The sequence below is a fragment of the Abramis brama genome, assembly GCF_963993115.1.
Source record: "Abramis brama genome assembly, chromosome: 23".
NCBI lineage: Eukaryota > Metazoa > Chordata > Actinopteri > Cypriniformes > Leuciscidae > Abramis > Abramis brama.
In genome coordinates, this window is record NC_139985.1 from 6,789,005 (window position 1) to 6,933,183 (window position 144,179).

Consider the following 144,179-nt stretch of genomic DNA (forward strand, 5'->3'; position numbering starts at 1 on the left):
TGGCTGGTTTGGCAGGCAGGAAGAGCTATTAGTGCAGCAGCTAGTCAGCGTGAGAAGGGTCCTGCCACTGGCCAAGTTACCCATAGGAGGGCTGCAAGCACGACCAACACATCTGGACTCTGTGTAAAAGAGACAACATGCATTGCACATACATTCACAAATGAATCATGCATTGCAAACTTTCATGTTGATGAACTGAAATGCACCATTTTTGAACACTGAACTTCTGTAAACACTACAGTCAGGTTCTGGCATGTCACAAACCAATGTTTGACAACCTGAGCCTTTAATGAACCTCACAGTTTGGGCTTTCACAAAAGCTGTGCCATTTCTCCTGCAAAGATTGCAGCACTGCAACAATAGTTAGGTGTGACAAGAAAAGTGAAAGAAAAGTTGAATATCATTTAAGAAAGCTATAATTAAGAATACATTAAAAGTGTCAGTATAAAAATGGATGTTATCATGTCATGAAAATATGAAATATTACACAGCTTAAGCTTTAAATAAACACTAAATGCATAAAAATGAAAACCAGATCTCACACTAAGTTTATACATCTGACAATTTGATAATTATTACAAGGAGAAGTCTAGTAATTCCTTCTAGTAAAAGGGATCCTTCTTCCCACGAAATGAAAAAGCAATATAGTTAAGTTTATCATAATTCTCTTTCGACATCTGTTTAAAATCATTTAAATTTTTTATTAATTTACACATCATTATATAATCCTTAATCAGTGTATGAACATATATGAAAATAAAATATATTAATCAAAGTTTAAGGACAGACAAGAAAAAGATGATAGATAGATAGATAGATAGATAGATAGATAGATAGATAGATAGATAGATAGATAGATAGATAGATAGATAGATAGATAGATAGATCATATGTTGTACCAGATTTCTTTCACTCACCTGTGAAGCCCTGCAGGAATCCAGGAAACAAGACCATTGCGCACTTCAATATCACCATCACAAACTGAGGATTCCAAAGGGGTTTCATGTTTAGCAGTGTGTGTAAAGGCAGGTTAGTTATCCATAGTTAGAAGATGCATGTCCCAGTGCATGGTCAGTTGAGTTTGGAGCGATCCCCTTCACTGTCCGTTTGGAAACAGAGTTTGCATGAAAAGTTGCATGAAATCCAGCCGCTGGTAATCCATTTCCACAGCGAGTCAGTAAAACAACTTTTCTGATGGTGGTGGTGATCTGGGATGCACCTGTTCAAACGGCAAGCGGCTCATTCCTTTAATATTGTTGTTTTTGCGATTGATCAGATGACGAGTGAACTGTTGTCTTTTCTGTGTTCGGACATGACAGTCCTTTCAAACTGAAGGCAAAACTGACACGCAGATCACTTTGGTAATAGCAGTGTGTTGCGTCTCTGCGTAATGGGCAGCGTTGTTCCAGCTTCCCAAGAGCACAGATGAATGACTGTGATCCACTGGCCTGAATCTGAAGCATTGAAAGGTTGAAAAGGAGCACTCTACTGCCCCACTGTGGAACGCTAAACTATAGTGCAGTTCCCTGCCTACTTGATGACATTTTTGTTCACTGTACCAGACATGTTTTCTCAGTACCTTTGTGATTCATGCCACTGAACGTCCTATATCGGAAAGAGGCATCCTGGGCTTTTCTGTGATACCAAATGATAACAGAAAAGGAAAGGGATATAGTTTAACCAGAAATGAAAATGATGACATTATTTACTCACCCTTGTTAGTCCACACAGCCATACAGCGAAAATTCATTTGCTGAAACTTTTGATATATTTCTTTTTCACGTTTTTTCTGGGTCTTTTGCTTGGGGATTCTGAAGGTTGGAGTATGAAAGATTCCTGAGGCTGGAGAGCAAAGTTAATGTGATCCAGCCACATGGAGAATTCCAGAAACGCTATATATATATGCCATCACCAAAACCTGCTCACCTTAATGGGGTGAGAGATGTTACTTTATGTGCCTTTTCCTCCTGGATTTGAACTACAGTAGTATGGGCACTTTGATGTTTCATTCAAGGAAAATTTAAATACATACAAAAATATATATGTGGACTACTATAGAAGGATGTGACATGAAGAGATACAGCACTATGAATGTTTATGTCTGCATTGTGGTTAATGAAATCATAACTCAACTTAAAGGAGGAGGTTATGAATATTACATGTAGTTCACAGAACTGAACCGTTTCAGAGTTTGAGCTTTGAGTGTTAAGACGCAAACCTAATGGAAATGAATTTGGTTAAAGATCAGGATAACCTTCAGCCTTTGACATAATCAGATGGCACAGTCTAGTAACAAATTATTCATGGAGTTAAAGTGAAAATGTAAAATATCAGTTAACCTTTCCTTTCAAGAGTTTCACCATGAACAAAGGACAAAAATCCCCCTAGTGGTGTCATCATGGCTGAATGTGTCACTTTGCCAACTTGTCCTGCCTGTTTCTTGCCCAATTTACATTAAAACAGATGTTGGGTTCACTTTATACTCATAAACTATACATAAAAATTCTCAAAGACAAAAATAAAAACTCATTAAGCCTCAATTAAATTTTCTACATCATTGTTGTAAAAACCAATAAAACTGTTGTTCACAAATTATTTGGAAAAAAATACAATGATCTTATTATGTTTTACACAACATATAGGCTACATCAGAGGTTAATGGGCATATTTATTCATAAGTTGATAAATAAAGAGTCATGCCAGCTGAAAGGGAGGGTATTGTGCTAATGGGAAAATGTATTTCAAAGCCATACATGAATTTAGACAAAAAACGTTCAAATTAAGTCTTTGGTTTTATGGTAGAGCATTTTGAGGCAAAGTTTAATTGTAGTTGCGTAAAAGCTGTTTACAATATGTGCAAATTACAGCAAGTCCTCTTTTGAACTTAACTAGGCCCTTAGAGTTACCTTCAGCTGTCTACATGAATAAATGAATGGGGAAAAAAACAATCCCACCTAACACACATAAACACCAAATCTGTTCAAATGTAATTGAAAATACATTTTCCAACACATCATGTTCAGTTGTTGCAGAAGGGATCATTTGGAAGCAATAGGCATCTAACTAACACACAAATAAACATAGCCTTTAGTATACTTTAGTATTGAATAAAAATTAGAAAGACAAAGAAAAAATATGCAAAGATTAATTTAAAGGTACACTTACTTTTGGGTTTCTAGCAGTTAAAAAACAAAACTGCATGCATTTTGCGGAAGAACATTATTTTGGTTGTGCTTCAGCTCTGCAGACTCATACTGTCTATGTGCAGACTGCGGATGAATATGACCCTTTACTCTCGTTTTATTACAAGCTCTGTTGCATTCTCTTTTTGCCAGCAGACTTTCCTCTGTTGTTCTGTGTTTTTTTATAACGGGCGATTCCCCGGAGGCTCAAGAATTAGCTGCTCCATGTCAAACTTTCTAGCTCGTTGTGATGATAACTAACTAATGCTACTCCCACACCATACATGCGTCAAAGTAGCCGGAACAACTTTTCTCTGTTTACGGATATGACGAGTCACATTATGCACGCGAGTGAAAACCATCCCGATGGGACTAAAATAGTAACACTTATAATAGGCTTACCATAGTGAGTCAGGGTAAGACAAAAATACGTTTTGGATGAAGAATTGATGATGTATCGATCATTTAAATAAAAATAAAAATAATTAAAAAAAAATCAATTTTGTTGGGTTAGTTCACCCAAAAATGAAAATTCTGTCATCATTTACTCACACCCCATGTAGTTCCAAAACCGTAAGACTTTTGTTCATTTTCTAAACACAAATTAAGATCTTTTTGATGAAAGCTACGTAACTATCACTTTGACGCTTCAAAAAGTTCATAAAGAGATTTCAGATTTCTTCAAAAAGATCTTAATTTGTGTTCCGAAGATGAACGAAAGTCTTTCAGGTTTGGAACGACATGAACTATGATACTTTGGAACGACATGAGGGAGTAATTAATGACAAAATTTTCATGTTTGGATGAACTATCCCTTTCATTTAATTTTGTTTAATGTTTATACATTCAATTTTACATTTATGTGTTTTAAATAATATAGAATGCGTAGTTGTGTCTAGACTGCTGGTGTAGTTTAAACAGTGTCAGCCTGTGCATGAACACTCACTGCACATTAATTCTTGCTTTTTGAATCCTCTCATCTTTGCCATGAGTTTAATTTTACATCTTCCATTCCTATATATCTGCTCTATATTAATTTTCCTCCCCCATTCTCATATCCTACATATATCTCTTCATGCTTTCATTCCCCTTCCTGACAGTCACTACAGCGGCTGGCTGCACTCCAGGTCATAAAAAAGCTCAGAAAGCAGACCTTCATCTCCAAACCTCATATTATTCCGGCTGTGGGCCTTTCTGTCGCCCTGCAGACTGCATGAGCAATAACTATCTTTATTGGGGATCACGTTAATCCTATTGATGGTGAATTAGCTGTGAGCTATTAATATTTATTACTTGCAGATGTGAAAAATGGATGAATCTATTATTTTAAGAAGGTTTGATTTAGAACTGTCAACTATTCTGACAGAATCAAAGCATGATTTGACATCATATTAATTGTGTGTCTGCCTTTAAAGTGTGTTTTAAGTCTTATAGCGTAATGGAGGAAAAAATTACAGCCGAAAACATTCAACTTAATTATTTTTTTCTCTCTTATGTTTGTCAGCAGCGTTCTGATACATAATTGATATTGTGCAGACAGAGAAACCTCATTCTAATATCCCTCTTGCTGACTTCATACATGGTCAAATCTAACCAGATGTCATTGCATAATTCAAAAGTTAACTGTGTGGGGTTCCTCTGGCTGTTCCCATGGTCTTTTTTGTGGCCATTACAAATTGGGGATAAAACAGCAACTTCAGTGTCTAGCTTGCATTTTGTAAGCGTGTCGGGGATGTCTGGTCTACTGGATGACCCTTAGGCTGTCAGTGTAGCACACCTTATATCCACTGGCTGAGTGCATGCCAAAAACAGGAAGAGGTGGTCTATGCCTGGAATTAGAAACAACCATTCCCACCTTGAAATAAATAATGACACATAGTTGCGGTTCCTATTCAGATGTTATGAAAGAAAGAACATTTTCGATAGTGAAGCCTCTCCTCCATTGACATCCATTAAAAATACAGCCTTTCCATTTTCTCATTGCTAACAGCCATTGTCTCCGTTCCTGCATACCGGCTAAGGTTGCAGGGTTATTTGTGTAGTGCACATGTCAGTATAAAGGTCAAAGGTGAATCATAGATTGTTGTTTCCCACCGTGTGTTAATGTAATATGGCAACCCTGCCATAAATGACAGATACCATATTCATTACAGGAATTTCCATCATCCGACCAACGACCATCAGATCCAAGATGGCTAAGAGAATTTGGCACGTTCAGGCACTTAGCTTAGATGATTGTTTCTCCAGCACTAGCACTGGATAATGAAAAACACTTTGTAATAAGGGATGTTTGAAATTAGGCACATCAGAACATCTGTGTGTATCCCACAGTTGTATTCATTGAGGTTGAATGAGGAATTTTAATAGACAGAATCTGCTTTGTGTCATATTGGTTGTGTGTGTGTTTTTTTAAGCCTTTGTAGCTTAAAAAAAGAGAAAATTTGACAAGAAAGTACTGTTTCAGTCTTGTTTAATTCATGTTTAATTCAATGTGTTACTTACTGGTTGGTGAGTAATTATTTGTGAAACTTACTAGCAATTTTTGAGTGAAAATTTTTTCTACACCAAATTTTTAACATTGACACTTGTTGCAAAACTATGAAAGTCCATTTCCACCAGATAAAAAATAAATAAATGATATGTCAAAATTATAAGATAAAAAAGTCATAACTATGTCATAAATGTAGCCTATTATTATTGCATGAAGTCAAAATGGAGAATCAAATATCTTTGTGAGCATGTGTGTTTTTGTATATGCATCTCGCTGTGGTTGTAGGCTTGTGGTGGTCTTTGTATGCAAACATTTGTGCGTGTGTTTGTGGTATGTGTGTGAGAGAGTGTCACAACATGTGAATGTCTTTATACACAGGTAATAGGTTTAAATTGCAGCGTGTTGCTTTGATCTGTGAGAATGAATGACTGAGATTAAGTTGTCAGGCCGGGCTCTGATAGAGGCCAGATGAACGGCTGTGACAGTCCAGCAGAGCCCCTGTGGAACATGTAGGAAGATTGCCAAAGCAATTGTGTGATTACATGCATGCGTGCATGTCTCCAGGGTAGCTAACGTTTGAGTCTATTGTGCATTTAGACAACCTTTCCATGCAGTAGCTCATGTCAGCGTTTACATGTGAATGAGAGCGCACGCAAGTGTATATTTGTGTATGACGAGATTTGTTGCACATAAACACTCGCAGATGTGCCAGTGTTCCAAATCCATTTAATTTCAACATTATTAGGTCTTAAGAAGCAGGAATGAGAGGAATTTTAAGAGGGTGGTTTTGATTGAAGAGGTTTGTGCCTGATTGGTAGTGCCCCGTTGCACTGACGCAGCTGAAACCACATTTTATTCGAGCGGAGTAAAGCTTCCCACACATATGGAGGTCTGTATAAACACGCACAGACACACACACCCCACATCCTTCATAGGGGTTCGGTAAGTAAATAAGACAAGTGCTTACCGAGAGATTTAGCAATTTTCAAGCTGTATCACTGAGATGCTACAGCAAGCTATACTTATATGGATTGTCTCTGCAAGATATTAATGTAGGCTATATGAAAGGTCTAGACTGTAAATAACGTGAGCTGTATGGGGAAAATGTGCAACAGTGAAGTATACATTTCATAGCACCCCATGGGACGCTTTAAAAAGAAAGGGGTCATGGTGGACTGGAGTGATATTAATAAATAATATAAGCCCTTAATGCTTTATACATGTGTTTTGCAGCAAGCTAGTGTATTTTTTTATTTCATTATAAATGTTAAATGATATACACTTTTATATTATTATTTAATTATTTCTTTATTATAGTAAAACCTGTAAAAGGTTTAAAAGAATATGCAAGTTATTTTTTATTATTATAATTTTATTACATATATATGTTTTATTATCATTTATTAGATTTTTTAAATTATAATTTTTCAATTATAGAATATTTAATATGATAATTTTATTATAATTTAATATACTTTTAGTAATTTTTTTATTAAAATAAATATTATAATAAATATTTTATTATACATATTTTTTATTTGAATTATATTTTTTATTATAGAATATATATTATAATTTTAGTATAACTTAATATTATAATTTTAATATATTCTTATTATAATACATATTATTACATCAATGAATCAGCCAGTTATTTTATATTTTTATTTGATTTATTTAATTTGAAATGTTAAACTATATAATATTATAATTTTATTATACATTTTTATTACAATAAATATTATAATAAATATTGTATATTTTTCTAGAATTTAGCATTTTAATTTTTTTTTATTAAAAAGTACCCACCTCCAAATCTCTATCATATTCTGGTTATGGGTCCCATCTTCAATGTAAGTCTAGTTTTTCTTTCATTTTTTTAAATACGTTTTTGTGTTACAAGTAGAATACGTAAATAGTAACTGTGATCCCTGAATTGTGACCAGGTGTGCATTAAGAACCAAAAGCTAGTCTAATCTCCACCACCACCAATTAAAACCTTTCTTTTTTATGACCGCATATGCTCCAGGTATCCACCCGTGATCTCACCTGACCCCTACTGGCCATTTAAAGGTCATGCAGGTCACTATTAAAGCCACTAAGCCTGTCTGGTCTGGCAGAAAAGTCATTTTAGGCCACAGCTCTTTTTTATTCTCTCGTAAAACACACAGACTTGGAGTACTACAATGTGACACTTACTGACCTGATGGTGTATACATTTCACCCATTAAATAGAACAGATGACGGTCATGCAGGGCTGTTGAACTTACATTTTAAAACTATATTAGATACCACGTTTAACCAATTAGCGTATGGCAAAATGGAACATAAAGCTAGACTCTGTTGTTATGGTAGACACGTATATGTTTTACATTATAACAGCTGTTCCACATATTCTACTGTGGAACAAATACCTTCTATACCAAGTACAGTAAAGACACTTTTTGTAATCTTTGATGTGCTTGCTAACTGATATAAAACAGAGTCCAGTGGTCTAAAAACACAGATCTGACTTATAGAAGCTTCATATTCTTCCATGACTCTTTAGCAATGTGACACTGAGAAGCTGGGGGCCTACCTCTGCTCTCCAAAACCAACATCTGGGTATCATGAGCAGCTAAAGTTAGAAGCACATGTTGCTTTCATTACTGCAAAATAGGAGTCACACTCAAACAGGCGTGACACCCACAACCGCCTGCGGAATAAAGGCAAGAAGGGCAGATGAGGGGTGTAAAAGAATGGAATGACTGGAAGAGGAGGACGTTTACGTGCAAAAGTTCCACAGATCAATTGGGGCGGACTGATTCAATGAACAGTACAATCAAAAAGTCAGCAGATGAAAGTGAGCTAACCACCCCCATGTCAAGTGTAGCATCTGTGTAAGACAACTAACATTAGGGCCCTCATTTTAATTACATTCGACAGTTGTTTTTGTCCAAAGCAACTTACATTGCATTTCAGACATAGCCTACTTTTTATCAGCTCATGCATTCCCTCTGAATCGAACCCATGACTTGTTCTGTTGTTTGATCTATTTTTATTTTGTGATTTGTTTTTTCCTTAGCAATTTTTAACAGTAATGACACCACAAGAGTATGGAAGAAAATCATAATTATGACATAAAAGGTCAAAATTATCAAATATTAAGTCATAATTTTGACATACAAAGTCAAAAATTATGAGATAAAAAGTGATAAATATGACATAAAACAATTATAACATAAAAAGTTGAAATAAAAATTGGAAACTAAGATAAAACTGAGAAAAAAAGTCACTCACGTAAAAAGTTGAAATTATGACAAAAGGTCAAAATTATGAGATAAAAAGCCAAAGTTATCACATAAGGAATGACGTATTTAAACATCGCTTAAACTTTAAAAAGAGGGAGGAAAGAAAGGGTTTATCGGAGAAAACCTGCTCCAGGTTAAGGTCACAGAGTAAGTTACCATGGTAACTGACTCTGAGTATATGTTACCTCTGTTTCAGAAATGGACTTGACTTACCCTGCTTTCTCAGGTTTTACATTCCTCCCATTCTGAAATGGAAAAAACTCAGATTTTCCTCATTTCAGGGTTAACATACTCAGAGTTTTCACTTAACCTCCTTTCTGAAACGGGCCCCTGGATATACTTCTCTTGTTTTGTTTAAATAAACTTTACAATGCATTTGGATCCCACATCCTGTATTTACTAAAACAGCTGTGTCCCATATGGATTTAATACAAAACATTTTTTCCCCTTAAATATTGTACTATTCAGCATGGTTAACAATTCTAGTAAGTGTGAATTGAATGTAAAGCATACAAAGTTTAAGTTGTTTTCTGGCCCTATTGAAAGTCTTTTCTTCTTGATACTGGCATAGTTTCTTGCTATGTTGACATTTGAAAGTCCCAGATGTGCATCATTTTATCAGAAATTTCTTTCATCTGAAGTTTAACAATGACCTCAATCACTTGGGGGACAAATCGGACCTGATTCTGGATCACAAAATGAGAACTTTTCTGTTTTGAAGACCCAATGCACTAGAGATCTCATCTGAGATCTCATCTGTCTATTTCAAACAACCCTGTAATGTTGTAAGCCAAAGCTATTAGTCATTAATTGCTGGCAGGTGCTTGGATCCACTGACAAGATGTTTCTGCTGCATCTGCCCTTGGGATACAGTGAGGGTCGATGTCTCATGACGCAACTGCACAGTTGTAAGAAGCTGGAGGGAATGACACAATTTTGTGAGGGTAGTATGCTTTACTGGAAGGCATTTGACAGAAATGTGTTTAGAAGTTCTAAAAACGAATTGAAATCTTTTTGGTGACTTTGTTCCACACTTTGCAAATCCCAAAATTATAAACGCAACACTTTTGTTTTTGCCCCCATTTTTCATGAGATGAACTCAAAAACCGAAGACTTTTTCTATGTAGCCTACACAAAAGGACTATTTCTCTCAAATATTGTTCACAAATCTGTCTAAATCTGTGTTAGTGAGCACTTCTCCTTTGCCGAGATAATCCATCCACCCCGGGGCGATTCCAGGATTTTATAAATGGGGGGGCACAGGGGGGACCAAGAACCAGTGAGGGGGGGCCCATGGGAAATCAGAAAATTCAACTGGAAATAAATACTTGTTTAGAAAACATTAAGCACGATTTCAAAAATATTTGCAATGCCCTGTGCCCTAATATAGATGGTATTAAATGTGGCACTGCATTTATTGGACCACACAGTTTTGTTCTAATAAATAAAAAACAAAAAAAGACTCTGTCCTCTTTTCATTCTCACGCCGATATATATGCTTATTTTTACATTGTGAAATACAAAGAAAATAAATAGTTCACTTAAATCTGTTATGGCATATATAAAGAGTTCAAGGGAGTGTCCCTTATTTTCCTCTACTGAAATTGGCAACCCTTAAGGGAACGCTTGCTACACACAGCCTACGACGTAGCTACGGCGTGAGTTCGACGCAGAAGTATAAATTGGGCTTAACACTAACTTCCTCATTTGAGGTGAGTAAATTGAGCAGGCATTGGTAGCTTGTGACAAAGTATCACTTGTGTTGTTAATTGGCAAGTCTTTCCTCCGCTGCCATTAACTTTTTGACCTGTTGACTTAATGATCTGATTAATCTCCTTAATGATCTGTCAGTCTGTCATGTCCTTTTTAGTCCTTTTTACAGTGATGGCAGTTAGATCCCCTGCAAAGTCAAAAGGCATCTGTGGCGCCTCATTTTGAATTTCACACATGCACTTGACCTCTGACCTTGCCCAACCCTGTCTTTGGGTTTGCAACACACCTTCTGGGAATGACACATGAGTTCAGGCACATTAAGTCATTCATGCACGCTACAGTGAGCATGCTCAGGATGATATGCAGGGCCAGCGGGGATGAAGGTGTGTGTTGCTTATGATCTCCGCTGGGAAATGGGGCAGGATTCGGTGACCTTTTGACCCAGGAGTGTGAGGATCCCTGTGGGTCATTCGGGATGTACAATTACACAGGATGAGATGAAAAGAGAACGGATGGGTTGGGATCACTCTGGGACGCCCATTCCAGTGTATTAGATCATAATTACGGCCATTAACTGATGCAGTACAGAACTAGAAATGCCTTAAATGTCTGAGTTTCAACATAATTTCTAAAACTCTCATAAGAGACTGTCATTGGCTGAGACCATTGCAGTCATACTTCATTTATACTTACACAATATGTAATTTCATTATCGTGTTAAATAAGGAAATACAGAGGGCAACTTATGAGCAATGTCAGATATTACAAAATAAAAACTTTTAAAACCTAAAAAAGCATTTTTACCTGAGGGGCAGAAGTTTGCAAAAAAAAAAAAAAAAGAAAAAAAAAAGAAAAGTGTTGGAAAATTTGCCCCAAGCCTTTGTTAATTTTTAATTTTCCTAATATTTTAAATACCTAATATCTACACATAATTTTCCAGTTGATCAATACATTGTCTCATTAAATCTTTTCTCTATAAAATCTTTCACACAAATATTAAACAATGTAAAAGAAATTACACATAAATCGAAATCAGTGGGGGAAATTACTATTCCTGAGTTAAAACTGCACTGCATTCTAACTGTTTTTGCCATGTCTTTCTATGGCAGAAATGGAGTAGCATGCTAGTATGCAGTTCTGAATTTGTCATACTGTTCACATTTGAACAGCCTCTGCCCTCTGACCTTGGAAGCACTTTTTTCATTATTATTATTATATATTTATTTTTGGCAAAGTTTTTAGACCTTATACTAAAGCTTAACTTGATGAGTAAATGAGTATATATATAATTTCTTTTATTTTTAAAACTGCAGACTAGAGAACATTTTGCATAGCACTCAATGTTTGTTTTGCTCTCCACAGTAACAGTAACTGATTGTAAAGCGCTTAGCCATTTTTGTCTCGTGCACCGGAATCTACAACGGCCTAGCAACCGTTACAGCGTCGCTAATGACCACCGAGACGGCGGAAAATATACAAGTAATTACTGAAACTTATTTATGTTACCTAAGGTTTGCAGTTTTATATCACTTTTAATATATTTATACCTTTGTACTTATATTTTTACGCTATGCCTGTCAGCTGCTGTGATTTGAAGTGAGGTAAATTAAAAACGGTGCTTTTAACGGATTTTTGTTTGAACTAACGTTATGTATTTAACTCGACCGTAATGTAACATACATGTAACAGTAATATATATATATATATACCTCTCGCTATTGTCATGTTTTATGGAATACAGTGCTAGGTACTTTGTAACAATGTTTGGTTAACGTTAAACATACTGTAATGCATGAAACAATTCTGCTTTTTTTCGTAAGTACGTTAACTTTTCTTTATTTTCTTACGGGATGGTTAAGAGATTATGGACAAAAAACAGACGCAATGTGAAAACCATCCTTACGGATCTGGCATGTTTTGTCCTCACCCTCCAAACAAGTCTAGAGAGGGTAACAGGGGCAAACTGCCCCCTCTGAGGGGCATCTACTCTGATTTCATAACTTCATCAGGCAAAAGTCTGCAACAGGTAAAACATTCTTTCTATTGTTTTACTGCTTCTTTTTCTGGATTCCATTTGAATTATTATTATTTTTTTTAATAATCAAAAAGCATGTATAATCAGTTGAATAAAAAGTTAACAATTTATCAAAATGTAACCCTATGAAATTTGTTATTTTTCCTCATTTCCATTTCTGTTTTAGTTATTTATTTAGTTAGTTAGTGTTCTGTGTTTTATGATTTATTACAAATGTATCATCAAAAGCTTTGGTAATCAAATGCATTCATAAAACCTAACATTAATGTCAAAAAAGTATACAACAATTGTTGACCGATGTTGTATAGTTACACATTAAATTTTTATGACTGAATACCACTGACTATAGAGTGCAACAGTCAGTTCCTGGAAGGAAAAAACTATTTTTAAACCTTCTTTTTGAAGCTATGAGGTTGTTAATCGATTATATTTGCTTCTGCTGATTATTTCAGCTTATTTTTAAAAATAATCGTATTCATAGTGAAAAACTACATTACCCATTATGCTGTACAGAAAATTACACCAGTCAGAGTAAATAAAAAGCAACAAGTGCCAAAATAGCTCTTTAGCTCCACCTACTCCCATGAAGCACTGCAAATTATGTAATCGAGTAAATGTAGCTGGTTGGCTTGGTTCATGGCTTATAAATCTTTAACAAAGTCTTTTTTTTAAATCCTACGGGTAAAAATGAATCGAAAAAATACTTCCGGAACCAGCGTTGCTGAAAAAGGGGACTTTTGTTTGCATTTTTTCGCATCACAGAAATTAAGCGGTCATACTCATTCATACACATACAGTTAAACATAAACATATACCTACCTTGTTTTGTTAAATATAATCACCAAAACTCATGCTGCTGTTTTTCAGACTTATACACAAGGTCCAGTGACCCAACAGAGTTTACTGTGCCGGGCGGGATACGAGTCCAACTCCCGCAAAAGTAAGAAATCAACTCATAATCAAGTCAAAACACAAATGCTAAAACTAACATTACTCCAGTGCTATTTTTACTATTTTCTTTGTTTTTGACTGTAGCAGCTATGTTAAAAACACTTCCTGACCTGCAAAATGTTCTGGAGAACAACTGGCAAGAACCATCAACACAACTCCAGCACGAGACGGACTTTCACCATGGAAGTTACGCTCCTAAAGTTCAGATAGCTTATACTTGCCCCCCAGGACATGTGCCCCGCAAGATCGAGATTGAGAGGTGAGCAGTTCAGACAAACATCACCGGTGGTTCTCAACTAATGGGTCAGAACCCAAGAATGAGCCGCAGGTCTGTTTTTGGTAGAAGATAACTAAATTAGATGCCAGCATGGACAGGATGCTTGACATGCTTTATCCTCTTAAAAACTATGAATAAAATTATGCAAGGTTAAGAATAATAGTCACTTTCAAAAAGGGTAACAAAAGTGTGCTCTGCTGTAAATCATTGCTTGTTGAGATTTGTTATTATTCATTATACACTACTGTTTTAAAAAAAATAAATTAATACTTTTATTCAGCAAGGATGTATTAAATTGATCAAAAGTGACAGTAAAGACATTTATAATGTTATAAAGATTTCTATTTTTTCAATGAAATGCTGTTTTTTTAACGTTCTATTTATCAAAGAATCCTGAAAACCGTATCATGGTTTCCACAAAAATATTAAGCAGCGCAACTGTTGCAACACTGATAATAATAAGAAATGTTTCTTGAGCACCATATTAGAATGATTTCTGAAGGATCATGTGACACTGAAGACTGGAGTAATGATGCTGAAAATTCAGCTTTGCATCAGGATTAAACTGAATTTTAAAATGTATTAAAACAATTATTTAAAAATGTAATTAATATTTAACAATATTACTGTTTTTACTGTATGTTTAATTAAATAAATGCAGCCTTGGTGCACTTTTTCAAAAACATTTTGAACAGTAGTGTTTATTATAGTATTATTAAGGATTGTTTGCTTGGTTGATACTAAAAAGAGTAGATGCTCATCCATTTGAAAAGGCTCATGTACATTTTGTTATTTAATGTTTTTTGTATGTTTTCTTTTATTTATATAAGGCATATTTGTAGATTGTAAATGTAGTATGCATGGATGTTTGTGTCTGTTTTAATTATCAGATGTAGGAGGGAGTATCAGAAGTTAGATATCAGTAAGCTTTTGACTGAGCAAGGTATTGACTCAACCCAGCTGATGCCCAGATACCAGACGAGCGCGGAGACAGAAAACCCCTACCAGCCTGTTTCAAACTACCTGTCTCTGGAGGTCATGAATGTTGCTTGTATATTGATTTTATGAAGTATTCTTGAAGTGAATTTGAATGTTTGCTTTTTCCTTTATTTTAGTCTCCATGTAGATGATTTAGTTTAAATTCCAGTACCATTTCTGTTTAATTGGCTGCATACTTGTGTTCATAATTGTTTTTAATGTAACACCAGATATTCGATAACGAAGAGTTTGACTGCCGTACTCCAGAGGAATGGCTGGCTTTAGGTTATGAGCAAGGCTTCATCGACCGCAAACCTGTTCCTGCCAAAGCCCTGCTGCTGACAAAAAACAGCATCCCACTTGGTACGGTGCTGTCTAAACCCTCTGATAATACCTGACATATTCTAGTCGAATGGATCCCATCATTTGTCTTGTAGTTCCTCCTGAAAATAAATTCATATTACAGCCCATCCAGTGGGAGCCATATGGGAACATGTGGGAAAAATTAAATGTCTGTTCCTCATGTGTTTAACGTGTAGTGGATCCAAAGAGCCCGGCTTTGGAGTATTCTTGGCAGTTGGTTGGCGTACTACAATACAGCCAGGAGAAGAAACAGTACTTGGTGCATAAAGTGGACTGTAATGGATGGGTTCGAGATTCCATGGGAAAACCCATTTTGAATGGAGGACAGAGAAAAGGCATGTGCAAAAGTCATTCATAAAGCTTGCTTATTTTAAACACCTCATGAAACAGTTTAACGTGCACTTTTTTCCTATGCTGACATATTTCCTGTTGAAATAGGAAAGTTGTGATGTGACATATCACATATCACAGCTCATCCCAGAAGAGAAAGAAAGTAAAAATTAATAAACATTTAAATGCTGGCTAGAGGGACTTTTTTTAATCATATAAATAGCATCAAACCTTACAGACATCAACTGAAAGCCACAAAAAGTTTTGGTTTCATGTTTAACTCTGTGATATAGTTAAACTTTCTTAAACCATTGTTTCTATTCCAAACTTCCTTTCTTTCCCAGGGGTTTTGTCACTGGAAGAAGGGCAGTATTGGGTTCCTAGGATCAGGCTGCTGTTTTGTGCGGAGGACCCACGTGTCTTTGCCCAGAGAGTCCAGTTTGCACTGAACTTGAGACAGAAGACAGAGGCCTTACTCTTGTACCATCTTTCCATTGACTGTATGCCTGTCTGGAGTGGCAACCCCACTCTCAATCTCACCAGTTTAGAACACATCAGAAAATATGCACTCTCCACACCAGGCCTCCATCCTGAACGGTGAGAAGAATGAAAATATTAACAAAAGTTTGGGGTCAGTAATTGTTATTCAGCAAGGATATATTAAATTGGTCAAAGGTGACAGTAAAGACTTTTTACATTTAGACATTGTTTCAACAAAATCTTTAAATAAATTCTGTTCTTTTGAACTTTCTATTTATCAAAGAATCCTGAAAAAATTTACAGTTCACGATTTTTACAAAAATATATAGCAGCACAACTGTTTTCAAAATTGATAATAGTAAGAAATGTTTCTTGAGCACCAAATCAGCATATTAAAATCATTTCTGAAGGATCATGTGACACTGAAAACTGTATGTGTGATTAAATAAATGCAGCCTTTGTGAGCATTAGAGACTTCTTTCAAAAAGTCTCAAACATTTGAATGGTAGGTTATTTTGTTAGATTTTTTTCTTTTTGTACTAGAATAGTTATGGGTTTTGCATAAAATATGGATCTCTGTCACTGGTGTACAGTAATGTAAAAAATGGCTTAATATGCAAATGAGTTCCATTGTACCCAAGTATGATCATTAATAATAAAACATTAAGACTTTTGCTATAAAAAACATCTGCACCTTCCATTAAAACCAGATGTACAACATTCTAATTTATCCGATTTCTATTTCTGAACGTTGTACAATGTACAGTTCCAGAACACACACCATATAATTACATAAACAGTTACTGATGTCTGCTGTACAGAATTGTCACAGATAGTATTAGTTTGTTTTTCTAAAAACACATTTGTCTATACAGTCTACAGGATTGTGAGGAGCGGCTGAAGACAGAGCTTTATCTGGAGTACAGTCGCACTATGAACCAGATAGTCTTTGATAAGGTGGTACAGGACAACCCAGAGTTTTCCTACATCACACTTCCTCAAAAAGAACCTGAGAGTGTTCCCGAGAGAGGTAGAGAGATGGACATCAAAAAAAGAGACTACATTCAGACTGTCCGAGTTTTAATGTTGATTTATTATTGTTGATGCCAACCAACAACTTGCCGTCTCCCCTCCTCCTAGGCTGTGTGTCAGTCCCTGACTATCCTTTTGAAAAGAACCGTGCAGATTTTGTCTTTAATTATCTGCTCACTAAGCCTGAAGTGATTACTGTGCTGTCCAAAGTGAGAGAAGAGTGCAACAGGGTGGCAGAAATGAGCCTGTTCCATTTCAGCTTCAAAAAATCACTTCGCTTGGAGGAGTTTGAGTTGGCACAGTCTAAGAAACATGCACAGGTAAACAAACTGCCACCTATACACACATACACATACAAATGTGCCTCTGTGTCATTATACTCTTTCTGTCTTCCTACAGGTCCACTTGTTTCTACAAGAGTCATGGCTGGCGGCTTTATGTAATGGGATTTTGTCTAGCCTGCAAGATGAAAAACGTGGCTGGTACAATGTCACTATGTCCCGTTGGGATGTGTATCGTATGTCCAAACTGTGTCGCCTGATGGGGCTGATTCGCAGCATTCAGCAGGACTCACTCAGGTTTCTGGTGCAGGACTCCCTGGCCAGCTTTGCCAAATTACTGCTCGATGCTTGCCACAGTGCCCTGCACTGCCCCAAAGATCTGACATGGGGCCCTGATCTCATAAACAGCCCATACAAGTATGTGATTTCTCATTATCCTGGTTACTACTTGTTAAATATGATTATATGATTATGTTTGATATAGTTTTATATTGAATTTCTTTTGTATAAATGGATCTATATCAGTGGTTAAGGGAACTTAAGCCATAACAGTATTTAAATTGAGTTATATTGGTATAATCTTTTTTAAATACAAAAAAAAAAAAACAGTAAAAAATAAAGAGGTACAGTACATATAATCTTAGATATGGATAAGGGGCTATGAATACTATCTTACTATAAAAAGTTTGGGAAACACTGATCTAAATGAGATAATATGAGTGGTACTGTTTTGTAATTGTATATGACATATCCACAATCCAACATGATTTTATGCAGGCCAAAAAAGAAACCTCTCTTCTCAGTGGATTTGGTGCTTGACCAGACTGGGGTTCATTACAGCACTCCTCTAGAGAGTTTTGAGACCTCCGTTATCAACCTGTTCGATAAAGGAATCCTGTCCACATACAACATTCCTCAAGTAGACAAGGTTCCCTATCTGATTTCTGACACATAAATAACTTTTATGAAGATCTTTCACTAAATAAATTAGCATAAATTAGACCATAAAGAGGTTGTGTTTATCAAAATTACTTTATTTTCTTGTATTTTTTTTTAAAAAGCCAAAATTATTTAGTAAAACATACTTGTTAAAATTATATATTTGAAGCTTTTTTTCTGTTTTGTTCTTCCTATTCTCTCAGTTTGTAATGACGAACTTGTTCATTGTTGGAGATGTGTTATGGTCAGTGGGCTTGTGGGAACCTGAAGTCAAGAATTTGAGGGAGAGCATCAGTGTGGCCCTGAAACAGGCCATCATACTTCTTAGAGCCTACGCCCGTGAATATGAACGCCACCTTGAGCTCTACAACTCTGATATCAATACTTTTCTAGAGTAAATCTCTAATATTTTTTGCTAGTTTCCTTCTATATACTGTTGATTGTAAAGAATATACAGTACATATAGTATGCTGTATAGTATACTGTAATACCCTACACACCAAGGATTGTTCTTCTGCTTATATTTTTGTGTCTTCAAGGTTGCACAGTCAGGAGAACCAGACCCCTCAGGAGGTGAAGCAGGAAGTTCTGGAGCACCTGAGGGAGATGAAGCTTTTAGATCAGTCCATCCCCTCTGCCATCATCATCGGACCCTTCACGGTCAGCGTGGAGGCCATTCGGCAAAACCTGGTAGAGAAACGGAAAGCCCTCGCCGATGCATTGCTGGACCGACTTGCCCTGAGATTACATCAACAGATGCAGGATGTGAGTCAGTGTTCATTAGGATTAGAAGTGTTTTTTATCAAGTCTGAATAAAACACTATTATATAAAATTGTGCGTGCGTTTCAGGCATGTAAAGAGTGTAAAGCCATCAGCAAAAAGCTGTTTGAGAAGCCCAGCTGCATTGAGGATCTCATAGAGCAGAGAGAATGGATGAAACTAGTCCCTGAGCAACTTAGAGTGCATGAGGTACAGTCACTGTTTTATCATTGCACAACAAAACATGTATCCTACTAGATTGCCAGTAGTCAAAGTCTGAACCAAATTATATAATGCACGATAACTCAATTAAATGAGTGACTAAAATGATGATTTGTGATTTGGAGGTGGGTCTATTGACTTTGGACAGTAGTCAACCACCTAACAGCAAACTACCCATAACTCCCTAGCAACACCTTAGCAACCACCCAGAACATCTAAGCAATGACAGATATGTGCTAAAAATCACCAAGAACATCTTTGCAATTGCGACACCCAGAAAATGTACTATGTAGTTATTTTGTGTTTTTGCCTTTAATTGAAAAGGTCAGTGGAGAAGTGACAGAAAACGGCGCCGCTATGTGGCATATCAGAGCACATGTACTCCCCGTGGCCATGTCTGCCTTATTTAGATCTCATTGCATTGTTGTGGTTATTCCAGTATTCTGAATGACTTTTCTCTGTCTCCTCCTGCTAATGGCCTCCTGCAGGATCTTTTATCCAAAGCAATGTCTGAATGTGATCTAATGGATGAATTCTTCTACAGTCTCTCTGATGAGCATTTCAATGAGAGGTGAGTGTATCATTGCCTTGCCATTTAATGAAATATTGTTTTTAACCCAGTCCTTTGTGTAGCTGAGCTCCTAAAAACTAAATGTTGCGTAGGTGGACAGCAATGTCATGGCCCTGTAAGATCCTGAACCAGATGGAAACAGTGAAAGCCCAACATTCTGAGGATGAAGAATGCTTCCATAAGATCCAGGTCGTTGACCAAAACAACTTCCTGGAACGCTTGAGCTTCCTGAAGGTCAGACTCACTGATCATTATTAAATGCATTATCAGTTGGGACTCACGACCTGTTTAATTCCTTAGCAAAATATGCTCATCAGTTATTGAATTAAATCACACCATAAAGTCCAAGGATGTGATGTTTTGTCATGAGAATTTATTGAATAAATGGTAACTCTGGGCATTAAAATTAAGTCACCTCTGTTAATTTTCAGACGGTGGTGGCTGGACTTTCTGGATACACAAACCTTGGGAGAGCAGAAGAGGTGGCAAATGAAGTGCGAAGAGTGGACAAGCAGCTAAAAGAATGTCAGGAAATGGCACAGCTTTACAACAACCGTGAACGACTCTTTGACAAACCAGTCTCTGATGTAGGTTAACTCAAATTTACCCTTTTTAAACCACAAACTAATGATTCATTGTTTTATTATTTTATTTTGTAACATTAATTAGACCATACTTTTCCTATGTGATAAAATAAATTTTTGAATTGAAAAATATTTTGTTTATATTCTATGGTTGTTGTCTAGTACTCAGAGTTACAGAAGCTGAACCGAGAGTTTCAGCCATTTCATGACCTGTGGAAGACGACATCTGATTGGCTGCGTTGGCATGAAAGCTGGCTCAATGACCCTCTGTCAGCCATTAACCCTGAACAACTGGAGCGCAATGTCACTGATGCTTACAAGACTATGCACCAGTGTGTCAAACTGTTTAAAGACATTCCTGGTAAGTAGGAAGTAAGTTTGAGAGGATACAAACAAAGCTGAGCTGAGAGGATACAAATAAAAATGTTTATGTTTTAGCATAACTTTGTCATAACTGATGTCAAGAATGAGAAACATTTTTCTGTTTACAATAAGTGAAAACTAAATTCTCATAAATACAAAAGTTGATGGAAATTCTTTTAGAATTTACATGTCTAAATTACAATAGACTGAATTACATTACATGTCTAAAATGTAAATAGACATTTTCTATTTACACCCATCTATTCGTATCATTCCGTTAAAAACATATTTTTATTCTTGACTCCATTCAGCCTGTCAAGAAGTGGCATCTGAAATACGGACTAAGATTGAACAGTTCCGTCCATTCATTCCTCTGATACGGGGCCTAAGGAATCCTGGCATGCGGAACCGCCACTGGGAACTTCTTTCTGAACGCATCAACATTAATATGAGGTCTAAAGCGAACCTTACCTTTTCCCTTTGTCTGGAGATGGGCCTGCAAAATCATGTGGAGGAAATCAGCTGTGTAGCTCAGGAGGCTGGAAAAGAATATGCTATTGAGCAAGTGAGTGTAATATTTCTGAGTTGTTTTTCAGGTGTACTTAAAGGGTAAGTTTGCCAATTAAGATAAGTTCAGGCACAGTAAACATGCTGCTAAAATACATTTTGGGATAATTTGCTATGGCTCATTGTGCCCTGAGGCAGTGCTACACCACAAGGCCCTCTAGGTCTAGCAGTGGAGCTGCACTGCAGGACCCACTAAACCCAGTGGTGGAGGTGCATCATGGGTCCTACTGCATTTCAAAGCTTGGTGGGGTCTGTACAGTTGTGGGTGATATCAGATGGTGCTTTAAAATTATAGTGTGAACTAATATAACTGGAACTAAATTAAAATTTTATGAGATACCTATATCTTTTCAGCACTAAATTATTAAATTATTGTAAATTATAATAATAAAAAAATAGCTAATTAACAATAGTGAAATATATCACAGGGGCTTTTTCACATATATCACAGAGGCTTTCATCTTGTTGATATATTTTTTTCTGAACTGTATAACAATTCCATGGGCATATTATTTCATATTACAGTATTTTTACTTCTATTTTATACATCTGCTTTAGGCTCTGAACAAGATGGAGGAGGATTGGTCAACAGTGAGGTTTGAGGTGATTGCATATAAGGAGACGGGCACTTACATCTTGAACAGCCCAGATGAAGCTTCTCAGCTCCTGGATGACCACATTGTCATGACCCAGAGCATGGCTTTCTCCCCGTTTAAAAAACCCTTTGAGGAGAGAATCAGCAAATGGGAAAGTAAATTGAAAATGACACAGGTAAGCCAATGTCATCTTGTAGGTATGATTAGGTATGATTGCTTGTTTAGTTTGCATGTAGGTATTTTTGAAAAAACAACTAAATTAAGACTTTGTGTCACTGTGGCCATCTGCTGATAGGAAGTTTTAGAAGAGTGGCTTATCTGTCAGCGGTCGTGGCTGTACATGGAACCTATTTTCAGCTCTGATGACATCAACAGCCAACTTCCTGTGGAAGGGAAGAGGTATCAGACCATGGAGCGCACCTGGAGAAAGATCATGAAGGCTGCCCATGATAACAGTCTGGTGAGCAGAGTCAGACTATTTAATCATACTATAGTAGATTTGGCAGTGGTTCATTAAAGAATTGAAATGTGATTGTCTTTATGAGTCTAGGTGATTGAGGTGTGTCCTGAACCACGTCTATTGGCCAGTCTCAAGGACTGTAACATTTTACTGGAGCTTGTGCAGAAAGGACTGAGTGAATACCTGGAGACCAAACGAAGCGCCTTCCCTAGGTTAAAATGATCAGTTTTTATGGTTTTATTCATGAACAGTAGGGCAGGCCCAATTCATTATTAAACAATAATTTGGCATTTAACATTTCATATTTTAATATAGCATTTAATTTCTTAGCACTTTCAAGTTAAATTTATCTGTGCATGATCAGTATGATTGTATAAGGAATTATTTTAAAACTCTCTTCATTTTCTGGGTTTAGATTTTATTTTTTATCAGATGATGAGTTACTGGAGATTCTATCTCAGACTAAAGATCCAACAGCAGTGCAGCCACATCTCCGTAAATGCTTTGAGAACATCGCTCGGGTGAGTTCTCTTTTACAGATAACTGATCAGATTTAATATTTTCACCATTTTAGAAATTCAAATAATTAGCATGGCAGAAAAAATCAATATAATTTTGGTTTATATAGTAATAATGATTTAATTAATGCCACAGATTATGAAATCTATTGTACTCTATGCAGCTCCAGTTCCAGTCAGATCTGCAGATCACACACATGTACTCTGGTGAGGGAGAAGAAGTCTGTTTGTCCATTCCTGTGTCTCCTTCTGGGAATGTGGAGCATTGGTTGCGGGAAGTGGAGAACTCCATGAAGGCCAGTGTAAGAGACAACATCAGTCGCTCACTGCAAGCCTATGTTGAGGTTAGTGTATGCTGTTTTCTTTGTTTTTTATCAATGGTACCCTTAGTAGGTATAAATCACTATAAATTTTCAAATGCACTAGATTTTTTTTTGTCAAAAAATACTATAAATTACTAAATACTAAATACGATTTGTGTACATAGTCACATGTGTCAAACTCCGTTCCTGGAGGGCCACTGCAGAGTGTAGCTCCAACCAGCTCCAAAACACCTGCCTAGAAGTTTCTAGTAATCCAAAAGACCTTGATTAGTTGATTCAGGTATGTTTAATTGGGGTTGGAGCTAAACTCTGCAGGACAATGGCCCTCCAGGAGCTGAGTTTGACACCCCTGCGTACTGTAAGTAGTTAATGTTGTCAGTGGTGGTTGATTGTTCTGATATAAAGAGTCAAATCTCTTTGTTCGTCTCCGCAGCATCCTCGCACAGAGTGGGTGTTGTCCTGGCCCGGTCAGGTGGTGATAGCTGGTTGTCAAACATTTTGGACCCAAGAGGTGTCAGAGTCTCTGGAAAAGGGAGACCTGGCAGATAGGCTTTATCCACAGCTACAGACGCAGGTATAGATTGTTTCCATGAATGCAAACAATTAAACATTCCATGTGAAGATTTCCCTGTACACTGCATATTTGTAGGTTCTAAAATGGAAACATTCCTATCTAAATAAAAGTTTTGTATATTCACAAACAGTTGGGAGATTTGGTACAGCTGGTGCGGGGTCGCCTGTCAATGATGCAGCGATCGATACTCTCGGCACTTATTGTGATTGAAGTGCATGCTAAAGAGGTGGCAGCCAAGCTGGTTGAGGAGGAAGTATCCAGTGTCAATGACTTTGAGTGGATCAGCCAACTGAGGTTATACAATATATAATCCAGAAAATGGTAACACTTTACAATTAGGTTCCATTAGTTAACAACTTAACAACTAAGAATGAACAAGACTTCTACAGCATTTATTAATCTTAATATTAATTTCAATATTTACCAATGCATTATTAAAATAAAAAGTTGTATTTGCTAACATTTGTTAATGCACTGTGAACTTACATGAACAACTGTATTTTTATTAACTAACATTAAAGGGATAGTTCGCCCAAAAATGATATTTAAGCCATGATTTACTCACCCTCAAGCCGTTCGAGATGCATATGTCAATCTTTTTTCAGACGAACACATTTTCAGTTATTTTAGAAAATGTTTTAGATCTTTCAGTGGTTATAATGTGAAGCAATGGGGTCCAGCTGCTTCAAGTCGCAAATTGTGCATGCATCCTTCACAAAAATAATCCATCCGGCTCCAGGGGGATAAACGAAGGCCTTCTGAGGGTAATCCGTGCGGTTTTGTCGTAAAAATATACATATTTAAAACTTTATAAACGAAAATAACTGGCTTCCGGTGGCGGTCACTCTACGTCACGATGCTTCCTACGCTACGTCCTACGTCATATGCCAGCATCCATCTCCATGAACGCACGCCGACCGCCACCGGACGGTTGTTTGTTTTTACGACAAAACCGCACGGATTACCCTCAGAAGGCCTTCGTTTATCCCCCTGGAGCCGGATGGATTATTTTTGTGAAGGATGCATGCACAATTTGCGACTTGAAGCAGCTGGACCCCATTGCTTCACATTATAACCACTGAAAGATCTAAGACATTTTCTAAAATAACTGAAAATGTGTTCGTCTGAAAAAAGATTGACATATGCATCTCGAACGGCTTGAGGGTGAGTAAATCATGGCTTAAATATCATTTTTGGGCGAACTATCCCTTTAACAAAGATTAATAAATACTGTAACAAATGTATTTCTCATTGTTAGTTCATGTTAGTTAATACGTTAACTAATGTTAACAAATGAGACCTTATTGTAAAGTGTTACCCAGAAAATTATATATATATATGTATATATATATATATATATATATATATTCTTATTAATGTTGAAAATAGTTGTGCTGCTTAATATCTTTATGAAAACTGTGCTACATATCAGGATTCTTTGATGAATAGAAAATTCAGAAGAACAGCATGTATTTTATATAGAAATATTTTGTAACAATACATTTCCTTACTGTTACTTTTGATTAACTTAATGCATCCTAGCTGAAAAAAAGTATAAATTTTTATAGGCATTGGAGTTTAGACATGTGTTAGTGTTTGTGTGTTTGTAGATATTACTGGCGTGATGACCTGTACATCAGAGCAGTGAATGCCGAGTTCTTGTATGGTTATGAGTACCTTGGTAACTCAGGACGACTTGTTATCACGCCATTGACAGACAGGTGACATTTAGAAAATTGAACTTCATTTATACATACATATAGTTTTCAAAAGAAAGTCTTTTGAAGGATACTTTCTTTGTTAGAAATAAATTATATACACTGTCCACCACACAGGTGCTATCTAACCCTGACTGGTGCGCTTCACTTAAAGTTTGGAGGAGCCCCGGCGGGCCCTGCAGGGACTGGGAAGACGGAGACCACTAAAGACCTGGGCAAAGCTCTGGCCATCCAGACTGTAGTTTTTAACTGCTCTGATCAGCTGGACTTCATAGCCATGGGCAAGTTTCTCAAAGGTTTGGCTAGTTCAGGGGCCTGGGCCTGCTTTGATGAATTCAATCGAATAGACGTGGAGGTTTTATCAGTCGTGGCTCAACAGATCACAACCATTCAGAAAGCCCAGCAGCAAAGAGTGAGTAAAGTCACACTTGAGCATACAGCTTAGATCTACTATGCAAACACTGTCATATATGCATGTTAGGGACAGAAGTCGTGTTTGTTGGAACACTCATACATAGTCCCGGTTTCACAGACAAGGCTTAAGCATAGTCCCAGACTAAAATTCATGTTTAACTGAAAGTAACTTGCACTGAAATATATTAAAATATATCAGTGCCATTGTCTTATGCACACCAGTAATGTTCTTTTCTAAGGTACATTAACAAAAGCTACTTAAATGTCCTAAATGAACTAAGGCCTAATCCTGGCTTAATCTAAGCCCTTTCTGTGAAACTGGGCCATAGAGTTTAGTTTCTTTCTAGTAATTTTTTTTTTTTTTTTTTTACAAAACCTTATCCAGTAATCATGAAAGACTAGAAAAGATATGGAAATTCATTGATCAAAAGGCCTGGAAAAACCTGGTATTGTTTTTCTTGAGTTCAGGTGAAGACATTTGTATTTGAAGGGATGGAAATCTCCCTTGTTCCGTCCTGTGCTGTCTTCATCACTATGAACCCTGGCTATGCTGGTCGTACTGAACTACCTGATAATTTAAAGGTACAGAGCTTGCCAACAGCAATCTAAACCTTCAAATTAAAAAACACATTTCAATATATACAAAAAGACTGAACTGTGTGTGTTCCTCAGGCCCTCTTCCGTCCTGTGGCTATGATGATCCCTGATTATGCCATGATAGCAGAGATCTCTCTTTACTCATTTGGCTTCAGCGATGCCAAACTGTTGTCCAAAAAAATCACCAGCACCTTTAAACTGTCCTCAGAACAGCTCAGCTCACAGGTCTGACCTTTACGTCACGGGTGTTTCTGTTTTACAGTAATTATTTCATAATTACTTTTCGGTAAATCTAACAGAAAGAAAAAGAAATTCACTTTTTTGCATATTGTTTATTAGGATCATTATGATTTTGGGATGAGAGCTGTGAAAACGGTGATCTCTGCAGCTGGAAACTTAAAGAGGGAAAATCCTGACATGAATGAGGTGTGTATGCAGTATTCCTTAAAAAATGGTTGAACCTTTTTTCTGCCGCTTGATCACTTATTGAAGCATCATAATTATAAAATTGTCTGTGGCTAAACTGATTGCATGATTTATGCAGGAGCTGATATGTCTGCGTGCCATCAGGGATGTCAATGTGCCAAAGTTTCTTCAGGATGACCTCAAGCTCTTCAATGGCATTGTGTCCGACCTCTTCCCCAAGATCCGTGAAGAGCCAATTGACTATGGTACCCTAGAGGAGTCCATAAGGAACGTCTGTGCAAACAAGTGCCTTAAAGATGTGAATGGTGAGAAGAAAATAAGAACAAACCATCTTTCCTTAGCATAATAACTTTATTACATTTATTTGGTATTATCATTAGCTTTAAACATTTTTGAGGTCTTGCTTGAATGATACAATTGATATAATCTGCATATAATCTAATGATAAAATTAAAAAAATCTCATGCATTTTAAAATTAATTGTCAGTGCTTAATCCAAGTACAAAATCCTACTTTTGTCATGGTTCATGTTTTTCTTGTCCTACAGGCTATATAACCAAGTGTATTCAGTTATACGAGACCACTGTAGTCAGACACGGTCTAATGTTGGTAGGACCATCAGGCTCTGGGAAAACTAAGGTAAGCTTCGCTAATGCATAAATGAACAAGCTGCAACAAAAATTCCTAATTCTAATTTTGGAATTAGTTTTTCTTATATGCACTCTCACATACTTGTAGTGTTATGAAGTGCTGGGAGCAGCCATGACAGCTCTGAAAGGCCAGCCCTCAGTTAGTGGAGGAGTATATGAGGCTGTACAGACCTATATACTCAACCCAAAGTCCATCACTATGGGGCAGCTTTACGGAGAATTCGACCAGCTTACTCATGAGTGGTGAGTGCACTCTGGATTAATTGTATTAACAATACAGTACAGTTGTTAAAAGTAACACACACTATTTGATTACAGGACGGATGGTATACTGTCTTGTCTCATTCGGGATGGAGCTGCCTCCATGGACCCAGAGAAGAAGTGGTACATGTTTGATGGGCCTGTGGATGCTGTGTGGATCGAGAACATGAACACGGTTCTGGATGACAACAAGAAACTGTGTCTGAGTTCTGGAGAGATCATCAAACTCTCTGATGTATGAGAATTTCTGCTATTGGCCACTTTCTGACTCTCCATATTGTACCTCCTTTGTGTAAATATAATAACTTTCTTGGGTTTTTTGGCCCACAGGTGATGACAATGATGTTTGAGGTGCAGGATTTGGCAGTGGCATCTCCTGCCACGGTTTCTCGCTGTGGCATGGTGTATCTTGAGCCCAATATTCTGGGTCTGACTCCATTCACAGAGTGTTGGCTCCGTACAATCCCTGGCATGTTTCAGTCCTACACAGATCAACTCAACTCTCTCTTCACAAGGTTTTTACAGGTGATTTGTCTTAGAGTGGTTTTATTGAATGTTTTAAATTGAATTAAAAGAAAACAGAACATTAAACAGTATTTACTTTCTTAACCCCTCTTAGTACCTCTTAGAACTTGTCTTTTTCCAAGTTCTTCATTAGAGTTATTGGAAAGAATGATGAACTTTACATTTGAACTTTAACATTAGTAGTCAGGTAAATAAATATTTAAATTATATTAATCATTTTTCATGAATAACTCTCTGCCTATGAAATTACCTTTCTGCTCAAAATAATATTGACCAAAAAAAATCATAGTCTAATAGCTTTCTACCCCAACATGTAGAATCAAATAAATCAAGTCCCTTTCTGTATTATGAATGGCTTATTTTGTTAGTCAGGTTGGTGTAGGGCTTCGGTCCAGTAAGAGACTGTGGGCCCTATCTTGCACCCAGCACAATTGACTTTGTACACCGACGCATGTATCATTCCTATTTTGCACCCGACGCACAGCGGACTTTTCCCTCAACAGACGCACGTCGGTAAATTAGGGAATGAACTTGCGCTCCCGGGGGGCGGTTCAGCGAAAAGAGGAGGCGTGTTCCGGCGCAAACGTTCCCTGGTGCTATTTTGCAGTTTCAGAAAACAATTCCAACAGACCAGGAAAAACCTTGTCTAAAGTCAGTGGCGCGTTATTCAGATGCTATTTTAAGGGCACATGCTTGGCCATAATGTAGCGTGTGCACAACGCGCACACACTTTGCTTCTCTCATCTACACAGACGCAGGCAGCAGTTCCCATTTTTGCAAACCATACATAATTACAAGGAAAAATATTACCACACAAGGGAAATCATTGTGGTGTCCATGAAGATGTGAAAAAATAGGCATAAATCTAGCTTACACATTTACCCAAATTATTATACGCCTGTTTAACCGAAGCTAATTTGGGTGGGTTTCTCCATCCCCATACAATGTCACTTCTCTGTCTTTTACGGCCCTGACGAGAACGTCGGTCTCCTCAGCTGTGAACCGCTCCTGGCGTGTACCTGGCAAATCCGCCGTTATAATAGTAATCCGCCATGGAACAAGCATTCCTGCTTTTAAAGGGAATGTGAGATGACGCTCTGATTGGTTTATTTCACGTTACGCCCAAACCACACATATGAGTAATGTAGCTACTTCAGACCAATACATTTTAGATTTGCATCAGGCGGACGGGCGCAAGAGTCATTTATCCCGCCAGAATAATAGCAACAGCGCCTGAGATCCGCCCACAAAGTTACTTGCGTTTCACGTTTGATACTTGCATTTCAGATCATTAAAATAGGGCCCTGTGTCTGTTTATCAAATATCTTTTTATATGAAGTCAATATAATGTAAGGCATGTAGTTAACTGTCTATCAGGATTTTGAGGTGTTGTAATGTGTATCTTCAGGACTCTATCAAATTTGTCAGAGAATCAGTGAAGGAGGTGATCACATCCATGGACAGCAATCTCACCTGCTCTCTGCTCAAACTACTGGATTGTTTCTTTGAGCCCTTCATCCCACGAGAGGTCAGAGAACTTTTTAGTATTATAGTGGTTAGACTTGTTCATTTATTTATGGTTAAACTGATTTTTTTGTGCGTGTGTGGTCAGGGTAAGAAGCCTCTTTCCCAGGAGAAACTGTCTCGGCTGCAGGAGCTGATTGAGCCTTGGTTTATCTTTGCACTCGTATGGAGTGTTGGAGCTACAGGAGATGCTGACAGCTGCCAACGCTTCAGTGCCTGGCTCAGGGGCAAGATGACTGTAGAAAAGGTCAATAGTAGTATAAATGTATCATGAAGCTCAGTGCTACCAGCAATGATTTACATGCTGTAGATAATTAAACAGAAGTGCCAGAGAGTGTTCAAATCATAATTTTTTTATTGCTCTTATGTAAGTTTATTTATTCAGAGCAAAAAGCATTTTGCAAACCTCATTTGTTTGATTTTCAGGTCCAATTGTGTTTCCCTGAGGAGGGACTAGTGTACGATTACCATTTAGATGATGCAGGAATAAGTCGTTTTGAAGATGAGGAGGAGGGTAAAGAGAGGAAGGTGAGAGAATGTTTTTTGGAACATTTAAATTAATTTTGCAAACTTTTTTCTTTTTTTTCTTTAGGTTAATAAATCATTTTTAAATGAATTAACATGCATTCATCTGATTATTCAAATGCTTCAGATACAGTGGGTCAGTTGGATGAAATATGCCCAGAAAGTGGTCATCACTCCAGAAACTAGATACTCAGACATCATTGTGCCCACTGTCAACACTGTTCGCATGTCCTTCCTGATAGACATGCTGCTTTCTAATAAGAAGCCTGTAGGTAGTTCTGAGTCTCATTTTAACATACAGTCAACTTAATGCCACACATATGTGCTGCTAAGCTTGTTTCCTTCTCTGATTTGTCAGGTCTTGTGCATTGGGCCCACTGGCACAGGAAAGACCCTCACCATATCAGACAAGCTCCTCAAGAACATGCCTGCTGAATATATAACTCACTTCCTTATGTTCTCTGCTCGCACCTCCTGCAACCAAACTCAAGACTATATTGACAGCAAACTCGACAGGAGGTTCTTCTTCTATCTCTTCCTCTCATCAGTCTGTTATTGAATTGAACTACTAATTTGTTGTACATACAGTTAATCGTTTTGATCATTAAATTTAGAATTTATATATCTTACTTGCAGGCGTAAGGGTGTGTTTGGGCCTCCTCTGGGAAAATATTTCATCTTCTTCATTGATGATTTGAACATGCCCATGCTGGAAACATATGGAGCCCAGCCTCCCATTGAACTGCTGCGCCAGTGGATGGATCACGGAGGCTGGTATGACAGGAAACAGATAGGTGTGTTTACTAAGAATGCAAATCTTCTATGCATTGCACGTTTACATACATTACTATTTGAAAGTTTGGAGTCAGTAAAGAAATTTATATTTTTTATTCAGCATGGATACATTAAATTAATTAAAAGTGAAAGTAAAGAAATGTATAATGTTACGAAGGATTTCTATTTAAAATAAATGTTCTTTTAAACTTTCTTCTAATCCTGAAAAACAGTAGCATGGTTTCCACAAAAATATTAGGCAGCACAAATGTTTTCAACATTGATAATAAGAAAAAAAAGAAGAAAAAAAGTTTTCAAGCACTGAATCATATTGGTGATTTCTGAATGATCATGTGACACTAAAGACTGGAGTAATGATGCTGAAAATTCAGCTTTGCCATTACAGGAATAAATTACATTTTAAAATATATAAAAAAACAAAACAGTTGTTTTAAATTATAATAATATTTCACAGTACTGCATTATTATTACAAATAAAAATACAGCCTTGATGAGCATAAGAGTCTTCTTTCAATAACATTAAAAAGTCTAGTAGTATACAAACATATGCACACATAACTCTATACAAACTCTGTTAAGTCTGATTTGTCTTCTGCGTTTACCAGGCACATTTAAAAACATTGTTGACATAAACTTTGCATGTGCCATGGGTCCCCCCGGCGGGGGCAGGAACCCCATCACTCAACGCTTCACACGCCACTTCAATTTCCTGTCATTCACTGAGATGGAGGACACCAGCAAGAGGAAGATCTTCTCCACCATCCTGGGGAACTGGATGGGTGAGTGACAGTCATCATGCGGGCATCTAGATATGTATGCGTTTAAATGTGGGTTTCAACAGGAAACACCTGTCAGAAGCTTTGGTAGCATTTTAAATGGATCTAAATGGATTGTTTTTTTTTTAACTGATGGAAATATGAGTAAAAAGGACCCAGGCAGTAAGCTTGATAAAGGGATAGAGACAAAAAGATAGACAGAGAAAAGGAAGAGAAAGAAATGTCACCACTAAATGTCAAAATTCTTACTGATATTTACAAATATTTACATTTATGCAGATGCTCTTATCCAAAGCAACTTACAAAAGAGGAACAAAAATCCGTTCAATATAAAAATATAATTTACTAATGTATTGTTTAATGTCAATTTTGAGCTTATATTGATGTGTATATGTCACACTTGCAAAAATTTATTTTTTCACATGAGCTCATTTTGTGTCTATGATTTCTAGAGAAAATTCCAGAAATGAAACCATTCAGTGAGTCACTAGTGGATGCTACCATCAGGGTATACTCCACTATTACCTCTGCTCTCCTACCTACACCTGCTAAATCTCACTATACGTTCAACCTGAGGGACCTCTCGAAAGTCTTCCAGGGCATCCTGATGGCAGACGCTGGTAAAATAGAGGTACCATCATTGATAAACCTCAGTTTTTCAGATATTTCATGTTTTATATATTTAGATCTTCATAAAATTGTGTAATCTTTGTTTACACAGAATAAAATACAGCTATTGCAGCTTTGGTATCATGAGAGCTGCAGGGTGTTCCAGGATCGACTGGTCAGTGATGAGGACAGGAAGTGGTTCGACCAGCTCCTCCAAACTCACATACAGGAGTTTGGGTGCAAGATCGAAGAGGTGGTCCCATATCAGCCAGTCTTATATGGAGACTTCATGCTCCCCGGGTCTGTTAAAGTCTACCAGCTTATTGAAGATAAAGAAAAGGTAAATGGGGCGTATATTGCCTTGCATTTATTCAGTTACATATTAATGGTTCTTGCTACAGTAATTAATGATGCCAGAAAAATGTATCAGACTTCAAACTTTTGCACATTTTCTCCTGAAAATAATTTTTTTGACCTATTTATTATTTTGCCATTTTGTTTACTTTGATATTTTGGCAAGCATTTCACAAAAAATAATATATTTAAAAACCACATGGCCCTTTGAAGTTTTGTTTCTTATCCCCTAATACAGCTGGTTCATGTGATGGAGGAGTACATGGATGATTATAACCAGACCAGCACCTCTAAGATGAAGCTGGTGCTGTTCATGGACGCCATACAGCATGTGTGTCGTATCAGCCGTATCCTGCGCCAGCCTATGGGGAACGCTTTGCTGTTAGGGGTTGGTGGCAGCGGACGCCAGTCCCTTACCAGGCTTGCCACACATATGTGAGAGCTGAACCGTTTATTGTGCTGAACCCTAAAAATATAATTAGCATTACTAATGAGAGTCAGTTGAATGAGACTTTATTTGATCAAAACCAGAAGTCATACTGGCCCACTGATTTGAAACTGTTTAAACGTTAACAATATTTTTTTGCCTGTAATCTTTTTGCTTTGCCACCCATGTAGAACTGAAAGGAATTATGTCATGTCATGCCTGGAACACATATGCGAGCAACATTCAATATCAATAAACTGTGACATATATAATAAAAATGCATGATTTTACAATAGACTCAATATTTATACACAAAGAAACCATGTTATTGCTCGAATGTGTTTAAAGTGGCAAAACATTTAAGTAGTCACTATATTCTTCACCGCCAGCTCAGATCTTAAACTTAAGTTAATATTTTTGATCGCTGACTTAGATCATACTTTTGATCATTGACATTGTGGGTGGTATAAAGACATTGAAAATGTCTTTATACCACCCACAAATAAATGAATACAGTGAGACTATTATATCCCACCATCAGTGACAAGAGAAACTCACACTTCATTAAAGGTCCATAGAAACATATTGAACATTCATTAATTTCTATGTCCATTTGGAAATGGGCCATAAGTGATCCACCAAATTAGAGAACTCATCTATGGCTTCATTGTTTACCTACATAGATTTTCTCACTGTGACTGTCCTTATATTGTCAGGGCTGAGTATGAGTGCTTCCAGATTGAACTCTCCAAGAACTATGGCCTCCTGGAGTGGAGAGAGGACATCAAGAGCATCATGCTAAAGGCTGGCCTGCAGAATGTGCAAATCACCTTCCTGTTTGTAGATACACAGGTGAGATCACAGATTATAAACATTTTCACATTATATTCAAGATTATACTGTTCAAACTGGTTGAGGAGAGATCCCCTGATATAATTGTAAAGCGCTTTGGCTGTACGGTAGTACAAAGCCCTATATTAATGCCTCATTCATTCATTCATTCATTCAAAAGTTTGGTGTAAGTAAGATTTCATTATTGTTTTTTTAAAGAAGACTCTTGTACTCAATAAAGCTGTATTACAGCATATAAATCAGCATATTATAATAATTTCTGAGGGATCATGTGACACTGAAGACTAGAGTAATGACTTATGAATATTATATATGTTTTACAGGGCTTCCTTAAGATTAGTTGACCAGACAACCTACTAACATATGTGAAAATATGTAATTTTGCACATCACTAATAGTAGTACATTAGTAAAACAAGCATCAAGGAATGTATTGATACTCAGCATTAGATGAAACCATGTAAGGAAGTTCTCTGATTGTAGGCTAATGGACTTTCCAGTCTATCAATAAATGTTTCTAAAATATTTTTCTGCATGTAAATCACCTTGTCACCATTGGCAAACACAAATAACAACATGCTGTCAACTCTTTAACATAAATTTTTTGTGTCTTCCCTTCTGGTTTTCAGATTAAGAGCGAATCTTTCCTGGAGGACGTGAATAACATCCTGAACTCAGGCGACGTGCCCAATCTTTACACTTCGGAGGAGCAGGAGCGCATCCTGATTACCATGAAACCTGTGGTTCTGGACATGGGACAGCAGCCCACCAAATCTAACCTCATGGCTGCCTACATCAACAGAGTCCGCAGCAACATCCACACTGTTCTCTGCATGAGGTTTATCTTCATATCAATACCTCTATTGATATTTCAGTGCTACAAATACACTGTACAAAACTGTTGCATGCAAAATTCAGCACAAGATTATTGTAGATTTAGTGTATCTGGTGTGCATTTTTTGACTGTTGTTAGAAAGATTTCCCATACTATTTCAGCACTGAGATAGCTTGAAACACATACAGTTGGAAACTGTGGCTCAGGACCTCTGTTCTTTGCCTCCATCTACAGTCCAGTAGGGGAAGTGTTCCGGGCTCGCCTTAGGCAGTTCCCCTCACTGGTCAACTGCTGCACCATTGACTGGTTCAGTGCTTGGCCACAGGAGGCACTACAGTCTGTAGCAACATCTTTCCTAAATGAGCTTCCAGAACTGGAGGCCAGCCCTACGACCCTCCAAAGCCTGGTAAGGAAAAGTGTGTGATATGTGTGTGTAAATGTATACAGGGTGTAACAGAGTGCTGTCTCTCTGTACAGGCACTTATGTGTGTTGAGATCCATCAAATGGTGTCCAGGAAGTGTGAGCAGTACCTGGCTGAACTTTCCCGCTACAACTACGTCACTCCTAAGAGTTACCTGGAGCTCCTCAGCATATTCTCATCTCTGATTGGCCAGAAGAAGCAGGAGCTGCACAGTGCTCGTCAGCGAATGAAAACTGGCCTGGACAAAGTGATTTGGGAACATTAATTATTTTCTGCACTGTACATTCTACTGTATATAATATACAAAAGTGTTTATGATTGTGTGTGTGTGTGTGTGTGTGTGTGTGTGTAGTTGTTGAGTACAGCAGAGGATGTGGCTAAGATGCAGGAAGAGTTGGAGATGATGAGGCCTCAGCTGGAGGAGGCAGCCAAGGACACTGTGGTCACTATGGAGAAAATAAAAGTGAATAAAATTATCGAAAATAAAAAATTTATGAATGCAAACATGGTGGAATAAAACTCAATCTTGAATTTTGTCACCTGGGGAATGTGTTTGAGTGTAGGAAGACACTGTGGTAGCTGAGGAGACCCGTGTAGCGGTGCAGGCTGAGGAGGCTAAAGCCACTGAAAAGGCTTGTGTGGCTCAGGCTATTGCTGATGATGCTCAGAAAGATCTGAATGAAGCACTTCCTGCTATGGACGCCGCCCTCGCTAGCCTGAAGTCCCTGAAAAAGAATGATGTCGTTGAGGTGCAAACGTCATATGTTCTGTTAACATTTAGCCAATGATTAGATCATGCCATCTCACAAGGAGAGGAATGTGTATTTGTTGATATACAGGTGAGGGCTATGCAGAGACCTCCTCAAGGAGTTAAGCTGGTTATAGAAGCTGTCTGCATCCTGAAGGGTATCAAACCTAAGAAAGTTGCTGGAGAGAAGCTCGGAGAGAAGGTTGATGACTACTGGGATGCAGGAAAGGGCCTTCTGCAAGATCCAGGAAAGTTTCTGGATAGTCTGTTTAAGTATGACAAGGTAGGGTGGAGATTTTGTTTGCGAGTTCTATAAGCGTGTCCATTTTGTTTACTATTTGCTATGTCGCTATTAAGAGATGTTGATTTTTTGTTGTTGTTTTTGGTGGTGTTTTGAAGTACATACAATAACGTTCAAAAGTTGGGGTCAGAGACATTTTTAAGAAAAAAAATTATTCAGCAAGGATGCATCAAATTGATCAAAAATGACAGTAAAGGCATTTATAGTGTTACAAAAGATTTCTATTTCAAATAAATGCTGTTCTTTTGAACTTTCTAAAAGAAATGAATGAATTCCACAGACATATTAAGCAGCACATTTTTCTGCATTAATAATAAAAAGAAAATTTTAATAATATAACATTTTTAATTTTAATAATATTTCACAATATTATTGTTTAACTGTTTTTTTTTTTAAATTAAAAATCTCTCCGGCCCCAAACATTTGAATGGTAGTGTATTTGCATTTTTTTTTTTTTTTACCACAAAGTTAAAAGATTTATGGCATTATAATAATTAATTACAACATTTTAGCCCAAAGTGTATAATATCCATTACCAAGCTCTTGTCTTCTTCCCACAGGACAACATCCCAGACGCTGTGATCAAGCAAGTGCAGCCTTACATTGACAACCCAGAGTTCCAGACTGACTCAATCGCCAAGGTGTCCAAAGCCTGCACTTCTATCTGTCAGTGGGTGCGAGCGATGCATTTGTACCATTTTGTGGCCAGAGCTGTAGAGCCCAAACGGGTAGGAGCTTGATTCCTTTCTGCTAAATCCATTATTTAGCTTAGACCTCCTGTGTATTTGTGTATTTGATTTTATATGCCTGTGTCTGTTCAGGACAATCTGTCTTTTTTGTATGTAAAAATATTTGTAGGGTCTTTCTGCCTAAAGCTGTTCATTTTCAATCTAATTCTTACAAACATGTTGATGTGAACTGACCAAAACTAAGGCTTATTTTAATAATTATATTAATGTTTTAATATTTAATCTTTCTTTGTGTGTGTGAACAGCAAGCCTTGCAGGAAGCTCAGGAGGATCTGGCTATAACACAGCGCATTCTGGATGATGCTAAGGAGAAACTAACAGCTGTAGAGGAGGGCATTGCCACCCTGCAGGCTAAGTATCATGAATGCCTGAGCAAGAGAGATGAGCTAGACGCCAAATGCCAGCTGTGTGAGAACAGATTGATCCGTGCAGATAAGGTGAGTGGAGAAAAACGATCTCGCCTGTCTAATTTTCCATTCAACTGAATGTAATATTGGCCTGTCAAACTTATCTCTTTATCATACCAGTCTGATTTGCAACAATACATGTTATCTGTTATCTGTTATTATGTTGAATATGTTTTGTCGATGTTCATTATACATTGAATTATTTATACTGAGCACATGGAGGTTCAGACACAAGACGTTGTTGTGTGTGGCAGCTGATTGGTGGTCTGGCTGATGAGAAGGTGCGCTGGAGAGAGACAGTACAGCAACTGGAGTATATGGTGAATAATGTGGCAGGAGATGTGCTGCTTGCTGCAGGATACGTAGCTTACCTCGGACCCTTCACTGTGAGTGTGGGAGGGAAAATGCATGCTGGGTAGAATGATGTTTGAATGTCTTTCGTTAATTATGAGGGTTTTTGATTACAAAACATGTCCAGGTCAAATTTCACCCCAAAAATCAAACGAAATAAATAGGAAATTCTATTTTCTCTTCTGTACTGTATATTCTAGAGAGTCTTCTCATTACCATAATGCAGAAAAAACTCATCTTCGACATCTTATTGTGAGATTCAGCCATAGAGAGTGGATGTAAATATGTATGATTTTTGCAGGGAGAGTATCGTTCAGCCATGGCTGAGGAGTGGCTTAGAGGTTTTAAAGAGCTGACGGTTCCTCACACAGAACAGCCCAACCTGATCAGCACACTAGGAGACAAAGTCAAGATCCGCTCCTGGCAGGTTAGAGACCAACACATATGTACAACAACTTTGTACTTATTGTACAACATTGTACATGTACTTAAGTGATGTGCATGGACATAAAAGATTATGTTTATTAAAGGTCCCGTATTATGCCCCTTTTCACAAGATGTAAAATAAGTCTCTGATGTCCCCAGAGTGTGTATGTGAAGTTTCAGCTCAAAATACCCAACAGATCATTTTTTACAGCATGTTTAAATTGTCATTTTTTGGGGCTCAGAAAAACGCGCTGTTTTAGTGTGTGCCCTTTAAATGCCAATAAGCTGCTGCTGGACGACCCAGGGGGCGGAGCTTCATGAGCTCGCGCTCAGTCTGTCAGGACAATTTCATCTCACGGAATGATGATAATATCAGAAACTCTCAGTAACGGTGTTCATTTCGAGTCGGACAATAATGCCTACAGAGTCAGAGTGCTGTATAGAGATGGAACAGGTATAGTTTAGTAGTTTAATTACGGTTATTATAACGTATTTGTCATCTGCTTGCATGTATCTATTATTTATTAATAGCCTACAAGTCTGCTGTTTCGGATCAGGTCCGAATGATGATCAAACATATACTGATGAGTTTAATAAAGTTTATTGTACATCACACAAAAGATGAAGCGTCAGTTTTACTTCAAAAAATCACTGTAAGAGCTGAGTAAACACAGTAAGTTATAAGAAGTGCGCAAGTACATAAACGAATTTCGGTAGAGTTGAGGGAGCATTCCTGTGGGCGGAGGTTAGTCAAAAAACGGTTCTAGTGACGTCATTAAAGAAGGAAGTAGAGGGATGTAGTCCAAACGGGCCGTTCGATGTAGGCGACTTCTGTTAAATAAAATATCTCACTTGGCATTGAACTTTGAGCTTTATAATTTTACAGATATTATTTATACTCTAACAGCAACATTACACACTAACTAAAGTTTGAAACATGGGATCGCGAAGAACGGGACCTTTAAGTTTTATTTATTTATATATATGTGTGTGTAATTTTGTGTAGATTGCAGGCCTGCCCAAGGATAGTCTCTCTGTGGAGAATGGAGTAATTGCACAGTACTCTCAGCGCTGGCCTCTGTTCATCGATCCGCAAGGACAGGCCAACAAGTGGATTAAGAACATGGTAAGAATTATACAGAATTACACTAGAATATTTTTTACCTTACATAACAAAACTAACTAGTTGAATTGTGCACTGGCATTCAAGGGTTTTGGGTCAGTAAAAACAGTAATATTGTGAAATATAATTACAATTTAAAATAGGTGTTCTCTTTTTTTAAATGCAACTTATTCCTCTGTTGGCAAAGCTGAATTGTCAGCAGCTATTACTCCAGTCTTCAGTGTCAGGAAACTTTTAGTATTTTTTGATGAATAGAAAGTTCAAAAGAATCTCTTTTTTTATTTATAGAAATCTCATTATAAATGTCTTTACTCTCACTTTTGGTCAGTTTAATGCATTCTTGCTGAGTACAAGTATTAATTTCTTACAAAAAAAACTTTTAAATCGTATTGTATGTCATTTACCACAATTTAACTTTTTTCTGCCTTTTCTCATGGTCTTTGTTTTGTTTTGTTTCCGCAGGAACGTGATAACAGATTGGATGTGATGAAGTTGAGTGACCGGGACTTCCTGCGTAGTTTAGAAAATGCTATCCGCTTTGGGAAGCCTTGCTTGCTGGAGAATGTTGGGGAGGATCTAGACCCTGCACTGGACCCTGTGCTCCTACGACAGGTTCACATCACTGTTTTGTGTGAATAAATCATAAAATAAAGCTCAAAAGCTGCTATAGCTAGGCTAGCATCTATTTTTAAAGTGTTCAATGGTCAATATTTAAAACAACCTATTGTTTTAGTATTTCTTAGCTGCCTTCAGTGTAAAACTGATGTTCTTGTGTGTATGCTCCTCAGACATATACCCATGAAGGCAACATAGTTCTAAAGCTCGGAGATGCTGTCATTAACTATCATGACGACTTCAAGATGTACATTACCACTAAGCTGCCCAACCCACATTACTCACCCGAGATCTCTACTAAAGTCACTCTCATTAACTTCACCCTCTCACCCAGGTGCTGCTCTTACATTTCTTCAGACATAAACATAATGAAGGCTTCTAGGTTGTGAGGTAGATCCTGAATTTCACATGTGCTGGGTTTCCATGTGTGTTAATGCAGTGGGCTAGAGGATCAGCTACTAGGGTGTCTTGTAGCTGAAGAGAGACCCGATCTGGAAGGGGCAAAGAACCAACTCATTGTGAGTAACGCACAAATGAAACAGGAATTAAAGGAGATAGAAGATCAGATCCTGTTCCGACTGAGCTCTTCAGAGGGAAACCCTGTCGATGATGAGGAACTGATAAGAGTGCTTGCGGCCTCCAAAGTCAAAGCCGAAGAAATTCAGGTATGTCTGAAAGAAATGCTTGTGTCTTCCTTGCTTGAAAGGCTAAATGTGCCTTCTGTTTAATTTAGCATCTACTGTAAAAGTATCTAATACCAAACAAGCAATGTTTTGTAGGCTAAAGTGACTGCAGCGGAGGCGACTGAGAGGGACATTGACGCCACACGTCTGGAATATGTTCCAGTTGCTGTCCGAGCCCAGATACTCTTCTTCTGCGTGTCAGATCTGTCAAATGTGGACCCCATGTACCAATACTCTCTGGAGTGGTTCCTGGGTATTTTCTTGGCTGGCATTGCCAACTCAGAGCGAGCAGGTAGAGAACATGCCCTCGTATTTTTAACACTATGCACTGAAGAAACTGCCAAATTTTCTTACAGTTTTTTTAAGCCAGTGGTTCTTGACCTTTTTGACTTCAGGGCCCCTCATTGTCCATAACAGTATTCAAAGACTCCATAACTTTTCCAGTTGTTCGTAATTTACTGGATAAGGATCAAGTATAAAGATTTTTAAAATATATATTTTTTTATTTTGAATTTCTATCCGATAAAATATTTTAGAGCTTGGCATGACTTCATGACTTCAAAAAAAGTTTGTTTTTCTCCATGTGCGTTTTATTAATTTACATGACATTTCCAGGTCTAGTAATCACACTTTTAAAATTAGTTTATCTGATACATCCAGGTTTTCCATGACTCTGAGAACCCTGTTTTTTCTTGATTTAATAGAAGATATCACTTCTTTTATATATTAACTAACTGTCTTGGTTTCTCTCCCCACAGAGACAGTGAAGGAGCGTATTTTCAACATTAATGAGTTCTTCACCTTCAGCTTGTACAGTAACGTCTGTCGCAGTCTTTTTGAGAAACACAAGCTGATGTTTGCCTTCCTCCTGTGTGCCAGAATCCTGATGAATGACAGCAAGATTGATATGGTTAGCGAGATAAAAAAAAAAACAGGATTAAAAGTCTCTCTCTCTTCCTCTATCTTTCGTCTCTATCTCAACCTTTTTACTTTCCATCTGGCAAATATTTACGGAAAATGTTTATCAGAGATTATCAGAGACCACACAAGGACATTTACAAAAAGTTAATTAAGTGGATTCTGTCTCCATTTTCTTTTGATCTTTATCACTCAAGCTGCTGTTAATAATGCTAATGTTTATTCCACTATAAATCCAGGAGCCTTGAACAGACAAATGAACAGTCAACATTGTGTTGTCATATCATTGCCAATGTTTTGTAATGATGAAGAAATAATAACATGGTAAAGAGAGATCTTGGGGACTTATATCTGTATGTGACTCATTTATATATAAATGTCCTTGTGTGTACAGGCTGAGTGGCGATACATGTTATCTGGGGGCCGGCCCCAGCTGGAGGCTCCTAATCCTGCTCCAAACTGGCTGTCCATGAGAGCCTGGCAAGACATATTGGCACTGAGCGCCCTGCCAACTTTCAGAAACCTGCCAGAGAGTTTCTCCAAACATGAATCAGCCTTCAAGAATATATTTGACAGCAGCCAGCCACACAGGTAGCCACAAACGCACATGCAAGCCCTATTAAAGGCTATAAATGGTATCATTATTGTGCGTGACAGGTTTAGATTCTCAGTTTATACGCATATGTGTTTGTATGTGAACAGGGAGACTCTTCCAGGTGAGTGGGACAGCGACTTAGACTCGTTTCAGAAGCTGCTGGTTCTTCGCTGTCTGAGAGCTGACCGGCTTACTCACGGCCTGCAGGACTTTGTGGCTTCACAGCTGGGTCAGAGTTTCATTGAACCCCAGGTACCCAAACATATACTCAATTTACACCACATTCATGTAATCATATAATAACATTAGTAATCTAATAGCATTTTGATATTGATGGAACGAAACAACACACTGCTTATGTAAGAACTTCACATTAGAATGTTAAATAAACAGAGGCTAAAGACACAATTTTAATTCACCCTTTAGCAGGTATTTGCATATTTTTGAGTCATACTAATAATGTGTTTCACTATGGCTCATTGTTTTTGGTCATGATTTGTAATTTCTCTCATTTCACCATGTTTCTCTTGCCTCTCAGACATCAGACCTGTCTGCGGTGTTTAAAGAGTCGTCTCCCTCCACCGCTCTCATTTTTGTGCTTTCTCCTGGTACCGACCCCGCTGCTGACCTCTATAAGTTTGCAGAGGTCATGAAGTTTTCGAAGAAGATGAACGCCATCTCCCTTGGGCAAGGCCAGGTCAGAACATACATTAGAACGTCCAAAATAAATAAATATATGCACAAACTGCTATCATAATTGTAGCTTCTGACTAGTTGTCTCTAATATGTCCTACATGCCATTTCAGTCAGTTCAAAGTGTCCACCTTCATACCTTTGAGACCTTGAGCCTGACGAACACTAATAAAAAAGACTTCCCATCCCAGTGCTAATTATGTTCCTATTTAAAGTTTCTGAAAGGCTGCAATGTTCTGTGCCACCTACTAAGAACTGTGACATACCTGACCTACTGGCTCACACCAACTGGCTAACATATATATTCACCATTACACTAATATCTTAACAATGTAAACATTAGGTTCATGTCTTTAGAGCAAAAACAGTACTTGCCTAAATCACATGCATATACCCTTTTAAGGGCTTTTATATTTATTTTCATGTTTATTATATATTTTATTATATCAGCTAAACATGGACTAAAGGCCCGTTCACAACAAGGACGATAACTATAAAGATAACTATAAAGATATAGTTCTAAAAATCGTTGTCAGTATTAAAGAATAGCATAGTTCACACCACAGCTATAACGATAACGGCACAGAGAAACTATATCGTTGGAACCACTTTCAGAGCGATTTTATCCAGCTGATGAACGATAAAAACATTGACAGCCAATCAGAATCCATCCTGCTGTAACAAGCGCAAGCCTTTTAAAGTGACAGATAAGCACACGCTTAGAATAAACAGAACGATATCGTCCACTGGTGTGGATGCTTATATAGTTATCTTTTTAGTTATCATTCTTGGTGTGAATGGGCCTTAAGGCTGTGTATATTTGAGTATAATGACTATATTAGGCTGAAAGTATTTGTTGTATGTCAGGGCCCCAGTGCTGAGACCTTGATGCACCATGCCATGGAGAAAGGAAAATGGGTCTTCTTTCAGAACTGCCACCTTGCTCCCAGCTGGATGCCATCTCTAGAGAGACTCATTGAGAACATCGATTCTGACAAAGTTTGACACACCTGACTAGCTATTTCAGTTTTTATAGACTGTTTTTTACATTTTTTTAAGTTTTTTAAATCTATGAACTTTATTTATCGCATATTCAAAAGTAAGAGTTTTGGTTTATACCATAGGTCCATCGGGACTTCCGCCTTTGGCTCACTAGTCTGCCCAGCAACAAGTTCCCAGTGTCCATTCTGCAGAATGGCTCCAAGATGACCATAGAACCACCACGAGGCATTAAAGCCAATCTTCTGAAGACCTACGCCAGCCTCACTGATGATTTCATCACTTCATGCACTAAGGTTCATGTTGAAAATATGTTTTCAGAAATACCCAACTTGAGAAAAATACAGCATCATATTTAAATGTGATTATAGTAAATGTATTATAGCAAATATACCATTCAAAAGTTTGGGATCGGGAAGATTTTTAAAATGTTTTTGAAAGAAGTCTCTTATGCTCACACACAAAGACTATTTATTTGATCAAAATAAACAGTAAATGGAGTAATATTGTGAAATATTATTAAAAAGAATTCCGAATTCTTTGATGAATAGAACATTTTAACAACAATTTAAAATAAATCTTTTGTAACATTATAAAAATCTTTTACAGTCACTTTTGATTAATGCATGCTTGCTGAATAAAATAAATAGTTTCTTAAAAAAAAAGAAATCATACTTACCCAAAACTTTTGTGTGGTAGTTTACAAAAGTATACATATGTGTAAATATATAATATAATATATTTATTATTATTTATATTTTTATTAAATATATTTCTTGTTTACTGTGTCTTTCTTGATTTTGACAGACAGCCGAGTTAAAGGCTCTCCTCCTGTCTCTGTGCCTTTTCCATGGAAATGCCATTGAGCGCAGGAAATTCGGCCCACTAGGATTTAACATTCCATACGAGTTTACGGATGGGGACCTGAACATCTGCATTAGCCAGCTGAAAATGTTCCTGGATGAGTATCAGGACATCCCATACAAGGCAAAACCAGACGTTCTCTTGCAACCCACCCACACACACATATGCATGCCTCTCTGCAGAGTATTTTCCTTCCTTTGCGTGCTTCCATAGCTGATTAGGCATATATTAGGTAACTAAAACATGCCATTTTAATAAGTTACAGAACATCTGAACATCTGTATTAGGTTATATTTGTATTATTTATAAAGGAAGACACAAATCTTTCTGATCTGGTTTTCATTTTTCTCTTTCTCCCTCTCTGTTTAGGTTCTAAAGTATACAGCGGGGGAAATAAACTATGGGGGTCGTGTGACGGACAACTGGGATCGCCGCTGCATCCTAAACATCCTGGAGGATTTCTACTGCCCTGCTGTCCTGGGCCCTGAACACCTTTACTCTCCTTCTGGAGAATACAGACAAATCAGCACTGAGAATAATATCAAGGTCCAGAACTCATATCTCTAATGTAATCCCAACCTCAAGTATTAGGAAAAAACAATAAAGCTGATCTCAGATAAGTGTAAAAGGAACTTCTCACTCCACAGGCTCACAATTCAGCACAGTCTTGTGTTCTGTTGTGTTTAAAGCTATGCAGTACATCTAATTTTTTGTGCAGGGTTATTTGACATACTTTCGTGGTCTACCAATAAATGACTCACCAGAGATCTTTGGCCTCCATGACAACGCCAACATCAGCTTTGCACAAAATGAGACATTTGCACTGCTGGGAACTTTAGTGAAGCTCCAGCCCAGAGTAGCAGCTAGTGGAGGCAAGTCTAGAGATGAGGTATGTGTCTATATGCATTTATGTAAATTTTATATACCAATTTTCTTTTCCAAAAATATGTACACCACCGTTCAAATGTTTGGGGTCATTAAAATTGTTTTGAAAAAAGTGATGTTCCTCCTAAGCATTTTAAAAAGTAACGCTTTTTCTTTTTGATAGTATCCATGTGTTTTCAAATGCATAGCAGTGTGCCGATTAACATAGCGACTGCACTGTTAACACTGAAATTGTGGATTTTTCTTACAGCCTGTTATGTAAAATGATAATGTAAAATGCGTATGCTTTTTAGATTTAATGCACGCTCTTTTCTCATCTACACATTAAGATCATAGAGGAAATAGTGGAGGGGATTGTGGAGAAGATTCCTAATCTCATTAACGTGCAGGAGGTCATGAAGAAATACCCAGTGATGTATGAAGAATCTATGAACACTGTCCTAGTTCAGGAGGTTATAAGGTAAGTTTTTAAAATGTGCATTATTAATGTATAAATGACATACAAAGACCTTTAAATATACACTACCATACAAAAGTTTGGGTTCAGTGTGATTTATTTTTTAAAGAAGTTAATACTTTTATTCAATCTTGAAAAAATGTATCACAGTTTCCACAGAAATATTAAGCAGCAACTGTTTTCAACATTGGTAATAATAAGAAATGTTTCTTGACCAGTAAATCAGCATATTTTAATTATTTCTGAAGGATCATGTGACACTGAAGACTGCAGTAATGATTTTCAACACAGGAATAAATTACAATTTAAAATATATTCAAATAGAAAAAAGCTATTTTAAATTGTAATTATATTGCTTTTTTCCTGTATCCTTAATCGATCCATTTTTAATCGTTTGTGTGCGTTTAGAAAACAAGTAGATTACAATCCACTTAGTCGCTAAGCACACTAAAAATGCACCTCTCTATCACTTTCACAGATATAATAAGTTGTTATCAGTGATTTCCCAGAGTCTCTGTGATCAAGTGAAGGCTTTGAAGGGTTTGGTGGTTATGTCTTCTGAACTGGAGCTGATGTCTAACAGTCTGTTCATCAACGCTGTTCCAGAAATATGGAAGGCCAAGGCAAGAATCTCCCGAATGTTAACCATGCAAGACATAATCAGAATTTGGGGAATGACTATATAAAACTATGCAAATGCTCTTGTGCATGTAACTGAAATCAGAGTTTGCTCTATGATTATTTAGGCTTAGAGTTTAGACTTTTTTTAAATGGGACACAGCTACCATAAAATTCTTCTTTTTATATTTTTTCCAGGCATATCCGTCTCTTAAGCCTTTGGCCTCCTGGGTGTCAGATCTGGTCCAGCGTATCAGCTTTTTGCAGAACTGGATCTCAGATGGCATTCCTGCTGTATTCTGGATCAGTGGGTTCTTCTTCCCCCAGGCCTTCCTCACAGGAACCCTGCAGAACTTTGCGCGTGGCTCTCTGGTCTCCATTGACACCATTGCATTTGACTTTAAGGTGCATAATCTGCTTTCAACAGCAAGGCTTTCTAGGTGTAATTCAATTTGAAGCCTCAACTATGTTTCCATATTAAGCTCTCAAAGCAAGCTTGATATTTGATAGACCATTAAGAGAAGTACAATATACCTGAGAAGGTCAAACATTGGAATAGAACGTTCTCTTGCATATCTAAACAGCATGGGGATTATTTTTTTTACAAGAACCAAAAGTCTTAATCATTCTTTTTGTTTTATTACCTTACCCTCTTTTAGGTTATGAAGGAAGCAGTAGCAGAGCTGACTGAGAGGCCCGACATGGGCTGCTTCATCCACGGTCTGTTTCTGGAAGGGGCACGCTGGGATGCAGAGACAGGCCAGCTTGCTGAATCCCATCCCAAAGAGCTCTACACAGAGATGGCTGTTATCTGGATGGTACCCGTTCCCAACCGCAAACCCCCTCTATCTGGAATCTACGTGTGTCCTATCTACAAAACTCTTACTCGTGCTGGTGAGCAATTTGAATAGCATTTCTTTGTGAAACTTGCCACAATCTTTTGTTAATGTTTTATCACTCTACATGCTGTGGAGTCATTGTGATTTATATGAGAATTTGGTTTATGTTTTACCACAGTTCTGAAAAGTTTTGTTTTTCCTCCTCAGGAACTCTCTCTACCACCGGGCACTCAACCAACTACGTGATATCAGTTGAGCTGCCCACAGATCGTACCCAGGGGCACTGGATCAAACAGGGTGTGGCGTTGATCTGTGCACTTGACTACTAGACTCTCACTCACACACGTTTTCATTTATACACACACAACAGCTTGAACAAACATGGGAAAAATGCAGAAAAAATGCACAATCATTTTCTGCACTGATATCAAGATATCTCTGGAAATTAACATTTTAAATCAGTTATACATACAGTATACATGTATAACGTACTGTATATTAGTTATTAGTTAGTATATTTATATACTATCATAGTATTTATTAATATTTTAAATTAGCTTTTATTTTTATATTTTCAGTTTTTGTTTTAATTTTAGTTTGTTTCAGTAATTTTGTTATGTGTTTTTTTAATTTTCATTAGTTTTTCTGTTTCAGTTAGTTGCCAGGGCAATTTTCTGTATTTTTTCTCTAATATTTATAATTTGTTTTATTTAAGCTTTATTTGAATAAATGAAAAATAGTTTCAATAGTTTAACCATAACAACACTAAACATTAGACAGTGACATAAATTAACACTGTTACGGTGTATATTTTGAATGAGGTGTTTGTATGAATTAAAATTGTGATTATTGCAGGCGTATTCTAGGTGTCTCAATCTGATTTGGAAGAAATTGTAACATTTTCTCTGGTCGTCTCGATCAAAAATAAATCTGCGCGGCTCCTTTAAGAGACTATCGGTTCAAGAGCTCGCGTTTCCGCTACAGACACTGACCCCATGTGAGCACAGACACACACACACACACACACACAGCGGTTTTTACAGTCAATGACGGGAACTCCGCAGGACAAAAGACACTTTCTTTTTCATTTACCCTATAACATTTTTTTTTAACTGGGACCTTTTCTACTCAACGTGAATATTACTTTTATAATTAGATATCACTGTTTTTGAATTCATTCTAATAACTGGACAAAATCTTATTTATAAGGACATTTTAATTATTCGTTAAACTTTATTTTTGATAATCTTCAATTTGAAATGTTGAAACCGGCATTTTATTTATATGTAGCGTATCTAAATACAAGCAAGCGACTTATTTCTGGTAAATGTGCAGTAATTCTGTAACCACAAGTCATCACAGGAATTCATCAGTAGTGTATTTTCGGAACAGCGTCACTTGCTGACAGCGGGACCCGCGCGGATAGTTTATCTGTGGATTTTTAAAGACCCTCTTCAGCCACGTTGTGCCTCTAATAGCTAGCCTACCTTAATTTCATCTGCACTGAAAAATGCTACAGAATGGAAAGTCTGAAACACACAACGCGGACGCGTCCGAGCCCGAGCCGAAGCCCGAAGCGCAAAGCGAGAAGACAGAGGCGAGCGAGAGCGCCGCGTCTCACCCAGAGAACGAGTCCGCAGACACCGACTCCACTCAGTTCCCCCTGCCCGTCTATCCCAAACTGGAAATCAAACGCCATGCCGTGACTGATGACTACAAAATCTCCAGTCAAGTGTTGGGTCTGGGTGTCAACGGCAAAGTAGTGGAGTGCTACAATAAGAAAACCGGACAAAAGTGCGCGCTGAAGGTAAATTTCACACATGTTGTAATGGGGATCCAGATGTCTGGATTTACCTATAATGGGGAGTTGACTCAACTCGTATAATATGTTTTCGGTCAACTAGCATAATAAACCTTGTTCTGCAATAACGGTTAACAAATATGGACATTAACTTCTTTTTACAATATTAAGATTATGGGTTAGACTAGTTTGTATGAATATAATAGTGATTTGAGGTAGAAATATTGGTTTCACTTGATTTTGAAGGTCCCTTTAACACATTCTGTTGACTATAAAGTTGCACCTACCTACTACATGTCTATTCACTCTCATTAGAGAGTGTTAGTAGAGTATTAGTAGACTGGTAGGGTTAGAATAAGTTGGCATGTAGTTGTAAAGTTATTTATAGTCTGTAGAATGTATGTTGGAGGACCATCACAATAAGGAGTTAGCGGATATTAAGCAGACAGACTACCAATACTCTGATGAGAGTTTGTTGACATGTAGGCCTAGTTGCAAAGTTACGTGTAGTCAACCGAATGTTCAAAAGGGACCACCAAAATAAAGTGTTACCCAAAGATTTCTTAATGTAAAATCTTTACATTAATTCTTTAGCCTATAGATATCTGTGGTTCTCCTATATATGACAGCTTTGAAAAAACGCAGTTTTTTAAAACTAGCTCAAGGAAAATCTACAGCCACACAAAGATTTAAACTTGTATTTAAAAACGCAGTTTCAAATACAAGTTTAAATCTTTGTGTGGCTGTAGATTTTCCTTGAGCTAGTTTTGTTTTAATAGCCAAGAGAGTAAATAATTATGTCTTCGCTATTAGTTCTAGCACCTGATGTCACAGAAAACGGTTAATTTTCTTGTATTAAGTGTCACTTTATGCGGGTGCATATGGGTCATATCACCATACCTCATGTAAAAAGGGTCACTGAGTTGGGGTTACACAGTGCTCTGGTTCTTAGAAACTGGAGGTCCACCAGTCATAGGGTTACCGGATCTGACTTAGCTCTTTAAGGAGATGAGGTGTGACACACAGCATCCGGGCAGTGCAGTGGAAACATGTCACCCACGTGGCATCACGGACATGGATTTACTGTCCAGTATAATCCAGCTGGATCGAGGAACTCAATATGTGCATAGAGTACATCGAAGAAAATAGAGAGAAAGTGTCATTTGTGTTGATTAAGTTTGTTATAGTAAGTCATATTATAATTTAAAACATTTAATATTTTTATATTCATTTTTAACCTGAATATAATAAATTAATAATTATTATATTATTTAAATAAATACTAATTAGAAATATAAATAATATTTTGGGGAAATTTACGGGAGGAACTTAAAGAAATGTGAAGTGTACAAAAACTTTGGGTAATGATGTCATTCACGCTTTTTTTACTTTGGGTAGTTAGTTGAAATAACTTATAATAACCTAAATAACCTTAAATAACCCTGTCCCTTTGTTGTTTTTCTGGCCGTCTGGTTTGGCAAGTCTGGACTGCACCTGTTCTTGTAGCGCTTTACAACTTCGTGGAAGATATCTAACTTGGTTTAAACAGCAACTGACCGGAAATAGATGTTCAGCGTCTCTCATAATGATTTGAAGTCAGGATTTGAATATGACACAGAGCCAATGTGATCACAGTGGCCAGAGACTCACCGGTTCTCACTTGCGCTCGACTGACATAACTACCATCCCAAATATTGGGAATGATAGAACCATCGCTCATTATTATGCTAATGACACTGGCAAATGTAAATAAGCAGCTTTTGATGCTTATTGTCCTGAGGGTTTTGTTGTAAGATAGTTGCTGTCCTAAATGAATCTCATTGTGCTGGGACACAATGAAAATCAAATTGACCTGATCTCATGAGTCATTCAGGTGTAATTTATTGCCCAATATCCTCTCTGCTTTTTAATCACAGGGTAAACAGACATAGGGCAGAGCTGTCCATCTCGGCTGGCTTTTAATTAAGTAGCATGTTGACTGCTAAGTGTAATGAATGTGAGTGTATAGGTGCTGTTTAATCCACTCTGTTTAGCTGGACGGAAGCCATCCTTTAAATCTAATTCATTTAATTCACTCTTGATTTCCCATATTGGACTTGAACGGCTGCCAACAAAGAAAAGATATCTTACAGCCTGATCGAACTATTTATTACACTGCCATCTCTATATTGCAACCTGCAAACCTGTCCTAGCACATGTAGTCCAGTGGAAGTGGTGGTTCTTGGTCCCTGAGTTAAAAACTTCGAGGAAGCATTCCTACCTTAAAAGGTCAACTTCTTCCCAGGACAGCCAAACAAAAACATTCACCTCTGTTCTTATGTAATTACATAACTTATAACTTACAGTCAAATAAGGAATAATTGATGGATCGTTGAATTGTTGAAACTGAATACATAACCGAAACATGTATATATATATATATATATATATATATATATATACACAAACCAAGAGAAAGATATAATTTATGTTTTACTATATGTCTATACTAAATTAAATTGCATATATATTCTACATCTATATAATATATAGATGTAGAATATATACACAGTGTATATATACACAGTCAATAAGACCTTGTTTCATGCTTAAGCAATATTTCTTCCATAATCTAATAAAGTACCGTGGTGGTAAAATGGCAAAGAAAAGATGTGTGAGCCCTGTTCAATGGCCTTTCACCGTTCCCATTGTGCAGCCAGCTCCCGAATGCTCGACTGGTTCATATTACAGCCCTGGCACTGCCAACTCTCTGTTCAGTGTTTGAGTTCATCTTTCCACACAGATTCTACATTCAGGGTCCAGCCATTGTTCAGGATTCAGCCTTTATTCAATCCTGCCATATTTCATAGTGTGCTGCAAGGTTCATATTGAAGGCGCTTCATGTTTTATATGCAAGGGTGTGGAAATTTGTGGAGAAAGGGAGAAACTGAGAAGGCAGAATGTGACAGAGCTGTATGGCGAATTTGCAAGAGCTGCCAATGTGTTTGTAGAAGTTCATTATTTGGGAGGGTCAGTAGTGCCGGTCCTAGAGTTCTGGGGGCCCTAAGCAAAACTTTATCCGGAGGCCCCTGTCAGTGCGTTCATAAAATCCCCTTAATCCATTCTTTCAGAGCAGTTTCACTGTCAACCAACAACGAGTTGAAACGTTCAGTAATACAAGAAAAATATTAAATCAGTTGGACAAATAAAACATACATTTTTTTTTTTTTTTACAATTTAGCCTACTACTAATAATAGCCTATACAAAAATTAAATAAAGTGATCAAATGTAAAATAAATAAATTGTTTTAACATTGCATAGTCTTCACTGTATGAATTAAATACACATTGATTCTTAGTAAAGTAACTAATGTTATTCAGTGAAGAGCAGTGAATGATTTTCTCATTTTCTTTTGCTATTTGATTAACATTAAGTGACAGAGAGAGCAGCGGGTTTATTAGGCTGCTGTCACTTTAAGACAGAATGCGCAGACCTAATACAGTGACAAGCATTCGATTACTTTCCCAGCTGTTTATATTCACTGAAAACATAATTGAATGCGTTTAAGTTAAAAAGTCCCCAAGATGGACATTTTGACATATTTCTGAGTGCATTTATCCGTTCAAGCACGGATGGTGACGGCGCCACCGCTTTAAAGGAAAGGAACAGTAAGCGACATCATGTTTTCATAAGAGTATACATAAGCAAAATCTGGGCTATGAATTAAACTCAGTCAGGGGGCAGTCATGGCCTAGTGGTTAGGGAGTTGGACTGGTAACCCAAAGGTTGCTGGACCGGTGGGAAATGACTGAGGTGCCCTTGAGCAAGGCTGCCCGCTGCTCTGGGTGTGTGTATCCACGTTTGCAGTGTGTGTGTGTTAACTACTCACTACTCTGCTCCTAATGTGTGTGCATTAACTTGGATGGGTTAAATGCAGAGGTCAAATTCCAAGTATGGGTTACCATACTTGGCCGTCACGTGTCACTTTCACTTTCACTTTAAAACTCGAACTCTGTCCCAATAGTTTTCAGTGATTTTTTACTGCAGACGCAATAAACAGTATAAGATAAGAATACACTGCTGTGTCATGCTGTGGTGTCTTTCACAAGGGTCTTATTTTAGACAGATCAAAGTGTCATGTTTCACGTGGTATCATAAAACGTGATTTGGACAAATATGGAAAGTAACACTCTGTTTGACTAGTGTAACATGGTTACGATTACGCCGACCTCAAATAAATCAAGTTGAGATGCTTCAAATGACAAAACAGACCAGAATGACAAAACCCCCACACTTGTAAATGTTTCTGAGGTGAAACTGAAATGTGGTTTCTAGAAGATGTAATTCCCCAGTCCGTTTTCAGTTGTGTAAGGTTTGTTTTAAGGAAACTGTGGTCACAGAAACCTTCTGGTTACATTCACTATTATAAATATTTTACACTAACTGTAAAAAATAAAATGAGCTTCATTTTAACAGCATCCATCCCATTCAATTGAATGACTCAATTAAACAAATGTTATTTACTAAACAGAAACCAGGACGAAGTCTATAGACGGTTAATTTTACTGCTGAGACTATTAAATCCTGAGGCAGTATTCAGGAAATTAAATGCAGTCATAAAGCTTAAATGGTCAATATATCCATCATGCATTCTGCTATCAATCTCTGCAAACGTTCTGATGAACTGCCTATTGCATATACTGTCTAAGTTCAGCAAACTGATTGCTTTCACGGTAAATACAATTTCGCATTATTATCCCTTTGGTGCTGTTTGTGTGTTGGTCAAAAATGACTGCCTTTTTTTTATTTCAATTAAATTATTGTACTATATTTTAGTTTGATAATATTTTTTATTTAATATTTTGTATTTTTAGGGGATTTAATGGGACTAAATTATATTTATGCAGTAGTTATAATCCATTTATTCACTTTTTGAGCATGGACCTGAAAATAAATTTCCAACTTAAACGGTCATACATTTTTAATGCTTCAGTTTGGTCTCTTTTTAACACTTGACAGATAATTGCTGAAGTTTAAAAAAGTGAACTTGAAAAAAGTTATAATATTTTACATTTATTGTTATGAAAAATGCACAAAAATAAAATTTTCAATTTTTATATGAAATATATATTTTGCTCTAAAACTGTGAGAAAATCAAAGCCATAAATCCAAACAAGCTGTGTTCCAAATTTGAGGTTGATATCTAAAATGAGCTTTCAGTAAGAATTTGTTTGTGCACAGTACCAAACGTTTCCAATAAATTAAATTCATCTCCCATTCATTTCCAATGTGGTCATTTTTGACCGCGAACAATACAAAAGTGTGACTATTTTTTTTCAGGATAATTTAACCTTTTCAAATCATGTCCATGATTTATGTGTGTGTGTGTGTGTGTGTGTGTGTGTGTGTGTTCACACAGCAAGTGCCAAAACCTTTACCAAGTTTCATACCATTCCGATGAAGTAAAAAATTCTAAAAAACAAAACGTCCAAACATCACCAGAGAGTTATACATATTATTACTGGCCTTAAAGGGGACCTATTATGCAAAATTAACTTTTATAAGGTGTTTGAACTCAGATGTGTGTCCACAGTGTGTGTAAACTACCAGCCTGTAATGGTAAAAATCCACAAATACATTTTTATAATCCCGATAAATCATAAAATCTCTCAAAATTTCCAGATTTCCCCTTACTCTTATGTAAGGCGTTGCTATGCAGGTCCTAGGGTGTATTGGGCTGTTACCAGGGCGTTGCTATGCAGGTCCTAGGGTGTATTGGGCTGTTACCAGGGCGTTGCTGCAGGTCCTAGGGTGTATTGGGCTGTTACCAGGGCGTTGCTATGCAGGTCCTAGGGTGTATTGGGCTGTTACCAGGGCGTTGCTGCAGGTCCTAGGGTGTATTGGGCTGTTACCAGGGCGTTGCTGCAGGTCCTAGGGTGTATTGGGCTGTTACCAGGGCGTTGCTATGCAGGTCCTAGGGTGTATTGGGCTGTTACCAGGGTGTTGCTATGCAGGTCCTGGTGTTCTAGGTGATACTAAGGCATTGCTATGCATGTACTAGTGTGTTCTGGGTTGTTGAATATGCACTTGTAATAGGTGTGAGCAACAATAGAAATAGAAAATACCACTAAGTGTTCATTGTCTAGTGCTAACAAACGCGTAAACTTACAGTGCTCTCATTAGATGCCATTTTCCTTTAGAAATTAATACTTTTACAAAAAAAACTTATGCAGCAAAACCAGTGCAAATGTGATTTAATGCATGTGTGTGTTGTCTGTATACCCTCATGGTTTTCTTCCAGCCACAGCTTCTGTTCTGTGTTGTTGTAAAAGGAGTTTCCTGACTTCTCTTCCCCTCTGATTCTACAGCTACGGTTGCTTTTTTGTAGTTTTTTTATTTGTAGGTGGTTTCTGCATCTCTGTGAATCTGAACTAATAAAGGTTACCCCAGTCAGTCATTCACAACACTGCCCTTGAAACTCCTACCCACGGGCATCTCTGTTAAATGACTCGGCTGCTGTTAGTCGGAAAGCAAACGCAACACGCATCTTTTTCACCCACACATATCTATACACACACTGAACTTTTAGTTTATCAACTGCAGAGACAGAGACAATGTGGGTGGGAGTCAAATCAAATTGAGTGCAGTTCACACTTCCGCAAGTGGTTCAAACAGCTTTTGGGCTTTAATTGATAGAAATTAATACCAGACCCCCATTTCTGTGTACTTGCATGTAAGCAATTACTGAACTTTTTAAAATGTGTAAATGGATATAGCACATTTCTTTGCTAGTAATTGTGTTTCATATGATGCCTTTTAAACTGGTTTTATTCGGGTCAAAAATTGTTTTTTATATGACAGAATGAACACCAACGAGAGTAATAAACAGATATTTTAAGATATTTTAAAAATGTCTTCCTTTTTTTGTTCATATGTGAAACGACTGACTTCCATTTAATGGACAAAAAAGTTGTTGTTTTTTTTTTTTTTTTTTTTTTTATATCTTCTTTTGTGTTCCACAGAAGAAAGGAAGTCATACAGGTTTGAAATGATGGCAAAATTTCCATTTTTGGGTGAACTCTCCCTTTAAGACGTCCTGTGTGATTATAAGCTATAGGCTGGTTGTAGTAAATAGCTGCTATGACAACAGTAAACTATTACAGTCAGTATCAAAGACATCATGTTCTTTAAAAGTGACACAAAACGCTAAAAGGCTCTTAACCAAGAGGTAACACTGGGAGTTACAGCAGCAGAAGCTTTAACGTCCCTAAAATACACTCTGATGGGATGCATGTGCAATGTCAAGGTCTCGCTCTGTTCCAGTGCACGCTGTGTGTGTGTGTGTGACATCCCACTTAAGGAGAGAGAAAGGACGGACACACAGAAATATTTTCTATACTGAATGTGCGGACAGTGTGGTAAATTAATAGAAATGTTCTTTTCTTTTATATGAAACAAGCTATTGCATAACTGTTCTTCTTTAATGGACAGCAAGTGTCTGCAAAGCGGTGGACTTTTAATAAAGCGATGTTCCAGGCTGAAAACGATTTAAGCATCTGTGACATGCTGTCGATTACCACAGACGAAAAAGGGCCACATATGCTGTCAACAAAGCAATAAATATTTTATAAATAATCTTAAAAATATTATATTAAAATACTACATTAAACAGTATTTATATGGTAAATATTATATTATATTATTATAATATTATTTAACATTTATTATTATTTTTAATGAATTAAAAAAATATATATTCAAGTAAATAAATATTCAAAAGTGTTCATAAATATAGTAAAAATGTTAATATTGTATTGAAATTAATATTATTGCAATTTAAGATAACTGTTTTCTAATTTAACATATATTAAAATTTAATTTATTCCTGTGATGCAAAGCTGAATTACTCCAGTCTTCAGTGTCACTGATCCTCCAGAAATCATTCTAATATGCTGATTTGCTTTTTGATTTGCTGATTTGCTTCATTCTAATTTTTTTCCGGATTTTTTTGATGAATGGAAAGTTTAAAAGAACAGCATTTCTTTGACATTTTGAAACATTATAAATGTCTGTACTGTCAATTTTGTACATCTTTGCAGAATAAAATCATTAATTTCTTTAAAAAAAAATAGTACTGACCTAAAACTTTTGAACGGTTATACGTTTTTTTTAATAAAATATAAAAGAGTGACAGTGTGCATCTTTTTTCTCGTTTCTTTAGATTCTATATGAGTGTCCCAAAGCCCAGAGAGAAGTGGAACTGCACTGGCGAGTATCCGGAGGGCCACATATAGTTCGGATCCTCAGCATCTATGAAAACATGTATCGTGGGAAAAAATGTCTTCTCATAATTATGGAATGGTGAGTCCTGTCAACGGTAATTTTCCATCATGCTCATCTGCCAGAAACAGTACAGTTCTTTTTATGCAGTCAGTCAAGGTCCTTGACTAGTGACATTTCATTTTTATAAAGACAAGACAATGATATCTTGTGATCCTGAGTCACAGTCTTGCTCTAAGTGAAGGTTTCAGTTCTCCCTTTCACTAGTAATGCCTCACTGGTTTTTCCATTTTATTCTTGTCCGTTTGGACTGTATTGTTTCAGACTTTAAAAACACTGTAAAATAAATCAACCCATAAAAACATTAAAGGGCTCATCCCTTTAAAATAAATCCAGTAGTCTTAATAGTAAAGCAGTCATGAATCATGATTGTTGCATGTGTGTTATTATGGAGTGTGACATTCTAGAAAGCTTCTGATTAAACAAAGACAGACTGTAAATTATAAATGATAAGTGAATTTTGCTAGCTTTCCCCATAGACAACATTAAAGTGGTGGTTGATTATGATTTCACTTTTCTAACTTTAGTTAGTGTGTAATGTTGCTGTTTGAGCATAAACAACATCTGCAAAGTTACAATGCTCAAAGTTCAAAGCAAAGGGAGATATTTTCTTTTAAAGAAATCGCTTTTTAAGGACTACAACAAACGGCTGGTAGGGACTACACCACATTCCTCCCGGGTTAGTGACATCAACCCTAGAATTTACATAAACCCCGCCCCCGGAACACGAATTATAGATTATCAAGACAGAATATGCTAATCAATGACTAGAAGATAGCTACACATAAGCTACATAAATTCATCAACTAACCATTCCGAAATGTCCTGTTGCTTCTACATGTTGTCACTTCTTCTTGAGTCTCTCCATCATTGTCTGACTCCGGTTTGAACATAAAAGGCTAAAAGTTTTAGAAATTTTCAGTGCACATCTGTGTGAGGTAAAAGGACACGATCTCTTGAAGCTCCGCCCTCTGTGCCGGGAGCAGCAGCTCATTTGCATTTAAAGGAACAGACACAAAACGGGCGTTTTTGCTCACCCTCAAAAAGTGACAATTTTAACGTGCTATATAAAAATATCCGTGGGGTATTTTGAGCTAAAACTTCACATACACACTCTGGGGACATCAAAGACTTATTTTACATCTTGTGAAAAGGGCATTATACCACCCCTTTAAAGCTAACAGACATGGACTCAAAGCCACAAATGTTTGATTTGTATTCCATGCTGTGTTTAATCAAACGGTGGCTTTGAGTGCTGTATTAAGTGGCTGTGATGTGCTTTATCTGGGGTGACTGAGAGCGCGAGTGTAAGTGCATCACTCAGAGAAGAAGAGAGAGAGAGAGAGAGAGAGAGAGACTGTCATGGTCCGAGACAAACGTTACATCCCTTAATTAGAGCTAATTTCCCCGCTCCCTCTTGCTTTTGGACATTTTGGCAATAATATGATTCACATCATTTCTATAAGTTGTTGTTGTTTTTTTCACATGCTCAGCTGGGAAAGGAACTCAGCTTATTGTGATTGTGAATTTGTGCATTAAGCTGTATAATTAGAAAGTGTGTGTGTGTGTGTGTGTGTGTGTGTGTGTGTCAGTATGGAGGGGGGAGAGCTCTTCAGCAGAATTCAGGCCAGAGGAGACCAGGCCTTCACTGAGCGAGGTGGGTTTATCTGACTCTTTGTTTTTATAGCGCACACTCATGCATGCACGCACGTACACACATTTATATGCACAATGCCACACACACATGCTGGGTTTTTATATTTTATGGGGACATATTTATAGACATAAAGATTTTTATACTGTAAAAACTTTATATTCTATCCCCTAACCCTCACAGAAAACTTCATATAGTGTGATTTATAAGCTGTTTTCCTCATGGGGACCAAAAACATGACTGGTATTACTATTGGTATTTACCTTCTGATTCTCTTATAGTATCTAAAAATTATCTATATTATTTTATATTGATGTGAAACTATATTGCCAATTCCTTTATTTTACATTGTGAACCTTTTATGGTTGCTTTCGAATATTTTAATATTGACATTGTGTGAATTTGTATTCCATTATTTGTCACACACACACACACACACACACACACACACACACACACACACACACACACACACACACACACACACACACACACACACACACACACACACACACACACACACACACATTCACATATCAAGTCTGAACCATAATTTCTATTGCCACCAAATTGAACATGGTAAAAATGTTTAAGGATATAGTTAGTTAGTTTGTTTACTATGAATATGGAGAGGAAGTTAATATACCATGTAATTTCTCTTTAGTTGTTTAGTTTTTTTTAGTTAACAATAAAAATAAAGAGGACAATCATTTCCCATATATTTTTCCATTCCCGTAATTTCCATTTAGTTGATTTTGTTAGTTATGGGTTACAATAAATATGGATAATTTCCTATACACTTTCCATTGGTTAGTTAGTTAGTTAGTTAGTTAGTTAGTTAAATATGAACTTAATTAGGGTCATAATTATGATGAGGTTAATTTCCAATATTAGTTATATTAGTTGGTGAGCTAGTTTGAATATGATTAACATTATAATTATGATTATGATGAGATTAATTTACCATGTAATTCCCCATATAACTTCCATGAGTTAGTTTTATATATTTTATATTTTGAGGCAGGAAATGAATAGTGGAGATAATAGAAGTTCCCCATTCTCTTAGACTTATAATCATGAAATGGCACTGTATAACTGACCTCTGACCTTCCTGCAGAGGCCTCTGAGATCATGAGAGACATCGGCACAGCCATCCAGTATCTGCACAACATGAACATCGCACACAGAGACATCAAGGTAACAATCAACTGTTTTCACCAACTAGAAGAATAAGAGTAACATTATATTCAAGTAATATATTGAGCAAACTGGGATAGTGCATAAAGAATCATAAATATAATAATATAATAAGCATCGTTCTGCCCTCCTCAGCCAGAGAACCTGCTCTACAATAGTAAAGAAGACGTGGGAGTTCTCAAATTAACAGATTTTGGCTTTGCTAAAGAGACTTCACTGCATAACCTGTTACAGACGCCCTGCTACACGCCATATTACGTAGGTCAGTAAGATCAATGCCACTCTTATCATAAAAGTCACATTCTTCACCTCTCTTTAAACAGAGAAAGAGACAGTTATTTGAAGAATTAGTCTGCTAAAGTAATCGTATGATCTCTTCTCTAGCCCCGGAGGTTTTAGGCCCTGAGAAATACGACAAATCATGTGATATGTGGTCTCTTGGTGTGATCATGTACATCCTGTAAGTATAATGATTCGGTTTGGGCGTTACCTTAAGTGTTATATAAAGGCTGTGGTGTTCATTTTAGCTTCTATTAAACTAGCTGAAACTGTTTTGCTCCTCTTCATGTTACACAAAGGTTGTGTGGATTCCCACCGTTCTACTCCAACACAGGACAGGCCATTTCACCGGGTATGAAGCGGCGGATCCGCATGGGCCAGTACGAGTTTCCCAAACCAGAGTGGGCTGATGTGTCTGAGGAGGGTACGGTGCATTTTATGTGTATTTTCACCCAGTCAAACTTCATGTTGGCTGTTCACCACCAGAGGACAGTGTCGATTTTGTTTTGATTGTCATTTCAACAACTACGTGTAATCATTTGGACCTGTTTTATGTATCTCTGATTATGTTTTCCATAATTCAGTGCAAAGCATAGCTTTTGCATATTTGTTCATTTGAATTAGTGTCCTTTTTTATGCTTTTTTATTGTTATTATTTTTAAAGCATTAGAAATATCATATATTCATGCTATTTAAAAGAATATTAAATATGGATATAAAATTATAATAATAATAGTTAGATTTATTCTTAAATATATTAAAATATTTAGTACAGACACACACATATATAAATATATATATACAGTATATATTGTGTAACATAACTGTTGTTTTTTACTATATACATATACTATATATATATATATAGTAAAAAAAACAACAGTGATGTTACACAATATAGAATAAAATAATGCAAATAATAAAATATTGAAAACACTGATCTAGATGATGGGGACCAGCCGTGTTCTTCTTACTAATATATAATATTATAATATTCTCCTCCAGCCAAACAGTTGATTCACCAACTTTTGAAGACTGACCCCAGTGAAAGAATGACCATTGAACAATTCATGAACAACCCCTGGATCAATGTGAGTATTTCAGCTGATTGTATGTGTTCCCTTGGATATAATTTCACTGCATCTGTTCCAACACTGAGACGTTTCTTTCAGCAATCCATGGTGGTTCCCCAAACGCCGCTCCACACCACACGAGTGCTCGCGGAAGACAGCGAGATGTGGGACGAGGTCAAGGTGAGCGCAGGATGCACTGGCCATTGAGAGAATCACAGTACCTGTTTAGAATAATATCAAATACCATTTCAGTATCTTTTTAATTCTATTTTCATTAACACTTTATTTTAAGGTGACGTAGTTACATGTTACTACATGTACTTCTATAGTAATAAGAATAAATTATGTATCTAATTAACTAAACCAGACACTGTAAAAAGTGAACAGTTGGATCAACTTAAAAAAATTACTTCAATTGGTAACACCTAAAGAAAATAAGTTTTCTCAACTTAAATTATCACATTTTATCGTGAAAAACGTGATAATTTAAGTTGAGAAAACTTAATTTCTTTAGGTGTTACCAATTGAAGTAATTTTTTTAAGTTGATCCAACTGTTCACTTTTTACAGTGTAAACCTAACTGTAACTCTATAGTAAGTACATGTAGTTAATAAATATTACTCAGTAATTATTTGAGTAAGTACATCACCTTCAAATAAAGTGTCACCCAATTTTCTTTCTTTTTTTTGTGATATCTCATACAAACTGAAGATTGGTAATAATCTGTAAGGGCATTATTATCTGTAATACCATCCTTATCCTCAAGGGGGAGCCACATATCAGAAACAAAGCAACTACCCAGTTCATTTGAATAACAGCCAAAGTGTTAGAAATATATACCCATGGAATTTAACATACTTTATAAATACAGAATAAAATGATAAAAATCTATATATATATATATATATATATATATATTAGATTAAGGTCCAATTCTCACTAAGCTAAACACTAAACTATGACTTTTGCCTCAATAAACTCCACATATTAACTGCTTTTTAATAGTTAGTAAGGTAGTTACGTTTAGGTATTGGTTTGAATTAAGGGATGTAGCATATGCTAATGCAGAATAAGGCATTAATATGTGCTTTATAAGCACTAATAAACAGCCAATATCCTATTAATATGCATGCTAATAAGCAACTAGTTAATAGTGAGAATTAGACCCTAAACTAAAGTGTTACCTTATATATAAAATTAAATTAATACAATAAAATCACAATAAAACCTCGCTTATCGGGCTTATGCTACTCTGAATAATGCCTGAACTTCGTATTTTGAGCACTTCTTGCGTTGTTTTTTGCCTCTTCATGACGACTCGCTTAATTTAGTCCTAATTTGTAAGTTGCTTTGGACAAAAGCGTCTGCTAAATGACTAAATGTAAATGTAAAATCAACAGGTTTGTGAGTAATCAACAGTTAAAGGTGCAGTAAGCGATTTCTGAGAATCGTTGTTGAACACTGTTGGTATTTGAAATCAACACAAACAAACACACCCCTCCCTTCATTGCTCCGCCACTCCGCATGAACACACAGTTCAAGGGTGGATGTGTGTTTATCAAAGCTTAAGCAAAGCAAAATAAAGCTTCGTGCGATACACAAGCTACATTTTCCCAAGCATTTCTAAAGCTCAAGCTCAAATCGGAAATACAACTGCTAAGTATCACTGATGCTGGATCAGTAAGTGACGGCAACCACAGGGCCATATGATTTCATTCCCGCGATGCGGAAAATACGTTACAGCATTTCTCTGAAATTGCTTACTGCACCTTTAAGTTAAGTATGTTATACTATTTACATTTCTTTTCTAATTTTTCTTCTTTCTTTCTTTCTCTTGGTTTGTAGGAAGAGTTAACCAGTGCGTTGGCCACCATGCGTGTAGATTACGAGCAGGTGAAGATTAAAGACTTAGATGCCTCCAGTAACCCCTTGCTGAACAAGAGACGCAAGAAAGCGGCGACAGGGGAGAAGAGTGGAGGAAGCGGATGCAGTAGCCAATGAGGGACTGGAGATGGAGAATAGACGGATCAATGACACGAAGGAAAGTGCAGGATCAGACAAGAATGGAAACAGAGGGAGATAGATGGGCTCTCCAAAAGATGAACAGAAGATGGATGGATTAATAGAAATAAAACGCAAGAAAAGCGGACAGTTTCACTGATAATCAGGAATAATCGGAGGGAACGCACATGTGCACAGAGGAAGTCCTTGTTTCCACCACCAGCAGTGAAGGCCTGAAAAAGCTGCTTCAGCTCTGTGTGTGTGTGTGTGTACTGTTTGTGAGTGTTCATTAACTTTATATGTGTCTTTTTTGTGTACTAATCTATTACTTGATACGCACCTCTCGCACTGTGTATGTAATATATGTGTTTTTAAGATGTGTCTCTATGTGTCTTAGTCATAAGTCCTATCGTGCAGTTCACTCCAGAGACTTCATCTGTTGTTGATTTGGGCTTTCGTTATCGGCCCTTTTTATCGCAAATAAACATTTTCAATACTTTTTCTGAGGAACTGCATGTCCGTACTGGAAATATTTCAGAATATTCCTTGTGTTGCGAGATGTGGTACTTTTTGTTCTGGTGAGTCACTTCCTCAACCCAAACTATCCAACGTCTGCATAAGGAGCTAAAACCCTGACCTCAGATCAGGCCCAAAGAACATTTTCTGCAGTCTCCATTCCTTAGTGGAGCAGTCAGAGAGTTCATAATGTAAGAGAAGGTGACACCCGAATACTTGATCGCTTACCAGAATTTGCATTAGCCATTATATTTATCCATTCAGCTCATTATTATGAAATACTGGGATTTCCAACAGGTACTTGTGCTGTTGATGTGTCGATTCCCACAAGTAGATTCTGAGAAGGTATGTTTTCCCGTTCTAACTTTGAAAAAAAAATTTATTGCAGAAAATGCATGACTTGAAAGCAGCCTGTACTAAATTCCCTGCCGCCTTTGTGGTCAGGCACTGCGGTTTATAAATAGCACGTATCACACAGCGTTTTGGTGCAAAGCCAGCATTAGTCTGGCTGATAGTGGGCCACTTTCTAGTGAACATATTTAGATGACCACTTAACATTGACCTTTGCCCTAGTTTCTGCCAGCGCTCCTCTAAAACAAATGCTCACCTGATCTTTGAGGAACAAGTGCCTTTGAATAATCAGCATGCATGAGCTAGCTATCTCAAACACAATCATGAACAATTATTACAAAAATATTTTGTTTTTGCAACATACAGTGATCTCAAGAAATATTTACAATCTCAGTCCACACTCAAAATATATGAATCTTATTGCATTAGATAACAAAATATCAAAACAAATGATACTTATTTTAAAGAAATATAGCATAAGCACATTTTTCAAGCACAACATTTCTCAAATTGAATTTGAAAAATTATAAAACAATAGATATAGGCCTACTGCTCAAAGTGAAGACAAACGGGTATTTGGACACTACCTGGTTGTCAAACTTAAGGGAAACTGACTTTATTCCTGTGTACATTTTGTATCATTGATATTATGTTATATTATATTTAGATATTTAATTTTTCTGTTTTTCTGTCTAATTTTAATTAAAGTTTTAGTAATTTTTAGTAGTTTAGTTTTTAGTATTTTTATGTATTATTTTTAGTTGGTTTTGTACTATTTAGTATTTAGTACTTATTTTATTAGCTTTTTTAAATAAAGTTTACTATTATTGTACTTATATTATTATATGTTTATAATAGTAAACATAATAAAACACACACACACACACACACACACACACACACACACACAAAACCAAAGAGTTTTAAGGCACTCATTTAAAAAAATTGAAATGCCAAAATTGGAACAATTTAAACAAATCTACATTTGCGTAAATAAAACTTACCAATATAATCAAACTGTTATTACCCCAAAATTCAATCTCTTTGTTTTCCATTAAAAACAGCCATTAACAATGTGATTTTCAGATCAATGTGTTTACATGAGAGGTACGTTCTTTCAGTTTACTGACTGTATCTCATTTCTATATTATGGAATTAACTGACTGTATTTGACATACAGAACAAAGCGAGGGTGTCTTTCTGAAGAGTGTCTGTGCCGTGAGAGCCAGGAATGGGGGTAAGGCTTGAGGCAGGGTCTCTGATCACTTTGGCCTTTATAAAGAATGTTCCGGACAGACGTGTAAAGGTCATGATCTGTTGTCACAAGTTGTGTATTTATTTTCAGCCTTCCCTACTGTCTTGTTTATATATGTTATACTCCTTTTTTTCCATTTGTGACACTGTAAATATATTTTCAGACCGCCCACGTTTTTAACATTTTGTGCTATTGTAAAAATAGTACACTTTCTGATGGAAAGATCACAAGCTTATTGACGTGCGTGTGTGTGTGTGTGTTTGCTTGCATCAGATCATTACATCCTGTTCCGGGACCCTTCTTAATTTCATGCCCTCATCACAATTCCATGCCCTGCTTTGTTCCAGTCTGAACGTAGACATATAACTACTGTCACACTTTTGCCTTTTTTAGTCAAGACAAGCTCAAACCATTTGAACTTTGTTTATTTATTGATATTTACCATAGCTGTTATCACCACACCAAGCACAGACCTGTGTGACCTGTCTCCTGACTTGGCCTGTGTCCACAGCTCTATCTCTTTTTTATTATGGCGTCATGGTATGTGTTGGGATGTGACTGACATGTTCCAGCTGTACAGGCTAAAAATGTTTTTGAATGCAGAATCACTTCAGCGTCCAGCAGGTCAAGATGTTCCTAATATAGCCGAGACATTTCCTGAGAGACAGCGAGTGATTAAAACACCTCTCCTATATTAGTAGGCATATGTAGGCCTTGTTGAATTAGATTTTAATTGATTCTCCACAGTGGTTTAATTCCTTGTGATCTATCTATCCATCTATCCATCCATCCTGTAATATATTTTCTTGAATATCTTGAATTGTATAAGATGTTTTGGTATATGTGCTATTAAATAGATAGATAGATAGATAGATAGATGATAGATAGATAGATAGATAGATAGATAGATAGATAGATAGATAGATAGATAGATAGATAGATAGATAGATAGATAGATAGATAGATAGATAGAAAGAAAAACAAAAAAACAAACAAAAAACCTGTCATAAAAAATTAAATAGTTTTTGGGCGTGTTAAAAAATCCTATCCATTTTCTTTAAACGAAAACAAAGCATTGAATGCACTCCCGTGTAACATAAAACATTGCATAACACTGCGCAACAGTATCAACACAAACTTTCCCCTGATTCTTTCTAATGAAGGGTGGGAGTGTCCGCTCGCCTCTGCCTCGCAGCGATTGGCTGAGCCACCTGTCAATCAGTGGGCGTGTGCGCTCGTGTTTTCACATACTTCTCCTTTATACCTCAAGGCTCGAGCATCAAAATAAAGCACTAACACACAAAACGCGGACAATGAGGGGTGCCAGCCGGTCCAAAAACACGCAGATTCTGGATAAGAGGGGTAAGCAACATGAGGTTATGGCTGTTCTCTGGCGGAAGCAGCTGGTATTGTGTAGGCTACGCGACGAGGAAGAAGTAAACAAGACTCTGTCACGTAGGCGCGTGTGTGTTGGACTCAACAGTCCAACACATTTTGAGCATGATTTTATATATATATATATATATATGGCCTGTTAATAATATACTCACATAACCTATGGTTATACATTGCTGTAAACCATGCATGTGGTCTAAAAATAAACTGACGCTGTGTTCTGTGCAATGCATTGAATGAATGAAGATAAGCACATAGTGTTCAGGTCATGTGCTGCATGCATTGAAATGCATTGAGGTTTTATGTGTACTAAAGATCGATTTCATTTGGGCTGTGAAGCGTTTTGTGTAATTTCTCAGTAGTGTTTGTGTTGGGCATGTCATTCATGCTGTGCAGGAGTGTGGATGAGTTGAGGTCAAATCATGGCCATATTTGTTAGATTACTGACATGGAGGTAAACTGCAGCTTTTCCAGTTGTAAAAACAGAATACTATGACCTAGAGAGAAGACAAAAATCAGCAGGGTTTTATAATTAAGGTTATCAGCAAATGAGAAATATTATAACGAACACAGCTACTGTTGCATTTCTTCCAAGATTTGTTCAAATGACAAGAAAATTAGGAGCTTGGTATGCAGTAATGCATAGCAATTTGGGCTGGTAATTAAATGGTTTGTATCCCTAAAGTATCCATGAAGTATCGCCGAATCCATTGTGATGGGAAAGACGGTCAGATTCCAAACTAGTACACATAAGAACTAAAGCCAATGGAATCACAAATCAGAGATTTCAAGCTATGACAGTTTATCATGTTACCAGTAGGAGACAAGATAACCTGTTTTTGGTAGATATGATTATGATATGATTTGAGAGATATGATTTGTTGATGCAGAATGACTTTAACATATTCCACACCCACTTTTCCTCGACCCACCTGGTTGAGTTTTCCCTGGAAATCTGAATGCTGATTTACTACCTGCAAAATATGATTCATAGTTTGACAATAGACTACTGTGTAATGAAATCTAGAATTGGGAGTGAAATGAATGTATGATTGTAGAGGTTTTGTGGTTTACTAGTTCCTTATCCAGAACAGCTTAGTTTCAGTTGGAGGATCTGTTGCAAGGCATGATTGGTTTTTTCCCCATTTTTTAAGAAAATGTTTACGGTACCAGGAGAAAAGGCTGTTACTAATATGCATATGTGTTGTTAAATATGAAACTGTCCTTTAACTTAAACTGATCTATTGATGTGTTTGCTGAAAAAAAGCAATCTAACATTGTGTAGCCTCATTGTTTTTCTACCTTAGATGATCTGTTAACACATTTCAGTGCCAAGACATTGTGCACTGATATAAATACATGATATTTCTCACAAATCACTGTTATTATCAAGCTATGCTCACAGCTGAAGTCAAATCCCCTACCCACAATCCATAGGGTGCGTAGCCAACAGTCTCTTTCTTGCCATCTAGTGGATAATTTGTGTGTAGTATCATGACTTTGACTTTACTTTAACTTCCAAAATGTAAGAAAAAGAAGGTTCTGACATTTTTTTTTTGCCTTAAAATATATATCATTGTAATTGGCTGCAGTTTTTGGAGGGCAGAGATTTGATGCTTTAAGTTTAAGCTGAGTCTATGATCTTTCACACTGCTAATTTTGATGGTGAACTTTGACCTAATTTACATTATTTTGCAAATGTGTTTAATACAAGCATCATCTTTATATCCTAATGTCCCTGGGACAACAGGTTTTACGAGATAGTCCGATTTTACCAGTTGTGTTACTGGTCTACATCCATGTTACAACTTGCCAACACACTGCAAAGGCCATTGAAAATGTCCATGATCAGTGTAAACCAGTACTGTTTTTTTTTGTGTGTGTGTGTGTGTGTGTGTGTGTATGCTGTGCATTTAATTTAATTTAGGAATTTAAGTCTCAAACATGTATATTAATTTTTTTAATAGTTCCAAAATAACACTAAAACATTCAAATAATAAAAAAGTCTATTCAAATAATTCAAATGTGGTGCTCGGATTAGCAACTAAAAAAGCCTACTGTGTCATATTCGATATGCTAATTTCTAAGGCCTCAGATTATCAACATGATCAAAACTTTGCTTGAAAATCTGCTTTTACAATCTACTATGTCTTCTGTCATCAGATTGATAGTTTATCCTTTCTCTTTTTTTTTTGCAAGTAAAATGCCTTTTAGTGTAATCCTGAAAACGTCCCTCTTCAGGTTGTGGTTTGCATGCCTTTTTGTTGTGAAATCGTTAATTATTAGCAAACATTAAATATTAATAACAATATAAAAGTTATTTTTTACAAGATTAACGTTTACTGGACTGAAGCTACTTCCGTTTACATGATTATTCATTCATCGTTTTTTGGAAAATCATGTTAAAATATATCAAAGATGATACACAACAGGCTTTTAATCTCTAAATTTTTGGATTGCATTATGTTTTGCCCCCCACAATTAAAACTACAGTGCTTTGATCATAAAACTAAGCATTTAAATATCATCTTAGAAGACACATTATTGGGAGATACAGAGTGACAACTCATATTCAGTAAACTGATCCATTTAAAAGTATATATTTTCCTCTTACTATTATTTCATGTCAGGCTTTACAGGGTTAAAAATACCATTATAATCCAAATGTTGCTGCTAGAACTAAAAAATAATAATCAAATGGGCGATTTTTTTATTTTTTTTATTGCTTACTGGAGAATCCAAAATAATTGTATCTTAAAGCCCCTTTCACACAGCGCGTTGATCATTAATTACCCCTCTCGTTGAAGTCAGTACCTGACTGCCTAAAAGTAACAGATACCACGTGACCGCGACATCTGTTCAACAGAATGAACAGAATAATCATTAACACCGACCGACGAACTTTTATAACGGTTGAGTTGAAAATAGAATATAAAGCCAGTAAACCTCATATTTTAGGAAACATTGTATCTGTCCTATGTTAAAAATGTACACCTGGCATTACGGTAAAGTGCCGTATTTGCGCATCTCTTCGTGCCGTTACGGTGGGGCCGTTCTTTACCATTTTAATGACATTCTTCCCCGCTGTCTTTAGTGCGCACTGACGGTAATGGACGCTCGTTTGTTGAGACGACGAATATAATGAGTGTAATAGAGAACAACACGGAGCAATGCGGTAAAAGTCTAACCCGAGAGCTCACACAGAATCCTTTAAAGAAAATATGGGTGCCATCCTCCAAAAACGGCCTTCCAGAGAGACACATTAGTCAAAGAAAGGGTAAGTATGGATGAAAGGATGAGAGCCGGACACTGATGCTGGAGTCAAAAGGGCTTTCTGATGCAATACTTCAATGGTGATACAATTTAACAATGTCTGAAACAAATCTAGAGGCTTTTTGAGTGATTGCATTTTTTAAATTAAACATTAAATTCGATTTAAGAAGATTAACGTTACATGTATTGAAATTAATGATTATGAGTTATTTAGGTGTGTATATATAACGTTCATTATAACAATGCAGATTGTTGCATAATATTCCGTAGTTGCGTACTAGTAAATGCATTTTCAGCTCCCACGGTAAAAACCTGGAAATATTAGGGCATTTAAAAATTATGTTTTCTATGCCAGGGAAAGTCATGGAGATTTAAAAAATCTTAAAAGTCATGGAAATCTCTATAATAAAGGTAAAACAAATGATCACTTATGCTCTGCTCTAAAATATTGAAACGGCTAAATATTGTTCTTGTAAAAGAATTGTTTCACCTCTCAAAAGCTATACTAATATCAATATTGGTGTATTTCTTTAAATACTAGATCATTTAAAATGTACAGACCAAGAACAATCATTTTCACACATTTTAGATTGCAGCAATTTGCAGGACTATGTGGACATCGATATGATATTATGCAATTTGATGTGGAGATACCAAAATGACTTATGCTCTACAACAGTGGTTCTCAACTCCAGTCCTCGGGATCCACTGCTCTGCACATTTTGTATGTCTCTCTTATCTGACACACTCAGTTCAGTTCATGGAGTCTCTCCTAACGAGCTGACGATCTGATTCAGGTGTGTTAAATAAGGGAGACATACAAAATGTGGAGAGCAGCGGGTCCCGAGGACTGGAGTTGAGAACCACTGCTCTACAACAACTCAGATTTTATTAATGCAATAAAAAGGTCAGCTAAACTGCACATAGATTAAAACATTTCTGTTCTTTACACCACTTGGTGTGATGATGGACAGTTCACCTTTAGTATGTGTGGAGAATATTATTGTCAAACATATCTCCTAAGTGTTTATGAGCTGCTTTTCTTTTTTCTTCCAGTATGCATGACCAACTGCCCCACACTTATAGTAACCGTGGGTCTACCGGCCAGAGGGAAGACCTACATCTCCAAGAAACTGACACGCTACCTCAACTGGATTGATGTTCCGACAAAAGGTACAAAGCACATGCAGTGTGACTCTCATATAAAATTATGATTTGTGACGGCTGTTTAAATGCTGGCCAAGCGTTTTTTTGTTCCAGATGTGTTGAATATCATCAGTGGCCGCTGATCCTGAAATTGGTTTGTCTTGGTTTTTTGCTTCCGCAGAGTTTAACGTTGGGCAGTACAGACGTGAATGTGTGAAGATATACAAATCCTTTGAGTTCTTCAGGCCAGATAATGAAGAGGGGCTTAAAATCAGGAAGTAAGACATATATTTTTATCAATGATGGCCATTTGAAATATGAAATAAAACCACAGGTTTAAAAATGCTAAGAGTATTTAGAAGCTCATGTGATTTCTGGTCTCTTTTAGGCAGTGTGCACTGGCAGCTCTCAATGACGTACGGCAGTTCCTCACAGATGAAGGCGGCCAGGTGGCGGTAAGGCAAACATTATTTGAACACATATACTGTGCTCAAGTGTAAGTTATCTAGGCTAAGTTAACATTAATCCATATACATTTGAACACGCATCTTTTTCTGTAAGTTTAGGCCTTCATCCACACTAAGATAACTATAACGTTAACTATATTAGCGTGCACTGCAGTTTTGTTGTATGTACGTTATTTTGGGACACAACTATTGTCTCGCTTTAGCTCCGATTTAACCTCTGGCCATTTTGATCTTAATTTCTTTGTTTTTGTTTTATGCATTTACCCTTTTTTGCTTTACAATCTTCAGGTTTTTGATGCCACAAACACTACAAGAGAAAGGAGAGAGACAATCATCAGATTTGCAGAGCAGAATGGTTTCAAGGTGCTGGAAATGGGATAATTCATCTACGATGTTTATCTCGTGTGTTTCTCACTTCATGTTTTAAAACACTCTTTTCACATCACAGGTTTTCTTTGTAGAATCTGTGTGTGAAGACCCTGACGTTATTGCAGAGAACATTGTGGTAAGTCTCAGAAATGCAGAATGTTTTCAATATCTGTATCTCACATTGTTTTGACTGTTTTGGGTCTAAATTTGTGGTTTTGGTTTTCAGCAAGTGAAGTTGGGCAGCCCAGACTACACGCACTGTAACACAGAAGAGGCCGTAGCGGACTTTATGAAGAGGATAAAGTGTTATGAAAACTCCTATCAGCCACTGGATGAGGAACTGGACCGGTAAATGCCATTTTGGTGCTGTTGAATTGAATCCAATCTATCTTGAATCCATGAATTTAACCTCTTTTTTTTTGTTGTTGTTGGTGTGTTCAGGGACCTTTCGTTCATAAAGATCATCGATGTGGGAAGGCGGTACCTAGTAAACCGGGTTCAGGACCACATACAGAGCCGAATCGTTTACTACCTCATGAACATCCACATCACACCCCGCTCCATCTACTTGTGCCGGCATGGAGAGAGTGATCTGAACGTCAAAGGTCGTATCGGAGGAGATTCAGGCCTTTCGGCGAGGGGAAAGCAGGTAAGCTGTAAAGGCCTATTTACATCGAGTCTTCGTTTTTAGCTTTACTAACAAGCACAAAAATAGCTTGAGGCTTGATGTCTTGAAAGTCTTGAAATATGCTGATGTGGGAGCATTTCTAATAGGAAGAGTAAGTGCATTCCTTAACCTGGGTGCAGCGCCTGAGAAAGCTCTCTCCCCCATTCATTTTAATCTACAAGGAGGCTCCTGAAGAGGAAGAGAATCAGCAGAACGAAGAGAACGAGAAGGCGTGTACAGGGTGACTAAGTCACAGATATAAGAAGGGGCTATTCCATGCCTAGCTTAGTATGTTAGTGTGAGAGTTTTAAAAACGACACACGACTGAACAGGAAGCCAATGCAAACTATAAAGCACGCCTGTGATGTGCGGATGTGATGCTTGAACATATATCAGTTATTAGCCATAACATGCAAGTAATTATCAGTCCAACTGAAGTTTCTGTGCTTCTGTGTTAGTTAGCAATTAAAACCTGTTTTTTTTTCATTCCCTCTCAGTTTGCTGACGCTTTGGGCCAGTTTATCCAGTCGCAGAATATCAGTGATTTGAAGGTGTGGACGAGTCAGATGAAGAGGACCATACAGACGGCAGAAGCTGTGGGTGTACCATACGAACAGTGGAAAGCTCTCAATGAGATAGATGCTGTAAGTATCTTGTTTATGAATGTTAAACAAAATCTGCCCTTTTATTCAGGATATTGTGTTAATATTGTGTTCATTCTGTGTGTGTGTGTGTGTGTGTTTAGGGTGTTTGCGAGGAGCTCATGTATGAGGAGATCCAGCTGAAGTTTCCTCTGGAGTTTGCATTAAGGGACCAGGACAAATATCGTTATCGCTATCCCAAAGGAGAGGTCAGTTTACATGAAATCAGTTATGGTGCATTTGACATATACATCATAGCGAGATGTATTTTAGCTTTCATATTTTATCATTCAGTGTTTGTATTGCTCTTTTATGTCCCTTTGGCGACAAAGAGCTTTTCCTCGCACTTTAGCACACTAAACACTCATCAAATAAATGTCGCTGGTTGCTAGGCTCTCTATTACTCATGGCCAAATCCTCCCAAATGGAGTAAACAAGTCTGTTTTTTAGGCTGTATTGAAGTTGTTCCCAAAGTCCCTAATTGACATTATTTCATGTGTTATTACTCTGACTGAGCACATCAGACACAATTACCCAGCGCCCACACATACACGCTTTCATTTGCTCCTCTCATCTGCCAGGTTGTGAGCGTGTGTGTTGTTCAGAGCAAGCAGTTCTCATTAAGATCAATATCTCAAACCTGTTTACCCAGAGAGTGTTAAAGCAGCACACTGTTCTCACTATATTAGATAAAGACTGGGTGCAAGGTCCTCATCACATGTTTAAGTTGATGTGTGCTGGAAGGTTTAGGGTGTGTGGATTAGGACTGCACATCGTTTAATATCAATTAAGTTTGTAATATTTCAGTTGCGCATGTCAATTGTTGTTAGATATGAGAGTAGTTTCTGTGAACGTATGATTTGAACTGTAGGGAACTCTCTTACTGTGCAGGACCAAAACATTCATGTTTGATAATAGGTCTCTCTATTTAATATAATGGATTTAATGATCAGTGTTTAGTGAAAATCATCTGACATCAATTGAAAAGTGCGTAGATTAATAGAGAGATTAATCTTTGGATTTGATGAATCGTATATCAGATTGTTTAAATGAAAATCACATCTGATATTTAAGTAGTTAACATATATATTCATTACCTTTTTTTTTTATTAAAAAAAGATTCTCTCAATGCAGTTTTTTTCTTTCAAATGTTTAAGAGAAAAATAAATAAATAATATATATATATATATATATATATATATATATATATATATATATATATTTATATATATATATATATATATATATATATATATATATAATCTTTAAAAAAGTGTATATTTATATATATATATATATATATATATATATATATATATATATATATATATATCAGTGTTATTTAGTGTTAAGTATTATTTATGTACTATAGTATTTAACTAATATGTTGATTTAGCTTTTATTTTTATATACTCTCAGTTTTCTTCTTAATTTTAGTTTAGGATTTAATAATAATTATTAATACGAATATTAAAAAGATTAATGTTTTAAGATTAGTGCTTTTGTCATTTTTATATTTCGGTTTAGCTTTCATTTATTTTTTATTTCATTTTAGGTTTAGTAATTTTAGTACTTCAACTTATTTATTTATTTATTTTAAGTTTGTTGCCAAGGAATTATCATTTCAAGTTTTTAAGTGTTTCATCTAATATTTTATTTTATTTTATTTTATTATTCTATTTGTTTATATTTAATAATTATATATTATGTATAAGTTTAAGTGTTTCATCTTATATTTCTATTTTATTTTATTCTATTTATTTCTATTTTATAATTATATATTATATATAAGTTTGGGTTTCATCTAATATTACAATTTTAATTCTAACTTTTCTATTTTATAATTATATATTATGTATATATTATATATACATATATATATATATATATATATATATATATATATATATATATCATATCATATTATCTGTTTCACCATTTCTAATGGCCTTTTTTGCAGTTCACTACAAGAGTTCAGCTGTGTGACAAATGGACTTTTAAAAGTAGAAGTACTCCATATATAATATTTGAATGAATATGTTAATAACCTTAGTTGAGTATAGCATGTCTTGAGGTTTCACGTCAACTACTGATTTTATCCAGCCATGTGTGTTTACATGTGTGTGATCTTTACATCATAAGCGGAACCATGTTCTAATCCAGCTCTCTCCTCACAGTCCTATGAAGACTTGGTCCAGCGTCTGGAACCCGTGATCATGGAGTTAGAGCGGCAGGAAAACGTCCTGGTCATCTGTCATCAAGCCGTCATGAGATGTCTGCTGGCCTACTTTCTGGACAAGACTGCAGGTGATGACCACCATGACACCACTCAAGAGACAGATACACTTATCTCTTATTAAATCCCAGTTCACTTGTACAGAGTTGCACTGATGTGTAAAAAGTAATCTAAAGTCTACTTGTTTGCTGTGTTTTTCGTCTCCTGCAGAGGAACTTCCTTATCTGAAATGTCCTCTACACACAGTATTGAAGTTAACACCAGTGGCCTATGGTAAGACAGGAAATCTTTCTCAACTAACATGGACATTATTCTTTAAATAATGCTTTTCAAGTGTTGATTGTGAATCACCCTGTGTCTTCAGGCTGTAAGGTGGAGTCAGTCTGTTTGAAAGTCGAAGCTGTGAATACACACAGAGACAGACCTAAGGTAAGACTCATAAATGCAGTCACTTAGGTGGTTAAAAGCTTCCCCATCTGTTGTGGCTTAAGGGAACGTTTGCAGTCGGTCTGTAGTTATGCTTGAGAGATCTTCTGTGTAATAAAGTGATTAAGCTTTGTGGTCTCCTGGGCCTCAGCCGTCGCATGATAAATGTGGTTTTCGGCTCATTGATGAATTTACCCAGGGTGAAACACATTATTAGGTTTACTGTAGCATGCCAGTTTATGAAACTTATCACAATTTTTGAGTTCACATCTTCTCTCTATTATGGAAGTTTGTTTCTGCCACAGAATAAAAAATAAAAAAGGTAATTCAGATTTTTTTTTCCTTGCAATTCCGAGTTTATATCTCACAATTTTAAGAAAAAAAAGTCGGAATTGCAAAAATATAAACTCAAAATTCTGACTTTTTTTTCTCTCTCTCTCTTATAGTTGAGTTTATACCGCGCAATTCTGACTTTTTTTCTTCGAATTGTGAGTTTATATCTTGCAATTCAGATTTTTTTCCGCAATTATCTCACAATTCTGACTTTTTTCTCATAGTTGCGAGTTTATATCTCGCAATTATGACTTTTTTCCTCAAAATGTGCTGTTTACATTCCTCAATACTAATTTTCCTCAGAATTGTGAGATATAAACTGGCAATTGCAAAAAAAAAAAAAAAAGTCAGTTCAAAATTTAGATTTTTCCCCATGCAATTGTGATTTTATATCTTGCAATTCGGACTTTATAACTCACAGTTCTCACAGACTTTTTTTTCTCAGAATTGTGAGATATAAACTTGCAATTGTGACAATTTTTTAAAAATTATTATTATTTTTTCCTATCTTGCAATTGTGAGTTTGTATCTTGCAATTCAGACTTTATAACTCCCATTTCTCACTTGTTTCACAATTAGCTCACAATTCTGACTTCTTTCTCAGAACTGTGAGATATAAACTTTTAATTGCGAGGAAAAAAATTGTGAGATAAAAAGTTGCAATTACCTTTTTTATCTTTGTATTTCATGGCGGAGACGAGCTTCCACACTCTATCCGGCTGTTTTTTCATATAAGCAAAAGCTCATTGTTTTGGTCTTGTTTTCCTCTTGATTTGTGTGTGGACCGATGCAGTTTTTTTACGGTTCTGTTACATCGTCGTCACGCACTCACCTCATCTATTAACGTGACGTCATTCCCTGTGTTTGCTTCAAACAGAACGTAGATGTGTCACGGCAGGCGGAAGAGGCTTTGTTAACAGTGCCAGATCATCAATGACAGTTCCTTGTTCCTCACACACCATTGTCCCATCCCCATTCCCATTTTTTTAAGGATTGTAGACATTCTAAAATGCATCTACTGCATTGCCTAAAAAACAGCTCAATAAACGCCTTTTGAACTACAACTCGGAAGCGATGAACTCTGAGATAATTGTGTACAGAATGAACTTGTTTTTTAAATGAATTAAATCAGTTTGTGTTCCTCTGTTCATTGATGTGTTAATACTAAGCTGCACTTTATCATAAATGCACACTGAAGTGTTTCAGTTCCTGCTGCACATGAATGTAACCGCTGCTATGAGGGAACACCAGTCACTCCAGTAGCATGTGAATTTATTTATTGTGCACGTAAATGAATGCATTTGTAAATTAGGTTGGGTTTTAGCTGGTTCATTTTACATTATTGTCGTCTTAGTAATTATTCGTCACTTCATAATTTAGGAATGTGTATTATGTATATAAGAATTGTGAAGTTTTGTAGCTGGCGGAGCCTTATTGTGCTCTCGGAAGAAAGACATTTTAGATTTTACGCACTAATTCATAGTCATTTTTTCAATTATTTGAAACACTAAGGAATGTCATGATGTGAAACTGTCCTCTTCTGGTTACTGAGGAGGAGGAAAAATCTCTACTGTAATGTCTATTTGGGATGCTAATAAAATGTATTTGAATAGTGAAATCCTGTCTCTCTTTACATTCACTCACAATTCTGTCTGTCATTAATGAACACAGACAGAACAGCTTCTGACACATAATTGCAATACACTGCAAAATTTCTTCTAAATAAACTACCATAAAATGATAAAACGAACATGGCAGATACCATATTACAGTGATAAAAGGCAGCAATGTGGTTTGTGTCAGTGGACTTAGACCTGAAGTCAAAGGGCAGTGTCTGGATGGAGATATTAAGCTGATCATATCAAATGTTTCATACAATTTTATATCACCATCTTTTGTCCCATGACCCTTGACCCCTGTGATTACATGCTGAAACAATTATTTATTTATATTGCTTTATTTTTTTAAGATTACCAGTACCAGTTAAGAAAAAAAGGTCTTAAGTTACATGTTTCAGGATGACAGGTAGATTTTGAAAATTCAATCATATAATAGTCTGTCATTTTCTGTTCTTTTCCTAGAATGTTAATGTGCACCGCACTGCCGAGGACGCCCTTCAGACCGTCCCGCCACACCTCTGACCTACAACCACTCCGCCTTCTCACCGTTCACTACACCTGGGTCTCTGATCCAAGCCTGGGATTACCATTTAAAGGTCAACCCTGCCTTCAGATAGACTCCCGGTCAAGTTCTGGTCTGTCTTGTAAACCCGGAATCAGTTGATGTGCAAGAGATCTTCTGGCTGTATATAGTATGTGGTTTGTCACTCTATTTTTTTGAAAGAGCCATTATCAGTTTACTCTGCATGAGATACACGGAGCCCGGGAGATTTTGTTTGCACTTAAGGGATTTGAGATATATGTTCCAGATGGATGTTGAATTAAATACTATGGTTCTTATATGTATATATATATATATATATATATATATATATACCTACAGATATGTCAGTCATACCTATGGGATCTGCAGGTATGTTATTTTGCTGCTCCAATATTTGTGCTCTCATTTTGTCAAATCTAAAAGGTAATCTCTCTGTTATTTTGAGGGATGGATGACAAAAATGTTGTTTGTTTGTGTGTGTGTACATACAAATCAAAGAAAAACACTCATTGTGTCAAAGAATTATATTTACTTCAACTGATAGAGCCTCTTTATCTTTATTTTTTATATGCTTTAAAAATTTCATCTGACATTTAACTCGGACACTGATTATTGATTCAAGTGCTAGTTATTTTAAATCAACACTGACAGTTGCTCAAGCAGGTATTTTTAAATCCTTTAAATGTTTGATTCAGAGTAATTTTGCAGAATATACTGACTTTCCAACAGTGATTTTAACTGCTTTTTTTCTGAAAAATGTAAGTGCTTGTGAGAAACAACATAAGCCGTTTGTTACATTAACAAATTTGGGAACAAGATAAAAATCTCAGTATTTGTATTCATAATGTTAAACATGTTCGATTCATTAACATCAATTTCCATATAAGGATTAAAATATAGTACAATCCGAGTCTGTTTGATGTTATCTGTAAGTCCTTTTGTCCAGTAAAACATGTTTAGATCGAATGAAATGTTGCCTCAAACCATATCCAAAGAGTGCTGTGATAATTACTGTACTTTTGAAACAGATCTTGACTATATGAATGAGATTTTCTGGAGTACGACTGGTTGTATTATGATTATTTAGTGCCAGTATCGCACTAAAAATATAAAGATATGTTTTGATGTAATAGTGCATCAATAGTAAATTTGAATTAATTGAATGTATTAAAATATATAAAGATATGTTTTGATGTAATGGTGCATCAATAGTAAATTTGAATTAATTGAATGCACTGTCTGTGTATCCAAATAAATGTTGATTCGAGATAACAGAGACAAATATTGTATAGCTAGCAGCATCTTGGGTAAATAATCTATTTGATGTCAAATTACATGTTTTTTTTGTTGAACCATTGAAAAAAACAATCGGTGTTTGTGTGTGTTTGAATTGTATCTCCTCCTTGAATAAACATTTTGTGGTGATTTTATATGTCGAAATATTTTATTGTAGCCTACTGATACAGTAAAAAGCAATAAGCCACTTAGGACCATGTGTTTGACTGATAAGGATTTTTTTGTCTCATATATTCCATCTCAAAGGATAATAACAGCCCCTTTTTAGTCAAATTAATTTTACGATAACCAAAAAATATATCTTGCGTCCCTCGATGGAACCACGAAAAAACACCACTTGGTGTTTGACTTAAAATAGAAACCATGGAATGGATCTCGAGAGGAGTGATTGTAGAACGCTTTGAGCGGCGGAAGGGAATGTCTTTCGTTCCACTTTTACTCGTTACTCCAGACCGGGTTTTCATCTACTCGTTGATTGGTGGTAAAAAAGTAGTGACAGGCTTGATGTTTTTTTGTTTTTTTTTTGGTTTTTATTTATTGATTTATTTTTACAGTCTTTGGTGGTGACAGGCTTGATGCTTTTGGATTCTGGGAAGGAACTATTTTAGTTGGTGGGCAAGAAATAACCGAAATATAAACGTCTGTTTATATTTGCCTGAAACGTAAGTTAGGCTACTCAATATTAATCACTTGTTTCAAGAACTTTTAGGAAATCAGTATCACACTCGCAATAGAGCTGTACCTGTTAACTAAATATTAACAGGGCTGTTTTGTCCTTTGTCAACTAATTATTCTTAAATGTTTCTAGTAATTATACTGGGAAAAATCCCTACATTACGTACTTCACATACTCACAAAGACAGCAAAACACCTGAGAAAAAAGCACCTGAAAGACAGAAAGAATGCGTGCCGTTGATAATGCCAAAGTAATGCTACTAGATGGCGCTATTGCCTCAGAATTTTGACTGAGATCAGTTGCTTGTGTGTGTAAAAACACTAGCATGGTGCCTTTTCTACAAAATGTCTGATTATGTTACTTGGCTGTTTTGAAGAGATGCTGTTGCACTTTTTTCTGTAAATCAATAGATCTGGATTAGACATATTTTATTCAGAAGTGATGTTATAATGGTTTGCAAAACTCAAGACAAACGTTTCCATATTACATAACTAAACCAGTACACTTGCTTGGAGTGCCTTTACTTTTAAAGCAATCTGGATAGCATAGGCAATCTTGCCTTCCTTTCATTGAAAAAGTTGTCTTCAATCAGCTGAACAAATTCTTAATCTCAAATGGATACTTTGACAATTTTCAATCTGGTTTCCGACTGCATCACAGCACAGAGACAGCGCTCATAAAGATAATAAACAATATTCGTTTAAATACTGATACAGGCGAAACATTGATTCTGGTACTACTCGATCTCAGTGCTGCATTTGACACTGTCGATCATAACACACTTATTGATGGACTGGAAAACTGGGTCGGGCTCTCTGGGATAGTCCTAAAATGGTTCAGGTCATACTTATGGGAGAGGTTATTATGTGAGTATAGGAGACCATCATTCTGAAAGGACATCCATGACATGCGGAGTCCCTCAAGGCTCAATTCTTGTGCCACTCCTGTTCAACCTGTACATGCTCCCACTGAGCCAAATAATGAAAAAGAACCAAATTGCTTACCACAGCTATGCAGACGAGACACAGATCTACTTAGCCCTATCACCTAACGATTACAGCCCCATTGACTCCCTGTGCCAATGCATTGATGAAGTCAACAGTTGGATGTGCCAACACTTTCTTCAGTTAAACAAAGACAAAACTGAAGTCATTGCGTTTGGAAACAAAGATGAAGTTCTCAAGGTGAACACATACCTTCACTCAAACAACTAGAAATCAAGTCAGGAATCTCGGTGTGATTCTGGAGTCAGACCTTAGTTTCAGTAGTCATGTCAAAGCAATAACTAAATCAGTATACTATCACCTGAAAAATATTGCAAGAATTAGATGCTTTTAGAGTCCTCAGGTCTTTACACTGGCTCCCAGTTACATTTAGGATTGATTTTAAAGTATTATTACTGGTATATAAATCACTCAATGGCCTAGGACCTCAATACATTGGAGATATGCTCACTGAATATAAACCCAACAGATCACTCAGATCATTAGGATCACATCTACTAGAAATACCAAGGGTTTACTCTAAGCATGGCGTGTCTGTTATGCCAGCCACAGCCAAACCAGCTTCCAGAAGAGATCAGATGTGCTCCTACAGTATCACATTCAAATCCAGACTCAAAACACTTCTGTTTAGCTGTGCTTTTACTGAATGAGCACTGTGCCACTGTACGTCCGACTGATTACACTGTATTGTAAACTCAGACACTGTATCTAAACTCAAATGGCACTGAAAATTGGGTAAGAGAGAAACATAAACCACTAAATTTGGGAAATTGAAAGTTGAAACCATGCTGATGACCTGGGTCTGTGGTGGAGTAGTGAGTTTGATGTGTAATTAAACTCGAGGTTCTGTGGGGTGCGGACTGGATCGACTCCATTCTTAGAGATTCCGAACAAATGGGGTTTTTGGGGCAGTGAACCCGAGGTCAATCCTAGAGCTCCTCCTGTCCAATTTTAGGGAAAAATCGGGTCCATCGGAGACGTCCAATGGAATTCTTAGGAGCGCCGAATAAACACCACAGACACAGTGTAAGAGTAAAACTATATGCAAAATAAGATACACCGGTGAGTACACCTATAAGTTTTGCCAGGTGAGAAGTTTATTCTATGTATCATCTTTTTACTACTTTAATTCATTTTACTCTAATTAATTTTACAACTGTATCATTTATCTCTTTTAATTCCTTTTATAACTGTTTTAATTTCCCTTGCTTTTCTTTTGTGCTTATTTTCTATGCAAAGCACTTTGAATTGCCATAGTGAGATATTTTAATTCCTTTCTATGTAAAGCATTTTGAATAACTGTTTTAAATTTCCTTGCTTTTATTTTGTGATTATTTTTATTCCGTTCTATGTAAAGCACTTTGAATTGCCATACTGTATGAAATGTGCTATATAAATAAACTTGCCTTGCCTTGCCTTTACATCCAAGATAAATATATGGGTGTTTTTGGGCCGTGTTGTTGATTGTTAGCGGAACAAAACTAGTCATTCTCTTCAGTATGAAATACCAAATGTTTTTGGCTCTGTGTTGAGTGGAAATATCTTCCTCTCTCACACATTCCTGTCATTGCTCAGTTGTTGGTTAAGTTGTAGTATGACAGCATGATTTCTTATTAAGACTGATGTCATGAGAGATGTTTCTGTGACACTATTGGCCTCACGCTGTGTTTGGGGTGTGTGTGAGGTTTAGTAAGGGAGTGCTAGGAAATGTTTAAAGAAAAATAGTGTAGAAAATAAAAAGTTGATGACAAAAAAGTAATACAAATATTTTAAAAAAATAAAAAGTTTATTCAAATAAATAAATATTAAATTAAAATAATATAAATCCTTAAATATACATAGTACAGTAATATAGTAAGTAAAACCATTAATAATGAAATTTAATAATGTAGAAACGTAATATTTTCCAAATAATACTTTACACGTTTTTAAAAAAAATCTGCATTATAACATTTAGATGCAACAGACCCCCAGTTATATAATATACGGTCCGTGGCATCTAAAAGATTAATAATCCCTGGCTTAGACATTAATTATGATCTTTTTAACATATACCACTTGAATATAGCCTTAATCAAGGTTAATGTGCGGTTACAAAGTCGTTTAAAGTTAAATGTGTATTTTTTTGTTTGTCAGAGTAAAGTAGAGTTAAAGTATGCTTAAATATTTTTATTTTGTTACATGCACGTTTGCTATTGGACACATATTTCAAAGCAAAATGGGCCTGTCTGCATACTTGTGATATTCCTGTTCACTCTGTGCTGTTGGTGGAACACTGTGTTTGTAAAGGAAGGAGATGGGCGTTCTTCTTCCTGAAATCAATAACCATCTCCACAATTGTTTGTGTGTTTAGCTCCAAGTCGTGGACTGCACACATGACAGCAGACGGCTCACTTCCTCTGTCAACAGAGCATGAGAGAACACACAGTTTCCTATTGGTAATGAAATCATGGGTCCAATTACAGACAGGATGAGGGAATTAAAGCAGATATAAGAAAACTAAAAAATACACTACTGTTCAAAAGCTTAGTGTCCTTATAAATTGTAAATGTTTTTAAAGTCTCTTGTTCTCGGGGAACGTGATTTCACCAAGTACAACATGTTCCTGGTTCAACATCCTTGTTGATCCTGGAACAACATTCCAATCAACCAATCAGATTTGAGGGATAGGTTTATAGTTAATGTCGTTTAGTCTTACAACAAGGGTTAGGGACTTCTACACCATTATTATTCACCTATCATCTCCCTCTGATTTTAGGGATAAGTTATGGGTAGGGTTAGGGTTAGGAATATGTTTTTGGACAGGAATGTTGTTCCAGGATCAAGAAAAGATGTCAATCCAGGAACGTGTCTTACTTTATGCTCACCCAGGCTGCATTTATTCAATCAAAAAGGAAAGTAAAAACAGTAATATTGTGAAATATCATTACAATTTTACTGTTTTCTATTTTATTTTTCTTTAAAATGTATTACTCCAGTCTTCAGTGTCACTTGATCCGTCAGAAAAATAATTTTAATATGCTGATTTGATGCTCAAGAAATATTTCTGATTATAATCTGTTAAACTACGGAAGCGTATTGCATTCACTTAAGGAAAAATAATCTACTCTGTTTTTCTGAATTAACGAGTTAATTATCTCAGAATTACGAGATAATTTTTCATGAAAAAAAGTTTTTGCTCAGTTTTTCTGAATTAACGAGTTAATTATCTCAGAATTACGAGATAATTTTTCATGAATAAAAAGTTATTGCTCAGTTTTTCTGAATTAACGAGTTAATTATCTCAGAATTACGAGATAATTTTTCATGAATAAAAAGTTTTTGCTGTTTTTCTGAATTATTGACTTAATTATCTCAGAATTACGAGATAATTTTTCATGAATAAAACGTTTTTGCTCTGTTTTTCTGAATTAATGACTTAATTATCTCAAAATTATGAGATAATTTTTCATACAAAATATTTGCTCTGTTTTTCTGAATTAATACTTAATTATCTCGTAATTCTGAGATAATTAACTTGTTAATTCAGAAAGACAGAGTAGATTATTCTTCCATATTAAACACTTTGTCCTGCTTAATATTTTTGTGGAAACTGTGATAATGTTTTTTTCAGGATTCTTTGATGATTATAAAGTTCAAAAGAAGAAAAAATAGAAATGTTTCCTGACCTTATAAATGTCTAAATTTGTCACTTTTAACCACAAAAAAATAAATAAAACATTTAAGCATTCAATTATTGAAAAGAAAACCTTAATAAATTGTTTGGCATATTTTTTTTAATTTATTTCTTAAGGAAAAAAATATGTTGCTAAAATAGTAATATTTGGAAAAAAATGGCTGCCAAATTGAAACTTGAAAATTTAAACTATATATATATATATATATATATATATTAAAAAAATCTAAATCTGAATGTGATTGAATAATTGAATGACCTAAGACTGAATCTGTATATTAAGTTTGAATAGAAAAAATGATGCACATCTGCTTTAACCATTGTGAAAGAACTGACAACAGTGATCCTGAAGAAAAACAAACACTTTCAAGAATCAAAGCTCATGCAGCACATCTGTTAATCTCAGATGATGCCAGTGGAATTCCCAGCCTTACTGTTCCCTGTTCCAGCTGTCATTTCTCCCACAGGGCCTGAGCCATGCAGTCCATAAAAAAACAGGACACAAGTTTGTCAGTTGACTTGGCCCTGTACAATGCATCCCACTCATTTCCCAACTCATTCTGACAGCAATGCACAGACTTATGGGTGGAGTGAGCAAACAACAGAGTGCTTAAGAATGTTAGATGTTCACCAATTATTCATAAGGTGAGGTTTTATGGCTTTAGTTCTGCATAAACGAAATGCCACACTGTCTTTTTAAGTTGGTGGGGGGTTATGCAAATCACAATCCTGTATGCAAATAGATATGAAGAGTTCAGGTGCAAAAGCCTCTAAGTGCCATCTGAAATTTTCTTCTAGAATGATCATTTTCATAAAGCTTGTATATTTAAGTTAAGTAATTTCACTTAAATGACAATTAATAGGTAATTTGCATTGCCATTTAAGTGAAATTATTGAACTAAAATATACAAGCTTGATAAAAATGATCATTCTAATAGAAAATTTCAGATGGCACTTAGAGGCTTTTGCATCTGAACTCTTCATATAGTAAAGGAGACCAACTGTAATTAGAATGCAAATATTATAATGACATTATTGTCGGTTGGATTCATGCTGAACATTCTAGCAATATAAATCATTGGAAGATGCTTTAATCTTAATTTTGCCAAGTATTGCACATTTATTTTCATTTTTGTTTTGATGCCATTTATCGGCACTGATATCAATATTAATACAGTGCCTTGGAATATCTAATATAAAAAAAGCCAGTTTCACGGATTTCCACAAGAAAAAGAAGAAGTAATTAAATATTTTATTAATACATTATATTGCGTTCAAAATGAGAGTTCCAGGACTCATTACAATAAAGTTAAAATGTTATTTTATCTGTACTGTACATTCAAGACATTGAACCACTGTTTAAAACACCTCAAGGGAAAAAAGGAAAAGGTTAGATAAATATCATCACATCATCTGTATTGCACCGGTTATGGACATGAAAAGGCAACCATTATAAGAAGATGCCTTCAAAAGGCACTACAGCTAGATTTTATTTTGATGCTCCTCAAAATAAAATGTGTCTGCTAGTCCTTTAGAAAACATTAATATGACTCAATATAAACAACAACAAACGTTTAAATTAAAACAGAGGTATTAGAATAAATGGTGATTGGCTTGAAGGGAATAGACTGTTGGGATTCTCCATAGTGTCCCTGCTGGCGTCCTCTGGGAAGGTCTGTTTCCAGGGTCACAACTTCCTGACCGCAAAACACAAAACAGGATATGGCTTTCCTCTGGTGAATCTCCGGGAGAAAACACAATGACGGCCAGTAGAGAACACCAGCACAGTTGTACAGCTCATGTGGATAATGCAGGTTCTAGTCCGACTCGCAACATTCCCTCTCTCTAACCATTTCCTGTGGCCTTTCTGCTGTGTTTATCCACTGCAAGGCATTTTTACCATCAAATCATCAAATTGATGATCAGTGGTGCATATTATGGATTAATCTGCACTATGAACATGTTCAATTAGCATTTAACATGTTTAAAATGCAAAGTGATCTTATATCAATATATACATAAGAAACAAATCACCACATTTACTGTATATAAAAAGAGCTCGACGTAAATGTTCAGTACTTGAATACGCGAAACATTTTCGGTATGCAGGACTGTAAGTTCCTCCTACTGGAAACATATTCAAAGCAGAACAACATGAAATGTTCAACATCACAGTTGAGTAGGCTTTATACTCCGAGGCACATTTAAGATGTCTTCACGGCTCCACTGAGTCCATTAGTCCGACAAGCTCTCCCATAAGTCCCCTGTGATGATTCCCGCTGTAAACATTTGATTTGAATTAACGTAGACGTCTGCGTAATAATATATAGCATGTCATGAACTAACCACAATAGTCTGTTCCATTCCTTAGCAAGTGCAATTCAGTTCTGAAATGGTCCTTCTTGCAGTGCAGTCGTCCTCTTAATATGTACAAAGCAGCAATAATTTCATGCAGAACTAATACTAAATCAGAGAAGTATTACAATCGCAAACGTTTTGTGACAATGGACTGCAACACTGAAAAGTGATAGCTTATTTAAGGAGTTATTGAGTGCAACAAAACAGACAGCAAAGGTAAAACTGGGTCACTACTTCTGTTTATAATATTGTAAATGTCTTTGATAAAATAGGGGACAGGGAATGTTTATGCATAAAACCATGCACCCATGAACAAAACACATGAAGCATGTAAAATCAAAATTGTCCATTCTTAATTTTTTCTAAAATTCAAAAAAATTCTAAAATGATTTATCTGTGCACATCATTTTTTTTTTTAAATTCATGTTTCCTTGTAATATTTAATCTAAATAACTTCTCCCTCTTGCAGCATCTCTTCACTTCTCTGATGACGTGTTTACTGGCGCGAGGGCGGGGCAACCTGTCACTCACATGAGATCGACCAATAGCAAACCACGACCATCCAATCAATTCCCAATGGACAAAATCACGTTCCGCACTAGATTTGTTCTTGTTCGAGAAGCCGTTTCACTTGGATATACGTCGCAATAAGGAAGAAAAGACTATCGCTACTTTCGTTTCATGGTGACTTCAAAAGCTCCTACTTCTCCCATGTTTTCCTCAGTAAATATTGGAGGCAAAATTTTCAAATACTGTAGATTTTAGTTTATACTGATATAAAGCTAAGGGGTTCAATGATTTTTTTCTCAGATAAGCTTTGGTAGGCCAACTTGAAAACAACCAAGTCAGAGGGTTGTGAGGTAGTGGGGGGGGGCACAGACCTTATTAAAAATAGCCATGTTTTCCATTTCTCCCTTTAGTGTAGGGAGAGATTCCTTGGGGATAATCCAAGATGAAAATAAACAACAATCACCCAAATAATTTCAAACTGAAGCAAGCTAGTTAACTACATCAGATATACACCCCCAAAAACAAACCAAATGATGTCTATCAGACTGAAAATCTCCCACTACATCTAGTAAACGTGTGCAAAGCCAGACGGGGGTAGATCTATTGTCATCGCTTTCACAGTACATTCAGCAGGCACGCCGGAGACCCGCACTGTGGATTCTCCTGGTAATGCAGTCTCTAAACTGAACGTGTGTGTTCTGTAGCTCCTGAAGAAACACAGTGAATCTACGGCTCAGAGTGAGTAGGATTGCCACTTCTGCTTGTTTAGGAAACTGATTGCTGCTAGATTTGACCCTTATTGAGGAATCAATTGCACGCAAAATTAGCTGAAAAAAAAAACAAACATGTTTTTTTACATGTATTACCTCTCCAAAGCATGTTAGAGGTCATTTTAGTAATTAGAAGTAAATAAATTATAATAAAAAAATGATAAACATATACACAAGTCCATATTAAAAGCATCTAATCCACAACACTGCAGTATACACTAATACTGTATTTGTGTACTTGCTCATAAGGTGATCTAGGATAAGAATTTACTACTTTCATGCGAATTAGAAGTAATAATTATTTACCAGTCGATCCTAGATCTGTGCTTATGAGCATTTCAAACTTTAGATATCCCTTATTAAATAAAGCTTCCTCACATTTTCCATGCCACCAATTAATGGTCCTCTCAGTCTGGCTCAAAAGAAACTTTTTCTTTGCAGTGTGTGCGAATTTAAGCTCATAAATTGTGTCTAGGATAACAAAGCATATATATATGCCCCCCCCCCCCCCCCCCCCACATATTCCATTTTAAAACAGCAGTGGCTACTTCCTCAGGATCTGGGAATCACTCGATGGATGCCTCTTAAGTGTATCCCAGATTCTCCATCTCACTACGGTAGCGTTGCTCAGACACTCGGCTTTTGTGCTGCTTGCTCTCCAGGTGAAGACGAAACTCGGCCTCCTCGCTGGCACCCGAGTTACACATTGAGCAGTAGAACTGCCCGCTGGGTGTGACGCACATCGCAAGGTCTCGTGGGATTCGCTGCCTCGGCCGTGGGTTGTAGTAAGGGCCTGAAACAGCATAGGAAACATGTCAGGTCATGTAAATAAACGAAGCATCAAATCAATGGCTACATGAATAAGCAGATATACAGTATAAGATGATGAAATACATCATCTGGAATGAAAAGCCAAACTCTGACTTTGGGGATTATGTGCAAATTTTCATGTTTATACTCCCTTTCAAATTTTGGGGGTCAAAAACAATATCTTTATTCAGATGAAATGCATTAAATTGATCAAAAGTGACAGTAAAGACATTCAAATAAATGCTGTTCTTACTCTATTGCTATATGCTATTGATCAAAGAATCCTAAACAATGTATCACGGTTTCCACAAAAATATTAAGCTGCACAAACGTTTTAACATATTAGAACGATTTCTGAAAGATCACGTGACACTGAAGACTGGAGTAATGATGCAGAAAATTCAGTTTTGCCATTACATTTAATATATAAATATATAATAAAATAGAAAACACCATATTTAATGCATGCATGCTCAGCTGTGTGCCATTCAGATTTGAACTGAGAATGCTTTTTAAATCCCTGAATTTGCATTAAATTTAAATCGAGGTAAACATGATGCAAATTGTAGAATTTGAATTTAAGTAAGAAGTATTTAGGAAGTTTAAATCATGCAAAAGCAAACTGCTTTAACCTGGCTAGTGGGGAAAATGAATGCTATGCCGTGTGTTTTTGTGCGTGTGTGAGGACAGGACCACGGGGCAATGGGGGCATGTGTGTGATTGAGATCTGCCACCGTGTGGGTGACGTTCGTGAGCCCGGGTTGACGTGGGGTGGAGTATCGGCTTACATAGACCAAAGCATTGGCATTCGGCCTGCATTTAGCGAGACTAGCGCATTGCGCTACATTAGCACAGGCTGGCAAACTAACACGCGCAGCTGCCAAGCGCTCTGCTGCCAAAGCTCTGATCACAAATGGAGGTTTTGCACCAGAGCTTGGACCACTGAGCAGAAAACCGAACCCACAGGACAGATGACATGATGACGAAAATCTGTCTCTCCTAAACTATTTGGTGAGGTAAATCTGTGTAGGCAGTACCTGGCATGGCAGTGTTGATATGAGCCCTGCGGTTCTTCATTAATCTGTACTCGTACCCTTCTTTCCGGGGCCGTCTCTGAGTGTCGGACAAGTCTCTGGAAAATATAAAATGTAACAATATTGAAGGAATTCAAAATAACAATATTTACCTGCAAGATATTTACATAAACATTTTAATACATAGAAAATGCTACACAAAGACTTTTTTGTGGATTAATCGTTGAATCATAGTTTTGAATCAGTTCATTCAAAGGGACAGCAGCATTACTAACTCTAGCAGCATTTTTGCTACAGAAATTTAAATCAGAGACGATATTAAACACTCTCATATTAGCAAGTAACAAGTCAAGAGCGGATCGTGAAATTCAAATAATATTCATTTTAATAACACACTCAAATAAAAATGATATAAAAATATTTGAATAGTCAAATAAAAGTTATCATTTAAATCTATAAGATATCCAAGAACAAACTGTATATAATCAGCAAAATTTGTTTTGAATAACAGGATTCAAACCTAGCTTAACTAGTCATAGACATGTTTGCTCAGATAGAATAAGACGTTTGGAGTGCAACAAGATGTATCTTCCTGGGTTTGTAATCAGGACCGCCCATCATTGGCCTTTAAATGAGCGCCCCACTTATCAATGCAAAAACAGCCTTAAGATAAAGCTACCAGCAAAAAACATTTTCCTCCATGCAAAATATCCAACTAGTTGATGCATACTGTGTACATGGATTTTCTTTTCATCAAGACTCTTATGGGTGTATGAAGATATATATCCTAGATATATTTTAACTTTCATGTCAACTACCCATAAACCCCTCTCAATTGGAACAACAAAAGGGGCCATGATGACCCTGTCGTTTTGCATCTGACATCCCCTCTCAGAGTCTAATCTTGCAGGACAAACTGTATAACTGATGTCTAAATAAAAAAATGTTTCACACCTCCCACAAATATGGAAGGATTTTCCGTGTTTAAGGGTTGTTTTATCTTGGAGCGCGTGGGTGTGACAGACTCACGAGGACGTGGCGTTCTGCTGCGCTTCAGCCAGACGCAGTCTTTTGGCGTGGTTTTTGCCCTGATAGTGCGCCTGGGCCACAGCGGGGGAGCTGAAGGAAGCGTCACACAGCTTGCAGTAGTCGTTTTCCGTGGCCAGTATGACTCTGCTAGTGCCCTTAGAAAGTGGCTGCAGACGGGACAATGACAATAGAGCTTTTAGAAAGAGTGGAGCGACGAAAGGTGTGCGTCCACAGGGACGTCTCTGATTACTATCACGATGGGCTTAGTGAATGGATGCTTGCAGAGTGACACCGCATGATCAAACCGCACTTAAAGATACTCCCAGATAGGGCTGGACGATAAAGCCTGAAAAATATTTCTTGATTTTTTTCAGCTTTTTGATGATATTCAATATATCGTCAGAAAAAATTTGGGATCAATACAATTTTTTTTTTAAAGAAATTAATAATTTTATCCAGTAAGGACAATTAAATTGATCAAAAGTGACAGTGAAGACATTTCTAATGTTACAAAAGGTTTCCATTTAAAATAAATGCTGTTCTTCTATTCATCAAGAATCCAAGTATCACGGTTTCCACAAAAATATTAAGCAGCACAACTGTTTTCAACATTTATAATAATGAGAAAGGTTTTTTGAGCAGCAAATCAGCATATTAGAATGATTTCTGAAGGATCATGTGACACTGAAGACTGGAGTAATGATGCTTTGCCATCATAGGAATAAATTTCATTTTAAAATATATTCAAATAGAAAACAGTTATTTTAAATACTTAACAGTATTTACTACTGTAATTACTGAATCAATTCATTAAAATGGACAGTTTGACTTTCATGAAAATTATTGAATTTACTAACTGGTGGTGTTAATATCAGTGATGCAACTACATCAAACAACAAAAACAATTCAACAAGTTTCGAAATATCCCCCTTGCTGCCATTTGACAGACAAAAAGGTAGTCCCAGCCCAAATTTCAAGAAGATATAGCTGCCGACCGGAGAACTCCAAAATGGGGCATGAACTCCAAAAGTGGGCGGTACCTCCAAAAAGGGGAGGAGTCTCCACTTTCGCTTCCTCCAAATTACATTTCAATATAAAAGTTTGTAAATTAAACACCGTTTCTTGTTGAAAGATAAATTGATCTTACATTAAATTTAGACGTGTTAAAGTTATAAAACATGCAATTTAAATGCATATGCCTATATAAATAAATACATATCTTACACAAATACACATCTTTGGGGGGCGACAGCTCCGTGAGAGTGGGGTACAAGAGCTTGAGGCTCGTGGCATTCGGATGGGGCAGAGGGGACCTCTCATCCCCCCAAATTTGAAGCTCTGGGTCCCCACTCCCTCATCGAGATAAAAACAGGAATCTCCCGTGAGCCTTGACATGACCAATGAATTCTTTAGATTTGGTTGCGGGGCGGAATTTGTGCTGAATCACGCATGCATGCCATGTGTCTGTTTGTCAATGGGAGGAAGCCACACCCCATTTTGGAATTCTCACCCCCATTTAGAGATTTCCAGGCTGCTCCCAAATTTAGTCCAGCCCAGTCGTGCACTCCAAAAGTTTGCTAGTGGGACATAAATGAAACATTTAAATGTTCTCGCCAGACAAGGAAGTGTCGCAAAGCTAGTCAATTGGCACGCATTCACAAATGTTGCTTCGTTTTACATAGCTACCAATATCATTGCAAATAAATTGTAAAAAATGTATATATATCGTCCAGCCTTATTCCAAGACAGCCTGGAAAAACACACTTGTTCTGACAAAAATGCACCAGTTAAGAGTCATAAGCACCTGGTTGGAAGTCATATTTGCAGAATCTGTGGGTGGAGTGGCTGAGGGTTGCTGGGAAACAGGCTCTACAACCTCTAGTATTCGAATGGGAGGTGGCTGCTGGCTACCAGCATAAAAATTGCGCAGCTTCTTACTGTGGTTTTTCCCCTGTAGACAAAATAAAGGACGGTTTACATGCTTCATAAACCAGAATCTCAAGAAAAACATCTCACTGAAAGAAAAACTGAAAGTAAAAACCAAGGCTAACCATCATTTAGGTGTTGTTAGATATTGTGCAAGCCAAAATCACTTTGTTGATAAACACAGAATGTGAATTCATTTACTATTCTCTTATCTTCTTTTCATACCTTGTGGGCCACGACATGAGTTAGATTACCTGATAATGTGCCTGAGCCTGTTGGGCAGAGTTGAGAGTGACGTTACAAAGCTTACAGTACAAAGGCTTGCAAAGCTCTTCCAGAGTGGCTTCCTGGTCAGCGGCCACCGCCTGACCATCTTCCTCAGGGGGCTTTGGACTGAGGACAGGAGGCGCTGGGATGGGGGGGTTGGGCGGCATCTGGAGGTGAGGGGACGGCTTTACGGCTAGAGGAGTGCAGTGCGGGAATTGCAAGGGGTCCGGCGACATCATCACAGGTGGAGGTCTGAGGTTCTGAGTCGGGGTCATGGCCTGGAAGGGCTGAGGTGGCTGCTGACACATCAAACTAAGAGGTGGCTTCAGAACCGGGTCTGGACCTGGAAAGATAAAAGACAAAATGTAGGTATCAAAATGAGAAATTTAATGCCATTGAAGATCCATAGACAAACCATTTTGGGTTCCTTTCAGTGAACAGTTCTTAAAATAACCATTTTTTTTCTTAATGTGTGGTCACATTAGTGAAATTTCAGCTAAATGTAGGCAAAAAAAGGTCAATTTTCAATAGCATAGGGTTATGAAGCACTGTTCACACCAAAGCCACTTTCAAACCAAAACAGTTTTCTGTTGGTCAGCACAGTGAATTTGCTTGCCCAACTTGTACGAGTAAAATCTGCATGGGAAACTTCCAGAACATCCTTAACCATCGCCCTCCATCTGTCAGTCTGCTGTGAGCTAGAGATGGTGAGGAGGTGTGCTAAAGCCAAGCCCTACACTCTATTTTTTCTCATTAAATATTCATTTTCACTTAAAAATATATCACAATACTCAAGTAAAGTCTGTCGCAACTTTGTTATAACTTCATTATAAAGTTCACACGGACTTAATAATCTAAAGAACCTTTTGTGCAATGGAAATGTTCCATGGATTTTAAAGGTTCTACATGGAACCATAGATGCCCAAAAAAACTTTTTTTAAGAGATCTTCCTAATATCTCAATTTGTTATCTTAGACAGTAGTGAGATTAAATGTAGAGAAAACAAATGCTTTTGTTTCCTGCTTCTAAGGAAACTGCTTCTTCTAAGAAAAAGACACGTACATTTCTTCTTTAATGTTTCAAAAGAGATCTCAGATCTGTGCTCAGAAGTTTGCAATCAAAAGTCAGATATTTCAACATGAACTCAAACATTTATCCATCAAATTCATTCAAAACCAAAGTAGCAGAGCTATAATGCTCAAATTAATTTTGTAGCTCTATATTCTTTAATTGCAGATGCACCGATAATACAATTTTGGCCGATACCATAACCGATAATTCTTTATATTTGAAAGCCGATAACCGATATATTTGCAGATAAATCGAAATCCAAATTTTTATATAATTTTTGAGAGTATGATTACAAAACAAAAGTCTCACTATTAAAATCCATGTCCCAAACACACAATTATAATGATGCTCTTATTATAACTTTATGTAGCCAATATGACAGACTTTTTTGAAATGATTCCAATCATATTTCAAGCAATTCAAAACCCTCATGGTGAACAGTGTGAATTTGAAGTGTCTCAGCTGAAGGAAATAATCCCTTATTTATTGGCTTTAATATATCTGCAAACATAAATGAACAAAAAATGAACATATTGGCCGATTCCAATATGGCCGACATATCGTACATCTTATAAATATATCCTTGAGGTGCAGTCACACTCAAACCAAGCAGCCAGCAAATTTGCGTGACTAACTTGAACATGAGGGAAATCTGCATTAGGAAATGCTAAACTTCAGATTGTGCAGATTCCTATTGGAATGAAACATCTGGAACATTGGAATCCTAGGAGAAACATCTGATGAAACATAACATAACAAGTCTTCTGGGCTACATACAGCAGCGACGTAAAGGCCACATCAATTTTTTAGTGTAACAAAGGAGCCATTCTAATAATAGAGTTGATGTATATAACTGCCATGTCTTGTGAATCACAGTAACTGTAGCAAGAGGGAATCTTTGCAGTATGGCTTCCAGTAGATGTGATGAAGGCTGACTCCTGCCTCCTGAACTCAGCAAGTGTTTGGCGCTTCGGCAGAACTGAGGCCGGCCGGGCGAGTGGGGGGTTGGACGGTCAGCTGTTTTGTGGCTGTGTGATATTTCCAGTGTATCAGTTCCGACGGGATCATGACAACAATGATTCAGCCGACCAAAATAGACATAGGAATGCACCAAATGGTTCTGTTTCCGGTTGCCTTATGGTGTATTCATTAGAAAGGCACTTCTTGGAACTCTTAAATACCACACAGTATATATCCTTAAATGGAGCTGTTAACATTTTTATTTTCATTTTTAATGTTTATTTTTTATTTTAACCAAAAAAATCTAAACAAGTTTCAAACAGCTAGTCCTGCCCCCAAACTATCACAATTGGTTGAGTCAGATTGCTAAAACAACTGTTGTTATTTTTTTTCCCAAGTGTATTGTGCTATACAGAACTTGAGATAAATTCCACTAGAAACAAACCTTGTTGTATTATTTTATTTTAATTTAATACTGTGAAGCTGCTTTGATACAATCTGTATTGTGAAAAGCGCTATACAAATATACTTGATTTGATTTGATTTGATAAATCCTGTCCCTAAATGGCAACATTTAGATCAAAACAGACAATTCTTAATTTTTTATGGAACATTACAGAACCTGTCTGTAATGTAATTACAGAACATGTGATCGCAGCAATTAGCAATTAACGATTACGATCCAATCAGTTCCCAATGGTCCCAAAAATAAAGTAATATTATATATTTTTTTATCATTTGAAAAGCCATTTCACTTTAATTAGGGAAGAAAATATGACCATCATTTTCCGTTGCATGTCGACTTTAACTGTGATTGGTTGCTTTTCATGTTGGTCATGCAGATTTTCCTGTCAAAGAGGCAGTTCCTGGCAAGAATGAGTTGCAAAGCTTGCAACTTGCTACACTGACAGTCAAAAGTCTGGTTATGAAAGAATTACCAGTGAACAACCCATTTCTGTACAGCTTTTGCACACTTCCGCTTTAAAGGGATAGTTCATCCAAAAATGAAAATGTTGTCATCATTTACTCACCCTATGTTGTTCCAAACATAGGGTATTAGTTTCTTTCTTCTTTTGAAGACAAAAGAAGATATTTTAAAGAATGCTGGTAATCGAACAGTTGACGATATCCATCGACTTCCATAGCAGGAAAAAAAATACAATGGAAGTCAATGGCTACCATCAACTGTCTGGCTACTGACATTCTTTAAAATATCTTATTTTGTGTTCAACAGAAAAAAACAAACTAATACAGGTTTGGAACAACATGAGGGTGAGTAAATGATGACAACATTTTCATTTTTGGGTGAACAATCCCTTAAAATTAGATCATCATTTACAATGTTACAAAAATTAACAAATTGCCTTACCATTTCACATTCTTCTCCTTTTGACCTGAAAACAAACCTGATATCTTTTGGTCATCAGGGAATACAAGCCCAGAAATAGGTCTAAGTAGAACCTACAGTCCCTATTCAAGGTCACGGACACATACCTGGTCTCTCCATTCAAATTAAATCCACTGTTAATTTAGCAGCAATGCAAAGTTCAGTTGGAGCACGGGAACAAGCATCTGCTCTTTCATCAAGACTGGGATCAAATATTTTTAGATTTAGGGAGGATTGTTCTCATTGGGCATCTATAATGCAAGGTATGCAGGGCACATGAGAAGGTAAAGCAGTACTATCACTTGATGCTGCAGGTTGTTTTACACCACACCGCTGCAAAACACTTTTAAGCTGTTCACATTGTACAGTTGTTCTTTGACAGCATCAATTATTGAGAGCAGAATAAATGCATTACATGCATGGTTGCTCTTTGTGCTTAAGGTACAGTTTTTCAGTGTTTATTCAGATCATCACACATTTCATCCTTCTGTTTTGGCGTATGGATTTGGATCAGAACTGTATGGTGTTTTACCATAAATAAGAGCCACACTTCAACTATAACTTGCACAGAACAGAGTGCAAGGAGTCTTCTTACATAAAATCCACAGAAGTAACCTTGTGTTTTGTGAAGACATGGACTGCAGAGAGTGACGTTATGGACTCTTAGTGGGACATGAGCTGACCAGTGATGAGCCAAAAATAATAATTGATCTCTTGCATGCCCCTCCATATCAGCATAGTCATTGGGTTCATATTTGAGCCAGATTTAAGTATCTCAAGTGTGGCAATAAACCTGCACCCATTCTGCACAAGTTCATGTATATAGGGAATAAATAAATAATTGGTCTACTCTGTGTGTAAAAGAATATATTTAAAAAGCTTGCATACATGATTTATGTTACTTATCTAATGCAAATACATAACATCCATACAGAGCTTAAGCAGCATCTCATCATATAATGAAAATAGAGTGGCATATAATACAAAAAGTGCACATGAAGAATTTCAGTGAGATGTTAAATATGTTAGTCATGTACATAGTGTTCCATTAAGATTGGATATGCCATGATCCTTTAGCAATGCAAATAGGGATGTCCATTCTCAATCTGTCAGTGGTTATGTTGACGTCAAAACCTTTCCTCTAACAAACCTTACTATTATTTTAAAATAATGAGCGATTCCTAATAAACTCCCATTTTAAACCATTGCAGTGCAAAGCAAATATGATGCAGAGCATCACTTATACCGCAATGCATTGAAACACATTTTTCAAAACATGGTCTTTTCCTACCTGTCATCCGGGGGAAATAATGACTGCAATCTCCATAGTTTACAGGCTGAGAGCTGTAGATATTGCAATAGTCAGCACTTGAATAAAAAGCATCTCTGTTCTTTACATTCATCGCCATCTTCCCTGCATCCTTCCAAGCTCTCTCTGCTGCTCAACTTCTTCCAGCCAGACGTGAGCCACATGCTTCAAACGTCCAACAGAGGGGTGTTTTCAGTCACGCAAGTTGTCAAAAAACCCTAGAAATACGTAAAAACGTTCTATACATGAGATGGAGGGATATTTAATTGATTTTATGGATACATATGGAGATTGTATTCGTATACATAATTCTATTTTGGCGGAAATATTGTGGGATTTTAAACCTCTCCCTCACCAGAGTTGGCACAGTCCATTTCCTATCGATGCGAGAATCTGATTGACGATTCAGCACGCGCAATGAGAGAGGATGCGCGAGCCTGTTTCATGATAAACGGGTGTGTGAAGTACTTGAGGTAGTGTCCTTCAATACTATTATCTATTTGATTTAGGTGTATTTTATATTTTACGCGAGTAGTTTTGAAACTGAATACATGTATTTTACTCAATTGCATTTGCAAGGCTATTTTTTTTTGCTTCTTAAAAATTGATTTAGACGTTGAAACTATACGTAAACTACGTTGAATTATTGTATTCAAAGCTGAAGACGCAGCTAATGTCATAAAACTATAAATCATAAGTTTAATAATTTGCAATAATCAACAAAGGATGGGGCACATTGAGAAAATTTTGATAAAATTTTAAAATAGGCTACTTACTGTTAATTGTGGAAACTTCTATACTTTAATTCAAGTATGTTTTAGCAAAAGGCCTACTCTTACTTTTAATTGAGTCAATTATAATAAAAATATTGATAAATATAAAATCAATAAACAAACTACATATTATTACAGACCTATACAAATACATTAGTAGGCTACGGAAAAAAAACTAGAGAGAAAGACGATGAGGATAATTTATTGAGTTAATCGAGAATGTATGCAGTCCAATTCATTCATAATTTAATATGTTCAACTTTCGTTTCTTCATTAGCCTACTATTACCATTCAACATTCATTGTTTCTGCAAATATGCGTCTGTGTGCAGTCTGTATAAAAGCACATTTTCGTGGTATATCTGCAGTTTTAAATGCATATATTTGCAGTGAATATTGCATCAGAAATCATATATAAGATGTCTAAGTGTCCTGACAAGATTAACAATTCACACTTCATTTCGCTCGCTTGGGTGTGTTTGTTGAACATATGGCTGTCTGTCCCATACTGTAGTGGGATCATCGATTGGAAAAAGAGTTCATTGGGTTTGTCATCCTCGCTCTCTCACTGTCTCTGTCCCTCTCTCCCTCTTAGCAGGCAGTCACCCTCCCTCTTACCTATCCGGCCACTTTGGGGCTTATTTATTCACAGGATCCTCCCTTATTCCATCGTGACAGCTTTTCGGACGATTTTCATCCAATCCTTCGGATATTGGAGAGCACGTATTTCGTCTTTCTATGTCGGCGATGAATGATTTGTGTTTGAACACTGCTCTCGATCCGCCGCCGCCGCTGCTGTGATGATGGAGAGGCGGTGCGTGTCAGAGCAAGGCGGATAGAGAGGCCTAGCAAAGCCCCGCGCTGGATTTACAACCGTGAACGAGCGACTGAACACCAACAGCAGATACCTCACAACAACTCTCCGATACATACCCATATTAGCTAAACACACAAATGTGAGGTATGTGTGTAAACCTCTATTGTTCAAATACCAACGCTAGTGCTCTTTTAAAAAGTCTTATATATTGTTTCAGACTGGTAGCCGTTAAAGCGTCATTGGCGGGATATTACTGCATATTTTATCTGAAAGTTATCGGGTTAGCTATAGCGGATTAGCCTAGCGGCTAGGTGGCTAAAGGAATCAATATCTTGTATTTTTGTAAAGAAATTGCTTATCCGCCTTTAGTAACCCTTTGACACGCTAACTAAAAATCCTTTAATTTGAGAGTATTTCAACTCTAACAAGAATAAATGTCAATTTCTGCTTAATTAGTATGTTTTGAATAGGATTGCTACTTGGCTATCTGGCTAATTATGTCAGATATCAGAGCCTCCAAAACATATTTCTACTTTAATATTATGTCTATTTTGTTTTTAATGTGCTTAAATGCGTGCTCATGATAAAATCCAGCTTGTTTACTTATACAAACTGTAGTATTAAACCGGTTTATGGTGAAATTAGTGCATGTTTCTGCTCAGTCATGATTCAGGTTTGTTTGTTTTAACCAGTCTGTGGTCAAAACCTAATTAACATTGGTATGACATTAAGTTATGTTGTCTATAAATTTATGTCTCTATAAACAGTTCGCTTTAGCAAGTGGTTCTCTGTCATTGTGGGTCAGTCTATTCATATGCAAGAATGATAACCCGGTTAATCTCATTATCTTCCCATCTCTGTCACTCTAAACACTGCTGTGGAAGTTTGTTGTGCTTTTGTACTGTTGGCATTGGTTTAGTTGTTTTGGGTAAACTGAGTGAGCTGGTCCACTTTCCGCTAGACACTGAATGTCTGTCCTCGTTGCTGTTGTTACAGTATAATTCAGTGGACCTGAAGTTATAAAGCAAGCAGATCAGATGAAGGTCTGAACAATGACGGACATTTACATTTACAAGTGGCACTAACATCAGACTGAGGTAAGCACAAATACCACCAGCTTATGTAAATATTGATTCATCTCTTGCTTTTTTCTTTTTCCTGAGAAGAGATGACTAGCAATAAAAAGTGTGAAAGGGTGGAGTGGTTACAACCTTGAGCGTACCACGATTCACAAAGCTCTGTGTTAAACATTTGCATGGTATTTTACATGAATTACCTGAAGAGGATGGTCAGGACAAAAGATCTGATGTGTTTATCTCACATGGCCTAGTTATAAAATCCAATAATTTCAGATAACACCTCACATGTGTCATAACATGGTGAAAGATGCTGTTTGTCAGATTAGTGAATCGCTTTCAGCAGCCTTACACCCAGGAGATGGATACAGTTTTCGTTTTGTTGGCTCATGTTAGCAGGGAAAAACAAGTCATCCACTTCAGTATGAAGTGCCAAATGTTTTTGGCGCTATGTTGAGTGGAAATATCTCTCTCTCACAGAGTGATACATTCCTGTCATTGCCCAGTGACTCAGATGTTGGGTTGTACTGAACTTCTATAAGCATGTTTTTTTCATCAAGACTGATGTCAGTGATGCATTAAATGAGTCTATTGGACTCATGGATTAGTATTAGTGTGTTTGTTAAGGTGGTGTGTGTCTTTTAGGTACAGCTCAAAAGTTCGGGATCAGTAAGATTTTTTTTTTATGTTTTGAAAGTAGTCTCTCATGCTCATCAAGGCTGCGTTTATTTGATTAAAATATGCAGTAGAAACAATAATATTGAGAAAGATTATTACACTTTAAAATAATGTTTTAAAATGTATTTTATTTTAACCTTTATAATTATTTATAACTTAAGTTTATTTGATCTACTATTTTAATATAGTATGTTCCTGTGTTGGCAAAGCTGATTTCTCAGCATCATTACTCCAGTCTTCAGTGTCAATAGAAAGATTTAAAATAGAAATCTTTTGTGAGATTATAAATGTCTATTATAATGATCATTTAGTGCATCTTATAAAAGTATTAATTTCCTTTAAAAAATCGTACTGACCCCAAACTTTTGAATGGTACAGTAATATCAGTAGGTAACACCTTACGTTATATAATAACGCTTTATCACAGACCAGGTTAATGAGAAGCATTATAAAGGCGATGCTGATTTGTTCAGATAACAAGTCTAAGGTGTTACAATACTGAACATTTTGTCTTGTCCGTTGATCTTATTGTTATTGAAAACAGAGCATGATGTCAAACATGTCGCCAAAACCCACTTTATTTTTTCTATTCCTTTTCAGGAGAAAAAGTGGTTGGTGATATTCTTTTTTCTTCCCTACTGAAGATTGCGAGGACTACAAATCATGCCTCCAAGACCCTCGTCGGGAGAGCTATGGGGCATCCATTTGATGCCCCCCAGGATTCTGGTGGACTGTCTGCTGCCCAATGGCATGATCCTGACTCTAGAGTGCCTCCGGGAGGCCACCCTCATCACAATCAAACATGAACTTTTTAAGGAGGCAAGGAAGTATCCCCTCCACCACCTGCTGCAAGAGGAGACGTCCTATATTTTTGTCAGCGTAACGCAAGAGGCAGAGCGTGAGGAGTTCTACGATGAGACGAGAAGACTTTGCGACCTTCGGCTATTCCAGCCCTTCCTAAAGGTCATTGAACCTGTAGGGAACAGAGAGGAAAAAATCCTCAACAGAGAAATCGGTAAGACGTCACACATGAGCTGATTTTTTTTTTTTTACCAAAAATTAATGTCAAGAGTATTCAAGTAGACAGAATGTCCAAAATTCACATCCCTGTTTCTGAATAACGTACAGTACCATTCAAAAGTTTATCAGTAAGATTTCTATTTATTTATTTTAAAAGAATGACTACTTTTATTCAGCAAGGACACATTAAATTGATCAGAAGTGACAGTAAAGGCATTTATAATGTTTCAAAAGATTTCTATAAGGAAATAAACTTTGACTTATTCATCAAAGAATCCTGCAAAAAAAAGTTAAATTACGGTTTCCACAAAAAATATGCATCTTTAGTAAGCGTAAGAGACTTCTTTCAAAAACATAAAAAAAAATCTTACTGATCCTAAACATTTGAACAGTAGTGTATTTTATTCAGAAGTTTTATTTCTTTTCTCTCCTGATCCTCTAAGATAGTGTTTTTTTAAAAATGTGTTTCAGGTTTTGCCATCGGCATGCCAGTGTGTGAGTTTGATCTAGTGAAGGATCCGGAGGTACAGGACTTCAGGAGAAATATACTAAATGTTTGCAAAGACTCAGTAGAGCTGCGGGATGCCAATGGGGCACACAGTCGAGCACTATACGTTTATCCTCCTAATGTGGAGTCTTCACCAGAGCTTCCAAAGCATATATATGGCAAATTAGACAAAGGTAGGCTTGTTCTTTTACAGGAATATTATGTGTTATTTTCATGTTTATGGACATTTTCTTCAGGAGATAAAAAATAAGTCTTTCTTGAGCTATCCGCTTAAGTCATAACGCAAGGAATGCTGTTTCCAGGTCCAAGCCTCTACTCGTTTCACTTGAGAATACTATCTCAACATCCATTCATGAGCAGTATTTATATAGATTACACATTTAGGCTAAGCATTTAAAAACGTCTACAGTCTCCGTGCTCACGGCGTCCCAAACACAAATATGTTAAGGATTTAAAAAAGATGAATCGCTGTCTGGCCATCTGGGATTTTGGTATGGAGATAAATGTTAGGATTATAAATTTCAGTAGTATCACATCACATCGTGAGTGTATACTAGCACCGTTTGTTGTTTTCTTGGGGCATCTGGTAGAGCGTTTGGACCCAGAAACAGTGAGGCGTGTGACGTCAGACTTAAGCTGATGATGTTCTATAATAGTCCTTTCGAAATTAGACTACTTTTCGAGGAACTTCTGCTTATGAGTTACTAGCGTAATTTCTGTGGGCAGAGTTTGCAGAACTCAATTGAAGAACACTGTTTTTAGGGGCCAAGCACCGAAGGTGCGGAGGCACCTATTGTATCTGTTCCCGTTCAGTATTATTATTATTCTTCTTCCTTCTTCTTCCGCTCTGGGAGTCTATGGCAGCCCATAGAACCGATTGCGGGAAAGTTGTTTTGGTTTGACATTCTGATAGAGGACAGTCCCAACATTAAATACACCAATTTTGGTGTGTCTAAGTCATTCCCTCTAGCGCCACCACCTGTCCAAATGTTCACTCATATTTATGCAAATAACTTTTGAACCGTAAGGCCAATCAACAAAATTCTTTTTTTCCTCTGATTCCTGAGCTCATGACAATTCGATTGATGACGTCATTTTCCATCATAAAAATATGGCCGCCATTTTGAATTTTTCAAAAAAACTACTTTTTCGAACTCGTCCTAGACGGTTTGTCTGATTTGCACGAAAATTGAACCAGATCATCTTCAGGCAGTGGTGACCAAAAGTTATTAAATTCTAGTTGATTCGTCAAACCGTTTTTGATAAACGCTCGAACAAATTTTACGTAGCGCTTGCAAAAACAGTCGTAAGGCTGTATCTTCGCAACGGTTTATCGTATTCAGACCAAACTTGGTACATGTCCTCACAAGCATGACCTGAGGCTACATGCTGTGTTTCGTCGCAGCGCCACCTACTGGTCCGGAGATATGAAAAATGGCTATTTTTGCTTATAACTTCTGAACAGTTTGTCCAAAAATCATAAAAGTGGTTCCGTTAGATTCAGGGCAACATGCCGAGTCGACTGATATCCAATTTTGCCATATCGGCCATTTTGACTGTCGGCCATTTTGAATTTTGTGCTAAAATGCTGTATTTTAAGAACGCATGAACGGATTGTTACGAAACTTGGTATGGGTCATCAGCACGATGTCCTGAAGGAGTCTGAGAACAGCGCCACCTAGTGGTGAATTTTTTTCCCCAAATGCTTATAACTTTGGGTGTGGTCGACTTATTTTCACGAGACTCATCTAATTAGACTCCTGAATCCTTGCCGAGTCCTACGATACCAAACATGCTAGGTTTCGCCTTACGGTTTGTGTAGCGTTGTGATTTAGCGCTTAAAAAACATTTGGCTATATCTTCGAAACCGCTTGTCCGATCGAGATGAAACCACCGTCAGAAGTTTGGAAACATAGGTCGATAGCTACACACCAATGCCCAAATGCGAAAATATTGATAGTAAGGGGTAGTAAAATCCAATCAAAGTCATGAGTCAGTCATTTTTTACGTGTTTTTTCATATAAATGTCTAGAACTCTGAAGCGAATTGAGATATTTTCACCAAAATTGACACACATATGTATGGGCTCACTCTGAGGACACATAAAAAAAATGGTGGGACTGAGCCTCTTGGTGGTGCTATAATAAAACAAAACATGAAATTCCCATTGACTTCAATACAGTTTTGTGAAATAAAATGCTATACTAAACAAATGCATTGGTGTAATATTACGAAACTCAGAAAGTGCCAACAACACCATCCCCTGAAGGTATTCAAAATATTTCGAAACAGCGCCACCTAGTGGTCAAAAGTTATAACAAAATTTCCAAAAAGGCTAATAACTTTTTTATAAATCTGCCTATTGAAATGCCACTGGTCTTAATAGATTCCTTGGGTCAAGCCGAGGACATAGATACCAAGTTTTCCTTATTTGGCTAAACTTCCTGTCCGCCATCTTGATTTTCATTCAAAACCTACTTTTTCGAACTCCTCCTAGACCGTTTGTCCGATTTTCACCAAAATTGAATCGTATCATCTCCAGGCCGTGCCGACTAAAAGTTATGGATTTCGTGTCGATAGACAAAACCGTTTTCGTATAGCGCAGCAGCAAAGTTGAGGCATGATGCCAAAAGCACTATTCAGGCTTTATCTCTGCAATGCCTTGACATATTGACACCAAACTTTATATGTGTCATTGTCACTTCACTCTGACCACATCACACCAATTTTGTAACTGCGCCACCTATTGGTCGAAAGTGATAATCAATTAAATCATAATTGTACTGTTTCTATGATTTTTCAGCCATTTCGCCTAAAATCCTCTTTAAATGTCTTTAATTGCTCATTGTTGCAGTTGATCTTTCAGCCATGTCTTGTCGTCTTATTCTGCTTGGCCCCGGTAATTGCTGCTTGCAGCTATATTTTGGTTCTGTGTCCCTTCCTGTAATACTTGGATATTAATAGATATTAACTGAGTTTAGGTTTGTAGGTGGTCATGACATGAGTTGACAGATGAATAATCATATACAATATTCACTATTTTCTTGCAGTGTTTTGTTAGTTTCAATAATGTCGTACTTAAAGGAATAGTTCACTTAAAAATGAAGATTCTGTCATCATTTACTTACCCTCAAGTTGTTTCAAACCTGTATGAATTTCTTTTTTCTGCTGAACACAAAGGAAGATATTTAGATTTTTAAGTGAACTATTCCTTTGTCATGACTTAATATCTGTATGTGAGGGTCAAAAGTCAGAGATATTTTAATTTAATGCCTAATGTAAATGGTTTGTAGTCTGTTTGTGTTCACTACTCACTACTCCTAATGTGTGTGCACTAACTTGGATGGGGTAAATGCAGAGGACAGATTCCGAGTTTGGGTTACCATACTTGGCCTTCACATGTCACTTTAAACTTCAGTTATTTCAAACCATTTGTTTAAATTAATCTGCTCAAAAAATTGATTTAACAATTTGTTTGCATCATTCCTCAGATAATTTAAGGGTTTCCTAGTTTTCCATGCTTTAAAATGTCTTGGTAATAAATTATTTATCTATATTTTACAGTGAATTATTATATTGTGCATTGAAATAAAAAACATTAATTGTTATTTTTAATGATTTGAGGAAATGTTGAGAAAAAAAAAAATCTAATAGTCAAAATGACTGAAAACAGCTCTAATTTGACCACACTAGTCTCATGCCATCACATTATTGAACATTTACTTTTTAAACAGTATGATATTTGCATGTTTTAAACATTTATTGATGGTGCGGCCCAGCTGCCTGCTACGCTTTCATTGTGTTTTGCTGATACACACTGACGGTCCAGTTGACATTATTGGCTGTGGTAATTGACAACATGCCACAGATGGGTCACATTGATGAAAGGTTAAAAAATAACATGGAATGTTTCTTTATGCCTTATAGCCTGAAGTCAGTAGTAATCTTCATAGTATCGAGTCATTCCTGGAACTTTTGTATTTTCAGCAATGCTGTTTTCTCTCTTATGTGAATGAGCCTGTGTTGTAATGGTTGTAGTCATGAAGCATATGATATTTGTTTTTATGCTTTTGCTCTCTGTTTCCTTATAGCCTGGAGGAATACATGCACAACAACTCCATTACATTCATTCCCTGACAGCTTAATTCGGCTACATTCAGTACATGAGTCTGTTTAACTCACAGTAGCCATGTGGGATTTATTGTTTGTTCTCACATGCTTAATGCCTGAAGGATTCAATTCAATAGTGCTGTTCCTGTTAACACTCTGATCTTCTTTTATGTGTTCTAGGTCAAATCATTGTAGTTATCTGGGTGATCGTCTCTCCCAACAATGACAAGCAAAAGTACACGCTTAAGATCAATCACGACTGCGTACCTGAGCAGGTGATCGCCGAAGCCATCAGGAAGAAAACCAGGAGCATGCTGCTGTCAGCTGAGCAGCTAAAGATGTGCGTGCAGGAATATCAGGGCAAATACATCCTGAAAGTCTGTGGCTGTGACGAGTATCTTTTGGAAAAGTACCCCATCAGTCAATACAAGGTATCTAGGACGTTTCAGTATCACTAAAATACCACAAATATGCACAATTTCATACATATGTTCCTGAAAAAACAGTTATAGTTTATACTGTTTATGAATGCAGTCCTTATGTAATATTTTAGTCCACATGCTGCTTCGTTTTTTTCTGTAAAGATGTATGCCTTTATACTTTATCTGAAATTTGTAGTCATCTCAGATTTTTCAAGTTTATGGCACTGATCATGTGTTTGTTCAAGGCTTTCATTTTCCCAAAACCAGCCAGTACACCAGAATGCAAATGAGTAGTCTCTGTATCCTGCATTTTAAGTTTTATATCATCCCAAAAAAGTTCTGGCAGAATTAGTGTTTACGACACTTAAAATAGCACACTCTGCACATTTTGGATGACTTTATGTACGAAATCTCTCTCTATTTCTCTCCTTCTCGTTCTCTCAGTATGTACGGAGTTGCATTATGCTGGGTAGGTTGCCAAACCTCATGCTTATGTCCAAGGACAGCCTTTACTCTCAGCTGCCTATGGACAACTTCACCATGCCTTCCTACGCCCGCCGCATCTCCACTGCCACGCCTTACATGAACGGAGAGTCCTCCACCAAATCCCTCTGGACCATTAACAGCACTTTAAGGATACGTGTCCTCTGTGCCACATACGTTAATGTGAATATTCGGGACATTGACAAGGTACTTGGCTAACATCTGTCTTTCTGGATTCTGAAAGTCATTTTATTACTAAACGCATGGGGTGTGTTTAGTAAGAAAGCAGAAGTTTGTGAAAGGACAGGAAGCTGTTTGTGTCTGTCTTTTTATAACTACATGACCTTTCTGCAGGGCGTTTTCTTAATCCAAGAGGATGTTTGCTGATAGGTTGTTACCTTTTTTTTTAGATTTATGTGCGAACAGGGATCTACCATGGTGGAGAACAGTTGTGTGATAATGTCAACACACAGCGTGTCCCATGTTCAAACCCGAGGTACCGTACATACACTGGTCCTATCTGATACTGTTACTGCAATTGATTCATTACTGAGTGAATGCATCTACAAAATATAATGAAAGTTCATTTCTGCCACAAAATGAAACGAAAAGGTAATTGTGAATTTATTTTATTTTATTTTTTTATCCCGCAATTTTGACTTTACATCTTGAGTTTATATCACAATTTTGAGTTAACATCATGGAATTTTGTCTTTTTTTCCTCAAAATTGCAAGTTTATGTCTCCTAATTCGCAAAACGTTTTTATATCTCATGATTCTGACTTTGTTCTCTGATTTTTGAGTTTAGATATTTTTTTAACAGGAGCCTAATTTCATGGATGAAAGGGTCTGTGCATTCATATGAAATTCATTATTTTGTTCATTAATTGTTTTGGTACATTCCTTTTCGTATTAATATGAATGCATGAAATCCCATTAAATTTGCAATTTTGAGAAAAAAAAGATAACTTAATCATGAGATATAAAATCAGAATTGAGAGAAATAAAGTTGTGAGTTGTGAAAAAGTCGTCATTAACTTTTTTTATCGTTTTATTACATAACAGAAACGGTTTTCATTCTTCCTTGGTTCACTCATGTTTAGTGCAAGAGTCGGCAAACTTTCTGAAGTTTAATTTATCTTGTTAATAACTGTGATGTAAAAAAGCCCACCCTGTCTCAAAATATCAAAATATTCCCCTCATTTGTACAAAGTTCACTGCAGAGTGTGTGAGTGGCATTGTACCTCCCAACTCAATTGGATTCACTTTAGTCTAGGCCACATGATAATTAGTGACATTCATCTCTCTTGCCTCTCAACCTGCCAGTGATGGCCGGAGGTTGCCCGACCGCTGATATAATGCAAATTTTTCCAAAAATGTTAGACATTTTGAAATAAAAAATAATACATATTAAACACTGATTGTGTGGTGATTCTCCAGGTGGAACGAGTGGCTGACTTATGACATGTACATTCCTGACATCCCCCGGGCGGCTCGTCTCTGTCTCTCCATCTGCTCTGTGAAAGGAAGGAAGGGGGCAAAGGAGGTGACTTGCCTTTTTTTTAGTGCACATTACACAGTTATAACAGTGTTGTTATTGTAAACTAAAACTTTACACAACTTATACAAAAATGTTAGTAAAGCTGAAATAAAGTATAAATATTAGATGAGAACTTATACTTAGAAATTAAACATGTAAAATGTAAAAAATGTACAAAAATGTAAAATGTTGCCTTGGCAAGTACTAAAATGACTAAAACATACTGAACTAAAAATAAACTAAAGTTAATTAGAAGAAATAATTAAAATGAAAAAGCACATAAAAATTACTTAAACTAATAATAATAATAATAATAATAAAAAAGAACACTGTATTAACTTACCTCACCCTCGTGAGAACACTGTTCAGGTTATTTGCAGTGTTTTAGTGGGGATTGCTTCAGAGGTCTTTGAAATTAACCATTAAATGATCTGCTACAGGAGCACTGTCCACTGGCTTGGGGAAACGTCAACCTGTTCGACTACACACACACATTGGTCTCAGGAAAGATGGCACTGAATCTGTGGCCAGTACCACACGGCCTAGAAGACCTCCTCAACCCCATTGGGGTCACAGGCTCCAACCCTAACAAGGTTTCTTCTCCTGCATAACCTCTTTCAGCATTGAGCCGTTTACACTTTAATAAGGTTTAATACGATTATGCGCTGTGTTGTCTAATCAGAGTTTGACATATCAAGAGCATATGCTCTAAAGCTGTTTATTTAGTATGCAGTTGTTTTTTTATGTGTATTAATCCTTAACACAAAATACGAATGTGTAACTGCATAGATGCTCAAAGTGTTTGTTTTTTTGCTCTAGGAAACCCCATGTCTAGAGTTGGAGTTTGACTATTTCAGCTCGCCCGTTAAGTATCCTGACATGGCCACAATTGAGGATCACGCTAACTGGATAATATCCAGGGAGATGGGATACAATTACTGCCAGTCTGGACAGGTGAGCTTACAGACACACATCCTACTTAATTAATTATAGTGACACACTTGCTGCTGCTATTAATACCCTTTACAAGCTTGAGGAGCATGAGAAATGTCTCTTGTCATTCTGTGCAGTCACCTCATGAGTGTCATTGTGTCCAATTATTAAAAAGTACAATGTTCATTCATTTGATTTTGTAATGGATCTCAGCAGTGGCCGCACAATTTTTCAGTAGCTTGGGTCCTTGCATCCATTCTTTCTCAAAACATTGTTGGATCATCTCTGATTCATCAAGGCTTTTTTGTTTTTTATTTTAGAAAAATGTGACTTCTACAGAAGCAAACACAATTGTTTTACAACATCAGAGCCAGAGGTCATATTCGGTCTGTCTTGTAAAGATGATTGCTCTCAAACTTTCTAAATTATGATTGAGGCTTATTCTAACTGAAAGTACACTACCAGGTTGAGAGTTAAAATGTTTTTGAAAGAAGTCTCTTAAGCTCACCAACTCTTTATTTGATCAAAAAATGTCTTCAAATATTAATTATAAATTAATTCATATTTTTTTCTTTTTGCAATCCATTCTCTGATTGATGTTTATTATTGAGATTATTAAATAATAATTTTTTTTTTTTTACGACTTACAGAGCAGCAGACTGGCACGAGACCACGCAATGACAGATGCAGATATAGAGCAACTTCGTCAGCTGGGCAACAGGGACCCGCTTTCTGAGATCACTGAGCAGGAAAAAGACTTCTTATGGAGGCACAGGTAATCTACCGCCCCCATTAGCTCTAGTCATTTTAGTGTCCATCTGCAAAAAACGTTTCTGTAGAACTGTGTTTGTGTTTTTTTTCTGTAGGCAGTATTGTGTAAATATACCAGAAATCCTGCCCAAGATTCTGTTAGCGGTGAAGTGGAATTCCAGAGATGAAGTTGCACAAATGTATTGCCTTCTTAAAGACTGGCCAGCAATAAAGCCGGAACAAGCCATGGAGTTGCTCGACTGCAACTATCCTGATCCAATGATCCGAGACTTCGCAGTTCGATGCCTTGAGAAGTATCTGACTGATGACAAACTCTCACAGTACCTCATTCAGTTGGTTCAGGTAAGACTGATATATTCAGTTATTATTTATTATAAACGCTCTCTCATGTTTACCTGTCAGTGTTAATTTCGTTGACGAATAATTTTCGTCATTATTTTCGTCAACGACATTTTTTCACAGACGAAAACGAGACGATAACTAAATAAAAACTAGTTTTGAATGACAAAAACTATGACGAAAATCTATTGACATTTTCGTCAACGAATAAAAACTAGACGAAAATGTTAGTGAAGATTTGGGAAGCGATCCAGTCTGATGTCCTGCATTTGTGGTAGATGCGCACATTTGTACTGTGACGTGCTGATCTACCCAGCGGCACACGAGTTGGCATGCGCTGCATGTCTCATAAAACGTTAAAACATGTAAACGTCTGGGAGAATGAGTAGAGCAGACATGTAGATCTGAATAAGAGTGACAACGCAAAAAAGAGCTATATTCGGTACGGTTTTCTGTGCGCACACACCCGACCCGAAGCGTGCAGCCATTCACATAGACACCTATACAGCGCACGAGTACAGAATTGAGCTCTCTTTCGTGTCTGAATGGACAAATACACACAACATTATGTCTAAATGTTCGTTTTGGAGAGTATTCATGTAAATTATGTCGGTTATGTCTTTAAACAGTTGTGAGTGTATCGTATGTGCATCAGTGCATTGGATCCGCATGTCATTGATCCGATGTCTTAAAGTGACAGTGGGTAATAAACCTAATGCGGTCTGTGTCCTTAATATTGATCAAGCAACAAAAGAAAAAGAGAAAAGCATTCACTGCTCGTTAATAGCTTTAATAAGGATTAATTATATTTAATTCATACAAATAAATATGTCTGCTTGAAAGAATAGAGAATGATGTATGCAAGTAGTTATAAAGAATTCATATATCATTCATTGAAAAAAAGACTGTTCTACTTTAGGAAAAGTGGTTTTATTTAATTTTAAGATTTTTTTAAGTTACAGTAGTTAAATCTGTATCTGTATTGCACGTTCAAACTTTAAAATCATTCATATTAGCAGGTTAATATATGTTTTCTCCGGGAGTATATGGGTTTGGAAATTGTAGAGAAATTCTAAATAAATGCATTTAAATTTAAACCCATTATATTTTAGTCGACTAAATCTACTGTAGATTTAGTCGACTAAAATCTTATTGTATTTCGTCGACTAAAACTAGACTAAAACTAAAACAATTCAGATGACTAAAATATGACTAAAACTTAATGGCATTTTAGTCAAAAGACTATGACTAAAACTAAATCAAAATTTGCTGTCAAAATTAACACTGTTACCTGTTGATTTTTTCCCCCCAATGTTTCACTTTTCATTTGTTTAAGGTTCTGAAGTACGAGCAGTACCTTGATAACCCACTGGTACGATTTCTGCTGAAAAAAGCTCTTACAAACCAGAGGATTGGGCACTTCTTCTTTTGGCATTTGAAGTAAGTCATATCCTCTTTTCGTCAGGGTTTTACATACACTGACTTAAATATCATGATGATGATTTTAAAGTTCCAAATGAAGTTAAATTGTAACAAGATCTTGTGGGGTTGCAGGTCAGAGATGCACAATAAAACCGTGAGTCAGCGGTTTGGTCTGCTGCTGGAGTCGTACTGTCGGGCATGTGGCATGTACCTGAAGCACCTGAGCAGACAGGTGGAAGCCATGGAGAAGCTCATCAACCTCACAGACATTCTCAAACAGGAGAAGAAGGATGAAACTCAGAAGGTAAACTCAGCCTTTGACCTTCTCACCTAAAAGTAGGCATGTGAGGTTATATTAGAAGAGTCTTTACTTACACTGGAAGTGAAACCTTAGCTGTCAGATTAGATTTACGGAGGACACGCCATCTACTCCGTGAGGTGATCCTCAATAGCATTCAGGCATTACTTTGAATTACCAAAACATCCCACTCAATAACTCGATAACTCCATAATGTTTAGTTTGCCGACAATGTTTGTGGTCATGTAAACACGTTAAAGCGTTTTCCTATATCGCCATAAGGTCATAAACAGCTTAAGAATAAACCGATTGACACATAGATTTTTGCCCATTACTCCGATTTCTCCCGACATGTAAACACCTTAACCTGCGTTCTGTCGGCTTATTGAAGTGTGCATGTGTGATATGTGACAGAAAAGTGTCCTTATACTGCATATTTAAGTGCATCCAGCCACAGTGAGTGTTTTGTGGTTGGGAAGGAGAAATATATTGACCCAAGAAATATAAAAAATATGTTCTCATCGCGTGCAGCTAAAGGATAAATGGTACAGCTGTAGGAACTTCAAATACGAGAGGAGAATGAGTGACATTTTGAAATACTTTGGGTTTTTTAATGCTTTATTTAAAGGAGACATAGGCATAGGCTCATGCTTTTAAATTGTTCCTTTTTACATATAAATCATACATTTGTAGTCTATATAAAGCGGAACTGCAATGCTTGGGTCTGAATTCCTCATTAGCCGCTTTCCGACCGGAGGAACCTTTTCACAGTTCCTAGAACTATTGGCTAAAGTACCCGGATGTCGGCGTGTTCGCACCGCAGGAACTAGGAACGATTTTAGTTCTAGGAACTCCATTTGGAGGAACTAATTTAGGTCCTACTTCAGAGTAGGGTCTAAACCAGCACTATAGGAACTACCCGTGACGTTAGTGTACGCTGATTGACCGAATGCACGCGGAGCACCAGCATTTTTAAAACAGCTAGAATATAAACACACAGATTATAGCCTATATATTTACTCCAGAAACTAACTATACAAACATGGAAAACAGTGATAGATGGGTCTCTAAACCTTTATGCTGAAGAGAAAATCCAACGCAACTTTGAGGGGACCAAGTCAACCATGATTATGTTTATCTGCCCAGCTAGCAACACTGGACATCAACCACACGGCATAGGCTAATAAGGCTTTTTTTCATATACTGTCTACTTTCTATAACAGTTCTATCTAATAACATATTAAACAGTACTGTTAGACAGATCGCTAACTAATAAACACAGAGAATGCGAGCATTGTTTGCTCTGGCGTTCTCAGCGCCGCCAAAATAAAGGTCCGTCGTGCCGTCAAAATAATAGTCACCGTGCTTGCGTCACTCCCTTACCCCTCCTACCAGTTCCTATGGCCACTTGGCCAGTGCGAACGCAAACAGCAAAACCGAGTTTGGGGGAGAGTAGTTCTTAGAACTGTTTAGAAGTGGACAGTTCCTAGAACTAAGTTCCTGTAACTACTTGGTCGGAAAGCGGCTATTATTATAGCTCCACAGGCCCCTTTTCTGCCCCTTTTCTGATGTGCGTCTGAGAGCAACTCGTTTTGGTGCGGTCTCTTTAAATACAATTGAGACACTTCATACCCCGCCCACACTCGGTTCAACTCCACCCCGTTCGGCCATTTTTGTAGTTTGATAGCAGAGATACGATTATCTAGCGGCACAGAAACTTTTTATTCACACGTTAACAAAATGTCAACAATGGAAGACTTGTCCAGCCAGCCTTACATGTTCGAGCCAGAGTCGGAGCAGGAGCGAGATGAAAATGAAGACGACGAACCTGTAGAACAACGTCTTCATATGGATGTATCGCAATGGTGTGTACTGTATTTACACATGAAACTTTGGTCTTCCGACCTTTTACCACCGTGTCGATTTATTTTGATTAATATGTGCGAGGGAGAGAGAGCAAGACACCGTCTAGTTTGGAGACGGTGATGTCTTGTTTACACTTTCGCCTGGCTCTGAAGAGAGAGAGTGCGCACGCACGACCGGGTCTCTCTCTCTGCTCGTTCTTTCAGTTAAACATGCGTCCTGTAACAAGCGCAGCAGTTCATCTACATTAAACGGTGTAATGAAGCGTGTGGGTTACTGCATCCAACAACCGAACATTTTAACTTACCCTCTCGTAACTTCTGCATCCTTTAGCTTGGACTACAAAATTGCAGCGAGAAATAAAAATGGCGGATTGCTCGAAGTGTTGGGCCGGAAGTCAGTGTCCTTATTTGGCAGTTCCGCTGCAAATACTGTGACGTAATAGTTCAAAATCGTCATAGATAACAGAAAAATCGGAACAGGTTGAAAAATATGACCAAAACAGAATATAAAGATATCAACGAAGCACCTGAAGAGAATAATTTCATATTTTCTGTACTTCTAAACACTCCAAATATACAACAAAATGCATTTAAGGGCTAAAAAAGTGCATTTGGCATGATATGTCCCCTTTAACATCACAACTCGGATAATAAACAGAGTGAAATACATGGATGCTTACGTTTTGAAGTCACCACTGGCCAATAACCTGTTTTTTTTATAGTCTTGTAAACTTGATTACTTGCATTGTCGGGTTATTGATTTGCTTGTAAATCGGGTTATTTCAGTAAACTGATTTTTGGTAGTTATCAGCGTATTGGTGTGCATGTAAATGTGCTCAATGTTGTTAACGTAAAGAAGTTGAGCTTAAAGTTTATTGGTCAAGTTGCTTTGTGTTTGCTGATGTGAGAAGCTGAAGCTGAAGGCCCAAATGTGATACTCCAGAATTATTTGATAATTAAGAAATCAATAATAAATCAACTGGTAAATCTATAAATAAATCGAAAAAACAATAAATCAAAAAAGCAACTAAGCATGTGAATAGATTAAAGAATCTGAAATAAATAAGCTTTGTAATTATTAATATGGAAGTAATCAAAATATCAAAATGAAAATAATTATTTTAATATGTGATGAAGTGCTTGATAAATGATTTTTTTATTGCATTAAATTTGCATTAAATTTAATCTATTGCTTTATCTATTATCTATTGCCCTTTATCAATTTCCTGCTACACCGGGAGGTGTCATCTTCCATCAATCATTGGCCTGATGCCAAGCTCAGAATAATATTTTTATTGATTGACTGACTTTAATTTTAAAGTGTATTTATTTCTGTTTTTCAGGTGCAAATGAAGTTCCTGGTGGAGCAGATGAGGCGACCGGACTACATGGATGCCCTCCAAAATTTCACCTCTCCACTCAACCCCGCACACCAGCTGGGTAACCTACGGTGAGTACCACACTGTGCAGTATTTACAGCTGAGAGAATCTATTATCACTTAGCAGGGATGACACACAAGGCAGACATAAAAGGGCACAATTGTACAATAACATGAGCTTATGGGCTAATGCGTATCCCACTTACACTACCACTCAAAATTTTGGGGTCACTTACAGTTTTTTAAAGAAATCAATACTTTTATTCAGCAAGAACACATTCAATTGATCAAACCTGACAATAAAGTAATGTTACAAAAGTAAAAAAAAATCCTAAATAAATAGATTTTTTTTTAACTTTCTATCCATCAAAGAATTCCCCCCAAAAATTCATTAAAAAAAGTTTCATGGTTTCCACAAAAATATTGTAACATCTGTTTTCACGACTATTTGAGGTAATGGCTGCTAAAAATTCATCACAGGAATTAATTACTTTTTATCATATTATTTTCAATTGTAATAATATTTCACAACATTACTGTATTTTTGATAAAATAAATGCAGGCCTGATGTTTACCTAGTGTATGTTTTTGATTTGTCACTTTTCTGTGCGCATGGCAGACTTGAAGACTGCAGAATCATGTCCTCGGCCAAGAGGCCGCTCTGGCTGAACTGGGAAAATCCTGACATCATGTCCGAACTTCTGTTCCAAAACAATGAGATCATCTTTAAGAATGGGGATGGTCAGATCATATTTATACTCTTTTATTATGAATGCCCTTATATTTTTATGGTAAGAATCAAAATTGACAATTTTTCTACATTTTCCTTTCATTAGACCTGAGACAAGACATGTTGACTCTTCAAATCATCAGGATAATGGAGAACATTTGGCAGAATCAGGGGCTGGATCTGAGGTATGTGGGTGTAGTGGTTTAAGATTTTGCCTGGTAACCAAAACATTGTAACCAAAAGGGTAATGCATTAACATCATCATTGTTTCTTTGAGTAAGGAACAGAACTGTCCCTGCATAAGTGTACTTTAAGTCACACTAGTTAAAAGCATCAGCCAAATAACTAGTTAATCAGGTGTTGATGTTAAGTTGTCCCTAATTCTCTTGCAGCCTTGAGTGAAAGTATAATTTACTTAAAAAAAATGTTTTTCTCATTTTTTTTTAAATCTCAGAATGCTACCCTATGGCTGCTTGTCTATCGGAGATTGCGTGGGTCTCATAGAGGTGGTGAGAAGTTCACACACAATCATGCAGATTCAGTGTAAAGGAGGTCTGAAGGGTGCGCTGCAGTTTAACAGTTCAACGCTGCATCAGTGGCTAAAGGACAAAAACAAGGGCGAGATGTGAGTGGCAAATTTTAATTACGTTTTTCAGTGGCCAGTTCAAATATCTAGCAACAAAATCATCTGTGTTTATAGGTACGACATGGCCATCGACTTGTTTACGCGATCCTGCGCTGGCTATTGTGTGGCCACTTTCATTCTGGGCATCGGTGACCGACACAACAGTAACATCATGGTGAAGGACGACGGGCAGGTGTGAAATTTAATGCCACTGAAACATTCATTCGTTATCAATATCCTCATATTGACCTTCTGCTTGTGTTCCTGCAGCTGTTTCATATAGATTTTGGTCACTTTTTGGACCACAAGAAGAAGAAGTTTGGCTACAAGCGAGAGCGAGTTCCCTTCGTCTTAACTCAAGACTTCCTAATTGTGATCAGCAAAGGAGGAACCCAAGAGTGCACTAAAACCAGAGAGTTTGAGAGGTGCGTATGTTCATGTTGGAAGCATTGCTCATTGTTTTCCAGTGTGAATTTAACCGAAACAAATCCTTTGTTGTTTCGACATTAACATAGTTATTGGCAGACAGCTAACTATCCAAGACAATTAGCGATTGAGTTGAACAATAGAGGCTTTCAGAATGGGCCTTTCGGGCCTCCATCCCAGCAGCCTTTCCTCTTCCAACAATACTCTGACAGCCAGCCGGCTGCCAAGTTTCCTGCTTCTCCTCTGGACTTCCGCTTTCTAACAAATCTCTGCTTCAGTCGGGACTCAAAGGAGGCTTCAAAAAAAGCAGGATTTGCTCTCGATCAGTGTGTCTCAGAGGAGTGGAGGTCCTTGTCTGCTCTTGCTTGAGTACAACTAAACCAGTGATGAAATGGTCTCTGGTGGAAGGACAAGCTTTGAGTACACATACAAAAAAAAAGTTAGTTTTTTGATGAAAAGCACATGAAGGAACATTTTTATGTTGTCTCTTTAAATTTGCATAGATTTTTTTTGTGTTTTTAATATTAGCTTTATCTATAGAGACTATAGAGAAGTTGGCATCAAGCTGATTCCTTTGATATCCTGCTCGGCGTGATGACGTTTAATGTCCCCGACAACCATTGTAGTCCCGTTAAGCCACTTGTTGGCAAATGCCATTTTCAAGACACCTAAAAAAAAATCATGAATGGGGTATTACTAAAGTATTTTATGTTGTAGGGTAAAATGTGAAAATATTGTGAGCTTGTGTTAACCACAGACCTTATTCCAGGCATTCAACAAAACCCCCCCAGGTTTTAGGACTCTTTATAGATGCAACAGAGAAGCTGAATGTCTCACTGTCTCCCTCTGCAGGTTCCAGGAGATGTGTTACAAGGCTTACTTGGCCATCAGACAGCACGCCAACCTTTTCATAAACCTCTTCTCTATGATGCTGGGCTCAGGCATGCCCGAGCTGCAGTCCTTTGATGACATCGCTTACATCCGAAAGACCCTGGCGCTGGATAAAACCGAGCAGGAGGCCCTGGACTATTTCATGAAGCAGATGAATGACGCTCACCATGGTGGATGGACCACCAAGATGGACTGGATCTTCCACACAATCCGACACCATGCCCAAAACTGAGCCGATGCCCACTGGCAGAACTTAGGGCCGGATAACAGGCAGAAACGAGACCCTTTTTGTAGGACGCACTGCCTGCTTTATGCCATGGAGAATCATGGCACCCAAACCTCATGTACAAATGACCTTCAGAGCACTAAAACAACCTGAAAAGGACATCTTTTTTTTGTCCTCTTTTTGTTTATTTTTCTTTTTTTCCCAAATGAGGCATCTCTTGCCCACCATTGTCCAGAGTGGTTTTACATTATAGCTGTAGTTTTGTCCCGCTGTTTTTTTTTCTTTTTTTCTCTCCCCCTTGTGCTGCTCTTTTCCTGGAGAGTCAATTCTTCTTATTATTATTAATATATATTATTTTTTTCTATGGAAAACAAATCTTTGAGGAAAAAAAAAAACCTTCAGCACTCTTCAGGAGCTTTTCTGGGGATGTTCATGTCTTCCTGTTTAAAACTACAAATGCCTTCTAATATGCACGGAACCTCTGAGAACACTAGAAAAACAGGGTATGAAACTTTCTGGTCTGCTACCCGGCCTTTCCGCTCAAAACCAACACTAACCCCCCCCGAAAGACAGCCGAGGCGTAGCAGTACAAATCTGATGGTGCTGATTTCCAAATTGCGCTCTTATCCTTTGAGTTCAGTTGGCCGCACTGGCTTTTACAATAGATGGATGATTTGTTCTCCTTTCTTCCTTATATGCACAGTGAGCTAAAATGATAGCCTGAATACCTTATTATGCACTGGACGTGAATATTTTTATTTTGTTTTTATTACGATCTCACATTTTGGCCTCACAGTAGCACTACATGAGTCTCATTCTCTTTAAACGGACTTTTCAGAGACATTGGTAAAAACATGGTTTGTGTTCTCAATATGCACGTAACGCGCTTCACAATAAGTTCAGATCCTCCATGGAAGTAAGTAATCATTTTTTGGAGTACGGTATGGTTTTTTTGATGGCGACATGTGAGCAAATCAATGCGGGTTAATTATTTCACTTTTTTAACAACGTTTACTCCAAATATTGAGTTTTGAAACATTTGAACAATGTTTCTTTTCCATCAACAAGGCTTTCGGTCAATACCCATGTTTTTAAAATGGCCAAATATTGGCAAACTAATCAGATATATATCGCTCTATTACTAATCAGGACTTGGTTTAATTTGTACTCACAGATCAGTGATGTTTTCCCAGTTCCAGTGTGCGAAACATCACAGGAATCCAGGTTATCGGCTCTCTGTGTTTTCTTGGCTGTCAGAGTAACGATTGTCCTACCAGATGCCCTGGCAGCGTGCAGATATGAAGCCTTAATACACTCACTTAGTATGAATGGATGTTCGTCTCCTCCATGTGCCCTTGCATGCCACAGGAAAGCAGACGCTTGTTGGTGCTTTGACGCTAAACAGTTGCGAAAGAACAAAACCGCCGTATCTCTGGGTACTCTATTCCACTACACTAAAGCTGGCAAGTCCTTTTCTGTTAGCCTGAAAATATTTTTTTTTTTACAGTTTGTAGTTTGTACAAGAAGCAGTAAGAAAGATTGTGCTATGTAGTTACACATTATATTGAAAGATTCTATGGACGAAATGGATGTTTTAGACGGTGAAATGGCTTTTAGATGCTTCAAGTGGATGACGCTGGTATACTATTGTTTACCGATAACACTACAGTACAGTGCATTATAACTACACATACATTTATATACATACATGCTTATATATGTGTATATACACACACTCTGTTCCTCCTCGTCTCCTTTTTCATTACTACATACAATGTACAGTGAATGTTTCATGGTGCAGGATGTCTCCGATGTGACAGTACAGGGCTAAACAATCTAGAGAGAAGGGGTAAAAAGGTAGTTAGCTTTAGATCATTTCAAATGATCTAACTAATGAGCGCCTCTTGAGTCAGGTTAAGTGCCTTGCACGGGGCCGTAATGGCAGTGTTACGTTTGAGCTGCTCCCTTCGCCTGTTGATTTACCAGCTTTCTGGATAACAACAACACTCTCGTTTTGCCGTCTTGAACCTCTGAGCTACGAGTCGAAATGTGAGATTACAGACCAGGTCGTATCCAAACAAATAATCACACCGTTCAAAAACATTTGCTCACCCTCACGTTGTTCCAAACCTGTATGACTGACTTTCTTCTGCAGAACACAAAAGGAGGATATTTTGTAGAACGTCCAAACAACATTGGACCCCATTGACTTTCATTGTATAGACAAAAGAAAAAGAAAAATGTTTTTTAATATATTTTGTATCATAAAGATATGGAATGACGTGAGGGTGAGTAAATGATGACAGACAGTTTTCTTTTTAGGGTGAACTATTTTTTTAAGGTTCGCGTTTGACAGGTCCACGTTTCCGCTTTCTATCCCTCCTCGCCTCGTCAGTTACTTCAAGCCCTTGTCATGATTCTGCATTACTTTAAAGCTGTGAAAATGTACAATTACAAATGAGGTGTAATCGTGCTATTTAAATGGATATATGGCTACTAGGCAGGAAACCCCTGAGTACTATTTTTTTTCTCACACACAGTTGTATTTTCCTCAGTAGGAAAGTCAATGATCATACTTGCATAACCACCTGAGATATGAATGATCAGATGAAGATCTGATCGCTCGATGTAGGAAAAACGGAAGGAAGTGACCTCACCTGGCGCATTTCCATGTTAAAGTCTTTGCAAAGCTGAAATTCAGCTGAAATACTGGGCAACATTTAACAATGCAAATTGTAATGAGACAGTTTGTTTTTCTACTGTTTTTAAGTTACAAAGGGTGTCTTGAGTACTTAATATTGTAGTATTCCACACTTATGCATTCATTTGCTATGTTTTTTTGTAAATGTTGTTACTCTTATATGCAGTAAACAAATGAACAGATATACACTTGGCGTCAGACTGATGTATGCAGGTGGTTCTTGCACTTTGTATTCCTGCGTTCTTTGTTCTTTCTCTCTTTGCCTTTGGTCCTGAGGGACGCTTTAGTCTCCTGCATGTGTTTTTAACCCTACCTGCTCATTTACTGCCTGAAACTGAGATCAGCAACATTAGAGCTTAGTTATGGTAAGCAGCCTTATGTTAGCTCTCTTAAAGCCATTTAATGCATGGTTCTATTCACTATGTGTGTATTTGTCTGTACGGGTTACAGATCTTCTTGGGCCGGACCCGCTAAAAAGCCCATTCACAAATGTCTAATGTGATCAGTATCTTTATAATTTACCAAAAAAATTTTTTTTCTTTTTCTTTTCTTTTTTTTTTTTTTTTTACGACAAACTATTGAGATGCAGAAATTCTGGAGTCTTTTGTATGACAAATGAAAATAAGAAAAAAAAAAAATGTTAAATTACAAAATGTTTAATAAGTTTCAGTTGTTGTACTTGAAAATCATCGCTCAGAACCGTCTTTGTGTGTCGACAACAAAGCCGTCAATGTTGCGTAGCACTGAAGGTTTACTTGCATAGGCAATTTTATACCGATTGAATGTTTTAGTGGTTTGGTCTGGAGTCTTAGAAACTCTACACCAATAAAAAGAGAGGAAAATTACCATTTGAATTCAAAGGAAAATAAATGTAAATTAATGTGCTATTATGTGAAGTTTGTCAGATGGAGGATATTGAAAATTCTATATAATGGAAGTTCAAAACTTTTTTTTTTGTTAAATGCTTTGGTTACATTTTCTCTCTCGGTATTGCTGTTGCATTTTACTTATTTACGTGTTGAATTATGATGTCATAAAGATATAATTTTCTTTACTATCATTATTATAAAATTATATATAGCGGGCCAAATACTTTCTTTACCTCCTTCCTTCCTTGCATGGGATTTCAAAAAGAAAAAAAAAAATGGAAAAAGTTAAAAGCGGAAAAAATGTGCCCTAGTATTTTGGATTATTTGTAGATGTAAGGGAGTTTTGGCCTATGACTGCACTCAGTAGAAACCATCTATAAACTGCCATCAGTTACAAAGCTTCATCTTCATTTCTATTTGGTTCCATTGTGCACCTCAGTTCAAAAGTAGCTTTGTATCCAGTCTGTCTTCAATATTTTGAGTGTTATGTGACTATGTACAAATAAACGTATTTCAAGAATTTTCCTTACTGTTTTACTTAATATGTACATGTTTGTGTATATGTATCTGAATGCCATTAATTTTCACAGTTTATACTGTCAGGATAACAGTAGCTAGACTAGAAAATTGAGACAAACCTTGTGTATATGTGACAAATGCTAGCCTTAAAGTAAAAAAAAGTTGATGGTGACAGTGAGTCAACCGGCCAGACAAGGTTTTAACATGATGAATGTCACACATTTGACTTGTTTGATTAGTAACTCACAAATTTTTATTAAACAAAACTATTTTAAAAAGTTACATATTTAAAAAAATTATTTGAAAAATGCCCATTAGATAATAATTCCAATGTGGTCTCAGAATTTGATAACGATTTCATTTAAATAACAATGAAAAATCTTTGTTAAATTATAGCACTGATATATAACCAATAATAATAATTTAAAAAAAGGAATTTACACAAAATAAAACGGATTTCTTTAAAAAAAAAAATTAAAAGATGCTCGATCTCTCTACCATGTGATTGCGAGTCTTTTATTATGAACTGTTCAACTTCCGGTGCGGTGATGTAGGACGCGCAAGTGTTTAGATCAGAGCCGTTTAGATGTCTCGTGTCTGCACTTTTCTTCTGCCATTGCAAATAGCATTTTCCTTCAATGTTTGGTGACAGACTGCTCCACAGTTTGCTTTCAGCTGCAGTGAAGGACCTCTGATGTTATCGCGCGTTGCTGAATGAGTCATGTGACGGCGGTAAGTGACTTGTAAAATCATGTGCAGTAACTGTTGCTTACATGCCATCCTCCAGCAAGGTTCACGGATTAATCATGTATGGATTTGCATATTTAAAAGAACGTCTGCTGCTGACTTTAATTAGAGCTGACACATTTGAAGGTTTCCTGTTTGAAATTGTCATTTGACCTGAATGACTTAAAGGGACAGTTCACCCTAAAAAAGAAAATTCTTCTGACATTATTTACTCACCATAATGTCGTTCCAACCGCGTATGACTCTTCATTGTAGCAAAAACCGTTAAATATTGAAGAGTATCTTCTGTCCATTTAATGAAAGTGAATGAAGAGTGGGGTTGTTCACCAAAAATGACAAAAACACAATGAAATGATCATATAAATTGTCCATATGACTTGTTTGCTATATTCCAAGTCTTCTAAAAGCATAATATATTGCATTATATCAGTAAAATAATTTTCTCACTCTGTCATTCCAAACCTGTATGCATTTCTTTCTTCTGTGAAACACAAAATGATGACAAAATAATTTTAATTTAGGATAAAAACTATCCATTTAAAAGAGTAGTTGAGTAGTAAAAGACATTAGTCATTTTAAACAAATTTCTTTCTACACTTAAACACAGTGAATGTTTGAATAACGACCTTCCTGCCCTATTCCATACAGTGAATGTGGACTGGGTGGTCAAGCTCCAAAAAAAAAAAAAAAAAAAAAACCACACACCATGAAAGTTTTATAAAAATAGTTCATATGACAAATTACTTTATTTTAAGTCTTCTGAAGTCATATGACAGATTTATGTGATGAACAGGCCTTAATTTAAGTCCTTATTTATTCATCCCATTTTCTGTCGCTACAAAAACAAAGATAGTAACCTCAAGTCAAGTCGCCTATAATTATATAGCGCTTTATACAATACAGATAGTTTCAAAGCAGCTTTACAGTGAAAACAGGAACATTATGCTTTTTGGCTGCTGTTCAGCTGAAGTCAGTTCAGTGTTGATTCAGTTCCGTTGTAAAGATCATCAATTATTAAATTAGTTATATTCATCTATAGAGCAGTTCTTCCAAAAATGGTGTCATTGTCCAGTTCAGTTCAGTTCTCATAAAACAGGGTCAGTACTGTCAGATCAATAATATAGCTGAATATTAAGTGTCCTCAACTCAGTGTGACAGAAGGAGCCCAAACTTCATCAGGTGACAGAATGGAAAAAAAACCTTGGGAGAACCTTCGATCTCGTTAGGTATAATATCAAGTGTGAAGTGATAAATTGTCATTGATCAATTCCTTTTTCTTGCATTCAAGGCATGATCTGAGATTAGAAACGGTCAACAAGACGAGAAAGAAAGGGCATCCTGACCTATTTTGTGCATGTAGAAGTGGATCCATGGGTGTCCTGCGGGTCCTGTCGGTCACCATGGGAAGGATCAGCACTTTTAGGTCCTATCAGATCATGCTGCTTCTCGCCGCAGCCTTGGCAGTGGTGGCGTTCTACTACTTTGGCTCCGAAAAGCAGAACTTCTCCAGCACCACAAAGCGCATCAAGGAAACACAAGCGAGCCACAACACCAACCGTGATGATGCTGATCTTTCCATAGACATCCGGTCCGGACGTCCAGAAAGCAGAGCAGGAACTGGAGATGACCTGGAGGGAAAGCTGTCACGCTTTCACGCTCTCATGATGTTCACCAAGGTTGACAAGAGCTTGAACCTCCAGCAGAAGTTTAAGGTGGTCATGCGCTCCATGGCCAAACATGGACGGTTCTTGGAGGATGAGATGCTGGTTCTCCACTATGTCTCTGATGCGGGCAGTCAGGAGCTGGGGGAGAAGATGCTTCCTGAACTTCTGCTGGATGCAACCTTCCAGTACGAGGTATGTCAGTGGACCTCCATGTTTTGCAATGCGTGCTGATGCAGCGCTGACTCCCTTCTAGTTTATCTCATGTTTAGATGTCTTTAAAATATTTGCAGTCTGAATACATTTGAATAATAATAATTATTATTATTTGGAGTTGGAGTAGTTCAGAAGATGATTATAATATTATATTACATTGTTATAATCATATAATATAAAACATACTGTATATATTACATATAATATAAAAAAAATAATTCTATGCATATTAATGGACATGGTTTTGTTATTAAAGGGATAGGACATTTTTTAAAAGGGTCTTTTTTAATCCTGCTGCCTGCTTTAGTTTTGCTATCACCCTAAAATTAAAACTTAAGTCATAATTTACAAACCCTGGTGTATGTCCTTCTTTTATGGACCACAAAAGGAGAATAAAAAAAAAAAAGTCCCACTCACGTTCGTCCATATACTGGCAGTGAATAGCAACCAGCATCAAACTTTTTAAAAAAGATGCAAAAGTGTCACAGAATGATCCCATTTAACACATGCCGTGTATTCCGAGTGGGTTTACGATTGGGTTTAGTGTCCAAGTTATTGGAACCGTGACTTTAAAATACAGAGTATCCTGCCTGAAAAAGGGACGACTCTTTCTTTTTTTTGTGCCGTTTGCAAGCACAGCAGGTGGCAGTGCAGGAAAGCTGAACTCCGACAGGACTAGAGGTCACACCGCAGACGTTTCCTTTACATCAGCTCACAGAACAACAACACGCAGCTCTCACACTGCAGTGCTCCCTCAGGACCGCTCAAACTGCCTGTTATCAAACACTTTCACACTGTATATCAGATTTTTCAGTTCATCAAAACAACTAGGCTCATTCTGTGGAGACACTTCTTATCAAACCATTTAAGCTTACATCAATAAAATTCAAGCAAGCTATGCGGATCTTTTTCACTGAACGATGACTGTGATTATTTTAGTGTTTAAATAATGCAGTCAAATAGTCACCCATTTGTTCAATAAATCACACTTCAGTAAATGAAGAATAAAGTTAGGCTTTCATTAGATGTGTGTTGGTCACATGGGGGCAGTGTTACTCTATCACAGTGGGTTTTTGTGATTCCTCTTTGAGCTTTAGGGTCATTGGTCTGATCCTGTTGTTGAGGATTTGTCTGTAGAAGCATGAAGTAAACCTGGCCTAGTTCGGGCAGATCGGGTTGTCACTGGACTTTTAAGGTTAGGATATTTTCTTTATCTCAGTTGATTGATCATGTAAAGCCAGACAGTACAACTTTTCTGCTGTGGATCGTGTATCGAGCAGACGGCAGTGTTTCCTGCCTAGCAACAGTTGCCGGGCATTAGTGGAGGCTGATCCTCTGTCTTGGACTGGCGGATAGACAGTGGCTCAGTTTAGCAGGGATGCTGTGAGACTGAGGTGCAGATTACCTTCCTTTAATCCAGACTCATTCAACACACACACACACACAATAAGATAATGAGTATTTGGCTTAATGCAACATCCGATAATCATCACCACCCATCCCAACATGTGCTGCAACATTTTGATTAAAACAGTTTTAGACACACACACACACACACACGTGCGCGCACACACACACACACACACACACACACACACTCTCTAAACAAGAGCCTATTTCAGTGGATTATAAATTTGGATGATTATTATTATTATTGTTATTTGGAGCAGTAGCAATAGTTGTTGTAGTAGTGGATTATATTATATTATATTATATTATATTATATTATATTATATTATATTATATTATATTATATTATATACAACCAACTATTGTTATAATAGTAATAATAATAATAACATTCAGTGGTGTGGGTGATGATTGTGATTGTTGTTTGTAGTAGCAGTAGTTGTACTTTTAGTAGAATATATATATATATATATATATATATATATATATATATATATATATATATATATATATATATATATATATATATATATATATATATATATATATATTTATCCATTAAATTATATTTTGTAAATTTATTTGTAATGTATAATAAAGAATTAACTGTTTTATTAGTAGTGGTAGTAATAATAATTTTTGATGATGATTGTTGTTCTTATTGTAATTTGTATTAGTGCATGTTGTAGAAAACGATGTACACTCACCGGCCACTTTATTAGGTACACCTGTTCAACTTCTCTTTAATGCAAATATATGATCGGCCAGTCACGTGACAGCAACTCAATGCATTTAGGCATATAGGCATGGTCAAGAAAATCTGCTAAAGTTCAAACGCTGCATCAGAATAGGGAAGGAAGGTGATTTAAGTGATTTTGAACATGGCATGGTTTTTTGTGTCAGGCGGGCTGGTCTAAGTATTTCAGAAACTGCTGATCTACTGGGATTTTCTCTAGGGTTTACATACAATGGTCTGAAAAAAAGAAACTATTCGATGAGCGTCAGTTTTGTGGGCGAAAATGCCTTGTTGATGCCAGAGGTCAGAGGAGAATGGCCAGACTGGTTTGACTTTGAGCTGATAGAAAGACAACAGTAACTCAAATAACCACTCGTTACAACCGAGGTCTGCACTAGATCATCTCTGAACGCACAACATGTCGAACCTTGAAGCAGATGAGCTACAGCAGCAGCAGAACACACCAGGTGACACTCCTGTCAGATTAGAACAGGAAACTGAGGCTACAATTCGCACACTCAACAAAATTGTGCTAACTGAGCTTTGTTTGAATGCCACAGCCTAGCAGAGTATTGTTGCTGACCATGTCCATCCCTTTATGACCACAGTGTACCCATCTTCTGATGGCTGCTTCCAGCAGAATAACACGCCGTGTAATAAAGCTTAAATCATCTTAAAATGGTTTCTTGAACATGAAAATGAGTTCACTAATCTCAAATGGCCCCCAACCCCGTACTAGCAAGGTCTAACTAATAAAGTGTAATAAACTAAATGGAAATGAGAAATGTTGCCTTGGCAACTAGCTGAAATAAAATCTGTATATACAGTGAGGAAAATAAGTATTTGAACACCCTGCTATTTTGCAAGTTCTCCCACTTAGAAATCATGGAGGGGTCTGAAATTGTCATCGTAGGTGCATGTCCACTGTGAGAGACATAATCAAAAAAAAAAAAACCCAGAAATCACAATGTATGATTTTTTTAACTATTTATTTGTATGATACAGCTGCAAATAAGTATTTGAACACCTGAGAAAATCATTCTTAATATTTGGTACAGTAGCCTTTGTTTGCAATTACAGAGGTCAAACGTTTCCTGTAGTTTTTCACCAGGTTTGCACACACTGCAGGAGGGATTTTGGCCCACTCCTCCACACAGATCTTCTCTAGATCAGTCAGGTTTCTGGGCTGTCGCTGAGAAACACGGAGTTTGAGCTCCCTCCAAAGATTCTCTATTGGGTTTAGGTCTGGAGACTGCCTAGGCCACGCCAGAACCTTGATATGCTTCTTACAGAGCCACTCCTTGGTTATCCTTGCTGTGTGCTTCAGGTCATTGTCATGTTGGAAGACCCAGCCTCGACCCATCTTCAATGTTCTAACTGAGGGAAGGAGGTTGTTCCCCAAAATCTCGCAATACATGGCCCCGGTCATCCTCTCCTTAATACAGTGCAGTCGCCCTGTCCCATGTGCAGAAAAACACCCCCAAAGCATGATGCTACCACCCCCATGCTTCACAGTAGGGATGGTGTTCTTGGGATGGTACTCATCATTCTTCTTCCTCCAAACACGTTTAGTGGAATTATGACCAAAAAGTTCTATTTTGGTCTCATCTGACCACATGACTTTCTCCCATGACTCCTCTGGATCATCCAAATGGTCATTGGCAAACTTAAGACGGGCCTTGACATGTGCTGGTTTAAGCAGGGGAACCTTCCGTGCCATGCATGATTTCAAACCATGACATCTTAGTGTATTACCAACAGTAACCTTGGAAACGGTGGTCCCAGCTCTTTTCAGGTCATTGACCAGCTCCTCCCATGTAGTTCTGGGCTGATTTCTCACCTTTCTTAGGATCATTGGGACCCCACGAGGTGAGATCTTGCATGGAGCCCCAGTCCGAGGGAGATTGACAGTCATGTTTAGCTTCTTCCATTTTCTAAAGATTGCTCCAACAGTGGACCTTTTTTCACCAAGCTGCTTGGCAATTTCCCCGTAGCCCTTTCTAGCCTTGTGGAGGTGTACAATTTTGTCTCTAGTGTCTTTGGACAGCTCTTTGGTCTTGGCCATGTTAGTAGTTGGATTCTTACTGATTGTATGGGGTGGACAGGTGTCTTTATGCAGCTAACGGCGACCTCAAACAGGTGCATCTAATTTAGGATAATAAATGGAGTGGAGGTGGACATTTTAAAGGCAGACTAAGGCCCCGTTTACACGTACATGGTTATTTTGAAAAACGGAGACATTTCTCTTCGTTTGCGCCCTTCGTTTACACGCAAACGGAGGATTCGCCAATGAAACCGATTCTTTCTAAAAACTCCGGCCAGAGTGGAGATTTTGAAAATCTTCGTTTGCCCGTTTGCATGTAAACTGAGAAAAACTGAGTTTTAGGCAGCGACGTCACAGAATGTGACTATTTTCGGGATTCTGATTGGCTAAGGTGGGCTTGAGCTTCTCGTTACACTGCCACCTACAGGTTTGGCATGCTCTTGACAGCACATACATGGGTTCGTGTGCACGATGTTATTTTTGAAAACGAAGAGGGGTGAAATGTCCGTTTATGAAAATAGCCATCCACGTGTAAACGTAGCCTAACAGGTCTTTGAGGGTCAGAATTCTAGCTGATAGACAGGTGTTCAAATACTTATTTGCAGCTGTATCATACAAATAAATAGTTAAAAAAATCATATATTGTGATTTCTGGATTTTTTTTTTTAGATTATGTCTCTCACAGTGGACATGCACCTACGATGACAATTTCAGACCCCTCCATGATTTCCAAGTGGGAGAACTTGCAAAATAGCAGGGTGTTCAAATAGCAATTTGTTTAAAAAAAAAATGTATTTCAGTTAATGTTTTATTTAAAGCAACACATTTTTTTTGTATATACTATAATAAACCTGTAGTCCATTTGTATGCATACAATTATTTTTATTCTTATTTTTTTATTAATCAATTCTTTTTAGAGTGTCATGTTGGCATGTGTTTTTTAGCGCAGGCTGTTTTGGGCTACAGGCTAAACTGAACCTGTCTCACACTCAAAACCACGCAGTCACAGACAGCGTGGAAAGTTCCACTATCACTGTGAGCTCACAGACTCCCACACAGTCTCATGATGAGATGAATCCAGTATGAACTCATCAGACATGTGTTCTCAGGGGGAGAAAGGTCATTGTGGTTTATTGAGCTCTTTGCGGAATTGAATGAAGTGTGTAATGCCCAGTACACACTGTACGATTTTGGTCAGTCCCAGACGAAAGATGATCAATCACGTCCATATTCTCCTCTTTCTCTTCCTCCTCTTTTTTTCAGCGTTTATCCAAGCGATCCAAGTTTATTAGATCCATGTTGTACAGTGTGATTTGTAATGATTTTAGGACTGCCGAAATCATACAGTCTGTAGCAAGCATAAAAGATTGATGGTTTGAAGAATACAGGTTTTATTCCGTATTGCAGTTTTAACAGCATTGGCAGATAAAGGTAGTTGATTGATTGGTTTCATATTTTTGGTTATTTACCCCATAGTATTATCATCATGGTATTCTCTTAAGTATATTGGACTACCAGAAATATGCCAATCACTTATATCAAATTACCATGGTAATACCATTTTATACCATCAAACATGATGCTTTAGGTAGGGCGATTATGTTCTTGTTGTTGTGTTGTAAAGTTCTTATGATTCCCTCACAGAACATTCAGATTGTCAGTAATACTTTTGCAAGTATCCAGTCTCATATAATAAACTAAGTACTGTCTCACTTTATTAAAGAAAATCAGAAGCACATAAACGACCAGCAGGCTCTGCTTCAAGTCCCCATGAGCATTAACACGTTCATAAGAATTTAATTTAATTATACCACAGTCATTTTTGCACAGCACTTCATGTGCTAGTAATGGAGATTACACTGAGCTCTGTATGCAGAAACTCATTGAATTCCTGGAAGAGATAGCTGTTCCCTGCAGTTACTTCATCTATAAAATAAAACTAGTGCTTACTGGTGTAGTTTCTGTTTCTAACTATTAGTTCTTTTCAAGTGAAATGAGGAATTCAAATGAGTGTTCTGTTCTCTTTTGAAGTTCTTATGAGCAAAATGTTTCGTTTTCTCTGTTAATTTCTAATTGCTTCTGCATTATTTAGCAGTTGCTTTAAAGCATTTTACTTATGAAAAATTCAGGGCAATATCACAAATAAACTGTGATGAAATATTGAATGGTTGCTCCCAACTTGATACTTTTAGAGCAGATTATTATTATTTATTTTTTTATGGTGTTTGACTAGTTTTGATGATGATTCACTGGGTTTCTATGCACACTATCTTTACATTTTTACATTCAGCAGATGTTTTTATTCATGGCAGCTTAGGTTTTTGATAGAATGTTTGTTTGATGGAAGTCTCAAAAAGCCTTTTTAATTTTTTAAAATAACTCTTAAAAATTAAAATGACAATTTATTGCTGTCATGGGCCATGGCTCAAGAACGAGATTGGTGCTCAAGAAACATTTATTATTATCAATGCTGAAAACGGTTGTTTCTATTTTTGTGCAACAGAGAACAGCATTTATTTGAAATAGAAATATTTTGTAGCATGAATGTATTTACTCTCATTGATCAATTTAATGTGTTCTTGCTCAATAAAAGTATATATTTTTTTAAAAACAACTACAAAAAAGAAAAAACATACTGACCCCAAACTTTTGAACGGTAGTTTGTTACAGTTCAGAATCAAACCCACGACTTTGAAATTGCAAAATTCACTTCACTTGGCATTTGTATTAATTCGTAATCATTACATTTTCCTAGTCAATTTTCTAAAGACGTGAAATATTGATAATTGTCTTCCCATTATCTTTGAATGGAGAATTCAAATTCTCTACTTCCATTTTGAATCTCCGTCCTGTGTAGCCGAGTTTGCAGGACACTCTTGGGCTGTTGGAATTTACCTATTTAGGGTGAAATGAGAAAAACGTCTATGTGAATCAACGTGGTCGCTTCAACTTTCAATTGCACATTTGTCAGAATTTTGCATTTCCTGAGTCCAAAGATACAAGGTGAAGAAAGTCTTGATTGTGTGAAGGTTTCCACACAAATGAGACAACTTTAAAATGCTGTGTTCCTTGAATCTTCCGAGCTTTATTAGTGCTTTTGTTTCGCCAGACTGAAGGTGGAATGCTAATCCTATGGCAGAGACATATTATACCCCTGCAATCAAAACCTTAATGGGAAATCTGTGATTACTGAACACCCACCCTCCCCTCCACCTCCATCGTCTTTGTGCAAGCTAGCGAGAGATACACATTATCTGATTGCATGAGTCGAGGCGACGCCAAATACTTGCATTGCGGAGCAGGATTAGGGGACTGGTTGCACTGCAGACAAACACATGTATTGTGTGTTTTCAATGGAAGGAGCAGTAAAAGACGACTGTCAAGGCTCAGTGAGCCAAATGGTGAACACCTGAGAATGAAATCTCTGTGCCAAAAGATGGCAGAAATACAGCTCGCTCCTGTCCACCCATGCAGAAATTTACAAAAATGTAGTGTCAGTGTCACTAGGGTCACAAAAAAGTCCTCATTTATCACATACATTGTCTGTTGTCTATTCCAGGTGGTGTTTCACAATGTAAAAGCCCTTACAGAGAAATTATTCCCCATCGTGGAAGCCATGCAGAAGCACTTCAGCGCAGGCTCCGGCACGTACTACAGCGACGCCATCTTCTTCCTGTCGGTGGCCATGCATCGCATCATGCCTGCAGGTGAGAGACGTGACTCGCCATTGCCATTGTTTATAGGCACAGGAAAAGCAATTGCAACTTTTATTTCCATTAATAAACCGGGCATTGTATATTACAATATTGTTGGCTCTTTGACAAATTGCTTCTGTTCCTCTTATGGAAGTTGTGGACAGTTTGTGGACAATAAAGGTAACTGAACTAAATTAACATTTTGTTGTTTCTGCAACACTAGCATTTCCATATGAAATTGCAGGAATAATGACTGTTTCCAAACATGGAACCACATAAAGGCCATGAATTCCTACTTGTGTATTTTTTTTAATCTTGAGGGGGAAAAGGTTATTAAATAAAACATCCAAAAGCAATCGAAAATTATATTGTATTAATAATAACAATTATTGTAGTTCATTTTTTGTCTTGAGAAAACAAGGTATAAATAAAATATCTAAAAACAATAAAAAATTCTACTCTAGTAATAACAATAGTATCAATAATAATTATTATTCATCACCTTTAAGCAGTTCCTGTGACACCTAAATGATAAAATGAAATATAACAATAAAAACAATAAAATATAGAAATAAAAAGTTATAAAAAGAAAATTTTTGTTTAGTATGTGTCTATCTATTTATGTCCATCCATCTGTCCATCCGTCCGTCCATATTTTTTTATGTATGTGCGTGCTTGTTTATATATGGCTTTTGTTGGCTTGATACTATAGTCATTATTTTTTGCAATTTTGCTTAGTGACGCTAATGTCACATAAATTGCATCACCTTTAACATTTTAAATGTATGTTTAGAAGTTGCATTCTGTTTGTTTTGTAAGTCGTAATTAATATACTGATTGAATTAGGATTAACCCACTTTTTCACAACAATATTGTGACCCAACTTTTCCATTTGAAAAGTGGCAGCTGCAGAACATTCGGTGTTCATGTAAACTTCCCCATCACACTTCCTGCTGCACGTTATCTAAAGGTCAGTACATTCGGCCATCCTGAAAGGACATTCGGACATGAGGCCGCTGATGGTGTCATATGTGCCGACTCGCTCACAGGTGTTGAACAGGCACATGGCACAGCGCTGGGCGGGGGGGCGGGGGGGCGGGGGGGCGGGGGGCGGGGGGCGGGGGGCGGGGGGCGGTCGATCATCCTCTGTGTCACTTCTGCCACTCACTCTCTCTCAGCAAGGCATGCTGTCGGAGTCTACTGGAAGTGCTGTAGTTTTGCTGTACCATAGCCTACTATAAATGTGAAAAGTACAATACACAAATAACATTTTAAGTTACTTCTGTTTCTGAACAAATAATGCAGCAATGTATGTTTTGTTTTAATTGTCAATCTATCGTACATGACGAATAAAAAAAAAATCACAAACATGATGCGTAACTTACCTTATAATTTGTAATTTAACGAATATATAATAAAATAATTGTTTATATATATCCTACAGTTTATTAATATGTAATGTTAATTTTAACGATTGAGTAAAATAAAGTCTGTTGAATCCAAGGAGCTCTAAAAGAATTTTAGAATCGTAATCTGAAACTGAAGGCACTCCGCCCGCACTCCTGTCTTGACGGCTTTGTTGCTGTAGACCATTTTAAAATGTTGAATAGCTACACAAATTATATGTTTAGGTATTTGTTTCTGAAAAAAAATAGCACTAAGGGATTTGAGAGCATCGCCTTTTTATTTTTTACACTTTTAGAATTTCTACGTGAAACAAACAATGACAGAAAGTAGGTCATTTCACTTTATTGTTCTCCTGCATGTCATTGAAATGGAAATTATCCTGGTGTGTAAAAAACAAAAGTTGACCTAATTTGACAAAATAAGGCAACCTATCACATTCAACTTAAGTTAACTCAACTAATTTGCTTCAATTAAAGTCAACTTAATACTTTTGCTCATCTAATGAGTAACAGGTAGTCTTTTGAACTTAAAAATTCTTATCAAGACAACTAAAGATTGTTTAGCATTTAGCAATGCAGGGCTCCAATACTTGTTCTTTCCTCTACTTTCATTCTGTTTGATGTTCAAATTTAACTACATTATATGAACATTCTTTGCCTCTTAAAACAAGAGGCAAACATTTAACCCTAATAGGCAAATAAATTGCATACAAAAGTTGCACACAAGTTGAACTCAAATCTCAAACATGGTGATGATCAACAAATGTCAATTCCATAAAACATATGAACTCTGAGCCAAATGACAGCTGAATAATAGTGACTAACAGCTGCATCACAAGTTTAGCCAGTAAATGCAAAGCAATGATCATTTTTAAAATAATAATTACCACATAATTTGTTCAAGCTGCAATGCATGCTAGCACAACATTTTTCAACATAAAATTTTTCAGATAAAAATTTGGAAAGTTGGGACATCATTTGGTCAAGTTTTGGACAGATACTTGAGAATATTAATAAGGTCAACAAAACAACTTTTGTTAGCAACATGTTTAGAGTATTGTTTAGTTCACTAAAGCTACTTTTCACATTTGTTAGAAGAACATTTTGTAAGTTGGATTTTTTTTTCTACAGAGTATGAATACACTCTATATTGAGTCCTCACAATTGAATTATTTTCTTTTTGTGAACTGTGTAAGAACTGCACATTCAGAAAGTTTAGACACTTATGTGCATCTATCCAATGACCCAAATTTACATTTGTTCCTCACCTCGGACATTTTGCTGTTGACCAAATTTTTTTTCCGCATTTTGCAATTTTTCATTTCACTGGTAATAGTTTATACTTTACAAGAAATTGGGGTCTGATTTTTCAGCGTCTTTGAAAGCAGGCTGCATTTATTTGATTAAAAATACAGTAAGAAAAGTAATTTAAAATAAGATTCCTATTTGAATATATTTTAAATTATAATTTATTCCTGTGATGGCAAAGCTGAATTTTCAGCATCATTACTCCAGTCTTCAGTGTCACATGATCCTTCAGAGATTATTCTAATATGCTGATTTGCTGCTCAATAAATGATTCTTATTATTATCAATGTTAAAATTGGGTGAATTATCTCTTTAACAGTGGTTTTTAATTCACTTTTGACCCTCTGACTGACTGCTCAAACCCACCGCGAGGAATTCCGTCCTGATTACTCTGATTTCTCTTTACGTCCGGAGTAGGTCTGTCCGCTTGCGTGACCCGTCTCTCCCGCCAGGCTTATTCCGGTCATCGAGTCTACCAACAGGGTGGTCAATACCGGCCTGCTGAGAGGCCGAATAAGTGAGCCACGAGGAAGAGTTTGACACCATTAGTCTCATTTATACCATGATCCCTGGAAGACCACTGGCCCGCTGAGGAAATTTGAAAATCTGTGGGTCTAAAAGAGCAAGATTAGGTGCTCTGTAATGATTGTTTGTTTGTTCTTATGAAGTATTAATGGTGGAAAAGAAGCACATGCCCAGTGATTTAAAAAAAATAAACGCTTTAATGTTCTCTCATATTGCTGTGAGGGATTTGGCTGTTCATTAAAGGAACATTGTGCCTGGAGGTGGGCTGCTATATTAACTGCTTAGCCTAAGTGACAACAGGAGCTGTGAAAATAATTGGCCCTTGTTTCAAATGGCTTTAAATCTGTTTTTATTGTGAAGAAGTCCCATGTGTTCGGCAGCTCGTGAGGGAACAGAAAACCCTTGTTTAAGACTTTCAGCTTTTTCAGTGCCTCAAGATTGTTTTGTCAACAAAGTCTGCTTCTTTGAGGGTTTTTTTAGCAGTTTTTTTTATTGTGTCTGCTGGTAAATGGATAAGATAGAAAATCTAAAGGTAGATTTTTTTACATATTTATACCAAATCATGTTGTTGCGTTCATTGATATTGGAGGTTTTAACACAGGTTGCTATAGCTGTGTACTAACCAGACACAACATGACAAGATTCCAGTGACGAGCAATCATTCGCAAGATGATTCCATCCATCCATCCATCCATCCATCCATCCATCCATCCATCCATCCATCCATCCATCCATCCATCCATCCATCCATCCATCCATCCATCCATCCATCCATCCATCCATCCATCCATCCATCCATCCATCCATCCATCCATCCATCCATCCATCCATCCATCCATCCATCCATCCATCCATCCATCCATCCATCCATCCAGTTTGCGAACTACTAGCAAACATTAGTACTACAGCTGAAGAGCATAAAACTAAGATTGAATTACATTACTAAGATTGAAACTTAGATTGAATTATCTTCTTTCATTTTTTCTTTAGTTAATTTTCAGCTTTATTTCAATTAACTAAAATAATTGTTTTATAGTTTTTAGTTGACAATAACACTGCATAAAAAGCATGTGAGCGACAACATTTTGTAGTATTTGTTGCTTCATCATGCTGCATTTAGTTTGGAAACAGTGTTTGATTTATAATATATAGTTGCAGACAACTACAGTTTGCTACTTTTTTGTCTCTTTTGTCTCAAAGTACTTTTTTACTTTGTCTTTTTTGTCTTGTTTGACGGAAAATAAAGGAGAGACAAATTTTTTTAAAACAAATCAAATCAGAGTGATTTGTAAAACCACTTAAGATACTGTTTTATCAACATTTAAATCCAAAAGGCATTTGAACAATTAGTATATTTTAATATGCTTTAAAGAACAAAGTAGACCTAAGACTTTAAATATCCAAGATATTTCTTATCAAAGGCAGTCACACTGTTTTGTGTAACTATAAAACTCATATGCCAGCTGATTCATCTTTACAGTAGAATTGAGTAACAGTACTAAGGAATTTTTGTCAGAATGAAAACATGCATGTATCTAGAAATCCATCATTTTGAAACGTGCCTTAAAGGGATAGTTCACCCAAAAATGAAAATTGTGTCATCATTTACTCACTCTCAGGTTGTTCCAAACCTGTGTGAATTTCTTTGTTCTGTTGAACATAAATTAATATATTTTGAAGATATTCTGCCACATGATTATGAAGAGATTGTTCTAAGACAGAGGTCTCCTCTATAGGGCGTGATCTCTCACACCAGATATTAACTACAGCATTGCGTTTATCCTTTTGCCACTTGAGATATTTTTCTTGTGTTTTTTGCTAATAGAGAATGACTAGATAAGGTTGGGTTTTAATCTCATAATGTGGTTGACCTACATTAGCCTATATCACTTACTGTTGTTTTCACCAAGGAAAGCATCAAAGCCATAATCCACGGAGAACAGATGGAATTCCACCTGCTCCATACATTTAGTTGGGACCAATTAATAATTAAAGTAGATTACTATCCCTGGGTATCGTTAACCACCTTAACATGGTTTTAAATTGTGAATGTGCAGTACATTTGCTGGGAGATTATATCTAAAAAGAAGGGGAAACCTAAACGATGCAGATATTTCCCAAAATGATGCTGCTAAAAGCTAGTACAAAAGTATTAGATCTGTGAAACAGACACTTTTAATAATAATAATTATTATTATCAGTGCTTTTAGTCGTTTTAGATGACCAGGCTATTTTTGAGCATGTGCAAATGTGTGTTCCCTACTTCCCTTGGGTGAAAGGAGGCTGGGATTGTCCTAGATGAATCTCTGTGTGTATGTACTTAGCTAAAACTAAACTAGAAATTGTTTAAGGCACATGTTTCCAGCACCCAAGGCCATGATGGAGCTGGTGAACTCCACATGGACCCGTTTCTTGAAAGTCTTCCTCTCTTCAGGCCGCAGAGGCCCAATAAGATGAATTAGTGCAGTGGTTAATGCTTCAAAGGCGCATTTTAACCTGCTTGCTGACATGCCCTGGGGTGCACATCAAGCCTCTGTGGCTCATCCTGCCCAAAGCGATCGTGCCTCTTTTGATCTGGTGTACTGTGACGCATGCATGGGTTTTATTTTTGGAGGTTTGACAAAACACTCTTGTAAAAATTATCCCTATTCAATTTGAGGCAACGTGAGGCACCAAACTGAATCACAAAATGCTAACCGTTTACAACTGCAATGCATTGTTATAGAAATTTTTGGTGGTGACAGTGGCTGGTAACTATTTTTAATTTAATGGCAAATAAGCAATATTATGACTAATATTGTAAATCTACACCGCCTGTTTTTGTTGTTGTTTTTATAGCTCTCTTCTAAATCAAGTCACAAAATGATTAAAATGAAATCACATCAAAACAATATAATGTACTGGCATCATCTGTTAATGTTAATTAGTGCATTAGCAATATACAGTAAAACTAAAAATTTTACAGCATTTATTCAACTTTATTTTAGCACCAAGGCTGCATTTACTTGAAATACAGTAAAAACAGCAATATTGTGAAATATTTGTTCAATTTAAAATAACCGTTTTTTTCTTTTAATATATTTGAAAATGTAATTTATTCCTGTGATGCAAAGCTGAATTTTCAGCATCATTCCTCCATGATCCTTCAGAAATCATTATAATATGCTGATTTGATGCTCAAGAAACATTTCTTATTATCAATGTTGAAAACGGTTGGGCTGCTTAATATTTTTGTGGAAGTCATGATGCATTCTTTTTCAAAATCCTTTGATGAAGAGAAAGTTCAAAAGAACAGCATTTGCTTGAAATGGAAATCGTTTGTAACACTATAAATGTCTTTAATGTCACTTTTGATCAATTTGATGCATCCTTGTGGAAAAAACTTACTGTCCCCTAAACTTTTGAACAGTAGTCCAAGTAGAAAGACCAGAGTATACCGTTAATATTACTAATATTATCTGCTTCCACCTGCCTACTACAGCAGCTCATTAAACTGTGATGAGATGAAGTATTTTACCATTATATCAAAGTTTTGTTTTGATCTCTGTAGACCAGAGGTCTCCAACCCTGCTCCTGTAGGACTACCATCCTGCAGAGTTTAGGTCCAACCCTAATCAAACACACCTGAACCAGCTGATCAAGATGTTCATGGTTTAACAGACCACTGTGATGGAGCAGGGTTAGAGACCTCTACTGTGGACTATAGATGTGCTTCCTGATTCATGGAACTCAGCAGTTGTCCTCCTTTTATCATTGCTCATGAAGTGTTTTGTTGTCAGCCTGTGTGTTTTGAGGGGAGCGCTGAGATCGTTGATATTGATTGGTCTAGTTTCCGGTGCTTGTTTGGAGAGACGTCGGTGTGAAATGCCTGACCGACTAAACAGCTCCGGCTGGCCGCTCTCTGCTCATTGTTCTAATTACAACAAGCATAGTTCAGGTCCCCTATGTTTGGCTTTCCGAATGTGTGTCTTTGTGTGTCCTGCCTCTGCTCCACAATGGTGCGTCCAGAATGTTGTCTTGAGGGCTTTGTTGTCCAGTGTGCTCACACGAAGACCCTGAGGCCATCTGACATGAGAATAGCCCTCTGGATGATCATGTCCCATCATTTGTTATTTTGTGTTTTCTGCGTTAGTACACACAAAAAAAATTATACAAAATCCCTTATTCACTGCATGTCTCGCTGCTCAAAACTTGTAGGATGAGGTTATTTAGGTGTTTGTTGATTTCGAACACATTTGCTTTACGTTTCTCTTTCTTTTGCTCCCTAGAACTGAAGCGCATTGTTCAGCTGGACCTGGACCTCAAATTCAGAAGCAACGTCAGAGACCTCTTCCAAGAGTTTAACCATTTCCCTTCTAAGGCCGTCATTGGAATTGCATGTGAAATGCAGCCAGTTTACAGGTATCTGACGCAGCTCTATTTACAGTCATTTGATTGGGTTCACTGTTCTCAAATTTATATGCTCCCTACTGATATATCTGGTGCATTCATATAAAAAAGTATGAAAAAAAGGGCTAGCAATATATTTTGCCATATCAGCCATATATATATATATATATATATATATATATATATATATATATATATATGGTACAATATCAGTTAAGATGTTTGTTTTAAAATGCATCGGTATTGCTTGAAATTGTACATGCTCATTTCCCCTATTTAGGCTGTATATTTAAACTTAATTTGCCATCATCGATATATTTTGTTTTAATGATAGTTTTATAATTTTGTAGTTGTTAAATGTAAAGCAAATCTTCATACATTATAATGTTGGTTTTAGTGTTTTATTTTTAATTTATTTAGACAAAATAGAATTTTAACATCTGTGAAAATAACATGAAAATAATGTTAATTTTGGTGCATTCCAGTGTTATTTTAGTATTATTTATATTGTACTATAGTATTTTTTTTAAATATTTTTAATTAGTTTTTATTTTAATATTTTCAGCTTCATTTAAATTTGAATGTGCTTTTGTCATTTTTGTTAGTTAGCTTTTTTTTCTCTAAAGCTTTATTTCAAATTTAGTTTAAGTAATTTTTGTACTTCAACTTAAATTTTAACCTTGAATTTTAGTTGCCAAGGTTTTCATTGTAATATTTCAATATCAAAAACGAGTTTTAGTTAACAATAACAAGACTGATGCATTCCTACTAAAAAGTACCATAATACCACCTTGTTTTGTATTTTACATGGTAATACCATGATAATTTGGAAGTGTACATGGTAGTACAATGGTAAATATGATGGTACATAATCATGTAGTACTATGGTATACAGTATATATCAAAATGGTATTCATGGTATTACCATCTGATACTCTAGTACCCTCACTGTACCATGGTATCATCAGAGTACTATTTTGGCAATACTAGGCAAGTACTAATACTGTACATCAAACATGCAATGGAAATAGAGGTGCAGTCTTATTTTGCATTTAAGTTTAGCAAAACTGTGACATTGGTAGCTCTAGAACAGTCCTACTGTACAGTTTGATCAAA

General features: G+C 36.8%; 7 protein-coding genes across 11 annotated transcripts in view; 5 read left to right on the forward strand and 2 right to left on the reverse strand.

Annotated features, from left to right (window-relative positions):
- Positions 1-1,437, reverse strand: part of LOC311074616 (netrin-4) — an 8,967-nt gene extending 7,530 nt beyond the window's left edge. The window contains exons 1-2 of the mRNA XM_084101336.1: positions 918-1,437; positions 1-119 (exon numbers count right to left, since the gene is read on the reverse strand). The exon at positions 1-119 is cut by the window's left edge and continues 342 nt beyond it. Coding sequence (XP_083957462.1) covers positions 1-119; positions 918-1,005 — 207 coding nt within the window. The 5' untranslated portion in view covers positions 1,006-1,437. The remainder of the gene's footprint in view (positions 120-917) is intronic.
- An 11,103-nt stretch (positions 1,438-12,540) lies between these two features.
- dnah1 (dynein, axonemal, heavy chain 1) lies at positions 12,541-48,775 on the forward strand (the record flags this gene model as incomplete). The annotated part of the gene is made up of 76 exons (XM_084101292.1): positions 12,541-12,702; positions 13,579-13,651; positions 13,750-13,921; positions 14,830-14,974; positions 15,148-15,280; positions 15,457-15,627; positions 15,973-16,207; positions 16,966-17,120; positions 17,231-17,442; positions 17,522-17,820; positions 18,181-18,331; positions 18,546-18,736; positions 18,882-19,107; positions 19,193-19,312; positions 19,813-19,895; positions 19,988-20,129; positions 20,327-20,482; positions 20,642-20,840; positions 21,154-21,407; positions 21,968-22,180; positions 22,301-22,465; positions 22,556-22,677; positions 22,881-22,986; positions 23,148-23,327; positions 23,740-23,880; positions 24,011-24,174; positions 25,491-25,601; positions 25,716-26,010; positions 26,481-26,594; positions 26,685-26,834; positions 26,949-27,035; positions 27,154-27,340; positions 27,583-27,674; positions 27,774-27,928; positions 28,004-28,181; positions 28,277-28,471; positions 29,880-29,999; positions 30,084-30,242; positions 30,422-30,523; positions 30,648-30,788; positions 30,879-31,039; positions 31,157-31,314; positions 31,921-32,094; positions 32,544-32,722; positions 32,813-33,040; positions 33,293-33,489; positions 34,198-34,333; positions 34,962-35,170; positions 35,402-35,573; positions 35,645-35,836; positions 35,942-36,052; positions 36,153-36,338; positions 36,429-36,620; positions 37,199-37,366; positions 37,633-37,824; positions 38,049-38,180; positions 38,447-38,572; positions 39,578-39,697; positions 40,157-40,306; positions 40,483-40,643; positions 40,749-40,974; positions 41,089-41,284; positions 41,751-41,902; positions 42,305-42,501; positions 42,613-42,757; positions 43,044-43,202; positions 44,066-44,197; positions 44,323-44,493; positions 45,005-45,184; positions 45,431-45,607; positions 45,780-45,950; positions 46,276-46,406; positions 46,882-47,026; positions 47,220-47,426; positions 47,681-47,915; positions 48,068-48,775. 76 exons carry the CDS (start codon positions 12,541-12,543, stop codon positions 48,187-48,189), a joined length of 12,546 nt encoding a protein of 4,181 aa, XP_083957418.1. The 3' UTR covers positions 48,190-48,775.
- A 93-nt stretch (positions 48,776-48,868) lies between these two features.
- On the forward strand, positions 48,869-64,686 carry mapkapk3 (MAPK activated protein kinase 3). Its single transcript, XM_084101632.1, has 10 exons — positions 48,869-49,667; positions 57,863-58,002; positions 59,574-59,638; positions 60,753-60,832; positions 60,968-61,094; positions 61,217-61,292; positions 61,411-61,535; positions 62,117-62,202; positions 62,284-62,364; positions 64,030-64,686. The coding sequence occupies exons 1-10, from the start codon at positions 49,371-49,373 to the stop codon at positions 64,183-64,185; spliced, it is 1,233 nt and encodes a 410-aa protein (XP_083957758.1). The 5' UTR covers positions 48,869-49,370; the 3' UTR covers positions 64,186-64,686.
- A 2,597-nt stretch (positions 64,687-67,283) lies between these two features.
- Positions 67,284-80,853, forward strand: pfkfb4a (6-phosphofructo-2-kinase/fructose-2,6-biphosphatase 4a). Of its 4 annotated transcripts, none has more exons than XM_084101627.1 (14): positions 67,284-67,669; positions 72,032-72,148; positions 72,303-72,399; positions 72,510-72,576; positions 72,877-72,951; positions 73,037-73,093; positions 73,184-73,305; positions 73,399-73,606; positions 74,122-74,268; positions 74,370-74,474; positions 76,443-76,572; positions 76,712-76,774; positions 76,866-76,930; positions 78,138-79,270. In XM_084101627.1, the coding sequence occupies exons 1-14, from the start codon at positions 67,465-67,467 to the stop codon at positions 78,195-78,197; spliced, it is 1,518 nt and encodes a 505-aa protein (XP_083957753.1). In that variant the 5' UTR covers positions 67,284-67,464; the 3' UTR covers positions 78,198-79,270. The 4 variants fall into 4 exon arrangements, with proteins under 4 accessions (XP_083957753.1, XP_083957752.1, XP_083957755.1 ...); XM_084101626.1 differs by lacking the exon at positions 78,138-79,270 and adding an exon at positions 79,342-80,853 and having other exon boundaries at positions 67,286-67,669; XM_084101629.1 differs by lacking the exon at positions 67,284-67,669 and adding an exon at positions 70,098-70,979 and having other exon boundaries at positions 78,138-79,271.
- Positions 80,854-90,233: 9,380 nt separating this feature from the next.
- zmat3 (zinc finger, matrin-type 3) lies at positions 90,234-99,645 on the reverse strand. Its single transcript, XM_084100228.1, has 6 exons — positions 99,489-99,645; positions 94,767-95,122; positions 94,391-94,537; positions 92,587-92,753; positions 91,561-91,655; positions 90,234-90,506 (listed from the first exon to the last, which is right to left on the reverse strand). The coding sequence occupies exons 1-6, from the start codon at positions 99,604-99,606 to the stop codon at positions 90,298-90,300; spliced, it is 1,092 nt and encodes a 363-aa protein (XP_083956354.1). The 5' UTR covers positions 99,607-99,645; the 3' UTR covers positions 90,234-90,297.
- Positions 99,646-100,906: 1,261 nt separating this feature from the next.
- Positions 100,907-123,056, forward strand: pik3ca (phosphatidylinositol-4,5-bisphosphate 3-kinase, catalytic subunit alpha). Of its 2 annotated transcripts, none has more exons than XM_084100554.1 (21): positions 100,907-101,239; positions 102,092-102,192; positions 103,450-103,864; positions 104,341-104,550; positions 108,668-108,918; positions 109,354-109,599; positions 109,803-109,888; positions 110,833-110,938; positions 111,373-111,525; positions 111,752-111,886; positions 112,516-112,640; positions 112,732-112,978; positions 114,312-114,415; positions 114,530-114,701; positions 117,904-118,010; positions 118,559-118,680; positions 118,776-118,854; positions 119,124-119,294; positions 119,370-119,487; positions 119,565-119,719; positions 120,573-123,056. In XM_084100554.1, the coding sequence occupies exons 3-21, from the start codon at positions 103,513-103,515 to the stop codon at positions 120,841-120,843; spliced, it is 3,210 nt and encodes a 1,069-aa protein (XP_083956680.1). In that variant the 5' UTR covers positions 100,907-101,239; positions 102,092-102,192; positions 103,450-103,512; the 3' UTR covers positions 120,844-123,056. The 2 variants fall into 2 exon arrangements, with proteins under 2 accessions (XP_083956680.1, XP_083956681.1); XM_084100555.1 differs by having other exon boundaries at positions 101,099-101,239; positions 103,494-103,864.
- A 2,398-nt stretch (positions 123,057-125,454) lies between these two features.
- xxylt1 (xyloside xylosyltransferase 1) overlaps positions 125,455-144,179 on the forward strand; it is a 33,940-nt gene continuing 15,215 nt past the window's right edge. Inside the window, exons 1-4 of the mRNA XM_084101802.1 lie at positions 125,455-125,658; positions 126,962-127,529; positions 135,300-135,447; positions 142,943-143,075. Coding sequence (XP_083957928.1) covers positions 127,044-127,529; positions 135,300-135,447; positions 142,943-143,075 — 767 coding nt within the window. The 5' untranslated portion in view covers positions 125,455-125,658; positions 126,962-127,043. The remainder of the gene's footprint in view (positions 125,659-126,961; positions 127,530-135,299; positions 135,448-142,942; positions 143,076-144,179) is intronic.

Bases quoted from the DNA above. Each gene is read 5' to 3' on its own strand.
- mapkapk3 (XM_084101632.1), top strand. From the start codon at position 49,371: ATGCTACAGAATGGAAAGTCTGAAACACACAACGCGGACGCGTCCGAG. The intron at 59,639-60,752 runs GTGGGTTTATCT...ACCTTCCTGCAG, and splicing joins CCAGGCCTTCACTGAGCGAG to AGGCCTCTGAGATCATGAGA. The intron at 62,365-64,029 runs GTGAGCGCAGGA...CTTGGTTTGTAG, and splicing joins AGATGTGGGACGAGGTCAAG to GAAGAGTTAACCAGTGCGTT.
- pfkfb4a (XM_084101627.1), top strand. From the start codon at position 67,465: ATGAAGGGTGGGAGTGTCCGCTCGCCTCTGCCTCGCAGCGATTGGCTG. The intron at 67,670-72,031 runs GTAAGCAACATG...TTTTTCTTCCAG, and splicing joins GCAGATTCTGGATAAGAGGG to TATGCATGACCAACTGCCCC. The intron at 72,149-72,302 runs GTACAAAGCACA...TTGCTTCCGCAG, and splicing joins GATTGATGTTCCGACAAAAG to AGTTTAACGTTGGGCAGTAC.
- zmat3 (XM_084100228.1), bottom strand. From the start codon at position 99,606: ATGGCGATGAATGTAAAGAACAGAGATGCTTTTTATTCAAGTGCTGAC. The intron at 94,538-94,766 runs GTAATCTAACTC...TTTTGTCTACAG, and splicing joins AGGCTCAGGCACATTATCAG to GGGAAAAACCACAGTAAGAA. The intron at 91,656-92,586 runs GTGAGTCTGTCA...TATATTTTCCAG, and splicing joins CAGCAGAACGCCACGTCCTC to AGACTTGTCCGACACTCAGA.
- pik3ca (XM_084100554.1), top strand. From the start codon at position 103,513: ATGCCTCCAAGACCCTCGTCGGGAGAGCTATGGGGCATCCATTTGATG. The intron at 103,865-104,340 runs GTAAGACGTCAC...AATGTGTTTCAG, and splicing joins AATCCTCAACAGAGAAATCG to GTTTTGCCATCGGCATGCCA. The intron at 119,295-119,369 runs GTGAGTGGCAAA...CTGTGTTTATAG, and splicing joins GACAAAAACAAGGGCGAGAT to GTACGACATGGCCATCGACT.